The sequence below is a fragment of the Carassius carassius genome, chromosome 34, assembly GCF_963082965.1.
Source record: "Carassius carassius chromosome 34, fCarCar2.1, whole genome shotgun sequence".
NCBI lineage: Eukaryota > Metazoa > Chordata > Actinopteri > Cypriniformes > Cyprinidae > Carassius > Carassius carassius.
The window spans coordinates 11,827,249-11,971,427 of NC_081788.1; the positions used below are offsets into that span (position 1 = coordinate 11,827,249).

The 144,179-nt window shown below is 38.0% G+C and overlaps 1 protein-coding gene across 1 annotated transcript; it reads right to left on the reverse strand.

The window, feature by feature from the left end:
• Positions 1-9,913: 9,913 nt before the first annotated feature.
• On the reverse strand, positions 9,914-102,089 carry LOC132115507 (GDNF family receptor alpha-2-like). The gene is made up of 9 exons (XM_059524015.1): positions 101,545-102,089; positions 99,519-99,824; positions 68,726-68,812; positions 51,057-51,462; positions 22,700-22,809; positions 21,749-21,889; positions 19,857-20,017; positions 11,645-11,689; positions 9,914-10,255 (listed from the first exon to the last, which is right to left on the reverse strand). The coding sequence occupies exons 1-9, from the start codon at positions 101,636-101,638 to the stop codon at positions 10,133-10,135; spliced, it is 1,473 nt and encodes a 490-aa protein (XP_059379998.1). The 5' UTR covers positions 101,639-102,089; the 3' UTR covers positions 9,914-10,132.
• Between the last annotated feature and the right edge of the window lie 42,090 nt (positions 102,090-144,179).

Consider the following 144,179-nt stretch of genomic DNA (forward strand, 5'->3'; position numbering starts at 1 on the left):
GGCCTCGAGTGGTCTGCACCAGCGCCCCCTTCACGTTCCCGGCTGGATGGTAGCTATCTTCCGGATGAGCGCTCTTCCTCAAGCTCAAAACACGCCCCTTTTCTTCCTGAGCTTCACGAAGAAGTGGCGAAGGCTTGGGACGCTCCATTCTCGGCGAGAATCCGCTCATCGGTTTCGTCAGCATTCTCCACACTGGACGGTGCTAAGAACAGAGGCTACCTGTCACTTCCGCCGGTGGAACAGGTTATAGCAGCGCACCTTTGCCCGCCCTCTGCTGGACGGCGGACTAAGGCGGCGTTGCCATCCAAAGCCTGCCGCATGACGTCATCGCTGCTCGCACGGATATTCTCTGCTGCTGGGCAGGCTGAGTCTGCGTTACACACCATGGCGACGCTACAGATTTTCCAGGGCGATCTTCATCGCAAGCTGGATGAGATGGGACCTGAAGCGATCTGTCTTGCGGATCTGAGGAGTGCTTCGGATCTCTCCCTCCGCGCTACTAAGTCCGCTGCACAGGCCATGGGACGGGTTATGGCTTCCGCTACGGTGGCTGAGAGGTATTTGTGGCTGACGCTTTCTGACATCAAGGAGTCTGAGCGCGCTGCATTTCTTGACGCTCCGCTAACTCCTGCCGGCCTCTTTGGATCTTCCGTCATCTTCCGGGAGCCGCGGCAGAGGATTGCGGTGAAGCCAGAAGGCCCGAAAGCATCCTAGCACTGCTGGGAAAGCGCCGGTGTTCGAGTTCCGCTGCGGCCGAGCTCTCACCCAAGCGCGCCGCTGTTGCAGTTCCAAAAGTTGCGACTGCCTCAGTGTCTTCTGCAATGCGCAAGGCTGCAAGAGGGCCCGCTTGCCTGCACACAAAAGCCGTTATCACGGCTACCCAGATGTTTCACAAAAACAGTGTTTTTTCTGGTGTTCCGGCCACGGCCGATGGTGCTATAAATGTTGTGACGATGCCCACACCTCAGTGTCCATCTCCACATGTAAGCACAGCCCTACACACAGGGCCTGCGCTCATAATGTCGACTCAAGTCGGTCGCGCACACTACATAGTAAACGTGCCCACCACTCAGTGCCCACAATTACTATGTCACACGCGTCATGTGGTTTCTGTAAAAACGAAACCAGTGCACGCTCGTCCGGCCACGGCCGATGGTGCTTTAAATGCAGTGACGATGCCCGCTACCCAGTGCCCATCCCCGCATGTAAGCACAGCCCTGCACACAGGGCTGGCGCACATAAGATCGACACAGATCGGTCGAGCGCGCCGCATAGTAAACGTGCCCACTTCCCAGTGCCCACATACACTATGTCACTTACGGCTCGGGGCTTCTGTAAAAACGAGGCCCGTGCACGTACATTCTGCACAGGCAGACGGCGAGTTGGAAGTGGTAAAAGTGCACACATGCAGCCCACGGTTACTCGCAGATATATTGAGTCCCACGGGACCCGCTCAGCCTCCCTCCAGTCGGTTAAGCGCCGGAACGGGGTCGAGGATGAGCGATCTGCCCGCTGTGATCAGCGCGCTCCCCGTCTCAGATGCGCAGCACACTCGAGCGCCGCCGTTGCCCAGTCAACAGAGCGCGTGTCACATCCAGCCCTTAGCCATTCCTGCAGATGCATGGTCAGCGCTTCCAGGGGTTTCGGATTGGGTGCTAGGCATTATAAAGAGAGGCTACTCGCTACAGTTTTCTCGACGCCCACCGCGCTTCTCAGCGTGCGTCGAAACTACGGTCAAAACAGAAGTAGCACACATACTTCGGGCCGAAATATCAAAACTGTTGAGCAAAGGGGCTGTAGAGCCTGTGTCTCAAGCTCAAAGCGAGGGGGGGCTGTACAGCAGATACTTTCTGGTGCCCAAGAGAGTCGGGGGTCTCAGGCCCATACTGGATCTAAGACAGCTGAACAAGGCATTGATGAAACGCAGTTTCAAAATGCTCACGACCAGGAAGCTCCTCGCGCAGATTCGCGGAGGGGACTGGTTCATGTCAATAGATCTGAAGGATGCGTATTTTCAAATACAGATAGCGTCAAACCACAGGCGGTTTTTGAGATTCGCCTTCGAGGGCCAGGCATACCAGTTTGCAGTCCTACCATTCGGCTTGTCCGTAGCTCCTCGTACGTTTACGAGGTGCATGGATGCAGCGCTCGCTCCTCTCAGACTCAGAGGCATACGAGTGCTGAATTATTTGGACGACTGGCTGGTTCTGGCCCAATCACGAGCGGAGCTCGTGGACCACAGGGCCGTTTTACTCGATCACCTCGAGAAGCTCGGCCTCAGTGTCAATTGGGCGAAGAGTTCGCTGAACCCCAGTCAGACGATCCTGTTTCTAGGTATAGTTCTGAACTCGTGTTCCATGACGGCGTGACTGTCACCACAGCGCACGATGGGCATTCAGCGCGCAGCGAGTTCTTTCCGCTGCGGCGCGACTGTGTCGCTCAAACACTGTCAAAAGATGCTGGGTCTCATGGCCTCAGCATCTCCGGATCTGCGGCTGGGCCTGCTCCGCATGCGCCCCCTGCAGTTCTGGCTGAAGGCTCGGGTGCCGCGCAGAGCGTGGGCGTCTGGCCGGCTGCATTTCAAGGTCGATCAGAGCTGTGTTGCGGCTCTAGCACCTTGGACAGCGAACGGCTGGTACCGATCAGGTGTAAGCCTGGGGACTTCCCCGAGTGTGAAAATGGTGTCGACAGACGCCTCCACTTCGGGATGGGGAGCGCTGCTCGAAGGCAGACCGTCCTTTGGCCTATGGTCAGAACGGGAAAAGCTCCATCATATCAACTGCCTGGAAATGCTGGCAGTGGAGAACGCGCTGACTTTCTTTTGTCCCCATATCAAGGATCACCACGTCGTAGTCCGTTCGGACAACATGTCCGTGGTGTCCTACATAAATCGCCAGGGCAGTCTCGGGTCCCGAAACCTGTACAGGCTGACGGAACGCCTCCTGATTTGGGCTCAACGCAACGTGCGCTCTCTGAGAGCAGTGCATGTGCCTGGACTGCAGAATCTGGGTCCAGACAGGCTGTCCAGAGGCAATGTCCCTACGGGCGAATGGTCTCTACACCCGCAAACAGTTCGGCTGTTGTGGGAGAGATTTGGCATGGCGGAGGTGGACCTCTTTGCGTCCCACGAAAACGCTCACTGCCCCGCGTTCTTTTCCAAGAACGAAAGCGCGCTGTCACGGAAATGGCCGTGCTGCCCGCTTTATGCGTTCCCTCCCGTCTCCCTCCTTCCGCAGGTGATAGAACGGGTGAGAGAAACGAGATGTTCAATACTGCTTGTGGCACCTCTTTGGAAGAACCAACCATGGTTCCCAGATTTGATGCAATTAGCAGATGTCGCCCCATGGCCGGTACCGTTGAGGAGAGATCTCCTCTCGCAGACCAGGGGCTCGATTTGGCACCCTCAACCGGAGTTGTGGTCCCTCCATGTATGGGCACTCAACGGTTACCCGCTGATCTCGCAGTGGGAGTGCTAAATACCATCACTCAGGCTAGAGCTCCGTCGACACAACGTCTGTATGCCTCGAAGTGGTCGGTGTTCTCCAGCTGGTGCACAGCTCAAGGTTATTCACCCCTTAGTTGTGAGGTGACGGAGGTCCTCTCCTTCATACAGGAGCTGTTGGATAAGGGCAGAGCCCCATCCACGCTCAAAGTTTATGTGGCGGCCATCGCGGCGTTTTCTGAAACGGCGTCCGGTCAGTCAATAGGAAGGAACGATTTAGTCATCCGGTTCCTCAGAGGAGCTAGGAGGCTGAATCCTCCCAGACCTCCGTCAGTCCCTATGTGGGACCTCGCGGCGGTTTTGGAGGCCTTGAAGGGTCCCCCTTTTGAGCTTATCCAATCGGTTAGCCTTCAGCATCTGTCGTTCAAGACAGTATTCTTGTTGGCTCTCGCTTCTGTGAAGCGTGTGGGTGATTTGCGCGCGCTCTCGGTGAGCCAGTCGTGCTTGGAGTTTGGGCCCAATGACTCAAGGGTCATACTCAAACCTAGGCACGGTTATGTGCCGAAATCCCTCAACACACCGTTTCGGGCTCAGGTTATTGCCCTGTCTGCCCTGCCGGTGTCAGGGGAGGATGGAGACTCGAGTCTTCTTTGCCCTGTCAGGGTTTTAAGAGCTTATGTGTCTCGCTCTGCTGCCTTTCGGCAGACGGAGCAGCTATTTGTCTCGTTCGGTGGACGTTCCAAAGGAATGGCTGTTTCGAGACAGACTCTATCCAGATGGATAATTGACGCCATAGCGTTTGCTTACGCTTCCAGGGGCCTTCAGTGCCCGTTGGGCGTCAGAGCACACTCCACAAGAGGCGTCGCCTCGTCGTGGGCGTGGTCTACTGGGATCTCCTTGCAGGATATATGTATGGTGGTGGGTGGGGCCTCGCCGTCTACATTTATCAGGTTCTAAAACCTGGAGGTTCCCGCCTTGCAAGCAAGGCTGCTGTCGGTATAGAAGAATCAGGGCCCTGAGGGGAATTCTGAATTCATGAGCGCTATGCGCTGCCGACTGTTATATGGGCAGTATTGCGTAAGACCCGCATTGCCACATTGGTCAGGCCTTGCCTCGGCTGTGTGATGTCATATTGCCGCATCTACGGATGCTGCTAGATATGGGACGGAGGGCTTTCCCCCTTTTCTGTCCCGGACTCTCTGTGAGTCCCTCAGGTGACTGTGCACTGTAAATCCTGGGCGTTGCTTCAGGTTTATTGGTGTGTGATCCCTGCGCGCACGGCGTTTTACATCGGGTTCCCGTAGCGTCTTAGCTAAGACGCAGTACGAGAGGGCTCTCGTAAGAGAACGTACTCGGTTACTAAACGTAACCTCGGTTCTCTCTAGAAGAGCGAACGAGTACTGCGTTCTCTGCCGTGCGTACGATTCACTCTGGTTCGCTTCGGCGATGAAATAAATCAGGTGAGTCAGCCTTTTCGAGCTCCTTTTATAGGTTGGGCCACACCCGTTTCGGCGGGAAGTGGCAAGAAGGGCGCGAAGCGCCCTTATTGGTCTGATGTTGCATCAGCCTGCGCTCGATAGGCTGTGCAGTTGCCGCAGAACAAGCCAATGAGCGAGCGAGCCGTCTCGCCTATGGCTGTGTACTGCTGCAAATGCGCTTTACAAAAATACAAAATTAAGGATAATTTTTTGTTTCAGTATTTCGTGAAAAGAGACTTTTCCCGTAGCGTCTTAGCTAAGACGCAGTACTCGTTCGCTCTTCTAGAGAGAACCGAGGTTACGTTTAGTAACCGAGTACGTTTTCAGACTCTTGAAATGTCTCTAAACATATTCTCTGTGCTTTAAGATCAGACGTGGTGAATGCACAGACATGCTGGATAGAAATTGAGTTAAACTCAAAGTGAAAAATGCAGCTGTCACACGCTGAACCAAACACAGTCTGAACAGCAGGTGGTTCTGGATTGCTTTGTCTCTTGTTTTATCACTTTTGACAATGCCATTAAACTCAAGTACAGGCAAAATCTCAACTCATATTCAGATTGGAAGTTTTACATCACACGCCTCTCATCTCCACTCTCCAAGACAAATTTAGATTTGATTGATAAAATAAATAAAAGTCTAGATAAAAGAGGGTTATCACTTCCTCAGTATTGCTGTCTGGAGTATTAACAGGCTAATTTACAGGGGAATCACGTATAGTGAGCAAACAGAGTGTTTGAATACACTTTGTATGTTGTAGAAACTAATTAGCGTCTCATTTATGAAAATTCTGCTGGAAATTAAAAAGTGCTTTTTTGATATTCGAGAAGTGTATGAGCCTCAGTCTAGGTGTTTTTTTTGCTTGCAGATGTATTTCATTTTGGGGATAAAATAATGTATTTAACTGACAAAGGATATATGAACATAACCTACAGCACAAGCTATCCATTTTTAGACTTAATTATGGAAAGGCAGCTTCAGATATAGGCCCTTCTCGGACAGAGTTCTGCCAAATGAAGGTGGATCCCAAATGGATACTCAAAGCTATGTCAAATCTTTTTTTTTTAAATGTGTGTCAAAGATAAAAAAAAAAAATGGCCAGCGAAGAAATTTCTCACAAATGAAAATGTCTCTTGAGATAAAGTTTGGACAAAATAACATCTTAACATTGTGCAATAAAACTTATCGAGCTGGCAAATATAAAGGAAAGTGGGATGCAATCTGTTCTTTGTTTAACTGGATGGGACTGTCTCAAAGGCTTACATTACGCTATATCAGTACAATATAAAAAGCTGAGACCAGCAGTCATAAAACATTATTCAGAACTGGTGCCTGACGTTGAGAAAGCTAGAATCCATCACACGATTTTGCTGAAAACCGGAATATTTATGACAAAAATGTTTTCATAATGTTTAACTAATAGGGTTATTATTCTGTATTACAGGTGAACTCTGAAGCTAAGCTTAAAATACTTTCCCCCTATTCCAGCTTAATAGGCAGAAACACAAACTGTTTCTATATCGTGGTACTGTGGTTTGAGTATCCCAACCTGTCCGACAACAGCAACAGCTCAACCAATAGTGTGAGTTTGGGGCGGGGCTTTCTGTTTGACTGACCAATGGAATAGAGGGGAAATGTTTAGGAAGTCTGTTTGAAATAATAATAAACATCTGTATATTTTTTATTCTTTTTTGGTGACAACAATGTTGCAGAAATTATACATTTTGTACATGTCTGATTATAAATGTAAATTTGAAAGAAATATAGGATTATTAGAAAATGCATCACATAACCTAACCATCACATCAATGCATCACATAACCATGTATGGCTTTTCTGATATAGTAAACTTGCTCGGTAAAACACCCCGTACAGCATTGTGCTTGAGATGTGAAGCATTTGGTACAAGGCTTGATTAAATAGTTCAAAGACTTAAAGAAGTGAGCAAAAATGGCATGGTGCTTTAGCAAATGTGTTATTATCTCTTTTAGTTAACACTGTTGTTTAGAGTTTAGTGTATTTGTATGGTATTTTCAAACACAATAGAGCATTAACCTTTTAGTACCAGTAAGAACTTGGTCCTTTGTTCTCTTTATTTTACCACAAATTAATTTACAAACAAGGCACAGTTCCATGCAGGATTTTCAGAAAAAGTGAAACTAAATGACGATGATGTACCAACATATTGGATTCGACAGTAATGTCGCACTACATAAGTGTGAGTAACTGTTTTTATTAGGTGATCACTTTTCCTTTATTTGTAATTACAGACCTTTTGTATTTGTGTTTTTAACCTAAATCACAGCTGCGTCCATCTATGAAGGATGTAGGCTGTCAAACAAGGCTGTCTGCAATGTGTCATGCCTATTCGAACAGAGTGTTCCGATGATTCCAAAGTTATTTTTTGAACAATCATGATAACATTATAAATGGACATCAGAGAACAGTACAAAATAATAAAAAAGGGCAGATCATGAAAAGTTTAACTATCATCCGAAGGATCACATTCGCAACATGCCATTTTTTTTCAACATGCCATGTCCTCAACACAGTGATGTACTGTAACACAGTGATATAACGAATGTGGAAAGCAGTAAAAACTGAAGTGGCTTTATTGATCAGGAAACAAGCACAGCATTAGCATATCTGGACCTCACAGCAGTCTACAAAGGGAGGTGACCCTTACATCAAAGCAGTGATGAGATGATGCAGAGCTCTGCTAATTCCAGAGGTGATCAAATCACGATGGTTTATCAAAGTCATGTGAAACAGTAAAAGCATCAATGAATGTCTCTGTGAAGTACTGCTCTTCTTCATAGTTCATTTCTTTGCATCTGAAGCTTACATTTGTCATTCAAATGGTCTCTCCTTGATACCAAATCCCCTCCCAGCCCAACCATAGCTAAAAATCTCATACACAAATGTACCGTACATGTAAGCTACACACAAACTCAACAGTCGCACTTCTATCACAACATTATCCAAACCCCAGTGGGCATTTTTGATGTACACTTTCAGTGCAGTTTTTGGGGAGCATATGGCAGATGCTTTCAGCTCAGGTACATTGAGATTCAAATTCACTTTATCTTTTTGATAAAAGGTTGTAAGACTAAATATAAACTGACACCTTTCAGAGAATTCACACATTTTTTTTATTTATTTTTTACTACTACTTCTGTTCCCAATATTACAGTACTTTTTTGAAAATCACTTCAAAGCAAGAATCGCAATGCCAATGTCTGGCAACAGGATATTTTTTCTCACCAGTTTAATATGCACTTGTTCTTACTCAACAATGACAAACCTGTCTTTTGACATATGACATAATAGCCCCCTTAAAAAAAAAAAAAAATATATATATATATATATATATATATATATATATGGGGGCATACACACCCCCACATGTATATTCCTCAGAAAGGCATCTTCAGAAATACACCATTAATATATATATATTATATATAATATATATATTCCAGATGTTCCAGATGTTTCTACATATTTTAGGGACATTCACACCAAATGAGAATAAATTATTTTTTAAGCATCTGGTAAAATAGAGCTGATTATTACATAATTGGATCCTTTAAGAAACAATCTCAGAGTACTCATAAATCTTTTAGTACTTTAAAGAATTGAATAATCTTTTAATGAAAAAAAAATTGCCTGTTGATGTTTTGATGTTTTCACAGACAGATTCCCACTGATACAACATAACTTTAATGTGTTTCCATTTCCCATTAGTGCCATATTTACACAAAGAATGTTCCTATTTATCATCTGCTTTGCAATGGTACGTATGTAACAAGCCAAGGACACAATATATAAATCTTTATAGTTTTGAACTTTACATTGATATAGACATTGATAAATATAAATATATATATATATATATATATATATATATATATATATATATATATATATATATATATATATATATATATATATATATACCAATGTCTGTTTTATTCATAACTTTAGTATTTGGAATGTTTATGAGAGTCAAACATATCTAGTGCATTTACTGAACCTGTGAATCGGTGTGAGTCCATTTTTAGAAACATTGTGAACATCAAAACTCGACCTTCTCTGCACAGCAACTAAAAAAACAAAAACAAAGAGTAAGGCCACATCATAAATTGCACACAATGATTCACATGACAATGAATGTCCCAAAATGCTAGCCATCCTTGTTTTTCTTGTATAGAACTCCATTTCACCAGTGATCAATTATGGCATGACTAATAATGATTAGTGGAATGAGCACCGCCAGGTCTTCCTCAGTCATACATTTCTTGTCACTCCCACTGCTTTCTCTAGAGTCTCATCATCATTCAATTAAAGACAACACATAATAATCAACAGCTGTACTTTTAGAAAGAAAAACATTCATATTCACAGACAAAATTGTACATGTGTGGGCAGCCCAATGACATTGTAAACCCACACGAAAGCCGTTTGTAAAGATCTACTTCTGTTGATCCACTGGTACATTTTCATCAACTTCATCTCGACATTCTTTTCTTTTTCAAATATGTCAAACTAAGTATAGAACGAGAGCTGTCACCCTTGACATCCACCTCGCGCTGTGTCAACAGGGTACAGATTTAAACTTCAAACACTTCACGTTTAAAAGAACCACTGGAAAGTAATTACTCCTCTTCGACTGATGGACAAAAGAAGGAAAAAAGACAGAACCAAAGAGAATAATCGCAATGAGAAAGCTAAAGCAGCTGTCAAAGAAGAGGATAGCAAATCCAATAAATGGGCAGTGGGCCGGGATGGAGAATGCCTCTCAGAGATGGTGTAATCCAGTGCCAGACAACAGGTAATTCAGGCCTGATGGGTGCTGCGAGACGCCCTTTTTATTGGTGGTGTGGGCGGCAGGAAGTAGTACACTAGATCGGAAAGCTAAGTTGCATGTCCACCAATCAGGCACCAGACTTTGGACTCCAGCGGCTAAATACGCAATATCTGTTTCTTGGCCGTTTGCTCATTTGGTATGCAACGTTCTCTTTCGGCCATGGCAAGGATGCAGCAGTCTTTTCAATATGAGTCTCTGTGTTCTTTCTGTTTGGTGTTTATTTGAAAGAAAGAAAGAAAGCTGCAGTAGAGGAGAGAGGCATTAGTTTGGTCTGAAGATGATCATGAGGGGGTTTCCATCAGCCTTTTCCTCACTGCGCTGGCTTATGAAGCTCAGGTAGATCTATATAGCGAGGTTTCCAAGAGCAAACAGTAGACCGAGAATCAAAACATCAGTTAGAGCTTTTGTGCCTGGACTTGAATTTCTGGGGTACTCTACTCTTGTGTTAGGTGGACTGCCAGGAACCTGCCAGGAAAGAACAATATTAATAATATTAGTATTATTATTATATGAAACATCAGATACTATGCAAACCTCATGAAAATAAGTCCAGGTCATGCTGGTGACACACACACACACACACATATATATATAATTTATTTGATATATTTTTACTTTGTAACTGACATTATTTCTACATACAGTATATAGCCAGGGTTGCACATAATTTTTTCAGCCTGGGTCTCATAAGAGAACCTGGAGATTTGGTTTGGTCCTCACACTGCATATAGCGTGACCCATTAAATGCAACTATAAACAATGAATTAATAATAGTTATAATATTATTACACTTTATTTATTTAGTTTTTTAAAAACTAAATAGTAAATAAACTAAATAATAGTGTGTGATAATATTATTAAAAATAAAAAGCAGTCCTAGTATTAAATACAAATGCATTTATTTTATAGTAAATACACTTAAAAATAAAATGGTAATATTTACTACTACTTTGTTTGTTTGCCTCTTTAAGAAGAATCGCTTTATGTACTCCTCAATTTTAAGTCGCTTTGGAAAAAAGCGTCTAAAAATAAATAAACAAAAGCGTTTTCATCATATTCAAACTTAAAATCAGCAGGCTTTTATTTTGGCAGGTTGCCGGCAAGTAAGTATACGCGCTTCCTGATTTAGCGCTGCTGATTAAAGAGCGCCAGTGGATGAATGTCACAGTTTTGCATTGTTCTTTGAAACGGTAGGAATAGCCTAGATTTATGCTTTCAGGTTGAAAATAAAACTTATATAGTAGTTTGTGATCTAAAATGGTAATTGTGCATTAACAGCTGTCAACCATGTCGGTACGCAAATGCGCTGTCAGAACATATTTATATTACGCATTTTTTATTTTGGTCTCGCATGCGGACCACTTATGTGCATCCCTGTATTTAGCATATATCGACAAATACTACCATAATGTTTTTTTTTTTTTGTCTTTTGCATAACTTTCAATGGTTTCATTTAATTCTCATAACAATTCCATGAATAAAGCTTTTCATTTATTACAGTAAATCAAATTCATATTATAGTATTATTATTACTATTAATAAGCATCAAAAACAATCTCAGAATAAAAAATAAAAAAAAATCTAATGAAGATGAAAATCTAAATTATGCAAAATATAATTTCTTACATGTTTCTCAGTTTTCTGGACAGGTGTTGTAATACTGACCTAAAGCTTTTGCAGTACATGTTGAGCAAGTGACTGTACAAGGCATATGTGTGATTACAACACATTTACAATAAAGTCATGCAGTTGTGCTTTTCCTCTGGACGCAATAGTCATCAATCCTTTTTTTTCTCATGCACAAGCTTGAGATACTTATAGATAATGCTTGAACTCACTGGCTGTACATCTTACCTCACTTCCGCAGATGTAGTCTTTTGATGGATAGCAATCAAGTTCCTGCAAGGAAATAAGGTTATCCTTCAGATATGGAATTAAGTATAATACGATACTGTCTTGTTTGAGAGATCTACATTACCCCTCAGTAATGCATGTCTATCTTATCTATCATCTGACAATGAGTCTTATGTGAAGCGCTATCAGGCTCACTGATATGCCTCTTTTATTCTTTATAGATTTCTTGGGGTTAGAACCTCCAGAATATAGTGATCCAGTCCAATAATGTAACCTGTCTGACATAAAAGTTCCAAGTGTTTCTAGACAGAAAGTAAAAATCCAAAATATAATTCCAAAATGTGCATATTAATGCATGCAAATATGTAATCATTTAAAATGTGTGAGCGTGTTAGTTTCTGCTCTGATAGGGCTCTTCCACAGATCTGTGAAGTGTAATGAACGGACTGATGAGGCTCTTGATGCAGAATGATTTACCTGAACTACTGGAATATCAATCAAAATATGTCATTATTTCACTCAGTTCTTAAGCTTGTGCTCAAAGAGATGTGTTTTTTTGTGCAGAGCTGAAAAAGTCAGAGGGATCTTTGATACAGCTAGCTACAGCTATATATATATATATATATATATATATATATATATATATATATATATATATATATATATATATATATATATATATATATATATATATATATATATATATATATACATGTATGTATATACAACCCGAATTCCGGAAAAGTTGGGACGTTTTTTAAATTTTAATAAAATGAAAACTAAAAGACTTTCAAATCACATGAGCCAATATTTTATTCACAATAGAACATAGATAACATAGCAAATGTTTAAACTGAGAAAGTTTACAATTTTATGCACAAAATGAGCTCATTTCAATTTTGATTTCTGCTACAGGTCTCAAAATAGTTGGGACGGGGCATGTTTACCATGGTGTAGCATCTCCTTTTCTTTTCAAAACAGTTTGAAGACGTCTGGGCATTGAGGCTATGAGTTGCTGGAGTTTTGCTGTTGGAATTTGGTCCCATTCTTGCCTTATATAGATTTCCAGCTGCTGAAGAGTTCGTGGTCGTCTTTGACGTATTTTTCGTTTAATGATGCGCCAAATGTTCTCTATAGGTGAAAGATCTGGACTGCAGGCAGTCCAGGTTAGCACCCGGACTCTTCTACGACGAAGCCATGCTGTTGTTATAGCTGCAGTATGTGGTTTTGCATTGTCCTGCTGAAATAAACAAGGCCTTCCCTGAAATAGACGTTGTTTGGAGGGAAGCATATGTTGCTCTAAAACCTTTATATACCTTTCAGCATTCACAGAACCTTCCAAAACATATAAGCTGCCCATACCGTATGCACTTATGCACCCCCATACCATCAGAGATGCTGGCTTTTGAACTGAACGCTGATAACATGCTGGAAGGTCTCCCTCCTCTTTAGCGCGGAGGACACGGCGTCCGCGATTTCCAACAAGAATGTCAAATTTGGACTCGTCTGACCATAAAACACTATTCCACTTTGAAATAGTCCATTTTAAATGAGCCTTGGCCCACAGGACACGGCGGCGCTTCTGGACCATGTCGACATATGGCTTCCTTTTTGCATGATAGAGCTTTAGTTGGCATCTGCTGATGGCACGGCGGATTGTGTTTACCGACAGTGGTTTCTGAAAGTATTCCTGGGCCCATTTAGTAATGTCAATGACACAATCATGCCGATGAGTGATGCAGTGTCGTCTGAGAGCCCGAAGACCACGGGCATCCACGGGTGTCCCTTACGCACAGAGATTTCTCCAGTTTCTCTGAATCTTTTGATGATGTTATGCACTGTAGATGATGAGATTTGCAAAGCCTTTGCAATTTGACGTTGAGGAACATTGTTTTTAAAGTTTTCCACAATTTTTTTACGCAGTCTTTCACAGATTGGAGAGCCTCTGCCCATCTTTACTTCTGAGAGACTCTGATTCTCTAAGACACAGCTTTTATAGCTAATCATGTTACAGACCTGATATCAATTAACTTAATTAATCACTAGATGTTCTCCCAGCTGAATCTTTTCAAAACTGCTTGCTTATTTAGTCATTTGTTGCCCCCGTGCCAACTTTTTTGAGACCTGTAGCAGGCATTAAATTTTAAATGAGCTAATTAAGTGGATAAAAGTGTAAAATCTCTCAGTTTAAACATTTGCTACGTTATCTATGTTCTATTGTGAATAAAATATTGGCTCATGTGATTTGAAATTCCTTTAGTTTTCACTTTATTAAAATTTAAAAAACGTCCCAACTTTTCCGGAATTCGGGTTGTATATATATATATATATATATATATATATATATATATATATATATATATATATATATATATATATATATATATATATATATATATATATATATATATATATATATATATATATATATATATATATATTTAATGCTATGTATACATGAATAGAGCTTTAGGCTGTGATAAAAAAAAGAAAAGAAAAAGGGTTGTAATTGAGTTTGATCCATCCGTTTGTGACCAGGGATCCAATATTGCAGTTTGTACATTTCAGTGTTTTACTTTTGTGTATTAATGTGTATGTTTATTTTTTCATTTTTTCTTTCCTTTTTTTCATCTTTCCTTTGTTTTTGTTCTCACCCTGCATAAACAATTCTAAACGAAAACTGCAGAAGTGCAATATATACATTTCGCAAAAGCCCTGGAGCTGTCAAAAGATTTTAGTTCTGTTTTTTTTGATTACAAATAATGACAAAAGCTATAATGTATGATATATTTTTAAGATACAATGAGATAAAAAATGTAAAAAAAAAAAAAAAAAAAAAAAAAAAAAAAACTTCTTGCTGAAAAAAATAATGCAATATCTTGGTGCATGAAAAAGAGTTCACATTGTACAACCGACATAGTAACAATACAAAGTTGGTTCAAAATGTGTGAAATTATAAAAAAAAAAAAATTATTATTATTATTATTATTTATTTTTTAATGGTATCAGCTTTTCACTAAAGCCAAGAAATGTACCATTTACATTCCCTGCAATTGTGGTATATAAGCCGCCAATCGTATGATAGACTCCATACAGCTTGTCCGTACATATTGTCCCATTCTACATATTTTGTTTTATTTTAAGCCACCGCTTTTGGCAACAGGTTTTCTTTTAATTGGCTGAATTCTCATAAGGTCTCATAATCATACTCATACTTGAAGGTCTTTACAAGGAGGTACAAATCATACCATTCCTTTTGACTCATATAACTATACATTTATTCCTGCATCGCACACTGTAAAATTCTGCACTCCCAAACAAGGTCATCAAAGCTTGTTTGTCAAGACGTCACCGTGGTATTGTTTATGACAAAGAAGGGTGGGATTGAACTAGCGCACTCGCACAGATGCAGACTCGCCCTGATCCAATAAATCTGTTTTCAATTACGTTAGAATAAAGACTGAGACCTTTCAGCAAGGCCTGGAGTACATCTGTGCGGCCAGGTTGGCATTTGCAATAAGACCACTGAGGCTTAGAGGAGATGATATCATCTCCAGACACCTTCAAGATAGGACAGAAGTATAGCATGTGAACAATGCCGATGCCTGGTTTCGGTGCTGAATTGTTTCTAAACATATCAAGAACACCTCTCAGCGTTTTATAATTAAAATCGCATTCTTGCAGCAACACCCTGTTATTACCCTGTATCTGTTTGCCTCTCACAAAGCTGTTGGTTTAATCAGGTGCTGTAGTCCAGAAAACCCGAAGGCCACATGACACATACAATGTCCGGGAGGCAGAGACTGTATCCCTTTGGGATTTAGTGCCTCAATTTGTGTCCGCTGTGTGCCGCTCCCTTAGTCAGCCTTCTCTCCACACAAAACTGTTTACCCGAGACTGAATCGATCTTAATCTCTCCTCCCCTGATTAAAAGGAAAAGCATGAAGGACTATTATAATGAGTGATTTCAAGATGTTGTGAAAGTAAGTGCATTATATGAGCTGTTAAAGAGTGTGAGGGATTTCACCGTAAACCCCTATGTCTTATTCATGAACAACCCCCAAACTAGTTTGAGCAAGCACAAAATTATGCTTGATCTTTGTATTTAAGTCTTTTATAATAGTGATTTTCAATACAGGCATGGCTACTTCTATGTAAATTAGACAATTTGTTGTATATTCTTAAACAATTCTGTGCCATTTTATTAAGATTGGTCCATTTTTTTTGTTTTTTCATCAAATGATGATCACATGGAGTTATAACCACACATATGTGCAGACACTTGATATGACTGAGTGCACTTTTTCATTTTAAAGAGCTGATCTGAGTGTTATTTAAATGAATCATTCAAAATGCTGATTTCTTTGTGTCATCAATCAAAATGTTCACTGAAGTCATCTATTAAAATGTTGTAATAAAAATATATGTATATACAGTAAATATTACTATTGCTATATATTTTGATGTATTTAGTATGCATGGATTGTTTGATGGTAGCTTAATTGTGTTAACATTGTGGAAAATTATATATTTAAACTTATTTTATTCTATTTTTACATTTTTAATTTATTTATATTTTATTTAGGTGTTTGTATTTATTTTATTTTTATTTTATGTTATTTAAGTTTAGTTCATTTGTATTTATAGTGTGGGAAATTTTTTTATTTTATTTTATTTTATTTTATTTTATTTTACTCAGTACAGGCTTATCGTGCTAATTGTGTTCAGCCCAAATGTGTTTTTGCACCATTGCCTGATTCTTTAGCAAACCGGGTGCAAAAACCATCCATGCAAATAAACAACACTATCAATAGGTGCGATTCAATCTTAGTAAATTTACCCCATTATGTTTATATCTTCCTGTTCATGCCCATAACTACAAATGCACTATTCACGTAATACTATGTTTAAGTGAAATAAATACTACTGCAGTTACCAATAAAATTGTATTTATCAGTGTTTGTGTATGGTATTTCTCTTTATTTTGTTTTGTGTGCTATTTCACCTGATCTATGAATGTAGTGATTGTGTTGAATTAGCATTGGCTCATGCAGTGAACTTTCAGTATTTCCTGTGTAAACATGCATAATTAGATGCAGGCTTAGGCAAAAGCCATAACTGCCGTACTGCAGCTAGCAAGGAGAGAGAGTGTGAATGAGAGAGGCAGACAGACAGACAAAGCAAGATACAAAGGAAGGGACCAAAATTGTGTGTTGACAGGCGGGGATGTTGGTGGTGGTGGAGAAACAGAGGACAGTGACTAAAAGCCAATTAATTAGCGAGAGCGGTGATGTGTGTCAGCTGCCTGTTGACATCAGCCCAGATCTCTGTTCACAGCTCTGCTAATGCCCTCCTCTCTTACCCTTTGCTTCTCAACATATTCCTCCATTTCTCTTCCACTCATTCACATCTTAGCTCTTTGCTTAAGAACTCTTACACTTGTCCTGATTGTTTACACTGAAACGCACAGTAAGACACACATACAACTCTGCTCAAACAAACCAACACATGAATACTCACAAAATCAGTCATCTTGGTACACAGGGCTTTGTGAGAGCAAACCATTCTTCATATCAACCTTATTTTCAATGTAATACTGGTGAATGTGTGAATTATAATAAATGATTTTGCAAAAAAAGGTAGTAATTTTTTATATTCAGATATAGTTATTTAGATACATTGTTCACATGGTATATTTTTCTTTTTGTTTGCTTTGTTTAGGCTAAATCTCAATGATGGACATGTCATAGTAACGAATGCCCAATTCAAAGGAAAGAATTTCCCAGGTGCACTTGAAGGCAGCATCATTTTCTGATTCTTTGTTGTCAATTTGACAGCATTAAATCAAAATCAGCATCTCTGATTTAAATCAGAAATTCTCTTATTAAAGAAGAAAATGGCAATGTCCATGACTGTATCATTGGAGAAAGCAATAACTGCCATATTTGGTCACCTCGAAAAGACAGTCATAGTGGGCCCTGGGGTTGATTATTCCGTAAACTTCAGGGAAATTACCTTCTGTACATTGATAAAGCATGTATTCACGTTAATCGTTTCAAACTGTATGTTTTAAATTAATTCAAATTCGTACATTGTGTTGTTGGTGCATATGACATTTTTACAAGGTGTTTAGGCCAACAACAACGACAAAAAAGGTAAATATTGCCATTTATACCAACTGGCCGTTGAATGCTTGTTTAAACATAGATATGTATATGTAGATACCACATTCAACCACTCCAGGCTGTCCAAGTCAACGTGCCGTCATTTTAGAATGGTCAATCTGTCATCACTCTCAGTAAAAAATAAATGACTTTTCCAGATTCCAGACATTTGCGCAGCAAATTGGTGTACAGTATAACTACGGTTGCAGACGAACAGTCAACTTGCTTTTGAGTGTTCACGAACCGGCTTTGACAGTTCTAATATGGCTAACATATAGCAGCCTAATAATGAGGCATCTATGTATGTAAGTCTATGGCATAAGACATTCTAATAACCATAAGTAACTCTGAATCTACATGTCGACTAACTGTCATTAATTTACTCTACACTTCTCATTAGAATATTACTAGACTTTTAGGTTAGGGTTAGGGTTAGTAGAATAATTTGTTGAGTGCTTGTAAAGTTATAGCCATCAAAATAAAGTGTTAGCAAATATTAAGCTGACAGTCTGTTAATTCTCTCATGACTGCTAGTTGAAAAGTAGTTGCAAAGTTACTTAAAGTTTGTAGAATGTATACGGTGGACTATCGAAATAAAGTCGACAGCATTACAGTTCCATATCACTAAACCATAACCTAAAAAAGTAAATTTACAATTAAAAATTACAATATCTATGATTTATACAATATCTATGATAGGAATAACCAGATGAATTTCTGATCATTCATACCAATATAGCACTGGAGACGATTCATAGTGTTGGGCGAATAGACTTGTTGCCTCGGTTGTGCCCATGTGCAAGACATGCTACTTCTACATGTAGATTCTGTGAGGGAACATCCTTCCTGCCTCAGGCAAACTTTAAGTGCTATTGGACTTGCTAGACAGAGCAAAGCGCCCCTTCAAAAATCACTGTGATGTCGAACTCTGCCTGGAATTAAAACACAGTAAACAGAGCGAGACTTTGCCCATTTTTTTCTACCTGTCAGAATGAGAAAAATGGCCCATGGCAAACTATTCATCTTTCAGTTGAGTGGGACCAGAATAAAAATCTGAGTTTCAGCTATGGGGTTAATCTGTGATGTACATCTGACATGTTTCTGATTCTAGAGAATGGTAAAGTTTAACAATGTTTCCCCCTCAGGCAGTCTCTAATTATAAACTTCCTGCTTGGGAAATGCATGATTCACAAATGATATTTTTTTACAATAAATTAAGCATTGCTCTACTGGCTCAGCATGTATAGATACACACACATGTGTGCGAACAGATCATACAGTGTAAATAGTGATGTGCATTTTTGTGGCTCCTTGGGGAAATCGTGAGGACACATTATTCTGTCTGGTCTATTTGTGCTGTTTTCAGAGGCACATTCAATCATTTTACATTTTTAACTTTAATATGTTAATTATGAGCCCATCAACATCTCTGGAGAGTATTCTGCACTCAGGTGAAAAACTCTGCTCTGTGTGTGTGTGTGTGTGTGCAATTAACCAAACAAAGGTACAAATGTCAACTAATTTATTTCTTGTTGTTTGTTTATTCTACAGTTGTTCATAGCTTGACTATTGTCAACTAGTCCAATCAAATGCTAATTAAATGCAAAGTGACAGTTAGCATACAATATTCCTATATGTAAATATGTTGCTGTTTTTTCACTACAATATGTATGACTAAAATAAATGAGGAAAGTGTGTTGATTTTCTGTAAATGCAGCTTTGTACAGTACGTGGTGAGATATAAATATTTACTAACCTCAACATGTTCTAATTCAGTCACACAGCTGCTTCTTTTACTTTCTGCATCATTGACTACAACACCTCAGTTTCTAACTAAGCTTATCTTAGTGGGAAAAAAATGTACACTTTTTATATAGAACATTTAAAATAGACCCTCTATGTTCTTTGAAAGTACAAGTGTGGATTCATAACAATTAAGGGCACTTCTTTTGCACTGTGGTATTACTGAATCAAATCCACATTATCATTCAAATTCACGATGCAATATACAATGCTAAAACTACTCGACCGCATGAAATCTGACTTACATTTAAATTAGCACAGGATGATATGATGCAGGGCTCCTCCAGTTCCATAGTAGTTTTAGGGATGCTGGCAGTGAGCTCAAGATCAGGTTTCACTGAGCCTGTAGTAGGCTGAGGATCAGGCTTGGGTAACGACCCATAGCCAAAGGCCTGGATAGCATTTCCTGTGGGAAGAGAAAGGGGGAAAAAACCCATAGATTCAAAGCACATTTTCATAAGAGAATGTTTCCACAGAAAGTCAGAGAGACTTCAACTCTCCAGATCCCTTGAGCAGAAAAGTAATGTCGCCTTCTCCGAGTTTGTAAGGAGCAAGGAATAGTTATCTCTATCTGGGGGTCAGCAGTTCAGTTAAATGCTACTTCTGTAAAGCTTGCAGATTTGGAATCAGTTAATTGCTAGAAAAACAAAACAAGACACCCCCCCCCCCCACACACACACACACATACACAGGCAGTTTTACAATTATGTGAGCTGGCTTGCTATCTACTGCCTCCATGAGCTTGTGTCTACTATATAAAACACTCTTAATAGGCAACAAGTTCACTAACCACAGTTTACCAACAGCGTAAGAATAATGCTGCTAATATGAAGCAGACAGGAGATATGACTATTGAATTCAAAAGAGTTTCATATTGGCATGTTGCTAACATCAAACCTCAGGACACAAATGTGTTTATTGCTTTCTGCTATGCAATTACATACATTTATAACATTGCATGAATTTTCTCTGCCAATCTTCGATGTATATTGCAGTTTATTATGCGATCTTGTTTGCAAAAAGGATATACAGTATGTAATGGTACCTTGCAATTCACCCATATAACAAGGTATTGTTAACTTTTGGTTAACTGTCACCTGAAAGTTTGCCTACAATTCCTTAAAATGCAGTCACACTATGTTTGGTAACAGAGCCATGATTTACATGAAATCCATGCAAATGATACTGTATCCATGCTTATTTTGACTTGAGAAATCTTTCTCAGCCTATCTCTCAGTGGGATATCGGAAGAAATGTCTGCTGAGCTAATGCCTGAAGCTCTGTAGCTTATTATCTTATGTTTTCGTTTTCCGCTCTGTTGCATATTTCACTCTCTGGAAGATATTCCTGACAAGCAATCAAACATTTTGGGTGGAATTTCTCTGATTGTCTTTTATTTGCTTCCTAATAATTATAATTTTATTTGCTTATTTCTAATTATGCATTTTTTTATAACCATTGATACAGAAAGTCTGTAAACAAAGGTAAATTCTTAACACAGAGACTAAAAGCCGTAATAAACAGATTTAGTCTATGTAATGCTAGGAGTATTCAATGCTATGAAATGAACATGTTTAACTACATCTAAAATCTGTAAATCTAGATGTTAAATAAATGAAGTAATACATTTAATTAGATAATCTTTATAAAATAAGCCATAAAGCTCAGTTTAAATGACTGAACTGACACATTATCACTATGAAATACCAAAAAAGGAGTCCTGTAGTCGCATATGATAACAAGTCAGGCTGGAAGCCTTATTTAGCCTCAGCCTACATGTTTAATTTCTGCCAACAAGCATGACATTAGTTCCAAAACAATCAGACATTTATGATTCTGGAGGTGGGTAGAGCTTCCACACATGGAATGAATTTTCTAATGGAAAGTAAATAAAAGACATGGCAGGTTTCAAACATTGTCACCTTAGCTGCAGCATTCAGGATTAAAAAGTAGTAAAGAAACCTATTTCTAAACAGACACATGCTCATATAAGTACCACAGCCTCAATAGCTTATCAAAAAGCGGAGTATAAATTCTGAATTGAATGTAAATGCTGAAAGCTGAGTGACAAGTGGAGCTAGAAGGGACTGACTTTGCAGAAAAGAAAAGCTTTCATAACAAAGGAAGAAAGACTTACGGAGACAGTTGTTTTCTCTGAAGTCCTGTAGAAATTTCTCACACTCCTCCTCCTGATTCCCGCTGCCTCTGCAGGTACACCAGGGGGAGATGGAGAAGTTTGAGTGACCCGAGTCCATGTAGTTAGGAGTCATATCTGTACCTATTGGGAAAACAAACCAAATGAAATATTCGAGGTTACTGAATAATTTGTATCACAGTGAACTATTAAATTGACTCGAGCATGAGCATTACTTTTCATAGGTCAAATTTGTGTTTTATTATATTTATATTTAGTGTAAATATATTTTATATGCTTTTAATGTTTACTAAAGATGGTGCAATGAGGGTTCATTTAATATTAATAGTACTTTTCTCCTGATCTGTTTAGATTGATTTTTAAAATATTATTCTATACACTACCATTCAAAATTAAGATTTTTTTTTTTTTTTTTTTTTTTGCTTACCAAGGCTGCATTTGTTTGATCAAAAGTACTGTCATATTGTGAGGCATTTTTACAGTTTGAAATAACTGTTTTCAATTTTAACATATTTTAAAATGTAATTCATTCCTGTGATGGCAAAGCTAAATTTTCAGCATCATTACTCCAGTCTTCAATGTCACATGATCCTTCAGAAATCATTCTAATAGCCTAAGATGATTTGCTGCTGAAAAAACATTTCTTTAGCAATGAACTATTATAGATGTTAAATACAGTTGTGCTTCTTGATTTTTTTCTTTTTTTTTTCTTTAAAAGTTCTCTGATGAATAGAATGTTCAAAAGTACTGAATGTATTTACATGCAAAAAAAAAAAAAATAGCTCTTGATCAATTTAATGCATACTTGCTGAATAAAAGCATTCATTCCTTAAAAAAATAAATAAAATATTAATATTAATAGTAGTATAATATAGTAGTAAAATTATTTAAAACATTTATAATTTATAATCTATCTAGCTATATATGACTCACCAATGAGTCTGGTGTAAGATGTAAGGCAGGCCTGATAGTCATCGTTAAGGCAGCCGCTGATGGAGTGAGGGGTCATCTGACAGTTTGTGTGGAAATCAGCCAGTCGTGACCTTGGCACAAAAACACAACAGCAACATGCCAACATGAAGCTACTTTCCATAAAGAACAAAGTGCGGGCAGTCTATAGTTTTGCCTAGGGGTGAAACTTTGGGGAATGTCTGTGCGTATGTGTTTATGCCTGAAGAGACCAGCTGCAATACACAAAGGACAGAGTTTTGTGTCAGAGTCTGTGCATGTTCAGAGGCATCTTCAGCTTCACACATCACTGCTTTTTCTTCAAGATAAGGGGAAATCATGACCATTTCTCTCTCTTTTGCTGTCTTTCATTCTCTCTCTCTCTCTCTCTTTCTCTTTTTCCTCCATCCATTAGTTAATCATCGTTGCTGACCGTGACTGCAGCATGTCTGTGGTTCAGAGGCATCCTGAGGGTCAGACAGAAGACAGGAAGTCCTCTGTGAAGCATAAGAGAGAACAAGAACTTCCACAAATACTTGAACTGTCTTCTTATAGCTTGGCCTTCCAATCTCTGTCTGTATAAGGCAATAAATAAACCACTGGCAATTTGTTGTTGCAGAGATTTTTTAAACATTGTCAGGAAAGTTTACAGAGGCCATTGACTTGCAGTATTTCTGTCCTTCTCCTGCTGGAGATCTGGGAATACTGCTGGGTGGCCTAACAATTGAACAGACACAGCGGATGTTTCTCAGCACCCACATATATCACCAGTCCAACCACACACACACACAACACATAGTCATCAGTCCTTTAGGTAATATACATTTACATTTATGGTCATTTCTTTGCTGTTTGGTACCTTATCGGAATGGTTTAGAACAGAACTGTGCTTGATCTCATTAGTAGTCATACTTTAGGTATTGTTGGCTCCAGCACACATACATTTTCATATGTTGCAAAGATAGACAGCTTCTAAAACATTTAATGTATGGGTGACAAATGTTAATTCATAATTTTATGTTCATAGGATATTAAATTCATAGAATTAAGAGGTTGATTTTATAAATTAATTCATCAATATGATTAATGAGTTTAGAAATTATCTGTATAATAGTATATTGCATCCATATAACTTTTTCAAAATGTTGTGGTCTATAAGATTTATTTTAAAATGCATTTTATTTCTGTGATTTCAGAAATAAGCCAATACTCCAGTAACATGATCCTTTAGAAATCACTACCATATGCTTATTGGTGCTCAAGAAATATTTCTTCAGTGTCGAAAACAGTAGTGCTATTAAATTTTTAATTATTATTATTATTATTATTATTTTTTTTATCTGGAAACATAATATATTGTGAAAATTTAGCCATTGTGATTACTCACAAATTACTCACTTTCTTCAAACAAACAGAGCGTATATTCTTTATTTTTTTTTTATTAAGATGAAGGTTTTGAAAAGTTACTGGGGAAATAATTTCATCATCCCTGCTAAAATTAAAGTTTTCCTCAATGACAGATATCCAAAGAGGCCTTTTTACTGACACTGTATCAGTAGTATATTTTCCTGTAGTCAGGAACAACAAAATCATATCCAATCATGAAAAAAAATGAAGTTAAATATAGGCTACTGATATGTGTAGCATGATTAGGATTTACAGGAGACCAAACTAGTGAGTTATAAAATCACTTCATGCAGTGCTTCTTATAGTCTGACTAGCTGAAACTATATATATATATATATATATATATATATATATATATATATATATATATTTTTTTTTTTTTTTTTTAGAATGAACAAAAGTTTAAATCGACCGTTGCATCAATTAGTTATCAGCTTTGCAACTGCATCATGCATTTTATGGTAGCTCAGCAGAAGAATGGGTTCTGAAACAACCTTACTATTAAAATATGATTACAAAAGTTGGCTAGCATCACACTATCATTATTGTATTTTACAGACATTATATCCAGTCTTAGAAACCTCTCCTTCAGAAACCACTGGCAAACACTGTTGTTCCAGTGCCCTTGCACTCTAAAGTTTGAGTCAGACAGAAAGTACAGTTAGAAGCAGGTCTCTGTGGAATCTAGTACTACTAAACACAGATACGGTTTAACTCATACACCCTCCCTCCTATGTAAATACACCTTTTAATCAGCATACAGCTAAAGATCCCGCTGTGATTTACATGTCTAATTACATCTGTTCACACTGCTGGAATCAAATAGAGAAGTGCAAAAATATTGTTGTACCAGTATGGTTCCCAACATGATATAAATACTTGAAAGAATAGGGTCTAGAAGTCATAAAACTTCACAAAACTTTCCGACTTTAACTATTGCACAATATGAAAAATGGGCAAGATGTTTTATATCTTGTAATACATTTACAATGTTTTTGCTTTTCAAAGCAAAACCAACAATGTCCTATGAAATATATACTTGACAAATTTTTGGCAAAAGCAAAGTTTATTCCATTGCATTTACTAATAAATAATGCAAAAGCCCATATCCTACATAAATTATTGCAAGGCTTCCCATGAAAAATCAAGGCTTACTCTTTGCCTTGATAACATGCAAAACAAAAACAGTCTGTTGCGAATGAGCCTGTAAGTTAAAACACATTGCTCAGCAGTGGTGTGTGGTAAACCTATGATGAAGCAAAGTGAGAAATTAGTGGTTTATACATTATTTGATCTTTTATTTTGTAATATTTGTTTTATTTTTGTATTGTTGCTTATTTTCCCTCTATATCCCTCTAGGGAAAAGCATTCCTGTTCTTCGGCTACATCTTTCGAGATGCTCAGAGGCATAGTGACAAGTGATGGATGCTGTTTCCCCCCATGTGATCAGGAATTGAAATTGCTGCCTGTCTCAGACTCAGTCAATATGTATATATATTATTCCCTCACCTACAGCTGCGACATTATCATATGACGAAAGACTCTGAAACCGGATCTCCTTTAGTTTCTACCGCATTACTCAGCTAATGAAGCGTATAATGCTTGTCTTATTTGTTCTACGTCTTATTTGTTCTCTCTATCTAACGGTGTTAGTTGTAATCTCAGAGGACATTACACTTTTTTTTCTTTTTGTTTCAGTGTAATGAGAGTTTTGTTTTTTTTTGTGTTTTTTTCCCCCTTCATTTTAGACAGACTTTTCTCTATCTTGGTCAAATGAAGTACTCATCCTGCTTATGTGTTTAAGCCACAAGAGGAGTGTGTTTTATGTCATAGGGAAGCTATTATGGTAACTGAAAAGTATCTTATCAGCATAGAAGATGCAAGAACCTACCAAACCTACTTTTTCGTGGCAAAAGCAGATAGGATAGACCAAGATAGAAAAGTTGTAGCAGCAGGTTTTGCCTTTTAGGTGAGGACAATATAACTGCTATAATTTACTGTTCTTTTGAAGTTTAGAAAAGGCTGTCTAGGATTGTTTGGGCAGAAAGTGCTCTGGCATCAAGATAAAGCACATTTCAGTTCTCGCTAGGACTCCTCTATTATACGTGAGTGGACCACTCACTGCTCAAATTACAGCCTGTCTGCCTTCGAAGGGTTAGAAAAGTCCTTTTAGATTCTCTATTCTCTGAGAAAACCCAAAAATGAGCACCACAAACAGTTTTTTAATAATAATAATTTTTTTATGATGAATCTCGATTCAGTGCTCTTCAGGCAAATGAGTAATTAATATCCTTTAAACAGTGCTTCTCATTGCTATGGACTGCACTGAAACAGAGGCAGCATTAACATTTATCTTAGGATTCAAAGTGTACAGGAATTAAATGGAGCGGTAGTTTGTAATTAATCATTTCTAGTTTCCAGTATTTTTGAATCATCCAAATTAGTTGGATATTTAACGTGAATGAAGGACAGATGCTTGACAGAAATGTGCACAATGTCCAGCATGTTGGATCCCATTGATTTTGACTGTATACACTAAAACAGCTGAAACATACCTCAAAATATATTCCTTGTTTTTTTATTTTTTTTTAATGAATAAAGAAACAATCTACACTAAGGTATGCAGCAGTACAGCCTATTGAAAATACTGTACATACTGCATGTTTATCCCTTATAGGGTCAAATGGTACTTGTTTACGTGAAATTACGTAAACTGATGGCACAGAGGCCAGTTTCTTTTTTTTTTTTTTTACATTTTAAGGTTTTGTGAATAAAGATTCAAATCTGCTTTCATTGCACACAGAGCGCCTGAAGCTATGCCTCTCAATTGGCAAATGACGGAGTTACCCTGTACTTGAGAATGAAAGAGCTCTTCTAATGCTGGCTTGAAGGACAAAGAGCTCAGCCACTTTGAGACTAATGATTGACACAGACAAACAAAAGGGCCCTGCACCTTACGTCAAGAAAGCAATTGAAATGGTCCAATCTCTATTGAATTTCAGATTTATGTTTCAGATTCAGATTCAATGTTGAGGGCCATTACTGGTCCTTATTATGTTAGATTCATCTTCCAACAGCGGGGGGGCACATTCAGATGTATTGATTCACCCCAGAGAGAATCATTTCTCCTCATATTGTATATAGTAAATTTGAAATGTTTAACTTAAAAGGAGACAGTGCTGCTTTTTTAGATGATTGTGGGCTTAAGAAACTGTAGATCATAATTAAACACAAATTAAAACAAGGCCATGGAGGATAGAAGTACAATAGTGTTCATTGTTAGTTTCTCCTTCACCAAAGAAGTTATTTTGAAGGATGTTTCAACTGTTTCTGTCCATAGCATGATTACAAGTGAAATAGTTTGAAAAGAGTTCAACACGACAACAACATTAACTACTGCACGTCTCTGAGCAACACAAGAGTTTCTAAACGAATCAGTTGAGTGAATAATTCAGTGGCTCACTAATAAAATGGCTGCATCCAAAATAGCATACTCTCTGAGTAGGTACTTCTTTTGAATAGGTGATTACTTTGCTTCTGTTAAAAAAATAACTTACATTTCCAAATCCTCTCCATCGGATGCGCACTTCAGAATCTTGCTATATCACATCACATCACATCATATATTATATTCAAAAACCCTTTAAAATTCTGATTTTTGCTCTACCAAAGATACCCCTGCCACTAAAACATTGCTTCAATTAATCCTCTCTTTCCATATGAAGTCCTGATGCTTACAAATATCTTGTTCATCCTAGTTAGGGTTGTGATAGAGCAGAGAAGTGTGTCAAAGTACCTGTGTTAAAATCTATCTGTTCTTTGCTTTCTCCCTGTGAGAGCCTATCCAGAGCTCTGAGCGGAACAAGTCAAATGATTTGATGCCTCATGATGTGCCTCCTATATCTTTTGTGTCTTTTATGGGTCTTCTTACTCATCTGTTGTGATATTTTAACACAGCTGTAATGCCCAGACAGAGGTTTTAGTTAAATCAGGTATTCCCCTCTTAAGTAATGAAGAATGATTATTAAATGTCTGTTCTGGTCAATCATTGTTGATCTCTATGATGGCAAAGACATTTTTCATGGTTTGTCTGTTCTTACTGCATTATTCAATGTTTACACTAAATCACTTGCTTCTGTCATTACATGTGCTCTGTTCCAAAACCCAGTGAGCTGCCTAAAGAGGCATTTCATTATTGGAACGCTCCCAGCACAACGGCTGTTCTAGTCATCTAGCCTATGGTAGATCCCTAGTTTTGGAATTTTAGAATTTAGCATTTTAGGGAATCATCACAAACATCTTTTGTAGAAGAATGCATTGTGTTTACATGCCTGTATTCAGCCATAAGACCAACAACTACACAATAAATGTCTCTCCATCTTAGTTAAAGGTATGCAGTAGCAGCCTCCAGGTGTGTAAAATCCCTGCATTATCACAGGTGACCTGGTTTTGTGGAGCACATTATGAAAACAGCTGAATCATGTTGCTTACACAACAGAAGTACAACCAGGTCCTTCATTACACTATTTTAATTCAGCTCCTTGTCCAGGCTTTTATTAATATGTGTGTGGTCTAATGGAACTCACTTCTCACCATCAAAACAACATTTACTACACGATTCATCAAGTGCATCCTAAACCCTTGACTTTGTTTGACTTAATAACCTCCAGTTATTTTTCACATTACATCTTTACTCAAGTTTCTGCGCTGGCAGCTGCTGCCAGTATCATATTCAAGACACCGTTTTCAGCCAATGCAGTCACTGGCTTGGCGCCCTTCTACCTGTAATCCATTATTTAACTGTAAACTGCACTCAGACGGATGTGACTGGCTACATCCAATTTTATCATCTAGATTTCCTATCACTCCACATAAAAGCCATTTCACTTGGCCAAGTCAACTCTGTGAAGATTCCTGTAAACAGCACCTTACATAGACAAAAGGCAACATGTTACCTCTCTATGTTTTGGAGCACAGCTCATTTGTGCAGTTTCTTCAGTCAGAGTGTCAAACACAAAAAAGTGACTTTGAATATTTGTTGATACTTCTGTTATTCACTTACCTCTAGCTGCAACATGCATATTTAAGCCTTTCTCGCACATCTGGCATTGCTGTGCAAAGATAAATAAACTCAGCCGTGGGACAGACTGCTCATTTGGCATGTTACCCGTATTTGGAAAACACACCACATCCTGCTGTACAAAAGTCTGTCAGATCCATATACTTATCCAGCAGAACACTGACCCAGCTCCTGTTGTGGAGGCATCAGAAACTAACCCAATAAGTCTGTGCTTTATTTGCCTGTATGCTCCAAACAAGTCTTGACTGCTCCTACATTATATTTGGCCTCCCACCAGTTCCCATCAAAACAGATAAACAACATTTCTGTACTATTAATCAGAGCGAAAATTGTTTGCATGTATTGGGGGGGGGGGGGGGGGTATTTGCTCAAGCAAGAACTTCAGTGCAAATGGTGCTAGACAGATATCCTTAAACTACATTCTTCATTCTGAGAAAAAAAAAACTGATATGACTTGTCGTGACCGTCATCACTGTAGCATCACAATAGACAGAGATTCAAATGTTAAATGAATTTGGCCGGCTTGAAATGCTCCCAATCAAAGAACAGAAGCTACAACAACAATCATACTGAAAACAGACCTCTGAATAATCAAAACTGGAGACACTGAAACAACTGATCTGTCAGAAGGACTTAAGATTTGCTGGTCAGAGTGGTCTGGTTTGCAGGTTTTAGAGGGGTGTTAGGGTACAGACTGATCTGCTAACCCAGGTAACAAAAATCAAAGACTATAGAATACCCAAGACGTGTCGTTATAATTTAGAATGGGGAAAAATGCGATGCTCAATATGGTCACTCTATCAAAGGTCTCTTGGCCTTGTGAATAAAAGAGCCAATCGCTAATCGGTGAAGTCATCGCGTAACTGCAGATGCCATTAAAAGTCCCAGAAGAAGCAGTCGAGCAACTGAAGAGGACAGCAGCTTGTAAGTTTTTAATTTTTTGTGCGTATCCTGTGGCTTTTCGGTTTTGTTTGATAAGTAGTAAGGCATGTCCAAAGCCAGGTAAAGTACGTATTTACCGTCTTTGCAAGTGCTTATTAGAAGAAGCAGTGAAGCAACTGAAGAGAACATGAGCTTGTAAGTGTTTTGTTTATTTTTTTTTCTCATTCAATTTTAGCGGTTGTTGTTGCTAGGATAGATTGTTTTTCTTACTATGTTTACAGTGTTAAACATTTGCTGAAGTCACGTTTGTTCTTATGCATATCCTGTGACTTTTCAGTTTCGTTTTGCTAAGAGGTAAGGCATGGCCTGCTGAATTGAATAATGAGGTATAAGGCAAGTATATCATTGCTTAATACACCGCAGCAGCTGCGGCGGCCCTTATTTGAAGACCAACGATTGTAAAGACCAGTGACTCTACCTGCACGACTCCACCGAGTAAGGACACTGACAAGGCTCTTGAGTATTGCTTTTCTACCCTTTCTTTACTTTTTTTACAGCTTGTTCTCATCTACTTGTTTTAGTCAATTTTACTCACTATGTTCCTTTAAATCTCTACTATCACTACTAACATCTATCTCACTCTGTACGTTAGAGGCAGCACAATCCTAACTATATGAATTCTGTCCCTATGTCCACTATTACTTTACGCTCTATTCCAAATAGTATCTGAAACTGCCAGTCTGCTGTAAACAAAGCAGACTTTATTTCATCTATTGCTACTCATTCAAGTCTCAACCTCATGAGCCCTAACTAAGACTTGGATCAAACCTGAGGTCACTGCCACTCCTGCAGCCCTCTTCACTAATTTTACTTTTCCCACACCCCTCGCCCAATTGGGGGCGATGGAGGTACTGGTCTACTTCTCAAATGAATGGAACTTTGATCCTTTACCATCTCTTTCTGCCTGGCAACAGTTCATTTGAATCATATGCAATTACTATTTCCGCAGGTCAACTGGATAGCTTCTTGGATGAGTTGGATATGTTACTCTCAAACATCCCTGAGGACGGGACTCCTCTGGTACTACTTGGTGACTTCAACATCCACTTTGTTCTCCTTGTCCAAGCTGTTGTTCTTTTCAGACTGGACTATTGTCATGCTCTCTTCCAGCATGCACTTAAGCCTCTGCAACTGATTCAGAATGCAGCAGCTAGAGTGCTGTTCAGTAAGCAAAAGAAAGTCCACATCACACCTCTCTTTATCAGTTTGCACTGGCTGCCAATACCACTTGCATCAAATTCAAGGTACTGATGTTTGCCTACAAGACAACCATTGGATCTTTACCAACACACCTAAACTCACTAGTTCAGACTTTTGTGCCCTCCAGAAGCTTGCATTCTGCAAGTGAACGAAGCTTTGTGGTGCTATCCCAAAGAGGCACAAAGTCATTCTCACTGACATTTTTCTGGACTGTTCCAAGCTGGTGGAATGACTTGTCTATCTCAATTTGAGCAGCTGAGATTTTAGTCATTTTCGTCAGCAACTGACCAATTAATATTAGCACTTACCTATTCTATTCTATTCTATTCTATTCTATTCAGTTCTCTTACGAGAGCTCTCTCGTACTGCGTCTTAGCTAAGACGCTACGGGAAAAGTCTCTTTTCACGAAATACTGAAGCAAAAAATTATCCTTAATTAAAGTAGCGCATAAGTAAAGCGCATTTGCAGCAGTACACAGCCATAGGCGAGACGGCTCGTTCGCTCATTGGCTTGTTCTGCGGCAACTGCACAGCCTATCGAGCGCAGGCTGATGCAACATCAGACCAATAAGGGCGCTTTGCGCCCTTCTTGCCACTTCCCGCCGAAACGGGTGTGGCCCAACCTATAAAAGGTGCTCGAAAAGGCTGACTCACCTGATTTTTCATCTCTTCAGCGAAGCTCACGCATCGCTGGATCACGGAGGAAGCAAGCGCCGTCTGAGAAGCATATCAGCGGGACGAGCCATTCTGAAGCTGCTGGCCTCGCCGCCTTCCACTGCCGTTCCTGCTGCGCTGTCCGGCGCCTATATCCTTTGTATCCTTATATCATTATATCCTGTGTGTGTTCGCCCTGCGACGCACACTCACAAAAAGAGCTGCGTCTTTTTAAAGATGCCCTCGTGCGGCTCGTGCTGAGCCCCGCTCAGCGAAGGAAATCGTCACGTCATCTGCGTCTCCTGCCTGGGTGAGGACCATTGAGCGCTCGCTGACGACGGCTGCCCTCATTGCGAGCTAATGCCTATGGTGACTCTGAGGACTCGCCGGGCGTTCTTCTCGAAGCCTGCATCATCCGCTGCGCCGTAAGAAGCGCCACTCGCAGCGTCTACCGGAACCGCCTCCAGCTCTGCCGAGCTCGCCGGTTCCCTCCGCTTCACCGGCCTCCCCTGCATCGCTTCCCGATGGTCAGCGTCCGCTGTCTGCCGCCACGTCATCTGAGGAAGTGGATCTCAGGGCCGCGTCGGAGGAAGAGGACACGTGCTCTCTGCTTGCTTCGGGCAGTGAGGGTTGGGCGAGCTCCGTGGATCTCGCGCCCTCTGCTCAGAGGCCAGGGCTCACTCCTCTCAGACTCAGAGGCATGCGAGATCTGAATTATTTGGACGACTGGCTGGTTGCGGCTCGATCACGAGCGGAGCTCGTGGAGCACAGGGCCGTTTTACTCGATCACCTCGAGAAGCTCGGTCTTAGTGTCAATTGGGCGAAGAGTTCGCTGAACCCCAGTCAGACGATTCTGTTTTTGGGTATAGTTATGAACTCGTGTTCCATGACGGCGCGTTTCGGGACCCGAGACCGCCCTGGCGATTTATGTAGGACACCACAGACATGTTGTCCGAACGGACTAAGACTAGGTGGTCCTTGATTTGGGGACAAAAGCGCATCAGCGCGTTCTCCACTGCCAGCATTTCCAGACAGTTGATATGATGGAGCTTTTCCCATTCTGACCACAGGCCAAAGGACGGTCTGCCCTCGAGCAGCGCTCCCCATCCCGAAGTGGAGGCGTCCGTCGACACCATCTTCATATTCGGGGACGTCCCCAGGCTTACACCTGATCGGTACCAGCCGTTTGCTGTCCAGGGTGCCAGGGCTCACTGCCCCGCGTTCTTTTCCAAGAACAAAAGCGCGCTGTCACGGAAATGGCCATGCTGCCCGCTTTATCCTTTCCCTCCCGTCTCCCTCCTTCCGCAGGTGATAGAATGGGTGAGAGAAACGAGATGTTCAATACTGCTTGTAGCACCTCTTTGGAAGAACCAACCATGGTTCCCAGATTTGATGCAGTTAGCAGATGTCGCCCCGTGGCCAGTACCGTTGAGGAGGGACCTCCTCTCGCAGGCCAGGGGTTTGTTTTGGCACCCTCAACCGGAGTTGTGGTCCCTCCATGTGTGGGCGCTCAACGGTTATCCGCTGATCTCGCAGTGGGAGTGCTAAATACCATCACTCAGGCTAGAGCTCAGTCAACACGACGTCTGTATGCTTAGAAGTGGTCGGTGTTCTCCAGCTGGTGCACAGCTCGAGGATGTTCACCCCTTAGTTGTGAGGTGACGGAGGTTCTCTCCTTCCTACAGGAGCTGTTGGATAAGGGCAGAGCCCCATCCACGCTCAAAGTTTATGTGGCGGCGCTCAGTAAGTCAATAGGAAGGAATGATTTGGTCATCCGCTTCCTTAGAGGAGCTAGGAGGCTGAATCCTACCAGACCTCCGTCAGTCCCTATGTGGGACCTCGCGGCGGTTTTGGAGGCCATGAAGGGTCCCCCTTGTGAGCCTATCCAATCAGTTAGCCTTCAGCATCTGTCGTCCAAGACAGTATTCTTGTTGGCTCTCGCTTCAGTGAAGCGTGTGGGTGATCTGCACGCGCTCTCGGTGAGCCAGTCGTGCTTGGAGTTTGGGCCTAATGACTCAAAGGTCATACTCAAACCTAGGCACGGTTATGTGCCAAAATCCCTCAACACGCCGTTTCGGGCTCAGGTTATTGCCCTGTCTGCCCTGCCGGTGTCAGGAGAGGATAGAGACTCGAGTCTTCTTTGCCCTGTCAGGGTTTTAAGAGCTTATGTGTCTCGCTCTGCTGCCAGACGGAGCAGCTGTTTGTCTCGTTCGGTGGACGTTCCAAGGGAATGGCTGTTTCGAGACAGACTCTATCCAGATGGATAGTTGACGCCATAGCATTAGCTTACGCTTCCAGGGGCCTTCAGTGCCCGCTGGGCATCAGAGCACACTCCACAAGGGGCGTCGCCTCGTCATGGGCGTGGTCTACTGGGATCTCCTTGCAGGATATATGTATGGCGGCAGGTTGGGCCTCGCCTTCTACATTTATCAGGTTCTATAACCTGGAGGTTCCCGCCTTGCAAGCAAGGCTGCTGTCGGTATAGTCGAATCAGGGCCCTGAGGGGAACTCTGAGTTCGTGAGCGTTATGCGCTGCTGACTGTTATATGGGCAGTATTGCGTAAGACCCGCATTGCCACATTGGTCAGGCCTTGCCTCGGCTGTGTGATGTCATATTGCCGCATCTACGGATGTTGCTAGATATGGGACGGAGAGCTTCCCCCCTTCCCGTCCTGAACTCTCTGTGAGTCCCTCAGGTGACTGTGCACTGTAAATCCTGGGCGTTGCTTCAGGTTTATTGGTGTGTGATCCCTGCGCACACGGCGTTTTACATTGGGTTCCCGAAGCGTTTTAGCTAAGACGCAGTACGAGAGAGCTCTCGTAAGAGAACGTACTCGGTTACTAAACGTAACCTCGGTTCTCTCTAGAAGAGCGAACGAGTACTGCGTTCTCTGCCGTGCGTACGATTCACTCTGGTTCGCTTCGGCGATGAAATAAATCAGGTGAGTCAGCCTTTTCGAGCTCCTTTTATAGGTTGGGCCACACCCGTTTCGGCGGGAAGTGGCAAGAAGGGCACAAAGCGCCCTTATTGGTCTGATGTTGCATCAGCCTGCGCTCAATAGGCTGTACAGTTGCCGCAGAACAAGCCAATGAGCGAACGAGCCGTCTCGCCTATGGCTGTGTACTGCTGCAAATGTGCTTTACAAAAATACAAAATTAAGGTTAATTTTTTGCTTCAGTATTTCGTGAAAAGAGACTTTTCCCGTAGCGTCTTAGCTAAGACGCAGTACTCGTTCGCTCTTCTAGAGAGAACCGAGGTTACGTTTAGTAACCGAGTACGTTTTTTTCTTATTTGTAAGTCGTTTTAGATTAAAGCATCTGCTAAATTATTAAATATAAATGTAAGTCTTGGTTACTATAGAATCAGTCAGCGTTCTGAGATGCACACTTAGGACTGCGCATATGCACTGGCACTAGGCCACTAGGCCACGACTTCCCCAACACACTTCAGTGTGTTGCTTGGCAACCACTTTGTTCGAAACACAACTGTTTCTGAGGAACTACACGTGCCTAACAACGCCCCTTAATTGTTATAAATTCACTGTAACCCACGGCTTCTTGGGGCTTATTGCTTTATTTTAACGCAATTTGAGCAAAAGAAACAACATTAATGAGAAAGTTGTCTGATGTCATTTGTGGGTACAGATATGAAATTTAATCATAAGCTTGAACAGGCAAACAGTTTTGGACAATTTGATGTTTCCCCCTTCAAAGAAATAGCAGATGCACTATCAAAGATGGGCACCAAGTAAAATGACTTGCCTTAAAGGGACTTTGACCAAATATGTTCTCAGAACATTTTGTTAAAGTTCCCATTACATTATGAAAATATTATTTTCAAATGTTCTCTGAATGTTCAAACCATCTTTTAAATGTAAAATAAAATAAAAATTATTGGTTATTTGAATGCCAATGTTTTCTGGACATTCTGAAACAAGTAGTAGCATTTAAAAAATGTTAGTTGTACATAAAACTGGAATTTTTAGGGGGAAAACATGTTTAGGGGAAGGAATGTTCAAAACCTTGCCAGAATATTAGCCAAAGTTATGAGGATAATAGAGCAGTTCAAACCAGTTAAGACCAGCAGTAAAAGCTGTATTTGTTCTCTCTCTTTAGCAGGACTGTATGACCACTTTACAGATCATTTGGTCTAAAATGTAAAACCATTTTGCTACTTAAAAATCCATTAAAAAGCTATCATCTTTGAATTATACCTAATGATAATAACGGTAAAATTAATCACAAATATGACAGTATAAACAATAAGAAAAATATGATCTCAGTGAATCTAATATATGCAATTCCATTTGTACCTTCACAAATATAATTGAGGCCATATGGCCTCATAATAAAATCTAAAGGCCTGTTCAGACCAAGAACAATGTCTATATTAGTGTAAATTCTAAAGTTGTTGTGAACGTTAGAACTTAGTAAACATATCACATGATGTAGTCATGCTGCTTATTCAGTCTCTGGAAATAAAATATGCCCAAGAACTGCTCAGAATAAAACTCCAGATAAAGAACGAGATTTGCTAAAAACCTGTTATTCTCCAAAGGAGACTATTACATAAGGTAGTTAATACCAAGACTAGGAATTGGGCTAAAAAACAAATACATTAATTTGTTGTGTCACATTGACATAAATAGGGCATGGTTAGGGGCAGTCCACTCAAGCTCAATATGCCTTATGAAAGCAAGAGAATAGACTCTCAAAAAGAGAGGGAAGACATGTAATGCCATTTAACTGATTTGTTTGATTCTGATTCTTTAATTATATATATATATATACATGTTTTATTATTATTATTATTATTATAAAAAAAAAATTTAAGATCTGATCACTGAAAGGTTTTTTGGGGAACCAAAAATGGTTCTTCTATGGCATTGCTGTAAAAAAAAAAAAAAATTGGGGGGAGTATATATTGTAAGTTCTTGACAAAATGATATCATAGATACATAATTTTTAATTAAACATATGTTTTCATATTTTATTTATGTTTTTTTTTTTACAGAGGTATATGACAAGGGTAATAAACTAAAATCTAGATCTTTCTTGTTCCAACACAAATTAAGCCCTGAGAGAAGACAAAATGAGGGGAAGAGGAAAGAAGAATGAAACCAGAAACCAGATTCTAACTCATGTCATCCTAACACAATGCACATACATTTCTGATGCTCCATGCCAAGGCCCAAAGCTACTGACCTGCAGTGACATTTGAATGGGATGAGATACTGACAGTGAATGAGGCTATTGAGATTGACTCAAAGAGTGTTGAATCAGTGAGGTTGTGGGGCCTCCTGTGGCTTTAAATACTCATGCCCTATATGAGGCTACAGTGTTATTCATTATCCAGTTCATCGTGTATACCTCTGCTCAGACAATGCCATCCCTCACAGCTCCGACTGCAGCCGCGGCCAATGGGAGATGATGTGAGGCCAATTTCCACTGCAATGTATTGAAGCCATGAGGTGAGGATGTAATGGGGATTCTGGAGACGGTACCCAGTACAGTTAAAGCACTGGATTAAGCTGACAGTGACATTCATGTTTAATAATGCCAATCCAAATAGCAATCTTTCATTCAAGATGGGCAAATTGATAAAAATTTTAAAATTTTACATTTACTGTGAACATGAACACACATACTTAGCTACACTGTAAAATATTATTGTGGTTTTCTAGAATAGTCCTGGCTACTAGTTGCTGTATTTTTACAGTATATTTTTACAGACCAGGAAATGAGTGAGCGTTTCTGTCCAAAACAGTAACCTTTCCAAGGTATGCATGAACTTATAAAGCATATTATTTGAATGCAATAATTGACATATTAATATGGAATATTATTATTTTTAAAATAAATATTATCTATTTGAACATATTTCAAATGTAAAATGTATTCCTGTGATGGCAAAGCTAAATGTTCAGGGGCAATTATTCCAGTCTGCAGTGTCACATGATTTGCTGCTTAAGAAAAATTTATGTTGAAAGCTGTTTTTGCAAGGGAACACTTATCACCACAATGGTGACAACAAAAACATTTTCCAACAACATTTTACAGTCATTTATGATATATAAAATCCTGACCATTTTTTACACTATAATTAATATTTCACCACCTTGGAATTAAAAGGTTCTATCTGCAGTCTGAGTGGTTTTGAGATATTGAGCTTTTGCTTTCCATATAACAAAACTGATATGGGGAACAAGTCTCTTTCATATATAAAAATGACAGAGAACCTAAATATATTCCAAATATACAATATTAAGTGGGGATTTTGGGAACAGGTCAAATGCAGATAGCACCTTCTAATTCTAAAAACGTCAGTGCAGATGATAATTTTAGGTAGGATTATAGTGGGTAGTTAAGCACACTATTGCAGGAACAGTTAAGGCAGCTACTGTAATACATCTGACCAGGACTTTGTTCCACAAAAAGCAGGACAGGGAAAATGGCTTTCTCTTTAGATCAGTATGGCCGAGATAACAGGCTGAGGTTTATTGTTGTAATTAAGAACCCATCAGTTAAATTATTGACAATTTGATTTTTTAAGCTTAATTTTGTAAAATTTAAGACATTTTTAAACATTTAATTGCATCAGTGTTTCACCAAACATTACATATCCGGGTATTTAGTGACCTAGACTATTATATTAGGCTATATCTAACACAGATGGATCCGTAACTGCTGCAATAGTGTAAAACTCTCCTGATAGTTTAATTACAAAAGAATAAAATGAAGCATAACCTATACCATTACCTTTTTAGACTTGAAAGGGGTTAGATTGAAACAGATGATTTTACCGTCACTATCTTCTCTTAAGATCGCACTTCCCTAGTAGCCTACATTCAGCATCTAGCTCATATTTGCGATCTCAACCATATTCTCAAAACTATCTTTTCACCACATCCACTGTCTAATAACAGTGACACTGATATTTCATTACATACAGTAATTGCTCTGCAGTAAAGCCATTCAACCAATGTGCTGATTGGTTCACAGATAGAACCTTATAGAACAAAGTTAGTGCCCGACTTTTTAGATAGAACCTTTTTGTTTTCTAAATGAAAACTCCTAAAATGTACAAAAAAACAAAACAAATATTCACAATGTAAATACGTTGTCACAGAATAAGGATATGCGAATAACTAAATTTTGACAGAAATGTCAGACAGGACCTTATAATTCCAAGGCGACGATTTATACATATAGTTGGCAGCACTATTGGTTTGTGTCACAGTGTGAAACAGTAAATCCTCCAAATCACTGACCCTAAACACGAAGCAGTCATCAAAAGGAAGAGCCTTTTAACCTACATTATCTTTCTTTCTATTTCACATAAACACACACCCACGTAAACACCTCCACAGACTTGCCTCCACGCAGAGCAAAGAATAGATTTATGTCGATCCTTTGCAATCACACAAACAGTGATTGTATGACTGCTTGCATATATTGGATGCAGCAGTGCTTTATTACCAAAGAACCTAATGCTAAATATAGCACATTTATGCCACACAAGAACAAATCTGTCCTCTTAAAATAACTAATTAATTCTGCTTCAAATCTCCAGTTAACTTATATCTCTGATCTCTCCTTCAAAGTGCTTTCATACCACTTCAAAGTCAAAAATGAGCAGGGAAACATGCAGTATAGATGATTCCCAGATTGAGTACTTGAACAACACATCCACTTATTTAAAGAAACCACAGGAACAGTGTATTCTTTCCTATAAGTAATTTGTGCATGTGTGTCCTTGTATTATTATTTATTTTCAATCGTTCATGGGAGTATTCATATAATTGGCTTCCATTAATGCTCCAGTGATTATTTGGTTATGCACATGTGTTCAATGAACCTATCAGTCATTGCTAAATGCACATTACTACCAAAGGCCATGTTAACAAGACCAAACTGTCTTAGAATTTGAAAGACATTAATGTGTATCAAATCAAATTAATACTTTTCTTTGAAATGCACTATTCTAACATATCAACTGCTCACACTGTGTGGCTATTTCTGCTACATCACTGAGAATTGCAGATAACTGCTCATCTACCCACATCTTCCAGCACAGCCATGGATTAAGCGTTGGGATGATTCACGGTATCTGAAGACTAAAAGAAAATCCATATTCGATGCCACTTCTATAATTTGCATATAATATGCATGACTCTTTCAGGTTTGTGAATGATCAGGCTTCCGTTCCTTTGGTGTATCAGCACTAAATGCATTTAATATAAAAATAAATTTTTACGACTCTAAAACTAAATACAATTAATTAAAATGGTCATTAAAAATGACAAATTCTTATGTGTGTGTGTGTATATATATATATATATATATATATATATATATACTTGGTATATTAGAAACCTGCAGAAGCCTGTTTCTGACAAAGGATAAAAGAGTATCACAATTTGAACTTTTTTTCTTGCAATTTTTGTTTATATATTAGAATTTTCTTGCAATTATGAGATTTAAACTCTCAATATTTAGAAGAAAAAAAAAGTCAATACTGTGAGATATAAACTTTTTGTTAAAAGTCAGAACTGGGAAACATATACTCTGAATAGCGACGTGTAACACTGGAATCCTAAAATCAGAATAACATGAAAAAAGTAAAAAAAAAAAAAAAAAAAAAAAAAAAAAAAAAAAAAACAGAATTGTGAAAGCTTTACAATCAATGTAATGATTTTGAAACACTGGCAGCCCTAATGGGAAAATTCTGAACAATTTTTACTATGGGGCCATTGAATGCCTGAATCTGATTGACAAACGTTCTAAGGTGTGCAATTATTTTCAGGGAAATGCACGGCGAACATAGTTCCAGGCAGGTCTCGTCTGCAATAAATGTCCATATCACTTTATTATGCCAAATTATTATTTCATTAGTTATTTCAAAGGTCCTTACAGCCTACCGGGGCGTAGCCATCTTTTCAGAAGTGAGGGGGACAGAAATTACACACACACAGACATATTTATAACATTACGATATAACATTTCTGCAATCTATATAGCCTACCAGCTGTGGTGGGTAGTAACGAGTTACATTTACTTCGTTACACTTACTTGAGTAATTTTTTGGGGTAACTAATACTTTTCGGAGTATATTTAAAGATGGGTACTTTATACTCTTACTTGAGTAAATTTTTGGCTAAAAATCTGTACTTTTACTTCGTTACTGTGGGCGACGCTCCTCTCGTTACTTTAATCTTAATGCAATAAATGTTATAAATGCTTCAGTTTATTCCAAACGCGCCGTCTACTTTTCTCTGGGCAATGAGCGATGCCCATTCGCGAATGATTCATTCTTTTGAGTCAATTCTGTTCAAAGGCTCGATCAAACCAATTGGCAAACGAGTGAATTGGTTCATGAATCAGTTTGAATGAGTCGTTCAGTTTGCTGCCGCGCGCGCTGAGCGTCTGAAGTGGTTCACTCAGAGTTGTAACGTTTAACATAAGCAGCGTTGAAAACGTGGCTGGAACTGTATGAAGGTAAATCAGTAGCAAAACTCGAGAGGTTGAAGATCTGATTGTGAGAACTTGTCATATTAATATTTGTATTTGTAAGTTAAAATTTACACTCACAGCTCTGATGTGAAAAGCTGAATCTTTCAATTTGCACACACAGACAATGATCAAAACACACGTGTTTTGAATTGGAAGTTGTAGATTAATAGATACAAATGTGTAGAATGACATTCACACAAAGAAAATGACATACACACATGTTTACGACATATTTACTTTTGCACTTTACTTCAGTTTCGCTGCACAACGTCAAGTCGGCACTTACAACCTCTCAGATCTGGAAGTACAAGTTCAAATCCTAGCACTCTGACTTTTGCTACTCTTTTTGCGGTATTCTGTTGCAAAACTCACTTGTGCACTTGTATATGCAGATGTGAGAGAGCAGAGCTGGGGGCGGGGCTTTGGTGCGAATGAAGACATTTTATTGGTCGATGTCCGACCAATGAACAACGCCAACTGTTTTCACTGAATATCCTTAGCTTTGACAGGATTTTAAGACACTGCATTCATTTTGCCATTCAGGTATTATGTAGTAGACAAATAATGCAACATATTTTATATGTATATCCCACTGCATATTACAGAGTAAACTCGCTGTACCAGAACATGCTTTGATCTCACCGCCACGCGGTCACGTGGTTCATGGAGCTATCAATAGTACTAAACTAAACATTTTGTCAATATGCTTGAAATGTATTAATTGGGACAGACAGCAGTTTCATTATATTTGCAGCGATTTCTAGTCATTTGTAACACTTAAAGTGCATTGATTATGCATGGATAACTACGTTGACTAATGACTTGCGTTACAATAGCATTTTATACTGGAAAATGGAACAGCATTATGTTCTCATACTCCTCCTTGGCAGTTAAAATGTGAGTAAACAAGTAAGTGTAACTTTTAACCAATAAAATAAGTGTACTACATGTTAACTCAGTCCTGTTTAGTTAATTTGAAGAGATCATGGTACTAAATAATATGCGCAATAATTATGGTCCATGAATGACCATTTGAAATATAACATTTTCTAATATGGTTATTATTTATACTACAATAACTGTAGTATTTAGGTTTAAATTCCAGTGCAAAGAGGCACGCTTTAAATTAGAGGCATTTGGTGGCCAGAAAGATAATATTCATATGCAATTCCATTGCTTAAACACTAGATGGCCTTGTTGATGTTTAATAAATACATGTATTTAGCTCTACTAGTTGCTCAAAACAGTATTTCTGGTCATAAGTGCTTATTTTTAGGTTTTGCTGTTTAATGTACATTTAGACATTATTAAACACTCGATTTTTATAAAAAAAAATAATAATAATGTTGCATTTAAAAAGGTTCATTACTGACAAGCAAATTAGGAATTTAACCCAATGAAGAAGTTAAAATTATTTTTACAAAACATAAAAATAATAAAAACAGCATTATATTGCAACTCTGGTAGAGTGATATGCAGTGGGATATACATATAAAATATGTTGCATTATTTGTCTACCAGATAATACCTGAATGGCAAAATGAATGCAGTGTCTTAAAATCCTGTCAAAGCTAAGGATATTCAGTGAAAACAGTTGGCGTTGTTCATTGGTCGGGCATCGACCAATAAAATGTCTTCATTCGCACCAAAGCCCCGCCCCCAGCTCTGCTCTCTCACATCTGCATATACAAGTGCACAAGTGAGTTTTGCAACAGAATACCGCAAAAAGAGTAGCAAAAGTCAGAGCGCTAGGATTTGAACTTGTACTTCCAGATCTGAGAGGTTGTAAGTGCCGACTTGACGTTGTGCAGCGAAACTGAAGTAAAAAGTGCAAAAGTAAATATGTCGTAAACATGTGTGTATGTCATTTTCTTTGTGTGAATGTCATTCTACACATTTGTAACTATTAATCTACAACTTCCAATTCAAAACACGGGTGTTTTGATCATTGTCTGTGTGTGCAAATTGAAAGATTCAGCTTTTCACATCAGAGCTGTGAGTGTAAATTTTAACTTACAAATACAAATATTAATATGACAAGTTCTCACAATCAGATCTTCAACCTCTCGAGTTTTGCTACTGATTTACCTTCATAGAACTGCATTGAATTGAAAGCAAATCTGCAAAGGCTATTATTTGCTAGCGATGGAGATCCTTATTAGATGAACACCGCGTGTCTACTGTTCAACAGGTAATAACTTGGGCTACATTCGATTACAGTACACGATACCACTGTGACATTACTTTGTTGTACGTGTGTGGCTTTTAACAGAGGGGAGTCAAGTTGAATGCAGCTTCCAAAAGACAAAAAATAGCCGATTAAGATTTTATTAATTTTAATACAATCACACCGGTGCGAATACGTTCAGCAAGTCCAGCTGCTAAATTCAGATCTGTGATTGTTTGCTGGCGCTGAGCCAGAGACAGACGCGTTTTTACAGCACTGCGCATTATAACAAATCACACATGATTCTTTTGAGCTGATTAAAGCATTGGCCAATCAGAGGTGTTCAGATGAGTCATTGCTAAAATGCCGGTGCTTCCTTCACTCGCTCGCTGACTGAATACCTCTTTCTGGCGAATTCTCTCATCAGAAACAACAAAGTGCAGATGTGTGTACGAATCTTTAATTAAGATATTGATTTCACAGTGTTAACAGTTTCAGTGATTTTAATGGGAGTTTCTGAGAGTGTTTGAGATCTAGACTGTCAGTGAAAATGATCTTTAATAATGTAAATGTTATTTGCTCTCTTTCTGAACAATGAAAGATTAGTAGCAATATTTATATCACATTAACTTTCAATGTTAAATTCACATTTAATATAAAGTCAGTCGTATTAAAAATATGTTATGGCATGACACCTATATCTGTTACTTAAGTAAACAGACAAGCTTTTATAATAAATTACATAAATTGGAGTAAAGGCTGATGAAATATATACATTTATACACGCACACATACATTACGTACATTTTATCTATATATCTAAATAAAAATAGGCTCAGTATATATGACCCAAAGTAACTAGTAACTAACTACTTGAGTAGATTTTTTATCCGATACTCTTTTACTCTTACTCAAGTAACTATTCAAGACTAGTACGTTTACTTTTACTTGAGTAAATATTTCTAGAAGTACTTTTACTTTTACTTGAGTACAGTTTTTGGGTACTCTACCCACCTCTGCCTACCAGTCAACAGTTTTTTAACAGTAAGATTTTTATGTTTTTAAAGAAGTCTCTTCTACTCACCAAGCCTGCCTTTATTTGATTTAATACAGCAAAAGCAGTAATATTGTGAAATATTTTTACTATTTAAAATAACTGTATTTAAATAATTTAAATGTATTCCTGTGATCAAAGGTGAATTTTCAGCATCATTCCTAATAATAATCATTCTTAATATGCTGATTTGCTGATTATCAATATTTAAAACAGATGAGTAATTTTTTCAGCATTCTTTGATGAATAAAGGATCCACAGATCAGCATTTATGTGAAATACAAAGCCTTTGTAAGCTTTTGTAACACATTATACACTAAAGCTTAGTCAGTATATATATTTGTTAAATAAATTATAGAAATTAATACTTTTATTTAGCAAGGATTCATCAAATTGATCAAAAGTGATGATAAAGAAATCATGTTACAAGAGATTTCTATTTCAGATAAATGCTGCTCTTCTGAACTTTCTATTCATCAAAGAAACCTGAAAAACCTGCTGTTTTCAACATGATCATAACAAGAGTTTTTTTTTTTTTTGGCAGCAAATCAGTATATCAGAATTATTTCTGAAGGATAGTGTGACTGGATTAATGACGCAAAAAAAAATTAGCTTTGAAATCTCAATAAATTACATTTTGAAATATATTCAAATAGAAAACAGCTATTTTAAATAGGCTAGTAAATATATTTCAAAATTTCACTGATTTGCAGTACTTGGATCAAATAAATGCAGGCTTGGTGAACAGAAGAGACTTCTTTAAAACACATTAACAATCTTACTGTTCAAAAACATCTGACTGGTAGCGGATACTATAGGCAAATTTAATTTTTCTCTAATTTCTAGCTTTTAATTGGTTTAGAAATCTATAACTGCTGGACAATAACAAATAATAATGATTTGTTTATATATTACAGACATTTTTTATCACGTAATAAGGCAGAATAGTTTATATACTGTAATAAATGCTATGTCAATTAGCACTGCATTGCTCATATACTTTATTTATCAGCTGCTGGAGATTTTTTTGGACTTGAAAAAAACAAAACCGTAAATAACTGTTTCATACAGCGAAAGCTGGACACTGTTGTCCATATTAGGAGTTTCCTGGTATGACTTTCTGTGAGAGAGCGCCCTCCGGCTTCGAGTATGAAGAACATAGTTAGCGCTACTCTGATGATTTTATCAGTAAAATAGTTTAGCAACTTAAAAGCTACATGACATTTATCACAAGTTAGGTAACAGCAGAGCTGTTCTTATAGAAAATTAACTTCAAGTTTCACTATTTGTAGAGATGCTGTTTAATTAAAATGAAAATAATGGCCGCATCACCATCTTGGGTGTGCATTATTTTCCAACAATTCAATGGCACATTGTCAATTATTCTTTACTTATACAAAAGTTATTTCTGGTCCTCAAATCTGACTGGCTGATAAGAGTACAATCTTAGAGTGATAACGGAACTCCTGTAACCATTTCACCATTTGTATCACTCCGCTTTCTGTATTTATTACTTTTAATAACAGCTTACAAAATGCAGTTAACAACTAGCGCTATCATCTGAAATTAACAGACAAAAGGTAAGTATGACATCGATATCGCATTCAAACTAAGTTCATTGTGAAGATGAGATTGAGCTGAAGAATGAATGCTGTATCAGATGCAGGTAATCACACTCGCTCAGTCCATCTCTCTCATGATACTCACCTCCACATAGTACAGCGAGCTTTCAACTTTTTTGCCACCAGTTTTTTTTTTATTTTTTATTGCCAGCCACTGTTAAAATTATTTTTACAAAGGTTTAATAGTTTCTCCTACCATAGAAAGATATTTTAAAATACTGTAATTCTGTCTGTACTGTATGTGTATATGGGGGATCACATGAGTAAGATACGTTTTGTGACTTAACTCTTAACATCAATCTAGTCCCACACATTTTATCTATCTTCCACATTCCTTTCAAAACTGAAACGTCAGACAGAAGTGCTTTGCTTCCAATGGAAAAAAAAAACGCAACTTTTTAAAACAAAGAAGGTAGATTTCTGCAAAAATGTTCAAATAAAGATAATTTTAAATGTTAAATTACTTTGTGGAGCACTGGGATTGCTAGACAAGGGCTTAATTAACACATTTTTGTGAGAACAAAATTGACATTTTTCACTCATTTTGCCAGCACAAGGTGTAAGAAGTACCTGATACCATACTTGAGTAAAAGTACCTAAACCTTACAGTGAAAATTACTCCATTACACGTTGCTAGTCACCAGTTCCGAAACAACTTGAGTAAAAGTCTTATTTGTAAAATAAAGTATCTGATTTTAACAGTTCTTACGTATGTTATTTATACTAAATATAGGCTCAAAAAATGCACTAGTCAAAGAGACATGCAGGTGAAAAACAAGAAAAGGTTGATATATGAGGAGAGAAATCATGTACATTTTGACTAAAACCAAAATAAAACTGAACACCTCAAAAAAAAAAAAAAAAAAAAATATATATATACCCTTCAAAAAGGATAAATTTGCGGATAAATAAAATAATGTTAAGCAAAATTAAAAAGTCAAAGCCTTCTTGCCCTAGACGTGTTGGTTTAGGCCTCGCAGTCATGTCCTCATCTCATATATAAAGCACCTGCGATTCACTTGAACTACTTGCTAACAAACTCACATTCACGTAAAGTAGCCTTGTTGACATGTTCGGGCAAGGGTAAGGGCAAAACACATAAGATATAGTTCCTTTGATGCCCTGTAGTTGGTGATATCAATTCTTTTGTATCAGAAAACTGCTGCAGAAAAGATAGGTGTCATGCATAATGTAATGTGTAACTGCAACACTACAATTACAAATGTTGTGGAGTAAAGAGTACAGATACTTTGTAGAAAACATAGTGAAGTAGAGAGTAAAAGTTGCTAATAGCTTCGATACTCAGTAAAACTACAGATTATCCAAAAATATAGTCAAGCACAGTAATTATTTACATTTACTCAAATACTTTACACCTCTGCGGGTCACACACACACACACACACACACACACACACACACACACACACACACAGTTTATATATATATATATATATATATATATATATATATATATATATATATATATATATATAGTACAGACCAAAAGTTTGGACACACCTTCTCATTCAAAGAGTTTTCTTTATTTTAATGACTATGAAAATTGTAGATTTCACACTGAAGGCATCAAAACTATGAATTAACACATGTGGAATTATATATGGAATTATATACATAACAAAAAAGTGTGAAACAACTGAAAATATGTCATATTCTAGGTTCTTCAAAGTAGCCACCTTTTGCTTTAATTACTGCTTTGCACACTCTTGGCATTCTCTTGATGAGCTTCAAGAGTTAGTCACCTGAAATGGTCTTCCAACAGTCTTGAAGGAGTTCCCCGAGAGATGCTTAGCACTTGTTGGCCCTTTTGCCTTCTGTCTGCGGTCCAGCTCACCCCTAAATCTCGATTGGGTTCAGCTCCGGTGACTGTGGAGGCCAGGTCATCTGGCGCAGCACCCCATCACTCTCCTTCTTGGTCAAATAGCCCTTGATGCCTTCAGTTTGACTCTACAATTTTCATAGTCATGAAAATAAAGAAAACTCTTTGAATGAGAAGGTGTGTCCAAACTTTTGGTCTGTACTGTATATATATATATATATATATATATATATATATATATTAGGGGTGTAACGATACGCGTATTTGTATTGAACCGTTCGGTACGAGGCTTTCGGTTCGGTATGCGGTACGCATTATGGACCGAACGGTTCGTTGGACTAATTAATTATATTTGGAAAATAAAACAATTTTTGAAATATAATGATATGCGTTCAACAAGGTAGCCCAATAACCCAAACGGCGTAACAGGCAACGCCCCTGACACCCCCGAAGAAGAAAAAAAACACCAACTTATATGTTTATGTTAGGCTACTCAGTCAGGCGCTCGCTCACTCAGTAATACGCGCTGAAGGCTCGTTGCAAAATGGCCAATGCATTTAACAGACCAGAAATAGAAGATCCTCCAATAACCAATAGGTCTGGTGTTTGGGTGCACGTTGGATTCCCTGTAAGCTATAATGGTGATGGCAAGAGAGTGGTGGATAAAAAAACAACAACGATATGTCGCATCTAGGGTACAAAAAAAAAAAAAAACACCAGCGGGAATACTTGAAACATGTCAACTCATTTACGCCGACATCACCTTAGTGTGTCAGTATCTGGGAAAAGACGAAAAAAAGGAGAAACATACACGCAACAAACTATCCCCGCAGGATTTAGACAGACATTTCCAACGGATTCAAACAGGGCAAAAGACATCACCACGGCGATTGGTAGGCTACATTTACGTTATAGCCGCGGATATGAGACCTTACTATTTACCATTCATTCTATCATCACCATTATAGCTTACAGGGAATCCAAAGTGCACCCAAACACCAGACCTGTTGGTTATTGGAGGATCTTCTATTTCTGGTCTGTTAAACGCTTTAGCCATTTTGCAACGAGCCTTTAGCGCGTATATATGTATATATATATATATATATATATATATATATATATATATATATATGTATATATATATATATATATATATATATCGTTTATAACAAAAACTACAAAACTATAGTAATCTGTGTTTAATCCAAACCTTCTCATTCTACAGTGGAATGATTTCTTGACAGGCATTGACAGAGTAATCCAGCAATGGTCCACTGGTAAGTGGTCGTGGATAAGCTTGTGTGCATAAATCGGTTGGCTGTTAAATCACTGGGAAACAGTAAAAGTGATGTACTAATGTTCATTTCAGCCTAACTGAGCACTGTCTTGTCAATTAGCAGAAAGTCTCTTCTGTTTCTAATAGAAGGTTTTTAAAATGTCTGCAATTACTTTCCTGGCAAAGGCTCAGGGCAGTAATAGAATATGGTGGATAGAAAGAGCAGGCTTTAATTTCAAAGCAACATTAAATACATTGTGTATGACCTTAAAATTAAATGGAAAATGAGTGCAAGGTATGCTTTAGCAAACATCAAATATAAACTCTACATTCAATTTAACAAGTGCTTCAAATGTAGTGTGTGTTTTCTGGAGTGTTGTAGTGGTTAAGGTCCAGAGCAGTTAATTGGAAGGTTGCTGGTTCAGCAAAGAGTGAGCCATGAGCCAAGACCACTGAACCCATGAGAACAATGCACGTTACTACTAAAGCCCCTGAGCAAAGCACTTAAAGAAACAGTTCATCCAACAAGACCTTCCAAACCCATATGGCTTTCTTTCTTCCGTAAAACCTAAGAGTGCAGTTTTTTTATATATTGGACAATCTTTTTTAATAGCATTAAAAGTGAATGTCTCTGAAGTATATTTACTCCAAATCTTCTAAAGTCAATACAGCTGTTTTATGTGAAAAACAGGGGTTGATATTTTATAATACTTCTTTTGAGTCCATTTGAAGCTTGAAAGAATGTGAACTGGAGCTTTCAAGCTTCAAAAAGAAAACAAAAGCACCAAGTATTAAAAAAAGAGTACAAACTGTATAAGCCTTCTTATAAAGTCATACAATGAAATCATTTAATAAGATTTTCAGTGAATAATGACTTCATGGTAGCACTTATAAAATATACTTATAATATATAAGACTTATAATGAATAATATCAAATATGGCACATAAGTTGAATGTACTACACTGTAAAATTATTTTTCGGCATAAATAAAACAAAGATTATTTGATTATATTTTACAAGAAAAAAAATTCTCATTCAAAATTTCAAAATTTACTGAGAGATTACTAAAAGAAAATTGATCATTTGTAGTGTACTTTTATAATACATAAAAATTTTAATGTAAACTTGCATGATGTTTCTCTTAATGTTGTCTTTTTTTTAAGCTTAAAAGCATCTGTCCCCATTCATTATAATTGCATGTAAAAAAGCGACAAGCGCATTATTAAAATTTCTGTTTTTGTGTTCTACAGAAGAACAAAAGTCATTAAGATTTAGAATGACATTAAGAAAAGGAAATGATGACAGAAAATTCATTTTTGGATGAACTACCCTTATAATCCCAGATCCAAGGGAATTTTCACTGTATTACGTTTGTGGTTGCTGTTCCATGGAGACATTGTGGGAAAGCCATAGTTATAAATAAAGATCCAAAAGTTTTATGGAAACTGTACCTTATTATGTTACAGTCTTCTTAGGGAATCACTTGTTTTGTAGTTATGGTAAGTGGTTTTAGATAAAAAGCATCCGGTAAATGAATACATGTCACTTTAATTCAGGACTATCATGAAACGCACTGACTCGCTTACCTGCAGTGCACATCCAGACGGCAGGTGTTACGCAGCTGAAGACAGTTGGGTTTGGTCTTGTCCTGATAGGAGCAGGAGGGTACAATGGTCTGTCTCCTCCTCTCAGCGCAGGCCTGGTCCTTACAGGAGCAGAAGAGCAACCCGTAGCTGTATTGTGTGTCAACACGCTCAAAGAACAGACGCAAGGCCTTATGGCAGCGCTTTCTGTTGCAGCTGTCCTGCGACTGAGGTTGTGAGGGTTGCTGGCCCTGTGTCTGCGCACGAGTACAGGTGGAAATGTAGTTGGAGCGCTGACGCTTGCAGTTTTCATTCAGGTTGCAGGCTTTGGTGGCGTCCAGACAGGGGTTGCATGGGCGGCTGGGATCTGAGCAGTGTGGCTGGCCTTTACTTGTACCAGACTGTATGCCTATGAGAGGAGAGCAGAGCAGGAAAAGATAAGTGAAACTGAACACAAGGGTGTTTGTGAGAATATTATAAACAGAGCGAGAGGGGAATTGAGAGTGGGTGTGCATAAGAAAAAAAGAGACTACAAGTTGCACTGTCCCACATACACTCCTTGTTAGATGAATAGGACAACTCCAGCACAACAATGAACTCTTAGATCTGTTTCCAAGTCAGTGTCCTGGTTGGGACTCTTTCAGAATACACACACACACAGAAGTTGGTACACATATAATAATTCTGGGAACTTTCTATATGTGTACCTTTTTACTTTTTTTCTTTTTTTTTTTTTTATACTGAGCAAATTATATTTTCTATCCCCAAACCATAACCCAACCCTAAAAAAAAGTCTTCATTTTGCAATTTGAATTATGGGACAGCTGGACATCCTCATAATGTAGGCCAACTGGCCTGAAACCTCAGTAACATACACTGTATTCACTGCTCCAAATAATGTAGTTGATTTTAAAAAGAAGTCTCTTAGCCTGCATTTATTTGATCAAAATAATAAAATATATTTTGTGTATATATATAATAAAAATTCATTTTTTTATTTTTACAATTTAAATGAACTGTTTTCTATTTTAATATACTTGAAAATGCAATTTATTCCCATAATGCCAAAGCTGGATTTCCGGCAACCATTACTCTAGTAGTGTCACGTGATCCTTCAGAAATCATTCTATAATTATGATTTTGGCTTAGTTGTTATCAATTATTATTAGTGCTCAATTATTAATGGTTCCTATAATTATCAATGATGAAACCTATTTTTACTGTTAAAGTATTTATTTATTTATTTACTTCCCAAACTTTATATATGTATATCATGATTTCCAGAAAAAAATAAAATAGAAAATAAGCAGCAAATCTGTTTTCATCATTAAAATAAATAAAGCACTTACTTTTTAAAATATATAAAAATAGATATAGCTATTTTAAACCAAAATACTATTTCACAATATTACCGTTTTTTACTGTGTTCCCTTGAAATAAATTCAGAAGTCAAGTATTGATTTTTCAACCCCAAATTTTTTTGTATAAAAAAATAATATTGCACTCAAAATGTGCAAATTCACTCTGAGTTTGAATGGGCACAGCAATTTTTGCTGTGGATAATCCCATGTAATCCCGACCTTTTGCTGAATGAGGTCCTGACAAAATAATGGCAATGAATTATTAGCTGTACCCTTGCTAAAACTGAAGATGTTTCAATATATTATCTAAAACCCAACTGAAACCTAACTGATCCCTCAAGTGGTGTGAATTTATACTGTAATAGTGTATAGTGCAAATGACTGATAAGTACATTCAAGATAAAGAAAAAGTGGGAAAAGTAATACAAGGGCATGTATCCAGCTGTGCGACGTCTTTAAGTGTTGTGTTGAAGGAAGCTGAATGAAGCGTTCAGGGGATTGGGGAACTATCAGCTGGGGACTGTGGGGAAGTTCTGGAAGTGTATGAAGGTCAGCACTGATATGTTGCCCTAATGGCATCTCCAGCCTTGACTGTAGCTTTGGTGATTGAGAGAGAGAGAGAGAGGGAGCGAGAGAAACTAATAAAACCCAGTGGGTGTTGGTATAACTTTGAGAACAGATGGTTTATCAAACCCCTTGTGGAGAGTAAAAGATGTATTTCATTCCGAACGGGTTTGTGTTACTTATGAATAAAGTGCTAATGATCTAAATGTCAAAACTGTTTTCTCTAAATGAGGGGAAATATAATATTTATGTAAATAAAATGCAGTAGGCATATAAATTACCTTGTGTTATGGCAGCAAAGGACTCCGAGAAACAGGGATTTTCATGAAGCCCTTTGAAGATATTTTGAGACTGATTGATATTATTAACTATTTTGATGTGTGTAGGGAGATATTTTGGTTTCAGAGAAGACATCATTGCTCATACGCATGTTCAGACTCATTAATAAGACATGGAAATGTTTACATCAAACACATCCTTCCTCATTAAAGACAGACCACGACTGTCACGGCAGGGATCCAATGAGGCACGGAGATAGAACCAATTGCAGGTAAGTCATTTATTAAAGGGTAATCCAAAGGGGTAAACAGTCCAGGCAGGGTCAAAACCAGAATATCAAACATAAACAAGACACGAAGACAAGGCAAAGCAAGGCAAGGCAAGAAGCGACGGACATGAATAACTATAGGACATTAAACAAGGACTCCGTAACACAGACTCAGACAGACCGGGTATAAATACACAGAAGGATAATGAGGGAACAGGAGACAGGTGGGGAACAATCAATACTAACAAGGAGGAAGGTGACCAAATAAGGGAACAGGAAGTGATAAGGTGACAGACACTGTGAGAAAGGGGGACATCTAGTGGAAACCCAGGGACACAACCCAGACACTGTGACAGTACCCCCCCTCTACGGAGCGGCTCCCAGACGCTCCACGACAGACACAAAACAGAGACCAGGAGGGAGGCGGACAGGTGGAGGCTCAGGGGGAGGGACGGAGGGCCAGACTAACAGAAAGGAACAGGGACAGACGTTAACACAAAAACCAAAGGAAAAAAACAACATGAAGCCCCCCAGGGCGGAGCAGAAGACCACCACACCCTTGTGGTCAAGGCCAGAGCCCTCCAGGGCGGAGCGGAAGACCACCACAACCGTGTAGTCAGGGCAAGCGCCCCCCAGGGCGGAGCAGAAGACCACCATGTCCGTGTGGTCAGAGCAGAAGCCCCCCAGGGCGGAGCAGAGGACCACCACGTCCTCGTGGTCGACGCCAGAGTCCCCCAGGGCGGAGCGGAAGTCACCACAACCGTGTAGTCAGGGCAAGCGCCCCCCAGGGCGGAGCAGAAGACCACCACAGCCATGTGGTCAGGACCAGAGCCCCCCAAGGCGGAGCAGACCTCCGTGCGGCTGGATCAATGGGACAACAAAACTCTGGTAATCCCCTGGTGTCCTTACTGGACTCCAGAAGATTGGTGCTGGCCTGACACTGCTCATGAAGATCATTGGTGACTTGCATTTGCTCATGAAGATCAATGGTGACTTGCCTTTGTTCATGAAGATCAGAGGTGACTTGACTCAGTCCTTGAAGACCACCGGTGACTTGACTCAGTCCTTGAAGACCACCGGTGACTTGACTCAGTCCTTGAAGACCACCGGTGACTTGACTTGACTCTGGAGGATCAGCGGTGACTAGCCCTGACTCTGGAGGATCAGCGGTGACTAGCCCTGACTCTGGAGGATCAGCGGTGACTAGCCCTGACTCTGGAGGATCAGCGGTGACTAGCCCTGACTCTGGAGGATCAGCGGTGACTAGCCCTGACTCTGGAGGATCAGCGGTGACTAGCCCTGACTCTGGAGGATCAGCGGTGACTAGCCCTGACTCTGGAGGATCAGCGGTGACTAGCCCTGACTCTGGAGGATCAGCGGTGACTAGCCCTGACTCTGGAGGATCAGCGGTGACTAGCCCTGACTCTGGAGGATCAGCGGTGACTAGCCCTGACTCTGGAGGATCAGCGGTGACTAGCCCTGACTCTGGAGGATCAGCGGTGACTAGCCTAGTCTCTGGAGGATCAGCGGTGACTAGCCTAGTCTCTGGAGGATCAGCGGTGACTAGCCCTGACTCTGGAGGATCAGCGGTGACTAGCCCTGACTCTGGAGGATCAGCGGTGACTAGCCCTGACTCTGGAGGATCAGCGGTGACTAGCCCTGACTCTGGAGAGTTCACTGGCACCTGACTCGACTCTGGAGAGTTCACTGGCACCTGACTCGACTCTGGAGAGTTCACTGGCACCTGACTCGATTCCGGAGGGTTCACTGGCACCTGACTCGATTCCGGAGGGTCAATTGGCACCTGACTCGTCTCCGGAGGGTCAATTGGCACCTGACTCGTCTCCGGAGGGTCAACTGGCACCTGACTCGACTCCGGAGGGTCAACTGGCACCTGACTTGACTCCGGAGGGTCAACTGGCACCTGACTCGACTCCGGAGGGTCAACTGGAACCTGACTCGACTCCGGAGGGTCAACTGGAACCTGACTAGACTCCGGAGGGTCAACTGAGACTCTCATCCTGTGCAACGGCGCTGGGCAAGCAGCCATCTTGGGCCATGACTCTGGACAGGCGGCCCTCTTGTACTGTGGTGCTGGGCTGGCGGCCATCTTGTACTGTGGCGCTGAACCGGTGGCCAATTTGGGCATTGGCGCTGGGCTGGCGGCCATCCTGTACTGTGGCGCTGGACCGGTGGCCAATCTGGGCATTGGCGCTGGGTTAGCGGCCATCTTGTGCTGTGGCGCTTGGCTGACGGCCATCTTGTGCTGTGGCGCTAGGCTGACGGCCATCTGGTGCTGTGGCGCTAGGCTGATGGCCATCTTGGGTTGTGGAGCTGAACCGGTGGCCAATTTGGGCATTGGCGCTGGGCTGGCGGCCATCTTGGGCTGTGGTGCTGGAACGGTGGCCAATTTGGGCATTGGCGCTGGGTTAGCGGCCACCTTGTGCTGTGGTGCTGGACCGGTGGCCAATTAGGGCACCCACTTCATTGCCCTCTTGGCGGAGGGCGATCAACCGAAGGTACTTGGTTCGCCGCTCCGCCATCTTGGCTGGGGAACGGAAAAATGACATACCGCTGGTTCCTAGTGTGACGGAGTCCTTCTGTCACGGCAGGGATCCAATGAGGCACGGAGATAGAACCAATTGCAGATAAGTCATTTATTAAAGGGTAATCCAAAGGGGTAAACAGTCCAGGCAGGGTCAAAACCAGAATATCAAACATAAACAAGACACGAAGACAAGGCAAAGCAAGGCAAGAAGCGACGGACATGAATAACTATAGGACATTAAACAAGGACTCCGTAACACAGACTCAGACAGACCGGGTATAAATACACAGAAGGATAATGAGGGAACAGGAGACAGGTGGGGAACAATCAATACTAACAAGGAGGAAGGTGACCAAATAAGGGAACAGGAAGTGATAAGGTGACAGACACTGTGAGAAAGGGGGACATCTAGTGGAAACCCAGGGACACAACCCAGACACTGTTACAACGACTGTTTTACAGATTTATATACTTTATGGAGATCTGCACTTGTGACTTCACCCTCAGTATGGCTGCTCAGTGCAAATAAAAGGATCTGTCAGATATTTGATCATGAAACAACACAGATTGCCTCCGAGCTCAAGTATCACTACAGTTAAATACAGGAGGGACTCCTGCATGCTATCAATACAATTCAGAGCAATTGAAATCAATGCATGAAACCTCCCTTCCTGTTAACCTCACTCCCTCTGATTTTTTTAAACTTAAAAAGATTCACTCCCCAAGGATCAAAAATCATAGAGGTACATCTATTGATTCTCTCTGAATTTGAATTTCTGATTCTCTCTTTTAAAAATACAGCTAAACCAAATCTTTCATATTCAATAAATAAATATATCACATTTATTTAATTATCTAATATAAAAGTATATATATATATATATATATATATATATATATATATATACTGCATATTGTGTATGTGTGTGTGTGTGTGTGAGAGAGAGATTTATGAATAATTCTTAATATATTGCTATAATTATTTTATGTGTGTGCATACTGTACAGTAGTTAATAATTAATAATGCATATATTAATAATAATGCAATTAATAATGCATATTAATATTTTGGTAGATGTAGTTTCCCCCCAGAAGAAAAGATAATAAAAATATGAATTAGGAACATTATTTTACAGAGCAATCTATGGCTATTTAGACTGAGAGGACATTACGTCATGGACGTATCTTGTAATTGGTGCAATCTTGTGTTTCCATAATAATAATAATAACAGCCTAAATGTTATTTATCTAAGTCGACAAAAGCCATTTGCAACGATCTGAATGCATGGCAAGCAAAGGTTACCCGGATCTAAAAATACTGTGTGGTTTGTCTGAGTGTTTCTAAATTTGATTCAGTAGCTCTCAAGCTTTCTTGTTGTGTGTGTGTGTGTGTGTTTGCTAGAGAGCAATTTTAGTTGTGTCTCACGGTGGAGGAAGAAGCCGTCAATGAGGTATGAAATTGGTTGGTGAGAATGTACATAAAATACGTCCAGCGTCTGGAGGTCAGAGGAAGCTGCAGCACAGACTGCGCTCTGCATGCACAAGGATTTGCTTGGTTAAAGAAGGGATGGGAACCAAACAGAAGCAAACAGGACAAAACATTGGGAGATGTTCAGATATCATGCAGTATTTTATAGACAGAGGTTGCAGCTGTCCAAATTCAAATAAAAAGTTTCTTATATTCAAATCAAGGCGACAGACTGAATTTTATTTGAAAGAAATAGAGAGCCATAAACCTGTTCTGGACATCTGCAGAAGACCATTTGGGCCACAAAAATAAAGGAAATATGAATTGAGCCCAGCCTGTAGAACAAATTGTGACCACAACTACCCTGGTGGTAGCTCACAGTTCACAATTTATGTATGATAACCAATATAATTTGATGAACCAATTTGAGTTTGTAAGGCATGCGGGTTTAATGTGCAAATACTCTTAAGCATACAGTACCTACTAAACTGGTGTAGGATTTACTTTTACACAATTGTCACTCAAAAATGGCTAGTAAATTGCACAAATAACTATAAAGAAATGACAAGTGACATATCAAATGTGCATTTTGAAGTAGAAAGCCTGAAATAGTATTTTATTGGATCAGTATTCTAAAAATCTTGGTTTTATTTACAACTTAACTCTAAAAATCTTTGTTTTACAACTTTGAAAAAACATTTTTTTACAGTGTACGTATACTAATCACTCACAGGCATATAATGTGAATAATATGCCCATTTGTGTAACGTATGGCAGAAGGGACAGCAGGTTCAGTTAGGGTTATACACAGCTCTTGGCACTGCCTGTGTTGATTGCAATTAGGAGAAGTGCCACAGTTTAGATGTAATCTCCTCTGAGGTGCGTGAGCTCGTTAGAAAGTCTTTAGCTTCTGCTGTTGCTGCGAGGAGAATGGGAAGCCTCTCTTTACTTCTCATTACTCATTATTCAATTCAATTCAATTTCAATTCAAGTTTATTTGTATAGCGCTTTTTACAATACAAATCGTTACAAAGCAACTTTACAGAAAATTATGTTTCTACAATATTTAGTAGTAGCTAGTAGTTTGTGCACGTTTGACAGGATTTTAGAAAAATAAAAATAATAATAATAATAATACAAGACGTAGTCAGCTAGAAGATGAACTATCAATATTATTAATTAATAGTAATTTATAGGATGCAGTCACACATGTAGCAATATTTGTTAGTTCTGTTTGTTGATTCAAGGTTAGCGTCATCTGGGGTCCTCTGAGGGTCAGCATCATCTCTTAGGTGTTCTGGATCCAGACTGGAGCTTGTGTAAATCCTAGTTACCACGGGATGTAAATCCCGTGGCAAAACATAGAAACAAAATAGAGACATCATTAGCATAGCTGCTGATCCAACAAAGTAAAATTAGTTTAACCCAAGCTAAAGAATAAAAATGCAGATGCAACTACACTCACAATTTAAGAGATACATTATTCGAATGCTTGGCGAAAGAGATGCGTTTTTAATCTAGATTTAAACAGAGAGAGTGTGTCTGAACCCCGAACATTATCAGGAAGGCTATTCCAGAGTTTGGGAGCCAAATGTGAAAAAGCTCTACCTCCTTTAGTGGACTTTGCTATCCTAGGAACTACCAAAAGTCCAGCGTTTTGTGACCTTAGGGTGCGTGATGGGTTGTAGCGTGGTAGAAGGCTAGTTAGGTACGCAGGAGCTAAACCATTTAGGGCCTTATAGGTAAGTAATGATAATTTGTAACTGATACGGAACTTAATAGGTAGCCAGTGCAGAGACTGTAAAATAGGGGTAATATGATCATATTTTCTTGACCTGGTAAGGACTCTAGCTGCTGCATTTTGGACGACCTGTAGCTTGTTTATTGACGAAGCAGGACAACCACCTAGAAGTCCATTACAATAGTCCAGTCTAGAGGTCATGAAAGCATGAACTAGCTTTTCTGCATCAGAAACAGATAACATGTTTCGTAGCTTGGCAATGTTTCTAAGATGGAAGAATGCGGTTTTTGTAACATTGGAAATATGATTTTCAAAAGACAAATTGCTGTCCAATATAACACCCAGATTTCTGACTGTAGAGGAAGTAACAGTACATCTGTCTAGTTGCAGATTGTAATCTACAAGATTCTGTGTGGTGTTTTTTGGTCCAATAATTAATATCTCTGTCTTATCCGAATTTAATTGGAGAAAATTATTTGTCATCCAATCTTTTACATTTTTAACACACTCTGTTAGCTTAGATAATTGGGAAGTTTCATCTGGTCTCGTTGAAATATATAGCTGAGTATCATCAGCATAACAGTGGAAGCTAATTCCGTATTTTCTAATAATATTACCAAGGGGCAACATGTATATTGAAAATAGAAGGGGACCTAGGACGGATCCTTGTGGCACTCCATATTTTACTGATGATAAATGAGATGACACCCCATTTAAGTAAACAAAATGGTAGCGATCGGACAGGTAGGATCTAAACCATCTTAGAGCCTGCCCTTGAATACCTGTATAGTTTTGTAATCGATCTATGAGTATGTCATGATCTATGGTGTCGAACGCAGCACTAAGATCAAGTAAGACTAGAAATGAGATGCAGCCTTGATCTGACGCAAGAAGCAGGTCATTTGTAATTTTAACAAGTGCAGTTTCTGTGCTATGGTGGGGCCTAAAACCTGACTGAAATTCTTCATACAGATCATTTTTATGCAGGAAGGTGCTCAATTGAGCAGACACAACTTTTTCTAAAATTTTAGACATAAATGGAAGATTTGAAATAGGCCTATAATTTGCCAGTACACTAGGATCTAGTTTTGGTTTCTTAATAAGAGGCTTGATAACCGCCAGCTTGAATGGTTTTGGGACGTGACCTAAAGATAACGACGAGTTAATGATATTGAGAAGCGGTTCTTCGGCTACAGGTAACAGCTCTTTTAGTAATTTAGTGGGTACAGGATCTAATAAACATGTTGTTGGTTTAGATACAGTGATAAGTTTATTTAGCTCTTCCTGTCCTATATTTGTAAAGCACTGCAGTTTATCTTTGGGTGCGATGGATGAAACTGAAGTGTTAGACGCTGTAGAATCTACATTTGCTATTGTATTTCTAATGTTATCTATTTTATCAGTGAAGAAATTCATAAAGTCATTACTATTTAACGTTGGTGGAATATTTGAATCAGGTGGCGTCTGGTAATTTGTTAATTTAGCCACTGTGCTAAATAAAAACCTTGGATTGTTTTGGTTATTTTCAATGAGTTTGTGGATATGCTCTGCCCTAGCAGTTTTTAGAGCCTGTCTATACCTGGACATACTGTTTTTCCATGCAGTTTTAAAAACTTCCAAGTTAGTTTTTCTCCATTTGCGTTCAAGACTACGAGTTACTTTCTTGAGAGAGTGAGTATCACTGTTATACCATGGCACAGTACGTTTTTCTCTAACCTTTTTCAATTTGATGGGGGCAACAGCTTCTAATGTATTAGAGAAAATAGTGCCCATGTTGTCAGTAATTTCGTCTAATTCATGTGTATTTTTGGGTACAAATAGCAGTTGAGATAGATCAGGCAGGTTATTTGCGAATCTGTCTTTGGTGGCTGGAACAATAGTTCTGCCCAGACGGTAACGCTGAGACATATAGTTAATATCAGTTATACGCAGCATGCACGATACAAGGAAATGGTCTGTAATATCATCACATTGGGGTACAATATCTATAGCAGTAAGATCGATTCCATGCGATATAATTAGATCTAGTGTATGATTAAAACGATGAGTGGGCCCGGTGACATTTTGCTTGACTCCAAAGGAGTTTATTAGGTCAGTAAACGCAAGTCCTAATGTATCATTTGCATTATCAACGTGAATATTAAAATCTCCCATGATTAGCGCCTTATCAACTGTAACTAGAAGGTCTGAGAGGAAATCTGCAAATTCTTTTAGGAATTCTGTATACGGCCCTGGTGGTCTATACACAGTAGCCAGAGCAAGAGATACATTAGACTTCTTTTGCATGTCTGACAGTGTAACATTTAGCAGAAGTATTTCAAAAGAGTTAAACCTGTATCCTGTTTTCTGGGTAACATTGAGAATATCACTATATATTGTTGCAACACCTCCTCCACGACCAGTCTGACGGGGCTCATGCTTATAACAGTAGTTTGGTGGAGTAGACTCATTTAGACCAAAATAATCATTTGGTTTTAGCCAGGTTTCAGTCAAGCAGAGTACATCAAAACTATTTTCTGTGATCATTTCATTTACAATAACTGCTTTGGGTGTGAGTGATCTAATATTTATGAGCCCAAACTTTAAAAATTGTTTTTGTTCATTTACTTTACATTTTTCTGGTTTAATTACGATGAGATTTTTTCTAGATCCTACATTATATTTTGACCTCACTATTCGGGGAACAGACACAGTCTTAATAGTTTTTACAGCACAAGTACTTTTATCATTTAAGCGGGTGGAACAAAACTCATCATAATAGTTATTAGAGAATTGTCTTACTAGTCACATGGAGCGAAGTGTCCTGGAGATGTTGTCAGAGAGCAGCTCTGCTCCGATTCTGCTGGGGTGTAATCCATCAGCGCGAAACAGCCTATCTGTTTCCAAACAGCCTATCAAACAGCCTATCTGTTTCTATCAGCCTATCAGCCTATCATTATCTCCTTCTATTACAATACTTATTGGGAGAGAGAGGAAGGGAGAGAAGCAGCAATAGAAAGATAGGTCCAAACTTTTTCAGTCTGATATACAGTATGAAAACTCATAATATGCTTTTTATGACCATTTTCTACCCACTTTTTGACCTGAGGAATCAAAAAGCTTATATATATATATATATATATAACATCACAATAATCCACAGGCAATTTAAATAATCCAATATATAATTAAGGTGTTTTTAACTTTTTAACCATTTCTTCAGGCTAAATATGAGTTCACTGCAAAGGATCCGTTGATGAGCAAGCACGGCTAAATTTCTCCAAATCTGTTCAGATCAAGAAACTCCTTTACGTCTTGGATGGCCTGAGAGAGAGAAAACATTCAGCAAATTTTCATTTTAGGGCAAACTATTCCTTTAACTAATGTTAACTAGATAGACGCAATTCATTTTTTACAGCATTTATTAATCTTTGTTATAGCTAATAAAACTATAACTCTTCATCATGTTAGGTTGTTAGGTCGTTAATATGAAAGTTGTTAATATGTTAGGTTGTTAATATGAAATAATATTATAAACAACTTTTTATTAATGTATTATTAGTGTAACTATTGTAACTACGATTAATAAATGCTTTAAAAATTTTTAGTCCCCTTTAACCAATGACAGAACCTTATTGAAATCTATTACCAATATATTTAAAAAAGAAAAACGGCACTAAAATGTTTATGTTTATTCATTGTATTGCTGCCATGCTGTAAGACAACTGTGTAAAGGTTCTCTCTTTATATGAAATTACTCTTATTTGCAAGCTCTGGGTCCCTCAGTAACATTCTCTGTGCTAGGTCTCAAACTCAAACACTCAGACGTAGGGCACCAAATTGGACAGAAAGGATCAGGGAGCTTGTTAAAAATAAATTTCAGCCACTCATACTTGGTAAAATGATACTGGGATCCTTCCGCAGAGCTGCAGGTGCTACACAGAGTTAAGAACAATAATAACATCTATCCTCCATATTACCTCACACTGACGGGACAGGCATATGTAGGCGGCTGTGCCTTCAAATGGACTCATGTGTTGCAGGAATACAGAACAACTTTTTTTTGTGGTGAATTTCAGTAAACTTCCCTGATCTTTTTTTTTTTAAACTGGGGAGGAGGTTTTGACTGCTGAAAGCTACAGTAATGATCTCTTTCATCCCAAAACATCTAGAAAAATATAATTCCTCATTATGTGACAAAAAAAATTCTGTGTGGTTCCTGGTTACTTTCAAACTTTAGCCATCAGCATGGACCACAAAGCCACCGTCTTGTTGTTGGTTTAATAAACAGTGGCTATGACCCAGGCTTGTTTGTATAACGCCGACCATATCTCATTCCCTTTTGACAGCGATGCCACATGATAAACAAAGTCTCATTACATTCCTCCCTTGAAGGGGCACAAAAGGCAAAAGTGAAGTATGAATTTCAAATGTGCTTTTATAGTTAATATTGCCAGCAGTAAAGGGGAAAAAATATGCGTAAGGTAATAAGAAGAAGAGAGAAGATAACAATGTCTTGAACTAAGGTTGTGCTGGGTGTTTTTAACAATGTTTTTCCTTTGAAAGGAATGGGGGGGGGGGGGGGGGGTGAGAAAGAGAGAATTGGTCTCAGTGGCTGAAGGTTGTGTTTTACACACAGTTTTAAAAATGTTTACAGTTTTGCCCAAGTTTGTCAGAAGTCTTGTGCTCTCATAAAACTTAATGTTCTGTAGCAATATATGCATGCTGCAAGATTGAAAATTAGAAGTGCAATTCATATTTCTTCGGGGGTGGGGGGTTATGTATAAAAAATATTTATCAAAATAGTGTTAAATGTGATTTTTCAGTCATGAAAAAAATAATACTATAATATTATAATATATTTTGACAGAAGTCTCTTATGCTCATCAAGTCTATATTTGTTAAGTGTGTATATATATATATATATATATATATATATATATATATATATATATATATATATATATATATATATATATAATTACAATTAAAAATCAATTTTCAATATTTGTGTTGAATATTTTTAAAGCAACGTTTTTTAATGTTATAATTTTATTATAATATGATTAGATGTGTGTATTTTGAGGTAATTTTGAAACTTTGAATTTTTACAAAAAATTTGTCACTGGTGATATTAAATCAATAAATAAAAGTTGTCCCACCACTAGTAATATGAAACGGAATTCAAAAGTTCTAAAGGAACCGAACATATAGACTTCGCTGTCATCTTTACTAATTTCAGCCAGAAATCAGAAAGTTTTCATTGCCAGGTGTGCTATCATTGGATCTGCATGCTGTCTCAGAGTATCGCTACATGTAGCTATCGCTTCATCTCCCCTAAAGACTTAGCCTGGCAAATACACCCAATCATTTCCAATGTTGATTTCTGAATAGAAAAATGCTTGAGGCAATACGGACAAAAGTGAATCCTGAATATCATGAGGTGTAATTTAACGTGACATTATAAGACAATTTAACATTTAAAATGCAAGTGAAGTGTGGCCAAGTATGGTGACCCATACTCGGAATTTGTGCTCTGCATTTAACCAATCCAAGTGCACACACACAATAGTGAACACACCATGAACACACACCTGGAGAAGTGGGCAGCCATACTGCTCTGGGGGTCGGGGGTTCTGTGCCTTGCTCAAGGGTATCACCTTACAAGTACGACTCTCTAACCGTTAGGCCAAGACTTCCCCAAATTATCTATTCCATATCTTTATAGATATCTATAAATTATCTAATCTATATGTTATCTAATATAGTTATATATAAATTATCTAATCTCAACACAACTTTAATAACAAATAGCAATATTTACATTTCTTGTTTACATTTTCCATTATGCATAAAGTATGTGGATTATCACACAATCATCAATCTCACTCATGTATTTTGCTCCAGTTCCCTTTACACACACATATGGGTGTGTATTTGTGGGCATGTGTGCACTTAGGCACGGCATGTTCTGAATATGAGCAGAAAGCTCATTAAGTCTTGCTTTTAATACTCGCAATATTATTACCTTCTTCTTTGGCCTGTTGTGACAGTAATGGTTGGCAGTGACTATAAGAGTGGACCTCCATTATAGCACAGAGCAGCAAATAAACACAGCATGGAGATACTAAACACAAAGAATGGTTATGAAAGAGACTGCCATCACTCAACCTGTCAGTCCGAATGATGTTTTATTGGCACAGAAGATTTGATCAGGAGCTAGTGTAAATCTAAAAGCCACTATCAGTATAATAAAACTGCATGACTATGTTATTCTGAACCTGCAGAGATTATGCTCTCATGCCACAATAATCTCCTTTCTGCTATTTTGCAACTACCCTTTCAGACACAGTCACTGAATTTCTTTCAAACATTCAATTTTAGGTGATTGAATGGGTGGCAAATGGTCAACCTAACATCCATGTTGTTGAATTTGATTATGCAGGCACTTTTTTGAGGTGGTTTTAAGGAGGTAGTCTAAAGCACTACATTTGCTGTATTTTTGTGCACTTTCAGACGTGTTTGGTTTGGTTTGACTATGTAAAATGACAATTTTGATCAAACACAGAAATCTTATCAACATTTTGTCATATGATTTGATATTTCCTGTAAATCCACAGTGGCTGTTATGCAAAACCACCTTATTTCTTTATTAAAAATTGCAATATTTTATCATTGTCCTCATTAATTCTGACCATGCAGCCTGTTTACATCAATAACAATTACAGAAATGGCTTTAAATAGTGTAGCTCTGCTTTTCTTCAGAAGCTCCAAGAGACTGGGTGCACCCAACTTTGTAGAGAAACACAATTTCACAAAATGTAAAGATTCCTACTTTAAACTCTAAAGCAAATTGAAAGGTGAAAAAATAATGGGTGATTTCTCACAGACCACTGTGTCTGAAAGGGTTCATCTAATTTACATTCTACTTTTTCTAGACTTCTATTTATCTGCTTTTCTTTTTCTACTGGCTTAATCAGTTGGAAAGTGTTTTCAGTTCGCTAGGCTTGAGGGATTTGTCAAAAGAAATAAAAAAAAAGGGAACAAGCTTAAAAAAAGATTTTCCTGTTAATAGAGTCTTCGTCGCCACCTGAAATGACCCATGAATAGAGTCTTAAGTCGTGTCATAAAAGGCTGTGTCGTATTTCAGGATGACAGATATTTGTCACCCTGGCCAGATATTTATCAAATTGAACAGAATGTGAACCACAACATGAAAAGGCACTCTGAGATCCTGAACTCTTGACCCTTGTGAGGGGAATGTTTACAGGGGTGTTCAAAACAAAAACCATGTTTAATGCAAAGCATTATGGGACATACAGTTGAAAATGAGTCCTTTGATCTGAAACTTTTAGTAGCAATTAATTATGAGCCTGTCCTCCAACCAAAAAAACCACCATATAGGTCGTTTGTGCAAGCATTTATTACGACCTATATTTACGTTTTAAAGTTAAGCGCCCTCTAGCGGGCGTAAAAATAATGACAGTATCGCGTTGCGTCTGTCGTCATGAAATGACGTATAACGTCATTACCATTAAAAATGCACGTTTATTTAAATGCAACGTGTGGGCTTTTTACACCGATCTCACAGTATTTCCTACATATTTTACTAGGTGGCTTATTCGTTCGAATGATCACACCTATCCCCACCCCTAAACCTAACCCTCACAGAAATCATGCTAAATTATGATTTATTGAGCACATACATTTTCGTGCACGTCCGTTCCCTGGGATCAAACCCATGATAGCATGATTACATATCAAGGTATAACACAATAATCTATCAACTGAGCTACACGAAACGCAAACCAGAGTGCAAATAAAAGAGTACAAAACATTAATATGAAAACGACCTTTTGCCGATAGGGGCGCAATTGTAGTATATGCACTGATGGGTCGTATTTTAGGGATTTGGACAAACGACCTATACAAGCGTATTGGTTGGAGGACAGGTTGTTAATTATGCGAGTATTTATAGAAGCCTGATTGTGCCTAATAAATAAATAGCCTAAATGATGACTATTTCAGTTCTACCAATTGAGACTTCATACCTTAATGTGACTTTATATTTCACAATTGACACACTTTTACTTCATGTCTCTGAATTCGAACGTTAACAAAATAATAGACAATTAATTCCTAGTGAATTTCCCCATGTGTATGTAAGGTTTTTTTTTTTTTTTGCTAATACTATCCACTTACTAACTGTAGAGAAATATCAGTAACACTATGGCACTTCCAGTATTATATGAATCCAAGGCTGTGTATCACAGCAGACGGACCACAAATGGATCACAATTAATGTTGCCTGATCTTAAATATGGCACACAGGGCTGTTCCATTTCCAGATTGTGAGAGATTCCCGTCAGGGAATGGATACGGGCTCAGCGTGTCTGCTAGCTTTACCCTCAATATGTCAGTGTTAGTACTGCGGTTAGTGCTCACCCTCTGTCGTAAAAGAACAGAGACAGCCGGTCTGGAATAATGACTTGGGCTGTCACATCAAATCAAAAGGTGCCATCTCAATCAGTGAGGGCTAAGAGTGAAACGCAATGAGACGTATCTCAGGGCTTCTTCTTTAGAAAGGATTTTAAAGGTTTCATTATGCTAAAGCCTTTGGATCACTGTCTTTATTTGATTTGAAGAAATAGTTAATCCAAAAAAGGTTTGAAAAAGCATGACGTTGAGTAAATGTTAACAGAATTTTCACTTTTGGGTGAACTATCACTTTAAATCAGTCTCCAATTTATTCAAAACTCATTTTCCCCTTTCATGCTGTCATATTTAATCAACTGAAGATGAGATGACCATAACAATATATACAATCATGCAACAGAAACATTAAATGCTACTTAACCCACTTCTTAGTGGAATTACACAATCACCTAATATTTACACCATCAACTAATGGAGGCTGTTTGTGTGTCCACATTTCCCAGCTGTGATGTTTTTATTTTGTATAGAGGAAGAAGAAAAATATGCAAAGAACCCCACCCCCAAATGTGAATAAAACTGAGTTATTCTGGTTGTTCCAGGCTCTGTGAGGCTCTGATAATGGATTGGAGGCAATATTTCTGTCCTCTACTGTCTGTAATGACTGAATTAAACATTAAACTTAACTCATGCCAAGGTGAAAAATGCCTAGAGTGGTTTTTATTTCACTGGAATAATCACTTGCTCCTATTTCTTTATCCTAGAAAGAAGAAAAAGGAAAAAAAACTAATTTATCTTCATTTCTCTTTGTAAATTGTTTGGAATGTGCTAAAAGCAAAAGTTAGGGAAAATAAGCTTCTTTTACCGGTCTGCACTGGAACATTATAATAATTCACTTAGTGATGGATTTTCGTAGTATCACAAGAGATTGCAATGAAAAAGAAGCCAATATCAACAATAAACAGAGCATTGCATTGCAAGAATGTATATATAACACAAAAATTAATTGTAATGAAAATATTGATGTTTACCTGAGATGATTGATGCCAGGCGAAATGCATCTGAATGTCGGTGAGGCATCATGGGTTCGTAAGGAGATGGCTCATAGAAGTCCTCACCTAAAACAAACATACAAACAAACAACAAGATAAGGCTATTAAAATCATGTTGAGCATAGTACATACTTAAAAAAAAACTGAGTGTAAAACGGTACACATTAGGCAATAATAAACATTTAAAATGCTACGTGGCATTTGAATGTATCATTTACATACGTCGTATTTGTATGTTACATTGTTGTCACATGATCTCATTATGTTGTATGTTTAGTGCAGTGATTGATATCTTAGTATCATCTGGGAGAATTTTGCATTTGAATCCAGTTGTGTTCTAAAAATGCCATCCGACAAAAGGATGAGCCAAAAACAAAGTAAAATTCTCAGTTAGTTTTGCTTTCATTCATCATATTGGAAATGGAAGGCCAAGTAGAGTGTGTTGTATTGTGGTTTACATGCACACTATGTACTTAAAGTTTATTTATTTTAGAGGTTAGTGTCATACCAAATGGAGAACTTAAGGTTTTATTACACAAAGCATATGCCCTTTTTCATCGGAAGGAAAAGATGTGTCAAATGCACCTCGTGATTTGCTGTTACCTTAGCTACACTACTTAACAATGTCTCAAAAACGGTGTAAACTGTATATTAAAATGAACCGAGTGCAGTTGAACTTTTCTGTTTTACTCTACATTCTGTGTATACTAGTTGTCAAATGAAGCTTTGTGTCTCTTGAGCTGAGTTGGGAAGATAGGGAAAACCCTCAGCATTGAGTGTGTGAAGCTTGTGCTTGTCAAAATAAAATCAAAAAATTTCCAGCCTCTGCCTGTCTCTCTCGGCAGTTTGAATCCAGAGTTGAAAATTCACAATAATTCCATGTGATTCACACACCTGCAAAGTGGTGGGGGGCACTCGGTCCTCTTTTCTGTTGAGGAATACGGATCATTGGAGTATTTAAGATGTGTCATTCTCATTTTATCATACTGTGAGCTCCACTGTCACACAGCGATTTCTAAAGCGGATGGCCAATGTGTGGACGTGTGCACATGTAGAGATGTGATGGCAGATGACATATGTCTTCAGACAGTCCCTAACTCACATTAGATCACTAATATGGAACAGTGCATATTAAACATCACTCCACCTGCTGACTGAGTGTCAAATACTCACTCTGCAGTTACACAGACAGACAGCATGGCATGAATTACCCTAACTGAAATGAACAGACCACAGTATAAAATGTCTGGTACAGTCAAAGTCAAAAAGCAAAGCAGTTAGTTATACATTTAATAAAAGGATTGGAAACCTAGGCTATAAAAATTTTGTCATTCCAGTTATTAATTATAAAGACACATGAAAGATACTGCAGATGAACTGAAAATGTGAAATATTGAAGGGTCAACGACGGATAAAACACATCAAGATCATTTTCAATTTAATGACTTTTATTTTGAGTACACATTTGGATAATTTCAATAAAATATTACAAAATGAATTTTAATTCCGAAATTAAAAGACTAGAATTTCTGAAGAAGACTTCAAGTCTTTAACCAAAAGTCAGACTTAACATGAATGGGAACATTTCTAATAAAAAATAAAGTATCGGAGATGCATTCCAGTGGGGACTTCCTTCCTGTGGGGAAGTCATGGCCTGGTGGTTAGAGAATCGGACTCCCAATCGAAGGGTTGTAGGTTCGAGTCCCGGGCCGGCAGGAATTGTGGGTGGGGGGAGTGCATGTACAGTTCTCTCACCACCCTCAATACCCTCAATACCACGACTGAGGTGCCCTTGAGCAAGGCACCGAACCCCCAACTGCTCCCCGGGCGCCGCAGCATAAATGGCTGCCCACTGCTCCGGGTGTGTGTTCACAGTGTGTGTGTGTGTTCACTGCTCTGTGTGTGTGCACTTCGGATGGGTTAAATGCAGAGCACAAATTCTGAGTATGGGTCACCATACTTGGCCGAATGTCACTTCACTTCACTCACTTCACTTCACTTCCACATTCATTTTATATCCCATTACTCTTTCAGCGTGTTAGCAATGGTCTCATTTGTGTCTATTTCTATTTTCCCCAAGTAATTTTACAAGAAGCATCAGAGAAGTTGATACTCCAGTGTTATACGAGAACTCCTTTATATATCATGTGACAGAGTCTCTGGGACTCTTATTTTTTCCTCTTTGTTGTGACTGAATAGTTGTGTTTGACATTGACAACACAATGCACAGTGTGAAGCTGTTTTAAATAGCACTTACTAAATGCTCAGAACATATAAATTAGCATATGTCCTTTCCAGAGTGGCATTTCAATCTGAATAAGAGCTCCATCTTTCACTCGCTCTCCCTTTGCCAATCCTTCACCTGCAATCATCGCAATGTGAAGTGAACTCTGGTGGTCATTTGGAGAGACAGCCTATAACCTGAGACCACAGGGAGTCTGTCTCTGTTTTTCCCCTCATGTCTTTCTCTGTTTCACTCTTTATTGTGTTCTGTATCTTTGTCTCTGTTATGTGTCTGTCTCTTTTTGTCAGTAAGCCCAGCTCAGGAGTGCCAAGGTGACAGCTGAACAGGCAAACGTTGTCTGAAGGTTTCTAAAAGAGAACACTCTGCATCTCACTGTAGCGTCAGGTGAGAGATGCCGAACTGCTTTCGGCTTCCACAGCTGCACGCGGGCAATCTTGACAGGAGTCTTAACATGAATATCACCACAGATCTGGATTTCTTCTTCAAAACTGCGAGTTTTACAATGAGTGGACATAAAAGAGCGAATGGGGCAAATATAGCTGAGGTTTTCTCTGAATATCACGCCACTATTTGGATAAAAAGTGTCTCTTGTGCAGGTTCATTTTTTTTTTCTATTGAGGATGTGTAATATTCAACATATTGAACAGCTGTTTTCTGTGCTTACAGTAAGTTTAAAGACACGGATGATCAGACAAGTACAGCACACAACAAACATATGGTCTGCTTGTCTATTTCTTTACAACATCAAGCATTGTAAACATGCAGAATAATTCAATGATGTTAGACATTAGTTATGCCAATATGTCATTAACTACTTGAATATGTTGTATTTAAAATAACACAATTTTTCAAGATCACATGATCCTTTAGAAATCGTTCTACATTGCTGTCTGTAAAAGTCGTAACTGTCACTTTTGTTCAGTTCGGTTGGTCCTTGCAATTGTTTTCTGGTCAAAAATCTGTATTTAATGGAGCGAGAGCGATTTAGTACACAATAAACTGCATCTAAATATGGATTTAACATGATACAGGTGCGGCTCATCCTAGGCTTTTGTTTCCCTGTGCTGTTTGTCATCCTTTGCTTCAAGATATGTAAACCATTAAAAAAGAATTCAAGTCCTGAGGTGATGAAGATGAATATATAAAATCTCTCCTGTGCAGGGAGCAAACACTTTGATGGATGTTTTTTGAAGACCGTAACAGTAAAGAATCATTTCTCCACAGTCTGCTTTTTACCCTAGTCTGTTCGCTGTGAAAAATAAACACATAATCAATGAGCACAGTATAATGGAGGAAGTATGCTTAAGAATCAGCTGCTTTGTTGAAAGAAAAAGGAATATTTGAAGTCAGGCTTCAAATGCGGGGTTATTCGCCTGTGTAGTTAGTCGTAAAAATACAAAGTGACATTTTTAGCACAGAACAAAATGATGATAGCAGCAGAGCTCCCAATCTGCAGCTAAATCACAATGTGGTATGCTTCACTGATGCATGCTGGATAATTGCTTTTGTATAATTGTTTGTGAAGGACCAGATAATGAGGAGCCGCACCATTATCCTTAGACATTCAAAACATGTGTGACCTCTACGACATCTCCTGACAACATTTTCAAATAATGTCATGCCATTAGACCCTGCAAACCCTTTTCATACAAATACAGTAATGAGTTGATACTAAAACAACAGATTTTCTTGGTACAAACTTTACCTTTTTTTCAACTTCATTGGCATAAGAATGTAGTTAACACTCCAATAGCCTTCCTTAAGTGACATATTTCTCTTCAGTGCTGTCACCACCTCCTTTGTTCACCACATTGATGTTTGGAACAAAAACTGTGTCTAATAGGCCCCGGCTATCCTGTTAATACTCCATTAGGTCAGCAGGAAACAAGTAATTCAAGCAAAGAAAGCACTAATGTCTAAAAAAACATCAGCCAAGACATTCAATATCAGCTTGACTGAACAAGGTCTTTGATCCAGTTCCAAAACAGACACAGGATACAGAAACAGACTGAGATTCAATCCTCAATATCCAATAGTTTATTTTAGAGACATCCTGTTGGGATACTTACAAGGTTCCTGAATTTACATAACCTTCTTGTGTGTGTGTGTTTGTGTGTGTGTGTGTGTGTGTCTGTGTGTGTGTTTGTGTGTTTGTTTCTATCCCGGTTCTATCTGGGGATCTCATTCTGAATGCACACTGACTCGTGTCACTGTGAGGACCTAAATGAGGTTCCCATGGGAAAACAAGCTTATAAATCATACAGAATGATTTTATTTTTTTGAAAATGTAAAATTGCATAAGGTTTTTGGTGAGGATTAGGTTCAGGTGTAGGGTTTGTGTATGAGGTGATACAATATATATGGTTCCTCTTCAGGAACTCGAGCTGCGTCGGGAACGTTTGGGGAACGCGTCCAGCGTGACGTCTCTGAATAATGTGTATAATCAGTCCAAAGGAAGGGCGAGACGTCATAGGCGGGTGACGTCAGAGACCAGGAAGCATAAAGCATGAGCGGCAAAGCCGGAAGTCAGCCTTGTGTCTTCAGCAAGCGCTCTGTGTGTGTGTGTCAGTCACTATCTGTTTGTGAGTCTTATTTAGTGTCATTTGTCCACTGATAAACTCCATTGTCAAAGCTTCAATCAGAGAAGTTTTGGGCGAGGGCAGGCAGCGTTCAGGCTGTGTGTTTTCCCTGCCAAAAAAAAAAAAAAGGTAGGGACACACGCAGCTCGTGTGTTGTCTGCTTGAGAGTGAAGCGCGCAGTGTCAGCTCTCGAGGGAGTTGACGGCTCCGATGCGAGCCTTTGCTTCACTCTCAGAAGGCTCTCTTTGAGGGGAGAGCTTTCACTGGCATTTCTCGCGGTGCCAGCCCCACTTTTGTCGAGGAAAAAACGGAGCGGTGGTTGTGCTCGCGGGATTCGCTTTCGGATCTGCCGGAAGAAATGTAAGACGGGTCTTTTCAAGTCCCTATCTTCTTTCTTAGCCACCAGATCCGGCGCCCGCTCTCGGGGGTTTGGAAGCCCGCGTTTGCGGTACTTTCTCCCCGATGAGAGGGCGCGACGCACTGCCTGTCTTTCTCAGAGGAGATTGATATGGAAAGGGGTCAATGAGCTCGCCAGTTGTTCAAGCACCAGTCACACAAGCACCAGTTACAAACGCATATTATGCCTAATATTATAATAAGCAGCATTAATGAGGAGTGGAGCTCGCGCAGTCGGCTCTCGGGGGGCTGATTGTGCTTTTCTCGCTGTTAAGCGCTCCGCTCTCGCCGGGCATGCTCCGAGGAGTGTGTCCGTGCATGCGATCTTGCAGTTGCGGTTCGCTGGGGCTGATGCATGGCGGCGACCGCGATGGCGGGAATCGCACATGATCTGGTGAACGGGTTGGAGATGGCTCGTCCTATCTCCACCCGTGTTTACTAGATCTAGAGCTCGTTCTCGAGGCTTGGAAAACCAGCGAGGCTTGGAAACCAGCGCTGTGGTTTTTCGCCCTCTGAGACAGCTCGCTGCTGCTGTTGCATGCTCTCTCGTCGGGCAAGCTATGAGGAGTGTATCCGTGCATGCGATCCTGCGGTTGTGGTCGCGCTGGGGCTGATGCACGGCGGCGACCGCAATAGCGGGAATCGCACATGATCTGGCGAACGGGTTGGAGACGGCTCGTCCTATCTCCACCCGTGTTCACTAGATCTAGAGCTCGGTCTCGAGGCTTGAAAACCCGTGCTGTGGTTTCTTCGTCCTCGGAGGCAGAGCTCGCTGCAGCATTCATCTTTCTCTGAGGAGATTGATGCTGTCTGTGTGACTGAGTAGCATATATATATATATAAAAAAAATAGAACATGCACGCTGCCAAGGCAACGCGTGTATTACCAGACAGTGTTGACTCGTCTGGTTGTTGACTACTATATATTAATATTTATCTGACTATATGAAGTTAGATGAGCAGGGGCTCTAGGGATGTAATTTCTTATGTGAGAACACATGTGTACCGCTCTTCCTCTGAGGAGGTTGAGGCGGTCAGGGGCTGCTGGGCGGAGCAGTCCCAACCATGTTCCAGCCCCTCGTGCTGGGGGTGTCACTTTTGTACTCCGCAGACGCTAGAGTCAGAGTGGCGCTCCCAGGCCGAAGGCTTCTAGTGGAAAGCAGTTCTACGGAACGTTGTTTTCGCTGGATAGCCTTCATCATAACGTCCTGACGCGTAAGGCCTAGGACGTTTTGAGGGCCAGCTTCCTCTGGGGAAGAGTGGTGTACACCGCATTACACGGTGCCCGTCTCTCCTCAGTGCCCTCAGGAGATCGATCTGCCAACCCTGCCGGTGTTCCAGGGCGCAGCGGTCTCCAGCGAGCACTTCTCTCTGTTACCGCCCGGAAACGTAGCGGTGCTGAGAGGCTCGCTACCTCTACGGAGGTATCTAGAGCAGCTAGTATGGTCGTCCCCTGCTGATCCGCCGCTTCAGGACACCGAGCTAGTGACTCTAGGCACACCAGAGGCCAGTCTCGCGAGACTGGTTCCCTTAGGAGGTCACATGGCAGTGTGGGAGCCCCTGCCAAGTGTACTTCACGGGGTCCTGCCCCGAGCAGGCTCTGGTCTAGTCTTCCTAGCAGACGACGTGGGTCTGAGGCACGTCGTTTTTAGGAGACTTCAGCTACGAGAGTCCTGAGGCTGCGGCTCAGGACCTCGGAGGGCAGGCCCCTCTGGGGAAGAGCGGTATACACCGCATTACACGGTGCCCGTCTCTCCTCAGTGCCCTCAGGAGATCGATCTGCCCACCCTGCCGGTGTTCCAGGGCGCAGCGGTCTCCAGCGAGCGCTTCTCTCAGTTACTGCCCGGAAACGTAGCAGTGCTAAGAGGCTCGTGACCTCCTGGGAGGTTTCCAGAGCAGCTAGCTTGGCTGTCTCAGTAGGTCCTGCACACTGTAGTGAGAGGCCACAGAATCCAGTTCTGGTGGGCCCCAAGCAGGCTCTGGTAATGGAACAGAAGTAGACTCTCTCTGAGGACGGAGACCATCGATGTGGTCCCTCCTTGGGTTGCAGAGTCCGGTCCTACAGCCGGTACTTCACTGTTCCAAGGAAGGATGAGGTGTTGTGTCCTTTTCTAGATCTGTGCTTTTTGAACCTCTCAGTCAGGGGACTGAAGTTTAGCACGCCTGCACAGGCCAAGTCCAAGGACTGGTGTGTCACGATCTATCAAAAGATGCACTTATCTCCATCCTTCTTCATCGGAAGTTCCTGAGGTTTGCTTTTGGGGGCAAAAGCCTACCAATACGGATCTTCCTCTGGCCTTGCACTCTCACCCCACACTTTCACGACTCAACCACATTGACGATTGGTTGATATCAGCTCAATCTGAGCAGATGACGGTTCTGCACCGAGATGTCGTTCTCGCTCACATGAAAGAGCTGGGGTTAAGACTTAACGCCAAGAAAAGTGTGCTTTCTCCAGTTCAGAGAACCACTTATATGGGCATGGTGTGGGATTCGACCACGATGCAGGCACGTATGTCACCTGCTCGTATCGAGTCGATCCTCACTGCAGTCGCGAGAGTTAGAGAAGGCCGGTCACTCACTGTCAAGCAGTCATGGAGATTGCTGGGTCTGATGGCAGCTGCGTCCAACGTGAATACTATTGGCCTGCTGTACATGAGACCCCTACAGTGGTGGCTCGAGACCAAGGGGTTCTCCCTGAAGGGAAACCCACTTCGCATGCTAAAGGTCACGTGGCGCTGCCTACGTGCCTTGAAAATGTGGAGGAAGACTTGGTTCTTGTCTCAGGGCCCGGTGCTGGGAGCTCCTTGTCGCCGCGGGATGCTAGCAACAGACGCGTCCCTCACCGGCTGGGGTGCGGTCATGAGTGGCCACCCTGCCCGCGGTCTGTGGAGTGGTCGCCATCTGACATGGCACATCAACTGCCTGGAGATGCTGGCCGTGCTTCGTGCACTTCGTTATTTTCTCCCAGACCTAAGAGGTCACTATGTGTTGGTGCACACAGACAACACAGCGGTGGTCTCTTACATCAACCACTAAGGAGGTCTGCACTCACGTCATTTATACAAATAGCGTACCAGATCCTTGTGTGGGCCCAGGACGAATTCCTCTCGCTCAGAGCAGTTCACATTCCTGGGCATCTTAATATGGGAGCAGACATCCTGTTGAAGCAGGGGCCAAGGCCCGTGGAATGGCGGCTTCACACCAAGATGATGAAGCAGAGTTGGAGAGTTGGGCCAGACTCGGGTGGATCTGTTTGCGACTCGAGACACATCGCACTGTCCCCTCTGGCTTCCTCTGACTCATCCAGCTCCACTGGGGCTGGACGCCATGGTACAGACATGGCCGAGGTTTCATCTGTACATTTTTCCCCCGATTGCTCTGCTCTCTGGAGTTCTGGAGAGAGTGCGCCGGGACGGAGTCCGGCTGCTGTTAGTAGCCCCGTTCTGGACAGGCCGGGTATGGTTCCTGGGCCTGATTTCTCTTTTTGACGGCACTCCATGGGAGGTTCCCGTCAGGAGAGATCTCCTCTCGCAGGCGGAGGGTGCGCCCCCGCATGAAGCTTAGAGGCTGTAGGTGCTGTCTCTGAGGAGGCACAACTCTTAGCTTCCGGTCTCTCAACCAAGGTTGTAAGACCGTTCTCCAATCCAGAGCTCCCTCAATGAGGAAACTGTATGCCTTGAAGTGGTAGCCTTTCACTTCTTGCTGCGGAGACCGCCAGCTCGACCCAGTTAACTGCCCGTATGGTACAGTGCTGGAGTTCCTGCAGGCTCTCCGCAGGGTTGACCCACTCCACCATGAAGGTCCATGTGGCGGCCATGGTGGCCTACCGCGCCCCTCTCGGTGGCCAGTCAGTGGGCAGAAACCCTCTGGTTACATGTTTCCTCAATGGTGCGCTGAGGCTGAGGTCTCCGGCCAGAAGAAGCTTATGCTAAGCGGTGATCAGGATGTTATCCTAAGCCTCGAGTCCTCTGATCTCCTCTCTCCTGGGGGTCAAGACTCACTCCTTCTGAAGTTTGGCCATTGGACGGGTTGTCCCCGAATTCTGTCAGGCTCCTTCTCTTGTTTTAGCTGTGCTCTTCCACACTAGGCAGAGATTTGAAAGTCTGGCGGCGTGGGCATTCTCGTTCCCCAAACGTTCTCGACACAGCTCGAGTTCCTGAAGAGGAACGTCTAAGGTTACGTATGTAACCCTGGTTCCTTGAAGGAACGAGACGCTGCGTCGCAGTGCCACACTTCCGGCATCTCTGGCTGGCGCTTGCTTCATCCTTTGAGGCTGACTTCCGGCTTTGCCGCTCATGCTTTATGCTTCCTGGTCTCTGACGTCACCCGCCTATGACGTCTCGCCCTTCCTTTGGACTGATTATACACATTATTCAGAGACGTCACGCTGGACGCGTTCCCCAAACGTTCTCCATGCAGCGTCTCGTTCCTTCGAGGAACCAGGGTTACATACGTAACCTTAGACGTTTTTACTGTATAAAAAACATTTATGGAGAGCAAAAAACTAAAAACAATTTCAAAGATATACTTTATGGTGCAAATTCATCTAAATTCATAGAATTTACCCAAATTCCAAGATGTACAGATTGCATTAGATCCTATCATTCTTTAAAACCATGAACAAAATTCTAAAAAAAAAAAAAAAAATTATATATATATATATATAATTTTATTTTTCCCCAGGTAGGTAAAAATTATAGGTAAAGTCTGAAGCAAAAACCATCAAGAACCACTGAGCTGAGGACTAAGCATATGAGACAAGCAAGAATGTTCTCTAAATTGAACTTGTAAGGAACTTGTAAGCTTATATTAATACAAATGTCAGAAAAGTCCTTTGAGATGACCAAAATAACCACTATCATGCTGCATTAATGCCTATTGTGTGTCGCATAAAATCTGTACATTAATTACAGAAGCAAACGTCTGTTTATCAAGAGCATTTAGGCACTTCAGCCAAGACACCTCTAGGGAAATCAAGATGGTAATTAGGAGGTAAAGATCAGAGAGTTCTTGAGGAATAGTGGAGCCGCAACATTTCCACTGCAACACAGTGCAGGGTGACATTAAAGAACTGCATCAATAAACACAGCTGAAATACTTTTAAACTATATCTTTGTGATTGATTCATACTCAGTAGTTCAAAACCATGTCGTCTTCTGCCTCATGAGACATGTAGTCATGAATCAGACTTATATTTCAATATGAGTAAGGTATTGCGGTATCTTTTCAAAGGATTGCATAGTGTTTCTCAATCTTTTTAGCTTCCTAACCCAAATGTCTTTACAAAGCGGTAAAGCCAGTGTTCCAAAATCAAATCAGAAATGTGTTCATTTAAACCCTTAATATTCTATTAAAGTGACCAAACAAGATTAGATTTATAAACAAAAAACAATTAACAGTAGGTATTGTCTCGTAAAATAAGTGTGTTTTTAATATTTTGAGTAATATCTGTATACATTTTACATATTAAAATGTACACACACTAATTATTATATAATTAATTATTGTGTACAAGTACAGTACAGACCAAAAGTTTGGAAACATTACTATTTTTAATGTTTTTGAATGAAGTTTTTCTGCTCATCAAGCCTGCATTTATTTGATCAAATATACAGAAAAAAATGTAATATTGTGATATATTATTACAATTTAAAATAATTGTTTTTAAATTTATTATACTTTAAATTATCATTTATTTCTGTGATGCAAAGCTGAATTTGTAGGATCATTATCACATGATCCTTTAGAAATTATTCTAATATGATGATTCATTATCAAAGTTGGAAACAGTTCTGCTGCTTAATATTTTTTCAGAACATGTGATACTTTTTTAGGATACTTTGATGAATAAAAAGTAAATAAAAAAAAGAAGCTATGTTTTTAAAATATAAATATTTTGTAATAACAATATACACTACTGGTCAGTAATTTGGGGTCAGTATTTTTTTTCTTTCTTTTTTTTAAATAAAATCAATACTTTTATTCAGCAAGGATGTGTTAAATTGATAAAAAGTGATAGTAAAGAAAATATATTATTAGAATATATATTATTTTTTTTTTAATAAATGCAGTTCTTTTTAACCTTTTATTCATCAAATATATTAGACAGCAGAACTGTTTCCAACACTCATAATAAATCAGGCTTGATGAGCAGAAGAAACTTCTTTCAAAAACATTAAAAATAGTAATGTTTTCAAACTTTTGGTCTGTACTGTACTTCAAAAGTGTATTCATCAAACGCATTTCAAAATTATACCACTTTTTCCATTTGTATTGTACGGAGACCCTAAAGGTCATTCTGGTGGAAAAAAATCAGAGTGAGTGAAAAAATTTCGGGTTGGAGGAAAAAAAATATTTTTTTGATTTTTTGCATTCTCTCGCAAAACTTTTGCGTTCCCTCGAGAAACTTTTGCGTTTTCTCGCAACAATTTTGCGTTCTCTCGCAAAGATATTTGCGTTCTCTCGCAAAACCAGCTGAGTTCAGACCAATACTTCCTGTTTACTTTACAGCTTGCAGTGGTTCATACAGCTCCATAAGTCCACAATGGAGCGGTTCATAGAGTTTTGTTTTGAACTCGGAGAAATAGTCAGTGCATGCTTATTAAGGCACGGTTTTGGGACATAGTAAAACGCTTAATGTAAAACACTGTGTGACGAGAGCCGAGGGAACTGAGCGAGGCCGGTGGAGCACCTGCACCATTCACCGGTATCGAGTCCCGCAGGAGCTTCAGAGGAGGGACTGATGACAGTGTTGGACGAGAGAGGATCAGGCTCGGACTTTATTTTGGGTTTTGGTTCTGTTTGTGTGCGACAGTCGTCCATGAGAAAGGGCTGTCACGCTCTTTTATTTAGGTATATTGTATTATTAAAGTTTTGTTTGAATGTTCGTCGGTTCCTGCCTCCTTCTTGCCGTGACTACGAATGTTTGTTACACACTGGATGACTAAATTCAGTACACACCGTAGGCTATCCCTAGAAAGAAAACGCTTTTATTAAAGGGTCATGAAACCCCCCATTTCTGCACTGTTTAGTTCTCACCACAGTTTTAAAAAATGCTAAAAAAGTGGGCGTGGTGTGCAGCGGACCGGGGGAGGGGGAAGAGGGAAGACAGACAGCACACACAGCTTTGCGTTCAGACAGTTTCATTTCGCTACCATCGAGTTAGAAACACAAATAAATGCACAGCCATTTGCACCCTGCATCGAAAACATATTACATTTACATTCAGTCATTTAGCAGATGCTTTTATTCAAAGCGACTCACAAATGAGACATATATATTATTCTGTGGCGTTTATATAAGCCTTTTGACAGGTTGTGTCACAGAGCTATAAAAACGGTTACACTCACCAAGTGAATGAATCGCGTTTGTGCCGAACTCTTATTACAAAGAAAAAACACTCTTCTGCGATCCATGAATGTTTCTCTGTTAATGTGTGCGATGTCATTTCACAGTCTGATGCGTCTTTCATAGCAAATCAACACATGTTGTTGTGAATAATTAAGCGAAGCATCTTCTCATAGGATAAGAACATGCAATCTCATGAATAATTGAATAGACACCGACGCTCATCAATGTACTATAGTCCATTGCCACGTCACATATCGTGACGTCAACACAATGTAGATTTTAAATTCGGAAGATGAAAATAGAGCAAAAAAGCTTAAAATTAACCAATTTTCTCCAACAGTTAAAATAAGCGGATGCTAACATTGTCTTCTATGATGTACAACACAAACACCTCTGCTATAATCTTAGAATAAGTAGTCTGGGGTTTCATGACCCTTTAATTGACTAATTAGTCTATTCTAATACAGTAGTATAAAACGGCAGAATTTGGTATACACTTTATTAATAAATTATAGGCTACATGAAAGCAGATATGCCAAGAACAGTTTTATTTTAAACATTTGAGTTCAAATAGGCTACAGTCAGCTTTTAAGACATGGTTTTGGGACATTCTAAAACGCTTAATGTGGATAGCTAACAGTGACATTGGAGGCCCAATTCGGTAAGGCCTAATAAATACTTTTAAATCTAATAACAATTGTTATATTAATAACCTTATTAACAGCTATCAGTAAAGCAAATAGCAATAATGCAACGTTTCTCCTCCATTTAAAAACGTCAGGCTATAGAAAGGTTATGCTTAAGGGAGGTTAATGGACAAATACAGTATTGGCTAAAACCAAAATATGGTAAACAGTAATAAAATATAGCCTATTATGCACAGGAAAGCAGACAAGCCCAGAACAGCTAGAAACGAGCCAAAACCTAATGTAAAGAGAAACTGAAAGTATGGTCTCACGTACAGCTCTCATTCATCACAAATCCAAATGTTTCCATATTCGTAATGTATTTTAAGTTAAACCATTGATTAAAATAACTGGGCTCTGTATGTTCCAATATCGATGGGAAAAAGAAAATCATAATGAACAAAAATGTGTAGCACTGGAGTGGGCCGGGGCTCACGCTATACGGTACAGACATAATACAGATTAATTAAATTTACTGTGTAACGTTATATATGTATTGGTGATTCTTTATTTTAATAGCGAAAAGACCACACTTGCAATGAATATGTGCGCATGAGGCGCTAACACGATCAAATAGGCTACAGTTAAAAATAATTGGATTTTTAATTCAGTTTGAAGATTCAATAATATAAAAGATTATAATTGAAATGTTAAAAATTGAACACTGTTACGTTCTCATTTCGCTCTGGAACCTATACAAGAATGCAATTTTCCCTGAATATCCAAAATATTGCATAGCCTATGTGACATTGATTTTATAGGCCTAACAGTTCAACAAAAAAAGGCAATATTAAGTGTACATTTAAAAATTTAAAAGAAGCCTACATTTAAACACAATATTGTCCATATTGTAGTTTACAACGAAATAATAGTTCCAACGAAATCCGCAACAGAATGTTGTACAAGTAACTTAAACAATACAGCCAGGCAGAGTGGTGGGTGAGACAAGAATATATACTCGAAAAAATGGGGGACAGCTGTGTGTGTGTAAGTGAGTGAGTGGATGCAACAGGTGTGCAGAGTAAACCAGGTGTGTAGTGTTACGTTGAATGAGTCCGGAAGATAGGGAAGTGGCGCCCTTTGGTGGTGAGAGGGAGAAACACCGGGTCCGGGCTCATGACAGTGCGTCTCAAAGCAAAAGCCGTGTTTCGTCATACAACATAACATATACAATTAATGAGGCTAGAAAAAACTGTGCCTCTATAACAGTAAAAATTCATCTATAAATCAATTTAAGGGGGCAAATATTGTCCCTTAATGGAAAAGGTGTGACTGCGATCTAAGTGGGGGCTAATAATGTTAGGCTAAATGCCCAAGGGGGTACACCATTGTAAAAGGTTTAAAAAAAACCACTGGCTTAATTGATTACAGTGTTAATTGCCTGTAGCCTATATTTATACAATATATATTTTTTCTTATATTATGCCTCGTTAAGCACGTTTTCTAGGGAAGAAAATGCTTATCATGCAATTCTGCTTGCACACAGAATACTTTTTAAATAAATTCTATAGCATATTTTGACTTAAATCACCGTCTTCATTAAGCGGCGTTTTCTTTATGGGAGGAAAACACTGCTGTTCTTCTGGGCTTATCTGCTTTCATGTAGCCTATAATTTATTAATAAAATGTATACCAAATTCTGCCTTTTTATACCACTGTCTACCATTAATGGACTAATTAGTCCATTAATAAAGTGTTTTCTGTCTAGGGATAGCCTACGCTTAAAGTGCAGTTTACCGGGTTACGTTCATATTATTGGCTATTTGTCTGTATGCTTTATTAATAAGGTGTTAATAAGGTGTGTAACAAACGTTCGTAGTCACGGGAAGAAGGAGGCAGGAACCGGCGAACATCCAAACAAAACTTCAATACAATATATCTAAATAAATGAGCGCGACAGCCCTTTCTCGTGGACTACTGTCGCACACAAACAGAACCAAAACCCAAAATAAAGTCAGAGCCTGATCCTCTCTCGTCCAACACTGTCATCAGTCCCTCCTCTGAAGCTCCTGCGGGACTCGATACCAGTGAATGGCGCAGGTGCTCCACCGGCCTCGCTCAGTTCCCTCGGCTCTCGTCACACAGTGTTTTACATTAAGTGTTTTACTATGTCCCAAAACCGTGCCTTAATAAGCATGCACTGACTATTTCTCCGAGTTCAAAACAAAACTCTATGAAGTGCTCCCTTGTGGACTTATGGAGCTGTATGAACCACTACAAGCTTTAAAGTAAATAGGAAGTGTTTGTCTGAACTCAGCTGGTTTTGCGAGAGAACGCAAATATCTTTGTGAGAGAGCGCAAAAGTTTTGCGAAAAAATACAAAAGTTTTGCGAGAGAACCCAAAAAAACAAAAAAATATTTTTTCCTGTATGAACCACTACAAGCTGTAAAGTAAACAGGAAGTGTTTGTCTGAACTCAGCTGGTTTTGCGAGAGAACGCAAAAGTTTTGCGAGAGAACGCAAATATCTTTGCGAGAGAACGCAACAGTTTTGCGAGAGAACGCAAAAAATCTAAAAAATATTTTTTCCTCCCACCCCAATTTTTTTCACTCACTCTGATTTTTTTCCCACCACAATGACACTTTAGGGGCTCCGTAGTATTGAGAATTAATATGCATTACCTCTGATTAGCTAAACCTCATTATGGATGTAAAGTGCATCATATTCATTAATAAATTATAGCTTTATGAATTACCTTAACAATATAAGGGCCTTAACATTCTTCAAGAGAGATGAGGATTAAATTGGAATCCCACCACATTGTCCCCTTTTCTACAGCAAACAGAGGCAAATGAGAGATTTGTGAGAGGGGTGAGGACAATGATCAGTCTCTGTGTGGCTGACATGATTGAGTTAATTTAATTTCACCGGGCCTCTCCTCCTGTTCGACCCTGTGATCATTTTTTACTCCAGCCCGATTCATTCACAGCTGGGGTATTAATCAGACTCAAGTCTGAATTTACCTGAGATATGTCTTAGCTCACAGAAAAAGAAGCCATTTGATCATGAGAACAAGACAAAAAAAAAAAAAAATCCCAAAAGTCTAATTGAGATGCTCATTGCTTTTGTGCCTTTCTCTTCGGCCCTTATCCGAACGCAATCCAAGGACAGGGACGCACATTTTGAAGGACAATAGCAATGCATTTTGAATGTCTGGCAGTCAAATAACGTTATAGTCTAGTCTCGTCTAGTTAACGAAGACGTGGCATGAATTTCGTCATAATTTCGGCATCAGATATTATTTTTCGCTCGTCAACATAACAAATATTTTTCGTCGTTGTCTTTGTTAACTAAATTAACACTGGTTTACTGTGAAAAAAAAACAAAAAACCTTACCATATTATAAGCGGAATAATTAACAATTAACAATGAATTATTTCAAAATAATGCACACCTGAGGTGTAACGGCCACATCACCACCTCGGATTTGCATAATATAACAATATATATATACACTGTTTATATCACTCCGCTTTCAGTATTTATATACTATATAAATAATACCAGTTTTTGAGGGTCAGTATAAAGCAGTTTTTGCACAAAAGTTTCTCCTAAAGGATGGAGTAGTGCCAACTGTTCATGATCCAACTAACGTTACACCTCCAGAAGAAGTATGTATAACGGGTTAGTTTTCCAAATTGCCTTTCTGAAAGACCTTATTGACACTCTGTAAGGCTAATGTTGTCTGTCTGTTTTAACTGAAGCTGCCTTCACGTGCTACCAGAATGATTGTGAATAGGAAAGTGGGAGTTTAAATTGCATAGGAAAGCAATGTGAAGCCAACTGCTAGAATTAGTCGAGCTCAGAATCACAAATGGGGCTTCTAAAGTTTGTAATAGCATTCGATGGCACCATGAGTTATTTTTTAAAGCGCTGTGCTCCCGTCTGTGTAATTCATAAAGTGCATTTTTTATGCACAGTACAATCAGATGACTGACTTTAAACCAAGTGCATTTTCTATAAAGAGAACAGGCTAGCAGCGGGTTTGCGGAGCTTGAGCTCTTTAAACCTCTTGAAGCTCATTTGCATTTAAAGGGGAAGACACAAAAATTATGCATTTTGGCTCATACCTTAAAAGTGGCAATTTTAACAAGCTATAAAAAAGATCTGTAAAGTATTTTGAGTTAAAACTTCACATAAACACTCTGGGGATGTCAGAGACTTATTTTTACATCTTGTGAAAAGGGGCATAATAGGCCCTCTTTAAATTTGCTTGATATTTCATTTAGTTTCAGTTAACTTTTAAATTTTCAAGTAAATTTGATTTGTTTGTTTATTGGTTTTAGTTAACCACAATTATATACATTGAGGGTGGGGAAAATCGAGACCATCTTGATTAACATGCTTTACTTATTCATGGTATTTTCATTTCATTATAGTATTCCCCCTCTGGGGCATATTTAAAAAAAAAAAAAGTAATCATGCTCTATATGCAATGGCATACTAAAAAGGAATAAAATTGTGAAGCACTCAATCAGTTATTAGTGGGGAAAAACCTAGGCCTTTTAATAAATAATGTTTTACTTCAACAGTGTGGTAAATATTTAACACAAGTACCATTTTGCACGGTTCTTTTGGAAAGAGAAAATAATGGATATGGCTGCATTTGCTGTTGTTTTTAAAAACTCAAAACAGTTGTTGCATCATGAGACCAAGTACTTTTAGACCTTTGATATGATTGACAGCTAGTGTTTAACATTATGTTACCTGCCACAATACAAACACCACAACAGCGTTTCCTCATGATTGAGACTTTTGCAATGGGGCCATATAAATAAAAAAGAGAAAACCAACCAATTCAGCTATCCAAAACCATAATTAGGCCACCTACTAACATCTACATTTGGCAAGCAGGTATAATTCGGTTGGGTTTCAATGCCTCTTTCAGAACAGCATGTTAATATGCTGATTTCTCGTTTGTTTTCTAAACATTTTCTTTTTTTTTTACCCACATTCTTTTTTGGGGAAAAAAAAGGAAACATGCTTGCTCAAATGGGAGTTGCATAGTGAGGTGAAGAATAACCCTCAGCATATTGCAGAATAATTGCCTTTTTCTTTCATTACATTTTCTAAGAGCACATCCATTTCCAGTTTAATGGAGCTAAAACAATCCTCTACCTGTGAGCCTATATTCTGCCCAGCACGACTGCTTGTCCTTTTTGCCTGGCAACCATGTTCACTCGTGTTGTGGTGGCATTAATTCCTCAAACTACATCATTCCAGATGAGTGGCAGTATTGAACAGCAGGAGGGAGACTCTCTGAAATGGAAAGTGCCAAAAGGCATAACTGAAATAGGAAATCTTAAGTGGCAAACAAGAAGCATTCCCATATCATCTTTATGTTGAGGGCATGGGTGAATATATATATCAGTGTTGTTGTAGTTTTATTAATTCAATCATGTCCGACTATTGGTGATTCGACAGATAAAGTTCTTCCAATTGTCTCAGTCATTAAATACACCTCTAGTGTACATTACCAATCATTTGTTTTGCAGCTGCCGTTAAGGTAATTCCTTAAAACTGCTTTACTCTAAATGTTCATGAATGGTGTGTGAGATTTGTCTCTGTCAAGCCTGCTGAAAAGACCAGGGGTCTGTTCTTTGTATGCTGCTTTTTTATGTAACACATCAAGGATAATATGACATACTGCAAATCATATAATTGTGCTTATTCTTCTCTGGATAATTAGGTTTTGATTATATTATCTGTAATAAGTAACACATGTCTGAGATAATGACACGTTCCTGTGCTTCTTGAAACAACTATTGATACTCAAAACCATGATCACAAATGCAGCAATTGGTCGACCAATATAATGACGTCATATAACCTAATGAAATATGTAGGCCTATATATATATATATATATATATATATATATATATATATATATATATATATATATATATATATATATATATATATATATATATATATATATATATATAATTATATACAAACTGTAGATCGATATATTGACCCGATTTAATTACCTGTTTTAATAATGAACAACAAATGGACCAGCATTTAACAAGCGTAAACCAGCATAAGCTAGTCTGGATAATAATGCTGGTCTAAACTGGCCTTTTCAGCAGGGAATATAATGTGTTGTCCTGTCTTTGACTGTAGTTTTGCAGTGGCTGCTGGTTTTGGAAGCGCAGTCCTGTACAGTCATAAGGTATTTCCCCAGTCTAAGCTCTGGCATTTTCACTCTGGCTTCTCAGAGTACCAGCACAGCACTCAGACTGTTTTAACATTACACCTAGAGCCTCATCAATCTTACAGTACTGTCTCGCTGCATCTCCACTTACAGTAATGGAAATCATTAAAAAGAGATTCACAAGAAGATACAAGTGCTGTGCCTGTCATCGTATTTCTTCTCTGTTGTACACACACAAACATATGCACTAAAATGTTTCTAGGGAAAATGCGGTGTGTGTGTGTGTGTGTGTGTGTGTGTGTGTGGGTCCACCCGGCTGGTTGGCAGTTTTAGAAACCGTCTATGATCCAGTGTAGAGCTATTGAGCTGCCCTAGGGCCAGTGCTGATGATTTAGTGGCTGTGGTCGAGGGGGCTGGGGGCAGAGGACAAATAGAGCAGGTGGGGGTGAGGCATTCTATCGCCTCCCTGTGGCCAGCCTGTCCTTATGAAAGTGGATGACTGAGGTAATAGACTTTGACTGTTCCTATCGGTCATAGAGTTAATAGCTAGATTCTGGGGAAAGATACTTTGTGCTTGGCATTGGTATCATAGCTCCAGAGAGCCAGCGTACAGAGAGAGGGAAAAAAATGACGGAAAGCAATACTCTTATGTTTTCTTTTTTCCCACTTTTGCTGGCTATGGTTCCATTGGGAAAACCACAGACCCTCTAGGGTCTGAAATCGTAAGTCTCCAGCTGTCAGTGTTCCCATACATTTTAATCAATGAATTTCCACAATTTTTTCAGTGGTTTGTGATAAGGATTTTTTTTTTAAATCATTTTATAGAGACTGCACTAACAAAGCAATTTCTAGGCTATTAAATACTTTAGAGCTCAGCATAACTAGAAAAATGTATGTTTGTTATAGAGATTTCCATAACCTTCACTTGAATTAAGATTTTATTAATTTTCAGGCCCAGAAATAAAAAAATATATATAATTCTTTGATATGTAATATGCACCAGTATTTGGTCCCACTTTATATTAAGCCTTAACCATATGTGCCTACATCTAAAAAATAAATACAATGTACTCATTGTGTTCATACTGTATAGCACTTTTGCTGCTATTGAGGTGGGATATGGGTAAGGTTAGGAACAGGTTTGGTGGTATGGGTAGGGATAGGTCAACAATGTAATTATAAATGTAATTACAGAAATTAATTACAGATGTAATTAGATGCAGGTATATTTTTAAAATATAAGTACAATGTAAAAACATTTATGTACACTAAGTGCATTGTGCCAAATTATTAATTTAAATGTAAGAACATAGTAGTTAAAAATTACTTTAAATAAAGTGGCACCCAGTATTTTTCTAAGTGCCCTTAATATAAAAGCTATTTATTTAAGGAGCAAAATTGTGCAAGATGAGACTTGTCTTCAATTTAAAAAAAACTTACAAAAAAAAAGAAAATTCTTATTCCACCCTACTTTATTGTTGGTTTTGTTTTAAACATAATCCTCTTTAGTTTTTGTTTTTACTGTACAGACTGTATTTTCACTCCCCTTAATTTTCTATAAGCGGATCTTAATATCTTTTAAAAAAATGGTTTTGCTTCAATGATGTTTAAATATTTTTACTTACATAATTTTATAATGTTGATTAAAAAATAAAACAATAGTAATAATAATAATAATAAAATAATATTGCATGTGACTATGGGAGCCCTATGCCATTACATTTCCATTGCTATCTGGTAACCTTGAGATGCTTGTTGCTGGACCTTGCTGCTAATCTCACACAGTTTATTCACCTGCTCAGGTACCTGTCAACCACACAATACAGTGACCTTGAAGCAAAAGTCATCCATCTTTCACTTTCAAATGAAATACAAAAATGAATTAGAGCATAAGTCTCATAAACAATATTTAAGAAGACATGAGATGTCATTCCATCTAGTCTTGGACATCCCCTGTGGTGATAAATCTGTTACTATAGAACAGTGGGTTATAGGAAATTAAAGACATTTCATTTACAAGATGTGAAGCACATGTAGTATCCATGGGAACCAGGAAAAATGAAGTCTAAGGCTGACAAAACTGTATACAGCATTCAAATTAAGCATATATATATATATATATATATATATATATATATATATATATATATATATATATATATATATATATATATATATATATATATATATATATATATATATATATATATATATATATATATATATATATATATATATATATATATATATATATATATATATATATATATTAGAGCTCGACCGATATGGATTTTTGGGGGCCGATGCCGATATTAACTCGAAAAGAGCCGATTTATAAGCCGATATTTTGATTTTAAAAAATAATCTGGATATTAGACCCATTTCCTATAAACTGCATTTACACAACATTCAATAGCAAAATATCTGCCTGTTCTATGTATGTGGGCTGTATAAACCATTTTCCAGAATGGACTATGTTAAAAAAAAGCCTTAGATTACAGTCTCAATGACTAAACAATTGCACATCAAAAGTATATTTTTTAATGATCAAAAAACAGTCTGGTTTTAAACATTTAACACTTTTACTTTCTTCCAGTTGAAGTTGGTTTTAACAGTCTGTGTGTTTACTGTAAATAAATTAATACTAAAGTTAAAGTATTTGCAGAAGTAGTCCCACACTTTGCTGCTACAGCATTCACCTTTTTCAGCCATCTGTAGGCAGAAAGAGAGACGGAGAAAGAATAAGCATGTGTATTAATAATATCACCATGTATCATTACTCATGTCATCATTAGAATTATAATAATAATAAACTGGGATCTCCTACATAGGCAAAAATGAGAAATATATATATTTTTTTAAATTTGTCAAGCAATAGGTATTACCTACTTATATTTAACAATATTATTTCAACATTTTCCTGTTATGTCTGTAAAGCTGCTTTGAAACAATATGTAAAAAAAAAAAAAGCGCTTGTTCAGCTCACATTTATTTACATGTCCCCTCTGGTTTAATCATTTCTGACGCACCTACTGTAGTTACTGTAACTACACTATATTTGCTCTCACAGACACATTCACAACAGACCCGTATATCTTCTCCTCTTCTCTTTGTGCAGTCTGAATCAAAACATCGTCTTGCCTACTATTACCGGAAGATTACGGAATCAATTCGAAGTTGAATGGTTAACGTTAGTGTCATGAACACACCGCTGTCAATTTTGAGAAGAACCACCTTCAAACAAGTTAATAGCAAGCATTTAAGGGGCCTGCTAAAAAGGAAGCTATTAGCGTTAGAGTAACGTAACCAGCCTGAATTCACCAAATTGTTCTCTGGACCTGAGGGTAGCCTCTTCTTCCTTGCTTCTCTCTTAATTCTCATCAGCAGGACTAGCGCTATCGCTCGCTTCTTACAACGGGACAGATACATGTTTGCTGCTGACCGAAAGGAGGAGGAACAGACTATGAAAGAGCTCCCGCTAAACGTTTTTAAAACCCCGCCTATGCCATAGCGCAGCGCAAATCGCTTTGTTTCTGAAGGGCAACGCTGAACCCAGCGGCAAGCGCCGTGCATACCGCGTCCTGTGTGAAAGGCCCAATTACGCGGTCATTATGTGGGAAACACACCGCAATAGAATAAGAATAAGTTAAACGTTAACGTTATAGTTTGACCTCCTATTAACGTTCGCGCTCTTCCACTGATAAACATGGTATTAGCTTTGTGGCTAATCTAATATAGCAATGCATTAGCGGCTGTAAGTGATGTTACAGAATATTTAGAAGTGATAATGATAGGACCGTTAGCTAGAACTACCACACAGTTTTTATATACAGGGTATGAACTAAATCTACAATCATTTCACATGACGAACGACAGACTCACCGTCAAAACAGTTGATCGCTTTCTTCTGTAGTGGACTTCTGGCGCTGTTGTTAACTCTGGAGCTGCAGAGCTCCCTCTGGTGGGCACACTATGCAACACTCATAACATGAGTGAAGCATGAGACTCTGTTTCTCATGTTTCATCGGCCGTTATAAATGCCGATGCCGATTTAAATGCAATTAGCTTATATCGGCCGATAATATCGGCCGGCCGATATATCGGTCGGGCTCTAATATATAAAAATTTCAGTTTTAAGGGACTGGTGGATGAAGAAAAAAAAGAAAAGAAAATATATATATATATATATATATATATATATATATATATATATATATATATAGTATATATATATATATATATATATATATATATATATATATATATATTCTATTTTCTAGATTCTATTTACCCCCAAATGACACTGTCAAGATTGTAAAATATTATATTGTAATCATTATGAGCACAAGCACATTGTACTAACCAGATAACATGCATTTCTTTCTTTAATTCTCTATAGGTTTCTGCCATCTGTAAGTTTGTCATGTTTAGCAGCACTTACATAATATTTTAATGTACCATTTAACAGAGTCTCTCTTAAATCCTCAACTTTGAATAACAGTACTATGATCTTAGTAACTCCCCTAACCCTATTTGTCTGTATCTTAAGACAGAATCTCCTTCAGGTATAAACTCAGATCACAAGCCCTTTCCTACCGCTCAGTGTCTTAGATTTCCCTATGGTAAAATTATTTACAAAGTGTTTGTCTATGGCAAGACAACCGAGGGAGCTTGTGTCAAAATCAATTAGCCTTCTGTTAAGTTAAACCTGGAACACTGCACAATGGTTCAAAATTAATTATGGCTTACTCTGTGCCATACTGACAGTGTCCACAAGTGCACAGCTCAAGCAATTGCAGGTGATAAAGCTTCACTAATGCAGCCCTAGTAAAGTACTACAGTTCAGGGAGTACTCAATCAACATTCAGTCTTAATTTAAACACCACATAATGCATGCTATGTTGATCACAATAGTCTACTACTTTATTCTCTTTTCTCCACGCATTTTTGTCTTTCACAGTACCGGCAGTACCAATAGGTAGAGCAGGCAATTGCCCAGGGCCTCGGGCTTTGAGGTGGGGCCTTCATAACCATAACTTCCCTTATACACTAGCTACTTCACCTGTCAATATAGGCAGCAAAATACTAGCCGAATTGTCACTCACCTGCAATTAAACCAGTTATTGTTGCGGTTTTAAAGCGGAATGAATGTTTGCTGTAGCAAAAGATAAATAGATATGGAAAGAAGTACAGCTCCTGATGCAGGTGAGTTGTCATCATATATTTTGGAGTGATTGCAATGTATTCTAACTTGTTCTGTCAATCAGCATCATTTCTGGACAGATTGTTCACCGGTTTATTGTGAGTTTAAAAGAGCGTCAGCGCCGTTTGACCCGCCCAGACACAATGCTTTGAATTTGCATGTACAATGAATGACTAGCAAAATAGCTACAAAAGTAAAAGCAAAGAAGTTTGCATTCAAAGTCAAAAAGCAAACAAACTAGAACATTGTTTAATGTTTTTAAAAAAAGGACCTCAGATTGTTTGTATACTATAAATTCTCTGGATGATAATTTTATAGTTTGCTGAAGTGGTATTCAGGAACTGTGAATAAATTACTGAACAAATAACTGCATAATAATAAGAAGAAGAAAAAAAAAAGAAGAAGAAGAAGAAGAAGAAGAAGAATATCATGGCTATAATAACCTTTAATATTCAGCAATGATGTGTTAAATTAATACAATTCATAGTAAAGACTTATATTGTTGTAAAAGATTCTTTTTTTTATATACAACTTTTTAATCATCAAAGAAATCCTGAAAAAAGTAACACGGGCTATAACATAAATATTAAGCAGCACAACTGTTTATAGCATTGATAATAAAGAAGGACCAGGATCATGTGACACTGAGGACTGGAGTAATGACTGATGAATATTCAGCTTTGCATCACATAAATAGATTATATTTTAATGTATAGTTAAATAGAAAACCATTATTTTAAATTGTAATAATATTTCACAATAATACTGATTATTGTCTGTATTTTTGATCAAATAAATGCAGGTTTGATGAGCATAAGATACTTCTTTCAAAAACATTAAAAATAGTATGTTGAAATGTTGTATAAATAAAAAAAAGGGAGGAATCATTTATTTCAAGTGCTTTTTGTTGGGGGTGGGGGGCCATTGATGAACATTAATATCGATAGGATATAAATTGCTCATTGTGGCTGTTAAATCTTTGGTTATTCCTTATCCATCACAAATCACTTAAAAGTCATTGGAAAATCATAGAAATTCATAATGGCTGGTTAGCATGGGTGAGACACATTCTGGGGGCCATAAAAAAAAACGTCTTCAATGATTGCAAAAGCATTCATGATAAAAGAAAAATATTTGCAAGAAAAAATATTTGATATATGTTAACTGTGGAGGCATTAATTAATCAGTATTATCATTATGCCATTTTCCTGCTTCAGAGTGATTACACATGGCATTTATGCCTTATGTGATTGGCATGTACACTACAGCTTCATGCCTATGAGCAAACATTTCTAATTCAAGTTTACTTCCATCAAGAGATAAAGGGAAATGCTAATGCATAGCTTTCACTCGACTGAGTAGGTATGTGAGGTCATTTGGAGATAGTTAGACCAGCCTTCTCTGTATGCAAACATCACTCTCCCTTGTGTATTCACACAAGAAAGGTATTCGCGATAAACCACAGAGGCAAAGAACAGAGCTAGTATATCCTTACATAGCAACAGGGAGCTTTTCACCGGTACCGCTGAACTGCTCACACATATATATTCATCCTACAGAGTATACGCAGCCTTGAAACACTGGAGCCTTTAAATGAAATCTAATACTATTCCCATATCAGGTCATGCCTCTGTACTGCTTTCCCACCTCTCCGTTGCACACACATCGCAGAAAGCAATTATTCTTTGTCAACTATCTAATCTATTGTTATGATGTTTGTTGAGAATCGGATGAATTCGCCTCTCAGGACCCAAAGGTAAACAGCACTCTTCCCTTTTGCACCGGCATGGAGTGTTGTCATGCCTATTTAGGCTTAGCTGATACACTGATGGATGAATGGCTATAGAGATGACAAGATGGAGAGTCAGAAAAACAAATAATGAGTGAAATTTTATATATGTGCACATATTCTTTTCAACACTATGCTCAAATAAAGACATTTATGGTAAAGCAAAACCTCTGGGCAGCTATTATGCAGGTAATATTTTTGAATTCAGCAATCAAATCTGATAACAATGGTATCATAAATTAATTCATGAAATCAGTACTCCCATTATTTTTTCTATAAGTGGTCCATCTCCACCCTTTTATAAAGTCTCTGATTTAGACTACATTTATCTACCCCTGTGCATAATGCTGCATCTGACTGCAATTTCAGCATGTTTCGCATGCTTTGCTCTGCTGGGAAATGTGCCTGTAAAGTCATTAAAAAAAAAAAAAAAAAAAAAGGTTTTATAAAATACATTCATTATACATTCATAATGATAACACTCAGCTACAAAGTTCTTAAGTGGGACAACACGACTGTTTATCTAAATAATTCCAAACTGACATGGGAAATCTGCAGATAAACACAACAAAACTATAAGATTGTATTTATGTAAACTACTATGATATATGCAGTTGTTGTACCTTAAAATGACCCTTCAGTGGTGTTACATAATGTAGTCTCCTCAAATTAAACAATGTTTTACTTTTCAAAAGCTTGGGGTCAATAATTATTTAAAGAAATCATTACTTTTATTCAGCAATGGTGCATTCAATTGCATTCAATGTCACAAAAAAAAAATCACAACAAAAACATTATAGCTCAAATTAATGTTGTTCTTTAGATCTTGCTTTTCATAAAACTATCTGTGACGAATGGGGTGGGGCCTTAGAGCCGTGGGAATGGAGCGAGGCCTGTGGAGTGATTGGAAATGAGCGACACTCTCCGGTCTCGCATCCCACGGAGGAGATCAGAAGGATACAAAAGACGACAGTGAAGGACGAGAGAGGACCAGGCCTGGGTTTTATTTTGTGTTTTGCTTTTGTTTGTGCACGACAGTTGTCCGTGAGGGGCTGTCACACTTTTTTGTGATTATTTTGTAATTAAAGTTCATCTGATTGTCCGCCAGTTCCTGCCTCCTTCCCGATGATTGTGAAGTTTATAAAGTATTACACTGGTGCCAAAACCCGGGAGGAAGGAGGGACGTGCTGCTGAAGATCCCTCGCAGCTGAGGTGAACCCGTGGTGCCATCGAGCAGGGCGAGGGAGTGTGCCGCCATGGACGCTCGAGGCGGTGGGCTGGAGTGAGTTGCCGGGGACGGACAAGCTCAATGCCGGCCATCCGCAATGTGGAGGGGCGGCTGCCATCCGTGAGGGAGCGGAGGAGTTGGCGTCGCTCGCCAGGGGGCCTGAGCCTGCTGCCATCCGCCGGAATGTGGAGGAGCAGGGAACGGGGGACTCGCCGTTCACCGGGTGGCGGAGGAGTGTAGAGCGCTGTCTCGGGAGTACACCCCGGCCTGCGAGGGGCGATGGCGGTATGTGACGAGTGGGGTGGTGCCGAGAGCCATGGGAATGGAGCGAGGCCAGTGGAATGATTGGAAATGAGCGACACCTGTGACACTCACTGGTCTCGAGACCCACGGAGGAGATCGGAAGGATACAAAAGAGGAGCGACGACAGTGAACGACGAGAGAGGACCAGGCCTAGTTCTCTCTCGTCCTTCACTGTCGTCTCTCCTCTTTTGTCCTTTACAAACTTTTTTTTTCCATTGTAATTATGTAATATTGTCATACTATAAACAATTCCCATCATTAAATTTTAGCTTAGATTTGTATTGTAAGCTTGCATTGGGATGCAATGTCTGATATATGGAATAAGACAAGAACAGTGCACAACAAGGCAATAAGGGATGCATCTTCATCTCATAAACAATCTATAACAACATCTTGTTAACAGTATTGAGGGAGTAGAGCCAATAAGCTCTGAATGTTCTGCTCATATAGGGGTTGGTACTGTATGCAGGACTGCTCAAAAGGAGGTCAATCAATCGGTTTGACTTTAAACAGTTCACTTTGCATTTGCTTGATCAGTGCAGACATAAATAATTTTCCATAGCCACAGGGCACATGAGCCATACTACCAAAACAGAATGACTCTTTATCTGTAAAAGCACTGTATAACTACACAGAGTGGCTGCAAGGGACAGCAACGTTTCTTGCAATGCAACTTTAGATCAGATGCAATAGATCAATTGGTGACATTACATTTCACATAACCAGAGGGAATGACACATTGTGTGTTCAACACAGTGAATGTGTGCTCAGCTAACTGTGAGTTGAGTCAGACTGCTACATCATGGTATTGAATGAATCTTCTGTTCAGGCCCAAGATGATTTCCAGCCAGACTTACTGCAGTGCTTTCAAATGTAAGGATAGTTTGACGGTGAGAAAAAAAAAGTAATATATGAAATCATAATGTATTAATGAAAAAAATGCATCAGTGAGAATATTGGAAACCCTCTCAAGCATCAAAATCTAGCTTGACTACAAATCAGAAATTACATTCCAGCCGAAAAGTAATGTTTAGTGAATATCACAACTAAAAAAATAAAAATAAAAAAGGTTGCAATCTGGATTGTGTTTGCTTTAGAGCAGAAAGACAAGCTGCATCACATTGAGGTGTTTATCCAAAGCTGATCAAGTCATATATATTCAGCTCATGCCAACATGACACCACAATGCTCCATCCTCACCCTCCTCCCGTGTGTGCACGTGCTGCATTACTTCTGGCTGTTTCCCCAGTGAGGAGTAATGTAGGTACACAAGGACAGTTTTCTCTCATTCATGGGCCGGACAGCACTGCCAGCTAATGCACATTCAATCCACTGCTACTGGACTCTACTTTTTCCCAAATTGCACTGTATATATGAATAGCGATGCACTTTGCACTCTCTGTGACAGAGGAAAGACTGGGGCTAGTTGTCATGTGGGGATTTTATGGTAACTTAGTTACTCCACAAATGTGTTTTCTCTAGCAGTTGATGTTAAAACCTTCTTACATTAGAATAATTGTACAATCACAATAGCATCATATTTGTATGTTTTCAAATAGTTTCTAAATAGTATATAGCTATATTGGTAACACTTTACAAGAAGGTTCCGTTAGTTAATGTATTAACTATCATGAACAAACAATGAACAATACATTTATTACAGCATTTATTAATCTTTGTTAATGTTAATTAATCAAAATACAGTCATTCACTGTTAGTTCATGTTAATTCAGAATGCATTAACTAATATTAACAAGCACAACTTTTGATTTTAATAATGCATAAGTAAATGTTGAAATTAACATTAACTATTTATCTTCTCTTAACTCGGATAGGTCCTTCAAGGTATCTTGGAGAAGTGAGGTGTCCAGCATCTAGCTACTGAGGTGCCTCAGGGCTTAGTTCTTGGACCACTTCTATTCTCTGTCTACATGGCATCATTAGGTTCTGACATTCAGAAACATGGCTTTTCATATCACTGCTATGCTGATAACACTCAACTCTGCCTGTCATTCCATCCTGATGATCCGATGATAGCTGCTCGCATCTCAGCATGTCTAACAGACATTTCTTGTTGGATGACGGACCATCACCTTCAATTCAACCTGGCTAAGACAGAACTGCTTGTGGTTTCAACAAACCCTTCACTTTATTAAAATTTCACCATCCAGTTAGGCTCATCAATGATAACTCCTTCAAAAACAGCTAGAAACCTTGGAGTTGTGATTGATAAGCTGAATTTCTCAGACCACATTGTTAAAACTGCCCGGTCCTTCAGATTTGCTTTACACAACCTTAGGAAGATTAGGCCCTTTCTTTCAGAACATGCAACACAACTCCTTGTTCAAGCTCTTGTTCTATCAAGGCTGGACTATTGCAATGCTCTCTTGGCAGGTCTCTTCCAGGCACGTCTATCAAACCTCTACAATTGATCTAAAATTCTGCTGCAAGATTATTCTTTAATGAGCCGAAAAGAACGCATATCACACCTCTGTTCATCAATTTGCACTGGCTACAAGTAGCTGCTCGCATAAACTTCAAGGCATTAATGTTTGCCTACAAAACCACCGCTAGCTCTGCACCCCTTTACCTAAATTCATTCCTTCAGAGTTATGTGCCCTCTAGAATCCTCCCTGGATAAAAGTGTCTGCTAAATGACTAAATATAAATTTAATGTAAATGTAACTAAGATTAATAAATGCTGTAGAAGTATGTTGAAGTATATTAAATGTATGACTACTATCCTCAACCTCACCCAATGCCTTCCTGGGATCAATCATGTGTATCTACCTGACTATTTATCCATGGATCCGTAATCCCACAGAGCCTTACCTTCAGTCTGGCCTTTGTTGATGCTCCAGTAACTCTGCAGACACTGCATTTCTTTCTTCATTCCCCTCTTACAGCGGCAGTCGAACAGAGCCATCTCCTTCAACACTTCCTGGGCTACATGGCAATCCTTATTGGTCAACATGGTGTTCCTGTCCTTGCCTGCCAGACACTGCCTCATGATCCTGAAGCGATGGCTGCACTTTTGGTCCTGGTTACAATTCTCGGTGGCTCTTAAACAGTCCATTGAGTCTTGGTGCCCAGACTCAGAGAGAGAGGAAGTGCCCGACATGGACAACACAAGCTCATCTATGAAGGAGGGTGAAGAGAAATGGATGTTCAGGTTATTCATTCATTCATTCAATCATACATTCACATACATACACATACATATGGGCTGAGAAATGCCCTGGTAAAACTGCTCTCTTATAGAATAACAGGATAAAAGTTTAACAAGTCTTTATCTATGACAAATGTATCTATAAAGACATCAATGACTGCATCCGCTCATTTTGTCATTATAAAATATTATTTTAGTCAATGACTAATCCAGCCAAAGAGTGCAATTTAAAGTCCATCAAGCCAGTGGCAGTGACCAGATGGTTGTTGAACCATTTGAATGACTAACAAGGATCACTTGACAGCTCAGAATGGTGTCAAAGTATGAAAAACATGCCTCGAAGAGTAAATTATATACAACGCACAAAAGACTTCTAATTAGCATGACATTAGTCACTATTAAATAACAGTCTTATTTTATTTTATTTTTTTGTATTTGTTCAAATGGATTTAATGCTGCTGGCAAATGTTCTGTACACTGTCCTCATATTAATGCGTCAATATTTCTTGTTCACAATTATTAGCCTTTTCACTTCTATCTGTGTCTACCTGTGTGTTTTTTTTTTTGGTCATAGGTTCATTATAACGGAGGTGCAACCCACCAGTGACACCTACAGGTGTAAACACATCAGCATACTTATTTATTTATTTACTTACTTACTTATTTATTTATTTATTATTCCTGTTCAGGAATAAAACTGTTCAGAACACATCAGTGAGAAGAACCAGAATGAAAGATGCAGACACACCCTTGGACAATCACAGATGAATGCTTTCCGGGTTGTTTTTTTTTTTTTTTTGAAGAAAAAAAAACAGAAATGCTGCAAGATGCTCTACGAATACAAATGTGTGAAAAAAAGAAGAAAATCTGTTAAGTAGTTGGGTAACACTTTACAGTTTATAATAGATATTAATATTACTTACTGTATAAGGCAGTTCCACATCAGTACCTATATAATAACACTCAAACATTAATTTAAAGCGTAACTGGCTGTTGAATGTCTATATCAAAATGTTTGAATGGTTAATATGTTCTTCAGACTGTTTAAATATTCAGCTTAAGTTTCATCATATGGTACGCATTAAGGATCAAGTCTTGTCAGTGTGCAATGGATAGTGATAAATCTACAATGTGACCTTGATGAATATCACCTTTATTGCAACATTTTTTTATATACTGTAATTCATTTTCTATAGGCTACACTGACTCTTAATGAGTGGGATTTGAACTGTAGGGTACTAATTAATTAGTTAACCATTAGACGTCAAATAAAACTGTAAGATAACGTGATCAGTTACATTCCTTCAGAAGGAATAAAACGCAGCTCATGTAACTTTACATACATAATTACCACATATTTAAATATGCGAGTACTATGAAGTGACAAATTCATGTCTTTAAATCCCACAGACATGTGATGAATGAATATCGCATTTTTTTCCTGCTCCTTATCGAAATGACCTCACCTTAATTTCACATAACTTCATAAACTATCATGGTATCAAAATATAATATAATTCTCTCATTTCAGTATCCTACTCGGTAGAGGAAAGTAATTTAAATAAAATTAACCTAAAGATTAAAATGAAATTAAATAGCATGAGAAGATTTTGCTGTCACTTCGACTAGATAAAAAAGGCTAAATCTTGAGAAAAAAAGATGAAGCTGTAAATCTAAACCCAAACTTACCTAAAAAGAGCAGAAAGCCGTAGATATAGATATACATGTTTCTGTTTCTGTTAGAGAGTCCGCGTGCGTTAAAGGGTGCCGTTCGTGCTGTCATATGTTCCCTCCAAATGACTGTGTTCTGCTTAGTCCTCCTAAAATACCGATGCTGCTCTAAACGTTCTGTGACCTTAAAAATCCCAAATTGTATCCAGCGTTTGTCGGACCATGATCCTTTTTTCCGTCTAAATAATCCAAAGCCTCATATAAAGAGGTAAAAGTTTTCTATTCCTCTCAGCAGGCTAACCTAACCCCAGGTTTCCGTCCGAACCGTTTACTTGTGGAGGTTTCGTGTGGACAGGCGCATTTCCCAATGCTGATGTTCTACTACTGCAAAAAGGACGCACAATTGAAACGTCTGGCTTACTAAAGCAACGCTCCTTTATACGATATTCCCACTCCTGTTTATCTCCGAGATAAAATTCCCAAGCAAAGGCAGTGAGAAACTTCGGATGGCGGAGCTCTGCGGATAGACTTCTGGCTCTGACGGAGGCAGTGCGCTCCTGAGAAGCGAGGCATAAGCGAGAGCACGTGCCCCGGTTACGCGCTCCAGTCCACATGTTAAATGATCCGGCGACGGGTGAGTAAATCATACCACGAACAAACAGGGGATCAAGCTGACTCAACACACTATGGATAATTAATAAGTTTTAGGGCAAAGGATACATGCAACTTTTGACAAGAGGTCAGGTATTGCTCTTGCAACTGTGTAACTACTATACAATTGGAAGAACAGTTGCCTGTGAGCATTCAAGAAGGACTTATGGTCTCTCTGCCTGGCTAGGCTGGCTGGTTTTAAATGGGGTTTGGGGCATTTTTCAACTCCTCAAGCTGGATTTAGATGTACCATTAAGATAAATTATTTAGGAATAGATACTTATGTCATGGGTTTGAAGACTCATATATCTTCAGAGATGCCGTATCATCATCATCATCATCATCATCACCCAAGTTAAGCTGTGTAGCTAATTATATCGGAAGATTACATGAATTATGAAAAAACCTTAATATAATTATGCTATTCACAAGTCTGATGTAAATATTGCTGGGAAACATAAAACTGATGTCATGTAAAATGGCTCTGCATTTCTAGACAGGTGGCTGAAATAATGGTGTTTATCAGATCTGGTAATTTGCTGGAGGAATGCTTATATGGATTTCACAAGACAATGAACCCAGGCCAAAGACAATAGTATAGTTTGTTGTTTCTTTGGATGACTCTGCAGTGTTTGGTTGTACTAAGGAGTCTTGCTGGTCAACATGACCCTGTTAGGCCCTGTTGGTAGATGCTCTACTACTGCATACACTCTTCATAAATTAACGTTCTTTATTGAAATCTGTGGTTCCATGTAGAACTTTTAACATCCATTTCAAATTTGTCATACTGGCACTATTCTGTATCTCTAGATGAATTTGTCAATCATGACTTAAGGTTCAGGTGAGTGCCAGATTAGATGGTTTCCATGTTATGTTAAATTGGCAGGTACACGTTAAAACACATGTATACACTTTTTTTCATCGTCTTGTATTAAATATTTTAATGTTACTCGCTCACTTTCCCAGTAAAGCTGTGCTAACTAGTATTTTCCTCCTGCAGCACACTGGCAGACTTGCGAGGGGACTTGTGTAAATGAGAAGAGAGTGTTAAATTGTCAGGTCAACTTTAAAACACATGTAATCGCACACATGTAAAACGTTTGAGTTAATAAATATCTCAGAACACTGGGTTGGACTATATTTTTGGACTATTTTTTGTCACAATGTTAATGCCTTAGTTACAATAATGACTATAAATGTTATATTATAATACATTTTATGTATGTTTAGATATAACAAATACAGGCTTCTAAGTATTTTAAGTGAAGATCCCATTTTCTGTCTCTCAGATCAGGGCATTCTCCTAAGGCAAGTGTCACTGGCAGCTTTTATCCTGTGCTTCCAAAATGTCGATATTGTGACATTTTCCCCTTCAGAGGTTTCCTCTTAAACTCTCACAAATCTTCAGATACTATTACAAGCTTGTATGAGATGAAACACTGAAGTGTGTTTAGCTTCAACATATTTTATAATGTACTAATACAAATACATTTAAAGGATTTTTGTTTTCTTTTTTTGTTACTTAAAATGTTTGTACTTAAAATGTTACTTAAAATCACTAGTGTGCTGTTTCTTTATGAAAGTGTGTCATTCAGATTAACCTCTTATGCAATGTACTGTTAAAGTTATCTCTCGTTGCCTGTTCAGTTGCACCAATCACAGAAGAGAAAAGTTTACAAGAACAAACGTTGGCTGGATTATTAGATAAAATGCCCTCCTAATGTACTAAAATTTCATAAAATGGGATTTCCCAGTGTTGTGGCAGGAAGGGCTACTCATCAAAGGCTGTATAGATCACTTACCATAATAGTCTTGCTGTATGTCACTGCCTGAACACATTCCAGACCTCTCATAAATCACAGAGCAGCTCTATTGAAAGACAAGACAACGGACTGGAGAAAAATGACCCGACTATAAGTTGATGATGAAGACATGTACATGTTGCTGTCAAGCCCCTTTTTCTAATGCTCGAGTTGTCTTCCGAAATCAGTCGCCAAAGTGCAATCGGTTCAGTCTGACTGATGGGCTGGCTGTCACTCAGGGATTTTGTTCTTTTCACAGATTCTAGCAATGAAGCATTCTAGCAATGCATAGCCGGTTCTAGGTTTGAATCTGCTGCATTGTCATTGAACCATTGTTGGTTTCTTATGTTAATTAATGTCTCTTTTTAATCCGTCTGCTGTCTAATCTGTCAGGTTAGCAGTGTCCTTGGTTAGGCCAGTGTCCTTCATTTCAGCATGGTAAGAATCCCACCGATTTGGTGCCATTAAGCCTCTGTTGAGTCACCGAGCCAAATTTAGACCACACCAGCAGACTCACAAGGGGATTACACACCGCCAAGAGGGAAAGTAGATGTTCTTTGATGTTGTAGAAAACACCTTCTGGCTGTATTGCAGTATTTGTGGGGAATCAGTTTTATTATATATCAATGGTGTGTTTTTGTGTGCGAATGGACTTTCAGCTTAATGGCAAAGCTTGTTTACAGGGAGGCACGCTCAGTGAGAATTTCCCAAAATGTAGTCGGTGCACTGGGAATAATCTGTTGTATATTAATGTTGGAACAGCTGCTAGTGGGCCAGAAACATAGTGGCATCGCAGTTGGTGGGTTAGTTTAATCTGCATATAAGTAGGAATGTTTTCAAAATGCCTTTGGTTTGGATATCAAACCTGTGAGTTAGACAAGCTTTTGAAAGCAGACAAAAATAGGGAGTGTGTAAACAGACACCCGTATTCCTATGTGTATTATATTTCTTAGAAATATAATCATGTCTAAGCTGTAGGCTTGCCATCATCCCAAAGTCATTTATATAATTTTAAACATAATTTGCATAAGTTTTCAGACTCCAAAATGAAGCCCTCTTGATCAGTCCTGCACCAGAACAATATAATCATTTTGTAATTTCATAAAGGCAAAATGCAATCAGGTTCTCTTAAATAAGAGGAATTCGATTTGGCAGAAGAACATGATGGTGGTTTAAACCAGGTTCTGCTACTGTAAATGAGCTAACGTGAACATCAGGCAGCATTGTAACTATAGAAGAGAGAGCATATGTCCTCAAGCTGTGCTTAGGTTGTGCAGAGAAAGATCTGAGTTTAAATCTCATGGCTGTACTGGAGCAAAGGATAGAATTAGTCAATATCAAAATAAGAAACTGAGAAAACCCTCCTTTTACAACTCTTTCTGAACTCTAATAACCTTGCCCTATTCTTCCTAATTTAGAAGAGCTGCTCTCACTTTTTGATTTTCCAGAGGTTTAAACCTTAACACTCCTTGTTAGAGTTATATTCTTGTAACCTACTGTAAAACCCACCCTCTCTCCCCAACAGATAAAGAACTGTAATCCTCTCTTGAACTGTCCTCCTCTGCAGGACTGCACATGGCCAGAGCCGATACAGACAAGGTCATGTCAGGTACACAGTTGCTGCTGCTTGTGCTCCTACATGGAGGACCTCTGTGATCCTGCTCTCTCTGTGTGTATGTGAAAGGATCTGATGAATTCCAGTCTCTGACCTTCCTGTTATCTCTGGGAGGAAAATTAATGCACAGTTCATCTGACAGCCATAGGGAAAATGGAGAGCCAAAAACATGGATGTTTGATCTTAGATTTTCTCGAGCCAAATAGTTTCTGTTGTTGATAAAAAGCACACTGTGAAAAAGGCTATGCAGATCAGTGGGTAGTAACTGACTATGTATAAACTGAATTGCAACACTTTTCACTTATTAATGCTTATTTCACAAAGAAATGGCAAGCAACACATTGAATTTAAAATAACTAAAGTTATTAAGTCCAAACTAAACTAAAGTTTGAAGTCCAAAATTTGAAAACAAAGTATTTTCTTTAGTTATTGATTGATTGATTGCCCTCTATGCATTGGAAACAACTGTAATTTAATTAATTGAAGCCTTTACTATTTTAATGTTAAAGGCACAATATGTAAGATTTTCATAATAAAATATCCACAAACCACGTGCACATTTGTAAATCTAGAGAAATAAAAAAATTAAATAATGGCTCGTCCCTGTTCATTGTAATCAATTACGAAATATCTGCACTATCGGTTTCCGCTTGTAGAAACTATGGCAACACACATGGACAAAAATGCTGCTGCAGTTAAACTAAATCCATTATGGCAATCGCAAATAAAATGAAAATGAAATAAAAAGTGTTTACCGCAACATTAAATTTAGATCTGCTAAATGTTGTACCACACATTATTTTTCCCACGTTTTTACAGTGGTGGGCATTATAACTAATCAAACATGAGTCTGTTGAGTTTATGAACGCAGCAGCCAATCAGAGGCGTTTAGTGGAGTCATCGCTGAAACACCAGAGTGTATTCTCTCATCATAAATAACAAAGTGCAGATGTACATACGATGCAAGTAAGAGATAGACAGCTTTACTGATTATAAGGTTGTTGTTCAGGCATATCAGGCATAATGTTCTTTGACAATGTAACTTTAAATGTTCTTTGCTCGCTTTTTCTATACAATTGATTTGCTATTTGAATAATTTGGTACATGTTATAAAAGATTTATTAAAGAATTATTCATTACATCGGTGAACATGATTCGGACATCTCTGGATGGTGAAAACAACATCTCCCATCTGCAAAAACTTAAATAAACTGGTACTTGGCATCAGTTAAAGTTAGAAATGAAAATGTCTACATATTAATTAATTAATTAATTAATTTATATATATATATATATATATATATATATATATATATATATATATATATATATATATATACATATATACTAATTTCCTTATATCAATATCAGTTACTAATTTCCTTATATCAATAAACATTTTTTAATTATTATAAATTAAGTGAAATGTTATATAATATTAAATAAAGCAATAAAAGTTTTTTGGCTGCGTAACATTTTCGTTCAGTACCTGTGACGACATTTCCGTGATATTTCTTTGCTTCTTGCATGTTTCTCAACACTTTCAAAGTGAAATGTCCAATGAGTGGTGTTAAAAGCACATTCTGTTTTATCTGAAACAGATGAATGTGAATCTGATGTTTATGACTGTTGTATATCATGGTAGATCAGATATAAAATGTCCGGCAAGTGTAACTAAAATATTAATGCTCCATCATATTTGAAAATAACGCATCAACTACACTTAACTCTAAACATTAAACACTAAAATAATAAAATGCATTGCTATTATTTGAGTTAAACACACATATCACAGAGATGCAAATACATTTGGTAAATAGGACAGATTTCAATCACAAATTCAAATAATAAATAAATAAAAGTTGCATATTTGGATCTAAAATCTGAGCAGACACCCACCCTCTTGGTTTAAATAGTCATGGTGTGTTCTCTAATAATGTGTTAAATAGGTCAAAACATAAATAAATGCTATACAGTGAGGAAATACAGTGTCACAAGGAAAACCACACAATTCCCTTGCATGTATGATGGATGCTTAAGCTCACGGTCTTTGTTCTCTGTCCAGCTGCGCCAATGCCCCCGAATCTAAGTTAAAAAGCAGCCAGGGTCTAATTCTGTCAACTACCCCAGGTTACAACACACACACACACACACACACACACACACACACAATAACTATCCACAGTAAGGTGAGTAAGAGCTCCAATTTACAAATAAAATAACTGCAATTGTTCTACCATGTACAGGAAGAATGATGACAATGATATTGCTTTAACCAGGGTCATAGCAGATTTCAACAATACACTTGGAAGATAGGGTAGTGAATGTATATGAATTTACAACCAATAGCAAATACAGCCTTTTGCGCTGCAGAAAGCAGACACGTTCTATACACATCTTTGATCTTTAGGGCCAAGTCTAAGTCAAGTCTTTTGTCAAGAGTCTCGAATCCTTTTAGTAATAGTTTTGAGTGTCAGGGTTGTGCAATTCAGAAGTGAATTGAAAATGCCTTTGATGGAAACAGAAGTAAATTTCAAAGAAAGTCACATAAATTGATGTTTTAACTAAATGCAATGTATAGATTTTCAAGGCAAATTTGTTTGAAACCTTGTTATAAAAACCCTGAAGACAAGTTTTACGGACGGAAGGAAACTTTACAAGTACATGTCAACTTATTCTACTAACCCTTACCCTAGCCTAGCAGTCTACTAATATTGTAACGAGATGCAATTGCAAAATTAGTTATAGTCAACAGACTGTCTAATAGGGATCATAAAAATAAAAAGTGTAACCTTTTACTTTTTTCAAAATATATCAAACTACTGCTCCAGAGGAGTCTCCTCTAGGATTGTCCAGAACATATCCAACCACAGAAAACCAAGGTCAGTTACATTTGACCTTACTGTAGAAGAGTATTCCTGTAATGGCTACTACAGATACTATATTAAATGTTTGTCACCAAATAAATATAATTGTAAATAAGTCCTTACCGCAAACACTACTTTATTCATTCAAAAAAACAAAAAGGTTTTGGTGATGTAGGCATTCCTAGTTTTATCTGGATGAAACCAGTTATAAAAATGTATGCATGGCTTATGTTGACTCCATTTGCAACGTCTCAGACAGCTGCATTAATGTTCTCTTTAGATTTATGTGTTTGTTCAGATGAACCTCAAATGACCCACTGTGTTATTGCTCATTCAGAGTGGTGACTGTTTTTAAATGTTTCAGCATGTTTGTGCTAAAAGCAGCCTACCTTTTCATGCCTGTTGATTATTTGCCTTTGTTAGAAAGCCAGGTATGACTGTTATAAAGAAAGAGCATCACAATGATTCACATAATGCTAAAGTGTGAGGACATGAAATGCAGTGCTCAGTTCAAGCTGGAAATGTGCCTTTCATGTTCTCCATTGCAGTACATTGATCACTTTCTAACTGTATAAGAGAGTGTTAAAAGGGGTTAAGTTTGCTATCACATTACCCACATTATCTATGACCAAAAAATGCACTGCAGCAAACTCAGCTCTGCAGGCATGAGGACTTTCACCTGAAAAGTCTCAACAGTAAACAAAAGTCATCTATCTTCCCAAATGAGCCAGAGAGTGCATCTCCACAGCAGTGATGTCCCTCATGTGGGAGAGAACACTTTCATTTTTTCCAAGGCATCCTTGCTCTGAATTACATGTCACTTTAAATAGGTTGTTTGGCTGAGATGATGAGATGTTGGCTCAGGTGAAAGAGAGAAAGAGAAAGTTTAGGGGGAAATAGGCAGAGCCAGCAGATGGTTGGGACTGTGTATAATGTCATATATTACTGGCACAAGCAGAAGGTCTGAGCTGATGCTATACTCCCAGATAAACTGACATTTGCTGTGTGGGTATGTGTGTTTGCATGTGCGCAATGGGAGTAGAGTATTATTATAGATCATGAGATGAATGAACAATGCAATGGGTATCCTTCTTCCCTCTGTGCAAGACCGTCAAACACGTTTGTGGTCATTTATTCATGTTTTATCAATTTTGTCCATAAAAATGGGATTTTACTTCATTTGTTGGTCTGGAGGGCTAATATCATATAATATTTTTTATCTACATGTATATTAAATGTATTAATTTACTTGTTAGTGTAGATCAGTGTTGGCCAAGTTACTCTTAATTTGTAGTAATTTGATTACATTTTCAAAGTATGAAACCCCAGAATACACGCTCCCAATAAATATTTATTATTAAACCATCAACATTCACAGAATACTGTTTTTTTTAAACTAAAGCAAGCAGCTGCTGCTTGCATGGTTTGGGATGGCAGAATGCCAGCAAATAGCGCTGCATTTATAATCTCTAAAAGACATCTCACTTCATCGCAATCTCACAAATCTACGTTGTAACACAATAAATATAAGCATTATGAATCTTTCATAATGTCTACAATTCGTGTGTTATAATGTTGGGTTTTCGCGGGAGCAGGTCTCTAATCCACTGAATGCTCTTGACTTGACAAGTGCGTGTGCTACATCTTTTTTACAATCTCTAGATTATAAAACACTGCATTCTGTCAGCAATGTAACGCGGCAGTAACGTATAGAGACCTCGGCTTGTGACTATACTCTAATTACTATTTTGAAAATTATAACGCGTTAAATTACTCTGTTACTAAAAAAATAATCAAATTACAGTAACGCGTTACCCAACACTAGTGTAGATATTCTATTTTCTATTTTCAGACCCTCAGAAGTTCATCTTTTAATGTTTATCATTAAGTAGTCACTTAGAGTAATATGAAAACTTCAGCCGTTTCTAGTTAAATGGTCAATATCACATTAGAACTTCTTTTAAAAATGACCTGTTCAATTTACAGTGTAAATAAAATAAAATAAATAAAAAACAGCAGCTGATATAGAAATTTAGTTATAAATGTATAAAAATGTATAAAAATAAAGAAATAAATTAAAAAATTGGTGACAATGTTTTAGGTATTACGGGATGGTATTTTGTCAAGCAGCATCTACTGTACTTGAACTACCAAAATCTGCTTTTAAAATGTAAGTACAACCACCATAATGACACAGATGGCACAACAGAAAGCCATGTGATAATTCAGGTTAATCACAAGTGGCCTGTCCATATATCCTTTCCCATGGCTGCATGGGAATCGTATGTGCACTTCAGAATCTCTGTGGAAGTAGAAGGTCATCCAAGAACTTTTCACTTACTTTTTTTACCTGAATATAATGAATTTAGAAATACTACACTTTTTACATAATACTTTTAGTCTACTACATAGACTGGAACACCATTAGGGAAACACACAACACTGAAATAATGCAAAAAATAATTACTAAACTTACGTTTTTGCCACATATTATTTTTTTGTTTTCTAGCCCAAGATAAATTGGTAAGATATTGTACAGCAAGATATCATATTGAAAGGATGTGTTGAGTGGGCATTTTGCAAAGGTTGTTTGAAAATATGCTTTATTTTTGTAATTCTGCTAAGTGACACTAATAGAGGAGAAACAGCATACTTCACCTTTAACCTAATAACAGGTGTAACAGACATTTTACAGTCCTATTCTGTAAAAATATATGTTTTTACAGTGTATGAGTTAAAAAAAGTCAAATAACAGATGTCAACTACTTGGACCATTATAAATGTAGTGCTGTAATGAACTATGGCATTTCATACTGTGTCATACTACTGTAATTTACAGTCATTAGAAGAAGATCTCTAAAGACTGTCTGTACAATCTATGAGCACTTACAGTTGAAATGCAACTAATAGACCTTATAAATAAAAATTTAACACTATTAGCAAGTATATGCCCTACTGGCCCAGTTTTCAGTAGTGAGCAACCACCACCACTGTTCATCAAATCAAACTGCTGTTCACCCTTTGTCACAGATATTATTTCATTTTGCAGGTTGTTGTGAATTTAAAGTGAAAAACAGGATCATTTTCAAGTACACCTCTAACCAGGCACAGGAATACATAACAACTGGAAGGGGAAATCTACTTATCTGAAATCACCCTTTTTCTAACATTGAACAAAGACATTTTTATCAGAATGTGTAGGAATTTTTTTTCCTTATTAGATGTTGACCAAGAACAAAAAAGCAATACATGGTACATGAAATCTCCAGCAAGTGTAACCCAACATTTCAGTATCATCTCAAATCCATAATTCAGCAACAAATGCATTTTAACACTCTTTTCCCATTGGGCAGTCAGGGTGTTTCATTGCATGTCAACGCAATAATGATATCTTTAATATAACTGGTGTTGTACAGATTCAGTGTGATGGTGAGGTCAGCAGCAGGTGGTCTCTCTCTCTCTCCACCGTGCTTGTCATGCCACACAATGACCCCGTCCCAGGTTGCATTTGAGTTGCCTTGTATCAGGCAGCTGATCAAAGCACCTCTCACAGCAGAAGCAACCAGCACCCCATCCACCTTGCATGGATCTATATTACTCAGATAAGCCATTAATAAAACACTATCAGAATCAACAGCCCTTTGATTAATGATCTAAAGGTTGGTGCAGCATGATTTGATAGTGAATGTTCAATCCAAACTCTTCCCACCTGCGGTGCAAGGCAGCTGTTTGACCTCCATGACATACAGTAGACAGAACAGTTTTTTAAATTCAATCACTTATATTTAATTTCTTTTCTAATTTTGTGTTCCTCAAAAAAAAAAAAAAGTAATAGCACATGAGTTTGGAACAATGTGAGGGCGAGTAAATATGACACTATGAATATACTGTTCCTTTAAGGCCAAAGAATGTAGACTCTGCAATCTCTTTGAGTTAAACAAATTTTAGATCACAGGAGAGGGCTTTTCATCTCATAAAGATTCATTATGTACACATCAAGCATACGTTGAAGATGATAAAGAAAAGCACATGTCAAATTCTTTATGGTTTAGGGCAAATGTGTGCAAAGCATAGCATATCATTTTGCTCACAGTGTGAATGAGATTCACTCAACACTTTTCAAGCTCAAACACATACAGCCTTTAAATAGCCTTTTTTTAACATAGCATTATTCAGGGTAAAAACATAAAAATCATAAAATATAAAAAAAGTGTGATAAAGTGTAAAATAAGAAAGCCACATTAAAGTAGCAATTGTATGATATAAAGTAAAAATAATTATGATTAATGGTAAATATGATATAAAATACAAATTTTAAATAAAAGTTGCGAGAAACAAAATAAGTTGCAAGATTTTTTCTTTTACATTTTTTTCTTTTAATTCAACAAAAACATGTTTATAGTACTGTTAAAAAGTTTGGGGTCAATAATAATTTTGTTATAATTTAATTAACACGTATTCAGCAGTTATACATTCATTTGATCAATTGTCGGTGAAAGTAGAGATGTTTATAATCCTACAAAAGATTTATATTTCATAACTCTAAATGCTTTTATTTTTAAGGGGTCATATGATGTTGTTAAAAAGAACATTATTTTGTGTATTTGGTGTAATGCAATGTGTTTATGCGGTTTAAGGTAAAAAAAAAAAAACATATTTTCCACATACTGTACATTATTGTTTCTCCTCTATGCCCCGCCTTTCTGAAACATGTCATTTTTTTTACAAAGCTTATGGGTCTGAAATGTGATGTGTGCTGTGTGTTGGCCAGCTATCCATTGCTTTGTGATTGGCTGAATATCTCAAGCATGTGACGGAAATGTTACATCCCTTAACATGTGATGCTGTGCCCCGGCACAACGAAACAAAAACAATAAAACCCATTACAAACGAGGCACTTTTTTGCATCCAGTGTGGACATAATTACTGATTATAATTACTTATTCTGTCTTTTTACGCGTTGCATTGTGCTGTGTAAACATAAAACCATGTCTGCATTTGTGATTGGAGAGATGACCAACAACAAGCGCTACTCTACACTGCTCAAAACTTGCGTTGGAATCATCAGTGGCAAAATCAGTACATATGTAAACGTACTTACAGACTTTGCGACAGAATGGCCGGCATTGTAGTTTTCTCTCCCAGGATCAGGAAACAGTCCTCCATAAAATATGCTGCATACATCTGAATATTTGAGTTGAACTGTTCTGAAACAGTGTTGTAAATACAACTTAACCACTGATATCTAGTTGTGTCCTCTTTTGGAAGGCCAAACGAAATTATGAAATTATTTTCACTTTCACAAAGAAACAACAACCCCACAACATGGCAGCAGCAACAGCGAGAATCAAAGTCACACCTTCTTTCTTTGGGTGAACATTTGGGTGGCGTTATGCAAATCTTCCCACATTGTGATGTATACCTTTAGACAGAGGATGTGGACAAGTCTTAACTTTTATAAAGAATATCTCTTTGGTTTTGAGACTTTAGTGTTTGTAACTTTACAGATCTTTTTCATGACAAAAAGTCATGTCTTTGTCTTCATGACAAAGTGTAGGATAAGTGTATGATAAATTATGTCACACCATGAGATATACATGATCACATTGTCAGATATAAAGTCGTAATTACTAGTAAAAAGTAGAAAATACAAGATTTAAAGTCACATTGCAAGATATAAAATCACATTGTCAGATGTGTCAAAGTCTCAGGTACTAAACATTTTTGATTGAATTTAACAAAGGTAAATGTTCTGTCTACTGTATGTCATGGAGGTCAATCAGCTGCCTTGCACCGCAGGTGGGAAGAGTTTGGATTGAACATTCAATATCAAATCACACAGCACCAATCTTTAGATCATTAAACAAAGGGCTGTTAATTCTGATTCTCAAAACTGAAAAGAGACCCTGTGAAATATCACAATTACCTTTTTATTTTTTACTCTGAGACAGAATCAAATACAATCTTGCCTTACGATCATTGTGGATTGTGGAATTATACTGTACGCAATTTTCATTGTACTCTGGAGTCACACAAGACAAATAGTTGCTACTAAATAGCCTATAACTCATATTGACAGGCAGTAGTAACCTCATACAAACCCAAACACAATTTACTTTCCTCATTCACACCCACATATTTCTTAGGAGATAATCAATACTCATGCCAATTACTTTTAGATAAAAAATACTTTCAACTCGTTCCCACATCTCTGATCTCAGACAAATCTGAGAAGCAAGACTCATCATGTCAGGACGTGAAGACATGATCAGTTAACAGAACATCAACAAAAGGACTGTGTTTACAGTAGGTATAAAGAGCGGAGAGTGACACACCGCACAACTGCACACATATGCAACTTACACAAACATGACAGTATGATGGCAGCTGAGGGGGAACGTTTGCCTCCAGGGTCCTATTGACTTTCAGTTCACCGTACGTCACATGGAGAGAAGTGTGAGTGATAATTTATCACAACAAAAGACAAATCAATGGACTTTGCAGGGCTCTGGCTAATTATGTGCTCTACTGAATTTTTTCCAACCAATGATGGAATGTTTGTGTGTGTGTGCTCTTGTTTTTGTGACATCAGGACTCAACTCTGTATAATGACATGGGTATGACACAGGTATTACAAGGAGAGGGTGACTTATGAGGACATAACCCATGTCCCCATTTTTCAAAATGCTTATAAATCATACAGAATTAGTTTTTTTTTTGAGTAAAAAGGCACAAAGTCTCCTGTGAGGGTTAGGGTTAGGTGTAGGGTTGGTGTATGGCCATAGAATATACAGTTTGTACAGCATAAAAAATATTACGCCTATGGGATGACCCCACTTTTCACAAAAACAAACGTGTGTGTGTGTGTGTGTGTCGTGATTTGTCTACATTGTGTGGACCAAATGTCCCCACAAGCATAATCTGAAATCAACCAATAGTACCCAACCAGGAAAAATACAGATTGTTATAGTTAAAGTGATAAATAAATAAATAAACCACATCTACCTGAATTACTTTATTTGTTCTGTGGAAGATATCTATTTAATTGAAATTCAGTTTTAACAAAAATATGAAACAGCACAACAATATTTAACAAATCTAATAATAAGAAAATTTTCTTGAGGAACAAATCAGCAGCATTTTAGAATGATTTCTGAAGGATCGTGTGACACTGAAGCCTTGATTGATGATGCTGAAAATTCAGCTTTCCATAACAGGAATAAATTACATTTTAATATCAGTATAGAAAACAGCTATTTTAAATTGTAATAATTCTGCATTTTTACTGTTTTACTGTATTTTGATCAAATAAATGCAGCGCAGGAGATTTCAGAAACATCAAAAAAATCTTACAGATGCCAATTTTTTGAACGGTATATAGACAAAAAGTTCTTCAATAAATGTTCTTTTTGTGAACGCTATTTATGATAAAACACACTCATAGTTTTATTGTGAATGATAAATCAATTATGCTGTGATAACATTCATTTCAGGGTAGTTACGAACATCATAATTGCTAATTTTATTCATTATATTCTCATAAAGAATTAATAAATACCTTACGATAAAAGCTTTAAAAATCCAAGCAGTTATTGTTACACTACTACCCTTGTAATTTTTCACATTTAGCTGTGCCATTAGTGTCAGCAGTTCAACAAAGCAGATCCTTGTTACTTCAATTTAACTATGAATTCCACATAAATCCATTAATGTCAAAATGAACACATTAATTGATGGCTCTTGTAAGTATCTCTTCTCTTTCGTCACAACTAAAAAAAAACAAAAAAAAAACATTTTAACCATATGAAACTCCCTTTACTCCTCTCTGTCTGTGAAGATGATAAATTCTGACCATTATTTTCTATAATGGAGCCTGTAATTGCTTGCAATTAGGCCCCATTATGTGAGAGGCATATGACCTGGCTATGGATAGACTATACAGCCTGACAAATTCAGGAAAAGCTGTGCTATCAGGAGAATTTTTGCAGCTCTTGGTGAATGATCATAATTTTGACATTGTATTGTTGTGCACTAGAGCACCAGTCATCATTCTGGTGTGTTTAGATGAAGGATCTTTAGATAAGCACATAAAGGAATAGATCTCGGTCACTGTATGTTCACTTATATTCTGCCTTTTAAAAAGACAGTCTTGCATCTGCTAAAATGATTATTGGGTTTATTTTTTAATTAGACTGATGATCAAGTCAACAGAGAACCTTTCTTAAAACCTCTCCTAAAGCATGGGGAAGAAGTGTAATCAATAGATATCTTTCTTTAATCACATCCATTGCACAACATTCATGGGTTCAGTTTATCTTTAAGTGCTCTTAACACAGAAATACACAAGAAAAATAAAATAAAATAAAAGAACCTTACACACACTGTGAAAGAGCATTATGAATCCAAAAACCTCAGGTGAAATATTCCTAAAAGAAAATGAGCTGAATCCAAGATGATGGGATATGAAAGCTAATGGTTTCTTTTTTCATTGTGTCTGTTTTTCATTGAGCACATTTAGAGTGACAGTAAATGTTGTCCTTCATCTCTTCAAAGGTTTTTTTTTTTCTTTGTAGATATGCTTTTTATATGCGTTAGACTGTCAATATGGGAATATATTATTTTAAATTGATTTCAGCTTGCTGCAACGTCTTCAGGCTATTTTTTTTAATCCTTCATTATATTATTGTTATTATTTTATTTTATTTTTCAATGCAGTGTATTCTGTTCTATTGAAGAAACACATATTAGCCACAGGGCAAGTAATTCACATTTTAAAAGCAATATAGAGAAAGCTTTTGAGCTTTACACACACACATATTCCTCTTTATTTTTCATTAATATATGCTTGTTCTGGTTTAATGTTTCACAATGATTTACATCAGCATAGGGCTGCGTTATTTGAACAAAATAATAATAATAATACAGTACAATGATTATTAAAAATATCTAAATTTGGATGCACACAATGCATGCAGACAATATATGAATTTAATCCATGTTTCTCTTAAGAGTCTTTTAGCTCGTTTACAAAACAGTGAAAGAAGTAAAAAATTGCTCCAAGGACCTCTCACACAAGCTAAATGTAAGCTTACGTTCTTCTGAATCTTTGATGGCTGTCTTCTACAGTCATCTTGCTTTTCCCCCCAAATAGCCAATAACAGAGGAGTATTGATTTTAACTATTGAAATATCAAAAGCTTCATGATTACACATCATTGCATTTGTTCTGCTCAAAAGAGACCTCTCATCGACCCAGTGATTGATCTGAATGTTCACAGTACAAGCTAAGCTCAATAGAATAAAAGCTTCATTATTTCTTGGCCACAACTGACAGCTGAACAGATTCTGAGACTATCATCTAATGTTTATATAATGAGAATCTCATCAGTAAGAACAAACTGGCATTTGTTTTTAATTTGGAACCTTCTTACCTTTACTTTAAAGAATTTGTAAAACATGTTACACAAAAGGCAGCTGATTTACATTTATAATATGCAGAGGACACCGGGGCTAGTTGTCACAAGCATTATACAGTATTTTTTTTTAGAGGTTTTGAGACAAAACTCAATTACTTATCTTTTTTTTGACAGTGGTTTAGTTTATATCTTGCAATTCTGAACACCGAATTGTGATGATATATAAACTCACATATAAAGCATATAAAAGGATCTTTAATCCCCTGAAATACAATCTAAAAAATATTAACTAGCACAAAGTATGACAACTAGTCCCCGTCTCAACTGACAGATTAAGCACCATAGACATTTCTCTCCAGATACCTTCCTCATGATCCTATCCATTACAAAATATTTCCCAATCCAACCAGGCCACAAGCCAAAAGGCTGCAGGTGTCTTCAGGCATCAGAAAGTGTGAAACACCACATACTCCTCATGCATGACTACAGGTCCAGGCAATGAATCACTGTGACATAGTAACACCAACATCACATTACTTATATTTCTTTTCCGCCAGACATTTTCTGCAGCTAATTTGCTCAACTGATTGGCAGTTTTTCTCTTCTCTTTTTCTTTATCTGCCCTTGTGGAAAAAGTATCTGTTTCTTCCCATATAGTTAGAGAGTCTCCATTCCCTAGTGAGCCCGGTGATAAATGACATGTCTGCTGCCATTTATCAGCCAGATCTTGTGATCTAAAGTATGAATTCTCATCTCACACCTTTTCTCTCTTCCGCTTTCATCCCCCCGGCCTCCAAACAGAGGGGGCAGAGGAACGTAAAGTATCTGTGAGTTAATTTTCCACTCATCAGAGAAGTAAAAAAAGAGAGATGCACAAAAGCAGAGCGAGTAGGAAAGAGAATAAGGACGACTGAAAGAGTAAAAAATAACATGGTTTCTCCAATAGGTTTGTTTCAGGACACAGATTTTAGACTGGGCATCAAAACATTAAAAACTTTTTTATTTTATTTTAATTTTTGAAAGGGTTAGATGTGTTAACAGCTACATTTTGCACTGTTGGCTGAATAGGAAAAATTTACTAGGCCTATTTGGTTTGTAAATGTCTCTTGAATTTCTTTCACTTTTTATTTTCATTGTTTCATGCTCTAGGTAGCCAATAATTCATGATACAAACTAAACATTGTATGCTTGTTTCAGGTAAACCTGTATTTACTAAAATTATGTTATGTGTGGCCAGTCACAAAATTAGAGCAATATTCAGTTAAGGTCCATATACGTGTATGTTCTACTCCCACCCTCAACCGCACCCGCAAACATGCTAATATTGTTTGTAATTTTTGCTCATCGGGGATCCGCTATCAATATGCTTGGCACTGAAAACATTTTGAATGAGTGTTGGCACTGCTCACTTTTGATTTTGTTATCATGCATACTCTGCATAAAGGGAGCACATTTTACAGATTTGTCAATGAGCTCAGGATCTGTTGAGCAGCAAATCCTCCTGCATAGATTGTCAGTCATCTCTTCATACTCTCTCCCAGTGATCAGTCAAATCTGACTCTTTCAGCTCGTGTTGAATGCGCTAGTGTCAAGTCTGCACCCCCAAAGTAAATCTAGTGTTAATGTAACTCCATAGTTATTTGCCAAATCGCGGTTATGTGCACCATGCCATATTTTTGACCACCCACTACCGCCTGCAGCAAAGGTAAAACTGCTTATTCCTGCGATATTTGTGTTGGGTCTGGCGGGATCCCAATCCTAACGCAGCCCTCTAGTGACGAGCGTAGCTTGACAATTGAGTGCAATGTGTGCTTTTGTTTTCTGTGTTGAGTGTTCGATGTTGCTTTCTCAGAAAATGACACTTTCATATGACAGGTTTTAGCATTAGAATGTGACCGTGGTCTTTCAAAAACATTAGTGTAGCCAGACTCATTTATAAGTTTTATATATAGACCCAGATAGCACACGTACGTCTGCAAGATATCTGTTAAAGATCTGTTTTAGTTTTATTTAGTTTTATCTGTTTTAATTATAGGGGAAGTCATGGCCTAATGGTTAGAGAGTCGGACTCGCAATCAAAGGGTTGTGAGTTCGAGTCTCGGGCCGGCAGGAATTGTGGGTGGGGGGAGGGCATGTACAGTGCTCTCTCCACCCTCAATACCACGACTTAGGTGCCCTTGAGCAAGGCACTGAACCCCCAACTGCTCCCCGGGCGCCACAGCATAAATGGCTGCCCACTGCTCCGGGTGTGTGTTCACAGTGTGTGTGTGTGTGTGTGTTCACTGCTCTGTGTGTGTGTGCACTTCGGATGGGTTAAATGCAGAGCACGAATTCTGAGTATTGGTCACCATACTTGGCTGAATGTCATGTCACTTTCACTTTACATTCATTCTAAATCAAAAACATCTGATAGGAAATGTTATACAGACGTATTGCAGATGAGCAAACACTCTAAAAAATGTTTTGCAGATGTCAAATAGACGTCTCCATGATGTACGTGTGTGATCATGAGACAATATTATATTTTGCAACTATTTAGTAACTTCATAAAATAGTTGCAAAATATAACAGAAAGAGAATAGAAAATTCAAAGAATTTTCAAAATTCAACAACAACAACTAATGTATGTATACACACACACATTCACACACACATACAGCGTATAACTATGTACTGTACATGTTATTCCATAAGTAAGTTCATGTGTGAAGGTTGTTAGTGTTTACTATAAATTTAAACATTAAAAGCAGTCTTATGTGTGTGTATGTGACCTTATCTGTGTCACATTTCTGAGTAGCGACCCACACGTTGTGAACCGCTAATCTACATGGAAAGAACAGAGGGGAATGAAAACACAGTAAATGTGCCACAACAAACTCCATACTCATCCACCCACCACTTACTGCTGGCCTTGGAAAGGCAGAAAAATGGAAAAGTTTGCCATGTTATTGCTTGTTTTTGTTTGAAGGAAGGCTAATGGGTTTTGGATGTCAACAAAACAACTCGTTTTGTTCAAATGGATAAATCAAATTTAAAACATTTTAGCCAACCTAAAGTCTGGTTTCAATATTGTGGTAATTGATACTTTAGGCGAACAACAAGAGACATTTCAACAATAACCAATATTATTATTCTTTTGTTGAATTTGCAATCTCCAGCAAGAGTCATGTAATGTTTCCAGTTGTTCACATGTTTATTTTGAGGCTGACAAATGATTAACTCGTTTGATTAAATGACATGCCAATTAATTTATGGAATTAATTGTGTTTCTTTAACTTTAGGCCCTTTCATGTTTCTGGGGTTTATTTAAATCTGAATGTTTCATCTTATTCTTTAGATTTACTATCATTATTGTTTTTCCTCTATGAAGGTCACTTAAAACAACATTTTACAATGATTTTATATTATTTAGTTTGGCGTCTTTAGATGGATCTTTTATATATTGATTTCATCGTTCTTTGACTTTCGATCTTAAACTACTGTATGAAAATCTAGCATAAAAAACCTATGACAATTTTGAAATAAACATTGTGTAAAATTATATCAATTTGTACTGTACTTAAGTAGCAGTAACAGCTGTAGCATCAAGTGCTCCACAACAAACAATTCTGCCCTTATTTATTTATTTTCTAGTAAAAGTTAATGTGCTTGTTAACAAAGTAGAGAACCATGAAGAGCTTGAGATGTGAAATATCTGATGTGTGGAAAAAGAATATTTTTTTTTACAATATGTAATTTCTAATCAAATTAATTATCAAACTATGCAAAAAAGTGTGGAAATATTATTCATTAGGTTTACATAAAGGAATACATATATGGTTAGCTATTGAATTAGCATTAGCAAGATACAGGAGTTAGACATTTTAGTCCAGAAATGTTACAAATGTAATCTCCAGCACAGAAAGAAAACCATCAAACACAATAAATCATTTATACACCTTTCTAGGGCACAAATTAAATAAGCCATTGAGACTTTGAAAAATGTGTTTTAAGAGAGCTTAATTTCTGAAAGTTCACAGCACCCTGCATCATTATTTACTCAGATGAAAGCATGTGAAGCTTAAACTGAATTTTTCAGCAGGGATACACCTGAAAAATTAACTGCAGGTCTTTTTTACGGTACTAATTTTCTTTTTGGGTGGTGAAACAAAGCATCTCAGCATGCTATTTATATTCTGCCAGCTTTCTGAGTGATTCTATCATAAGTCATCTCTGGTTTTGATTCCGTTGTGAAAAACATGAGATCTTTCTAGGCACAGAAATAAATCTGAGAAATAGAAACAGAGCCATGGGGCATAGTATCCCCCAAGCACAGTGTGTGTATCACAGTCTGGTTTTCTTCCCCCTCTCAGAGTAAGTTAGTTAGAGTATAGTTTGCTATGCAGCTGAATTATTCTTACAGGCGTTTGCTTTCATTTTTGATATTGAGATTCTGTTTACCTTACATGCACTTCGAATGGCTTTCATATGTAAGCTTTCAGTTAAAACCAAGGGTTTTATGTGAAATAAATGTGGTTTTTCCTCATCCACCAGAACAGATTTGTAGAAATTTAGCATTACATGATATGATCATCAAATGATCCTCTGCAATGAATGGGTGCCGTCAGAATGCTGCTGGTGAACAAGTGATGTAATGCTAAATTTCTCTGAATCTCTTCTGATGAAGAAAAACATCTACTTCAGCAAATTTTAATTTTTGGGGGAACTATTGCTTCACCACCATTCCTACATCCCTACCTTCCGACTTTCATGAAGCATGATGATTTGCATTGTCATTACAGATTGATTCCTGCTTCTGAATTACTCACATTAGTGAACAAAGTGTACTGCATTTCCCACAAATCATTCCCTGCTCCATTAAAATGACTTGTATCCAACAGCGTGCAACAACATGACCACTGTGGCATCTGCTGGTCTTCTAAAAAAAAAAGCTCTACACTAATGGATGGTGAAAGGATGAGCAGCTTGTGAACAGCACTTATGAGAAGGTGAGGGCATTAATGCGCACACTTGTGGTCAGCATAATCAAATCTTATTCTGAAACACTAGAACACCATTGAGACTACACATGCTAGAGGGCCATTAAACTGTCAGCAAGGCATCGATTTGAAGGACAGTGCTGGGCAACAGAAAGACAATGTGTGAACATCTGACACTATGAATCCAGGCCATGAATGATTGCTTGGATGGAGACAAGGACAAGCTGTTTGAAGAGTTTTTACAAGGGCTGCATTTTTAGCTTATAAATTATATATGATATTTTGAAGCTCGTTCAAAACTGGACTCATAACTTGATAATATGTGTTTTATGCTTTTCTAAGTAGGATAAAAGCATCATAAATGACAAAGATAAGTCATCAAAACAAAAAAGCACTGCTTTGCACTTCTGTCAAACTTAATACAGTAGCTTGCTAAGCATTTTATGTTTATCTGAAAGTCACCTTCACACTAAACCATTTGGAGTTTTGGGAAAGAAACTCTCAGACAGGGTGGTATGAGGTACATTTTACATCTGTCACTTCAGAAAGAGTATTTCATCATGTAATGCTCCAGATACTGTACCTCTAATCTGATTGTCTGATGTCACAAATCAGCACCCATTTGACTGGATGACTGGCAGGTATCAACTGCATTGTGAGGAGCAGGAATATCAGTGGAGCATCAGAGGACAGGTATCGAATAGCTCTATGACACGACCCTCTACAAAGGGTATATTGAACAGTTTCTGTTGAATATGTGCTTTCTGTTCAATGATAAGATCACGTATAAATTCATTGTAATGGAATTCAAGTGAGGCCAGGCCCTTCTTGTAATTCATCCACAATGTATTTATTCAGCAGCCATTTGTGTTTTTTTTTATATTTCCATTACCCCCCCCCCCCCCCCCCAAAAAAAAAAGATTATTAGCATTCCAAAGATAATGAAAGATTGTATATTTGTCCATCTGCTACTGTTTTTTTTTTTTCTTTAAACATAATGTCCTCGAGACAGTGAAACCCTAAAGGATACAATTGCATAACTTTTCAACATGAAGTGCATGCACAGATGGGAAAATAAATCCCCAAACTCTGGGTAATTTTCTGCTTTCTTTTTCAGATTCTGGAAAAGAAGAGATTCACTGCTTTCTTTGGCTGTGTCCAAATTCAGGGTCTGCATACTTCGGAGTACTCATTTGAAGGATGTTACGTCACAGCGCCGCGACGAAGGCTGTCCAAATTCGTAGGATCCTTCAAATGCGACCCACAAATACGTCCTCCTTTTCCCCGAATTGGAAGGATGGATGTGGTGGATCCTTTCCCGTCCTACCTATCCCATAATTCTTTTCGGCAGAGCGTAATGGCGGACGAAGCGAGCGGTAGCGGAGTGGGAGAAGAGTAAGTTTTTTAAAAACTGGCTTTTCAAAAAAATATTTTTTTTCAGTGGTTGTCTAGTTAGGCATTTTGTTTTAAAACATAAATGAAAATAGGCTATAATGGCTTACCTGGATATGACTGTCTTGTAGTCTGATATAAAAAAAACTCTCCGACAACGAGCAAAGAAAGTATTTGATTTATTTAATTGCTTTATTCCTTCAAAAAGATTTAAAATAAGGAGAATAACTTTGTTTGTCCATTTTCCCGCTTCTTGCTTAGCGCTGTCACGGTTGCTAGGCGACAGGATATGAGCAACGGGTAAGGGAGGGAACTGAAAGAAGGGTAGGCTGTCCAAATTCACAAACACCGACTTCCAGGTTTCGCGGTCGTCGGAGGACCCCTCCTCCTTCAACCGGGTAGGAAGGATCCTAAGGAGGATGCAGACCCTGAATTTGGACACAGCCATTAAGTCAGGACGCCTCTGTGCATGAGTTTAAATGACTAACGATGGGCCGAGCAGGGATGAATAATGAGATAAAGGTAATGACTGTTTCATTGGATTTCTTTTTATCCTCTTGTGACGAGTGGGGCGGGGCCGAGGGACATGGGAGCGAGGCCGGTGGAGTGATTTGAGAGAGGACCAGGCCTGGGATTTTAGTTGTGTTTTGGGTTTTATTTGCGCGCACCAGTCGTCCGTGAGGGGCTGGTGCGCTGTTTTTGTGTTTATTTTGTTATTAAAATGTTTTTGATTGTCCGCCGGTTCCCGCCTCCTTCTTCCGGATGAATATGAAGGTTTATATCATTACAGTGGTGCCGAAGCCCGGGAGAAGGAGGGACGTGCTGCTGAAGATCCCTCGCCGCTGTGGTGAATCCGCGGTGCCATCGAGCAGGCGAGGAGTGTGCCGCCATTGACGCTCGAGGCGGTGGGCTGGAGCGAGTTGCCGGGGACGGGGGAGCTCGCTACCGGCCGCCCACGATGTGGAGAGACGGCTGCCGTCCGTGAGGGAGCGGAGGAGTCGGCGCCGTTCGCCAGGTGGCCGGACCCTGCTGCCATCCGCCGGAACGGGGAGGAGCAGGGAACAGGGGACTCCAGCCGGCTGCCCAAAACCGGAGGAGCCGTCGCCGTCCACCGGGCGGCGGAGGAATGTCGTGCCGTCCGCCGAGGGCCGTCCAGTGCCACCGCCAGGCACCGCGGAGGAGATCACCCAGCTGGTGGAGGGCCGAGCAGCAGTGCGTCTGGGAACCGGAATTTTTTATTTTTTTTTTCTCCTCTCTCCCCTCTCTCGTCTCTGTCGCTCCTCCTTCCATCTCCTTTTCTCTCGCCTCGCCTGTCCTACCCCCAGGTTCCCGCAGGTCCCCGTGGGGGGGGGGGGGGGGGTAGAGCGCAGTCTCGGGAGTACCCCCCGGCCTGCGAGGGGCGATGGGGGTATGTGACGAGTGGGGCGGGGCCGAGGGACATGGGAGCGAGGCCGGTGGAGTGATTGGAGAGAGGACCAGGCCTGGGCTTTTAGTTGTGTTTTGGGTTTTATTTGCGCGCACCAGTCGTCCGTGAGGGGCTGGTGCGCTGTTTTTGTGTTTATTTTGTTATTAAAATGTTTTTGATTGTCCGCCGGTTCCCGCCTCCTTCTTCCGGATGAATATGAAGGTTTATATCATTACACCTCTTTGACGTTATTGATCATATTAAATCACCAAGAGAATCTCAAGAGCTCACGCTTCTCAATGCTGGCAATTAAACATATGAGCGCAGAGAAAAGATACACGCTGACCAAGATAAAGGGACATTTCACAGCGATCATTTCATTGCACTGACACCAAACAAGGTAAAAGTCACTGATGAAAATGTTTAGAAAAGACGCAGCACCCATCAAGCATTAAACCTTTTAAAGTGGAAGATTCACTAAACGATTGATAGGAGCATTCAAGCAGAAAGACTATTGAGAATAGTGGTAAATACAACGGGAACTTTTTTGTGAACCTTTAGCAGTGAAAAAGGACAGATGGATGGATTAATGGACGAAAAGAGTATTAGGAATATGGATGCAGGGACGGACTGGGAGTAAGAAAGGGCCCTGGAATTTCTCCCAAATAGGTCCACCACAACTACAAACAGTCGCTACTATCTCACAATATTACAGCAATCCTATCACACTGATGGCAAATAACATCAAAAAACCCATTGTGACCCCGCTGACAAAAACAATAGAAATGAGAATGATTTCCACTACAAATACCATTATAAACCATCAACTTTTAATCAATAAAACCATTAAATAATGGTTCCCTTTCAGTCGGTCACTCTCGACGCCACGTCGGTGACCGACGAATATGGGATATCGCTTTGATAGACCAATCTACTTTGAGTGTAAACTAAACGAGCCAATGCACATTGGCATGCAATTATTGCATCCAGCTGCCGCTGATCACTGCGTGAGTATAAGAGAGCAGCAGGTGCAATGCATACCAGCTTTTCGCCTCGAAGCCGAGCGACAGTATCGTTCTGCTTACCTTGAACTGTGTCTACGGTGAACTGCGAGTTCAGCACACTCTGGGAAGCTTCCTGTGTTGGCGGGACGGCGCTACGTCCCGTCACCATGGTTGCTGTACCGCCGCTGAGCTGCCGGGTCCCCGGCTCGGCTCCTCAGCGAAAAACTGGTATGCATTGCACCTGCTGCTCTCTTATACTCATGCAGTGATCAGCGGCAGCTGGATGCAATAATTGCATGCCAATGTGCATTGGCTCGTTTAGTTTACACTCAAAGTAGATTGGTCTATCGAAGCGATATCCCATATTCGTCGGTCACCAACGTGGCGTCTCCGTTCCCTCCTTCAGGGAAAGAGGGTTACCATACGTAACCGAGACGTTTCATGTAGTGTGTTTTGGGACATATTACATTAGGATTTAGTGGTTTTAACAAAAGCAACCAATTACCTGTAGAGACCAAGAGGCACCATTACAGATTCCATTAAAACCAATACAATTTTCATTGTAACCAGTAAAACCAATACAAATTATGTGCTGTTTCAAAAAAAAGGAAAAAAAAGAAAAAATCACCAGATGACTGAAATAAATGTATTATTGTATGAGCTAAAATACTTGAAATTTACATAAAAAGAGCAGAATGCAAACTGTATAGCTACTGTATAACTTCAATTTGAGTATTTATATGTCTCTATGTCTCTCTCTCTCTCTCTCTCTCTCTCTCTCTCTCTCTCTCTCTCTGTGTGTGTGTGTGTGTGTGTGTGTGTCTGTGTGTGTCATGTTAATCAGACTAATCACCTTCTAGGCTACTTCTTTTACTCCATTTTCTACTCTACACTAACTCAACATCTCTCAAATGTAACCTGTTTAATAATCTTTGCTGTCCCGTTATGAATGAATGGAATACTAGTGCCAGACACTGCGGAATGATAAATAGCAGTGGACTTGGCTTGTCCTGGGATTTTACTATAGTGCAATAGGCTACATGCTGTGTATAGTGAGAGCGGCGGTCAAAGATAACCTGATGATAACCTGATTAACCTCGTTTTTTTTTTTTCTATTAGCTTCTCCCAACCCCTTTATCTTCACTTCTTTTACTTGTCATCAAGAGCCCACTCTCTTTCATGTCAGTTTCAGTTACTTATAAGCAAAAACAGCGCCCCGGTTTGTCGGCTGTCAGCGCCACTTAATATGACACTGTTTCTTTGATGATGAACCAGCAGGCCCGACAGCCATTCTGGACTTCCCCAGAATGTCCAGATGAACAGTCCACCCCTGATAGGATGTTATGACTAATGATAACAAGAAAGAATAGAATAGAATAGAATAGAATAGAATAGAATAGAATAGAATAGAATAGAATAGAGAATCAATGAAAATGTAGCATATTTAATATTAATATAAAATGTGTCACCCTAGGCATTGTGTCTCTTCTAATAAATAATGCTTGCAACTTTTTATGGAACACTAAATTTCAAATAGAGTTTGTTAAAAAAAAAAAAGAGTCCCAAATTGATAAGTATATATATATATATATATATATATATATATATATATATATATATATATATATATATATAATATTTATTTGCATAGTTCAGGTGTGCCAAAAACTCCTGGAGGGCCGGTGTCCTGCGGAGTTCAGCTCCAACTTTCTTCAACACACCTGCCTCTAGGTTTCTAGTGAGCCTAGCTTGATTAGCTGTTTATATATATAACAAGTTTAAAATAGGCAGGCAAGTGAGGATATGATGAAATGAGACTGCTGATCTGACAGTTGTCCAGAAGACAATCATGGACACCCTTCGCAAGGAGGGTAAGCCACAAACATTCATTGCAAAAGAAGCTGGCTGTTCACAGAGTGCTTTTTCCAAGCACGTTAACAGGAAGTTGAGCGGAAAGAAAAAGTGTGGAAGAAAAAGATGCAAAACCAACCGAGAGAACCGCAGCCTTATGAGGATTGTCAAGCAAATTCAGTTCAAGAATTTCAGTGAACTTCACAAGGAATGGACTGAGGCTGGGGTCAAGGCATCAAGAATCACCACACACAGACGTGTCAAGGAATTTGCTGAACCACAGACAACGTCAGAAGCGTCTTACCTCGGCTAAGGAGAAGAAGAACTGGACTGTAGCCCAGTGGTCCAAAGTCCTCTTTTCAGATGAGAGCAAGTTTTGTATTTCATTTGGAAACCAAGGTCATAGAGTCTGGAGGAAGGGTGGAGAAGCTCATAGCCCAAGTTGCTCTAAGTCCAGTTTTAAGTTTCCAGAGTCTGTGATGATTTGGGGTGCAATGTCCTCTGCTGGCGTTGGTCCGTTGTGTTTTTTGAAAACCAAAGTCACTGCAACTGTTTACCAAGAAAAAAAATATAAAAATATTGGTCTTATGAAGTATTCTAATTTGTTGAGGGTGAATTGGTGGGTTTTTGTTAAATGTGAGCCAAAATCATCACATTTAAAAGAACCAAAGACTTAAATGACTTCAGTCTGTGTGCATTTAATTTTTTAAAACACAAGTTTCACAATTTGAGTTAAATTACTAAAATAAATTAACCTTTCAAGGACATTCTAATTTATTGAGATGCACCTACACATTTATGCCACTGATCAGACTTTTATATGTAGTTTGGGATAACAAAGGGTTTTATAGATTTGACTGAAATAATAATGCAATAAATTACACTTTAAATCAATGGTTCAAGAAACACCAACAAAACAACTGAACAAAAAACAGATAAAGACAAAAACGTAGGCACTGATAATATCTAAACATGTATCAAAATCCAAATTTAATAAAATACATTTATGTATGATTTTTGTGTAAATTAAGTGCAATATCTTGGCTACTAGGGATTGTTACAAAAGGCTGTAGATGCAATCTAGTGGAAACACAATGATATTACAGATAATAAATTATGCAAAATGTTTATATTAACAGTCAGTTTACAAATAATGCATTCAGATTTGTGGAACTCACAACTCTGAAAAGAATATATATATATATATATATATATATATATATATACATGAAGAGTTTAGTGGCAAAAGCCTCTAAGTGCCATCTGAAATTTTCATCTAAAATTAGGATTTTTATCAGGCTCCTATATTTATGTTCAGTTATTTCACTTGAATAGCCTGGAAAATGACCTGCACATTGCCATTAAAGTAAAATGACTCAACCTAAGCATAGGAGCTTGATAAAAATCCTAATTTTAGATGAACATTTCAGATGGCACTTAGAGGCTTTTGCATCTGAACTCTTCATATATAAATTATTTTCAGACAGCAGTTTCTTGTCACATTCTAATTGGTTGACATAGTAATGACACTGATTTGTGGAGATTCAGCCAATTGTGAGTAATTGGAGGGGGGCGGGGGCGGTATTTCACCTAGGGCGTCAAATTGGCTAGAAACAGCCCTGAGCACACAGATACATACCAGCTCACACACACCTTTAACAATGAAGTCTCCTCGGATCTTCCTGTTTATCAAATTAAATATGAATTTCCGACGGCACTTCCATACCCAAATTCATTAAAACATCAAAAGTCTCTAAGAAATTTAATTACTATTACTATTCAATCATATTTACATTGCCAGTGCCATTGACAGACGTTTCCATCAGTCCCGCTTTAATGTTTGAACATCAGGCTGAGTAAGTTCACACCATTATTTTTTCTGAATGTTTTTAATTGGAGACAGAAAATCCTGAAGCTGTCTGGGGGAAACATGAAAGTGAGAAAAAAGATGGTTACTCTGAGCCCCAAGAAGGACAATAAGAAACAAGCCTATTTATGTTCAATGCCCCTAAACTCTCCTTTTCTGATGATTTTCTCATTTCTCTTTTAATGTGAGAATACTGTCCCAGTTAGGTAATGCTTTAAAGGAATTTTCTTTTTTGTCTCTAAGCAACACAAACAGCAATATAAAGCAAACTGAAATAAAGTACACAATGTGTGTATTTGTGCATGGATCTCATCTTTATTTTCTCATGCATAAAATAATGCATCTAAAGGAATAGTTCACCAAAAATACAAATAGTCTCATGCCATTTACAAAGTAGATTTTGTTTGCTCATCAGAACAGATTTGGAGAAACTTAGCATTACCTGACTTGCTCATCAATGGATACTCTGCAGTGAATGGGTGCTGTCAGAATGGGAATACAAACAGCTGATAAAAACATAGCAAATAATTAACACAACTACAGTTGTCACTGTACCAAAATGTTAGTCGCTATCAATTCATTTCATATTCAATATTCATATTCAATTCCATGGTTCTTGGTCCAATTTCAGTACCATTATAAAACTATAAGTGGTAGAGCATTGCATTAGCAAGCGCAAAGTTGGGGGTTCGAATCCCAGGGAGCACATGTTAGGAAAAATTGTTAGCCTGAATGCAATGTAAGTCGCTTTGGATAAAAGCGTCTGCTAAATGCAAGAATTAAATACAATTAGTTAATTATTAATGCCATTATTAATAATACAATTGTTATAAATAATATGTTATAACGTTATGTCACGAATTGCAAAACATGAAAAATAAAATTTTTATTCAAATTAAGAATGGGTTACACAGTAAGAGCTCTCTATATAATCAGTGAAGCTGATATTTAGTTAATCTTCAATTCACCTGCAGCACAAGCTCACTGGCTGTGTGAAAGCTCCCTTTATAGTAATGATAAATAAAAAAAAAGTGTATAGTGCACAATGAATTTCGGTTTTTTTATTGTGTTTATACTATGTTGGTTATAACAAAATGAATCACGAGAGCACTAAGCTGAACAAACTCTGGCTTAATGAGTGGATTCTGACTTAAAAGCCTTTGATTGGCCATTGCGTTTGTGTGCTAAATAAACATGTCTGTTAGTTATGTTTTAGGACTAGGTGAAACAATCCCCTGATTAACAAACTGAGGTATGAGTGATGCTGTAATGGCTACCGATCTGGTTGAGTTCTGTGATTGGCTACAGTGAAAGCAGTCCCCTATCAGTGACTACTAGATTGACCTGCTCAGTACTGCGAAAAGGCTGGTACTGTAAGTTTGACTTGGCACCGAAATATGGGTACTTTTGACAACACGAAAAGCTTCATCATTAAGACATTTTTAACTTCAAACTGCAAAGTTCTTTATAATATTGCTTTTGTGAAAAAGTCAGTTGTTTGAATCAGGAGAGAAATATTCATAGATCAGTTCAAAACAGTTCAAAACTACACAAATATGTCAGTGGATTTTGATGTGTAAGGACAACAGAGGATGGCCGTTTTCACCGGAGGATGCGTTACTATGGATTATTGACGGGCATTTTGGCTGGTAGGAACAATGATCTGAGGATGACATGAGAGTGAGATTTATCAGCAATTTTCAGCAAATTGTATTTATTTATTTATGGTAAACTATTCATTTAATAGTTTAAGTATTTTGATGGATAAAGATATTATGATTCTTTTTAGAATTTAGAATTTTCATTTAGAATTATATAGAATAAATGTTTATTAGCCAGCAACATGGATTCATTACATGTTTTGATTACTCATAATGTTCTTCAGTGTTTTGAGTGATTGTGTTTTTGAAAGATACACTTATAATTCAGCTTCAGCTTTCTGACTGCTATCTTCACATTCTCCTCAAGTGGTATGATGTGAAATTCATGATTACCTCCATGATGGCAGACCAGACCCTGAGGCACTTGCACCACCATATCTGAAGGAGGGTACATAAATTCTTGCATTGCAGCACGTATCTAGATACAAAATATCAACAACAGCCCTGATCTTAAATATTAAATGTTGTCTGGCAAAATTATTTCATGCATCTGGACTGTAAAACATGTTTGTTATTTTTTTACAACCTTAAATATGTTTTGTTGGTGTAAGCTAATCTATTAAGATTTATCCAGTGATGTTAATTAATATGTGCATCTAGACTGTAAAAAAGTTATAGTTATATATATATATATATATATATATATATATATATAGTTATATATATATATATATATATATATATATATATATATATATATATATATATGTGCTTAATATGGTAACATTTATGTATTTTTTATTTTGTAAGATTTTTTGGCAACATAAAATTTCCATATCATCTAACAAAATCGACCTGACAAATTAAAGTTACATTACAATTTATTTGTTTATGTATTTATTTGGTGTATATAGAGTAGAAATAAATTTTGGGGGTGACAATTTCAGATTATATATCTATTCGAGAACAGATATTTCATCTGTCTGTATTGCAAAGTTATGCTGTTACTTTCCCACTGTTAACTGACACTGAGGCAATGGCTGCACATCATTCCTTTGATGTTATGATGTTATCCTGGGGAGACGTCCTGCAGCGCTTTTCGGATACAGTTGCTGAGATGACCTGATCTGAACAGACTGAGTGCAGTTTCACCTCTATTTCTAAGATCAGACCAGACCAGACCACTGGTTTTTGATGTCTGGATGGAGCAATATCTCACAAGTTACTCTTTAATGATGTTCAAAGAGTTTACATACAAATTATTGAGCATTTGAATCAGTGATAATGATAACAGAATGGAGGTTATGCATTGGAAGACAAATGGTAGCCTGAGCTATGACTGGGTGTCCAAACCTGTTCCTGAATGGCCACTGTCCTGCAGAGTTTAGCTCTAACCCTAATTACACAAATCTGGACCATCTAATCAAAATCTTCAGACTCAGTAACTTCCAGGTGAGTGTGTTGGAGTTGGTTCGAGCTCTGATCTAAACCCCTGATCCATGAAACCATGTCATTATGCTCTCTGAAAAATTTTAATTTTTTTTATGTATATTACACTGTAACATCTGTAACCTTTCCACCCTTAATTTTTTATTTTTTATTTTATTGTATTTTATTTTATTTTTATTTTTATTATTTTGGTGCATTTAGGTTTATTCAGTGATGTTAAATAATATTTTTGACTTAATATAACAACTTTGACTGAATAAAATAATTTGAGTTCCATGTAACCACATTTTAGCTATAATATCAGCTGATACCAATAATATATGAATAATATACATAATAATTATATATGAATAATATACATGCTGATATACACCCATAACACACTGCTACTCATGTGCTATAGCATTTGCACAACAGTTTGACAGCACAAGTGTGTAAATAAAAAAAGTATCAACATCGGAGGTCTTTGAAAACCATCTTTTGTGCGAAACTACTTCCTTCCATCACGGATTCAAATCTCAGTTTGACAGTTTAAGAAGACTTCATTGTTTCCTACCCTGTTTCAGTCTCTTTTAATATAAAAGTCTTTACTGCTGTCACATAAAGACAGTCCCTTTTCGCAATCTAATGACCATCACGAACACACACCGTTTCTCGATACTAAATAATATTATTAATTAAAGTTATTTAAAATATAACGTTATGAGCCTACGTTCTCAGCCAAAACTATTTACTTTGAAACAAAATAATAGATTTATGAGACTAAAAACTGGCAGTTAGAATTACCCAAAACAAATTATATCTCAGGTTTAACCTCTAAAGAGACTTAAGAGCCAACAGCAAATCCACCCCCCCCCCACCCCCAAAAAAAGAAGGCTGCTCTCGGAGGGTTCATGGGCGCTGAAAGGCAGATGACACCGTGGAGCTCAAATCTCAGAAAAACTTTGAAGCAAATGTTCAAATAGACATTATCTTCATTAACAAACCACATATTTGAAGTCTAAACAACTACATTCTTGCCTAAAAACTCTTAAAACTACATTCTGACACACAAAAACTGTATTATTTACAAAATTATAGTGAATTGGTCATCCGCCATGACACTTAATGTGATAAACACTGCAAACAGAGTGATAGAAATAGTGAAGTTGGAGTTCTGTTATCAATATCCACTGGAAAAGGCTCTAAGCAGTCAGATTCGAGAACCAGAAAGAACTGTTGTATACGCACACACACACACACACACACACACACACACACACATATATATATATATATATATATATATATATATATATATATATATTCACACACACACTTTTTAGTTTTATACAACTTGAATAATGTAACTCTTTATGGTTTTTCAAAAGTGAAATATAAATGTAATAGGTGGAGTTTCATGCATTTTAAAACTTCTAAATACAGCGTTTTGCCTTTCCTCTTTTAATTTAATGCTGCCAAAGGGGAAGATTTTAACATGATTATAAAATGAGGCACTAATGGGGACTTCAATTATTCAACAGCCAAAAGTAACAACGATGGAGCCTAATTAAATTTTGTTTTAGGCGAGCCAATGTCTATGAGCAAAGACTGCACATATTTTTTAAGTATATATTGACATATTTTAATTATATTTTATATAAAAAAAAAAGATGCCCAAAGTTACATGGCACTAAATATCACTCAGAGGCTACATAATCACTGCATTTAATCTGCTAAACTGTCGATAATGTAGCACTAAAATAGTGTGTTTGCAAAGCTATATGCAATAGCATTTCTTTAAAATGACAGTGTTGTAAATATTTAAGATGGTTGTGATTAATATCTTGTCTTTCCTGTGACAAAGACATCCTGCTCCATTCAGTTTGGTCCATACTTTCTTTATGGTTTTGTATTCCCTCCATCAATGGCATCGATGAAATAGTCAATTGGTTCCTTGGCAAGTGACGTAAAATAAACTGAATGAATGGAAGGAATGAAAAGAAAAAGCCAAGAATCTGAGAAAACATTAATCCTGTTAACTTCTCCTCATCATAATATATATTGTTTATTATATGAGCCTCTTTTATACTGTGCATTACACAACTCTTCACACACATACACTATGTGAATACTTGGCTCACACTGACATAAACACACATACTGACCGTGTTTTCTTCTAAATGGAAATCAGTTTGTAAGCAGAAATGGAGGGAACGGGTGTAGAGTGAGTTCTAGCCATGGGAAATGCCACTCTAATCTATTGCCAGGGATACTGTTTATCCCGTCCAAACACATTTTCTGTAAACATTGCCTTGAATGTGTTTTCTTTCCATTTTACCCTTATACTCCCATGTTTGTAGGGGTTCGTTGTTGTGTCCTCACAAGGTACATGAACCCCATTTGGTGTGGTAATATATAGCCTGGAGATTAATTGTATATTTAACTATGCTGGTGATGTAATCACACTGTATTGTCATTGGCTGAACAAACATGTTATTGCTTCATGACCCAAATTATCTTTGAACAAACTACTGCTTTTACAAAAACATGCTTCGGCTTGTTTATCATGTTCAGTTTACAGGTAACAACAACGAGACCAGATAATAGTGAAGTGAGGTGAGCAGTTTATATAGCCTGTGCTGATTGGATGAGACAGGTGCAGCTGATCAGAACTCTGGTGACTGTGAACGAATGGGTGGTGTTTAGTGGTCTGGTGACTGTGAATGAATGGGTGGTGTGTAGGGGTCTGGTGACTGTGAACGAATGGGTGGTGTGTAGGGGTCTGGTGACTGTGAACGAATGGGTGTTGTTTAGTGGTCTGGTGACTGTGAATGAATGGGTGGTGTGTAGGGGTCTGGTGACTGTGAACGAATGGGTGGTGTGTAGGGGTCTGGTGACTGTGAACGAATGGGTGGTGTTTAGTGGTCTGGTGACTGTGAATGAATGGGTGGTGTGTAGGGGTCTGGTGACTGTGAACGAATGGGTGATGTGTAGGGGTCTGGTGACTGTGAACGAATGGGTGGTGTGTAGGGGTCTGGTGACTGTGAATGAATGGGTGGTGTGTAGGGGTCTGGTGACTGTGAACGAATGGGTGGTGTGTAGGGGTCTGGTGACTGTGAACGAATGGGTGTTGTTTAGTGGTCTGGTGACTGTGAATGAATGGGTGGTGTGTAGGGGTCTGGTGACTGTGAACGAATGGGTGGTGTGTAGGGGTCTGGTGACTGTGAACGAATGGGTGGTGTTTAGTGGTCTGGTGACTGTGAATGAATGGGTGGTGTGTAGGGGTCTGGTGACTGTGAACGAATGGGTGATGTGTAGGGGTCTGGTGACTGTGAACAAAAGGGTGATGTGTAGGGGTCTGGTGACTGTGAACGAATGGGTGGTGTTTAGTGGTCTGGTGACTGTGAATGAATGGGTGGTGTGTAGGGGTCTGGTGACTGTGAACGAATGGGTGATGTGTAGGGGTCTGGTGACTGTGAACGAAAGGGTGATGTGTAGGGGTCTGGTGCTGTGGATGTTGTTGACTCTGTGACAATTCTAAGTACAGTTTTTGTAATAATTAAAACCTTTACTTTGAAGTACTTTTTAAATAAATGTTTTAGTAATCTTTTAGTTGGGTTACACTTTAGTTCGATAGTCCACTTTAGACATTCTACTGACTATAAGTAACTTTGTAACTACATGTCAACTACATATCAACTAAATCTCAGAAATTTGCAACTACATTTCTACTATCTCTCAGAGTAGACTGTTAGGGTAGGTTTAGGCTTAGTATAAGTTGACAAGAAGTTAACAAAGAAAGTCTTAGAAGATATTAAGCAGACAGTCTACTAATACTCTTATAACTGCTAGTTGACATGTAGTTGCAAAGTTACTTACTGCTAGTAGAATGTCTAAAGTGGACTATCAAAATAAAGTGTTACCTTTAGTTGTACTTTAAAGTAAATTTTATGTACACATACATGTGTTGACTAACATAATACAACACATATAACGTACCTGATTATGCATTTAACTGTAGTATGTCGTCTATGACAGTTAAAAATAATGTATTTTAAATGTACTAAACTGATACTTTACTATTGCAAATTTATTTAAAATATATTACATGCAATGAATTTAAATATTTTATTTTACTATAAGAGCTTGTAATACACTATATTTCAAAGACAATATGAAATTGCATAAAGAGATACAGTATGTTACTTCCTACTTAAGTGGTTTTTGAGAAAGTGATACTTTTATTCTGCAATGTTGCTTTAAATGTATCAAAATGACAGTAAAGACATTTATAAAGCAACAAAAATGTATGCTTCACATGAATGCTGCTCTTTAAACTTTCTGTTTATCAAAGAACCTGACAAAATCTTTCCACACTTTTTGTTTAAGCAACTGTTTTCTGCCATATTAAAAAATATTTCAAAATATTGCTGTTTTTATGGTATTTTTGATTGAACAAAAGAGTCTTCGTTTACAAACATCTGAGCCCCAAAAGTCTTACCCCAAACATGGCAATGTAGTGTATATTTATATTATAAATATACTATTTAAGTAAAGTATGTATTATGTATTATATATGTGAGAGTAATTTAAGATAAAACATTCTCCTCCACAGTGGTTCTCAAATTGCATTCAAAAATTACCTTCAAACTTAACTGTGAACATTCAAAAACATTCAAACATAATCATATTTTTTGGCAATGCATGTTGAGATGGATGATTTTGGAGGTTTGAGTGCACAATGAATAGTGCACAAGTAAAATTAACTGTTTTTAGTGCACTTTAAATTATTTGGTCAGTAATGGTCTTTCACAGTAAAAATCAGTGTTTAAGGTGGAAAAAGTAGCTTAGACATTCTGTAAAAATAAAAACAATAGAGCAAGACAGAGAAGCATAAGGTTTAGAATGATATAAGGTAGAGTAAATGTATCACCAATATAATATTAAATGTTTGGAATTTAAGGAAAGAAATAGGAAAGAAAACACCAGAGCGACATATTGGCAAAAGAGAAGATCTGAAGTGAAGCTCAGCCAGTATTCGGCCTAGGATAAATAATGGACAAGGAAAACATTCCAAAAGTGTACTAAGTTGTAGGCAGCATAGCGGGAGGAGGAGGAGCAGAAACAGGGCTTCTATTATCAGATAGCAGCAGGCAGAAAAAAATAAAATAAAATCCCTGGCGGCACTTCTTTGGGTTTTCAAAAGTCAGATGCGGCTGGGCAGATGGTGATGTGCAGTTGATACTTCATCTGTTTCCACAGCATGACCACTCCACTAACCCCTCTTCAACACCTCCACTTACTCATGTGCCCTATTGATTCTCTTCAGCCGCCTTGTCAAAACTATCACACAAAAGGCAAAGCAAAGATCAAGACTCACTCAACATCAAGGAAGTGATATCAGGCCTTGATTACTAATATACTGAAGATTCATAAACTGACCTTTTATGTGTGATGTTCTGGGAAAAAATTGTAAAAAAAAATTAAAAAATAAATAAAATAAAATCATATACCAAGCTGAAAATTATAATCTCTGCAAACTTTGTTGCAAATGGGCATAGACAGCTTTGATTATTATAATGGTGTTAACGTGTTACAACATTCCCAACATTCCCAGTCCACAAGTTTAAACAATTTGTAATTTTTTTTTTATATTTATGTTTGCCATAGAAATTGTGTAATTGAAATTGTATAAACAGTATAAATAAATAAAAAATACTGTATTGTTATGAAATATTTAAATAATTAAAGCTAGAGATGTAGAGTATATGTACCATATTGGTTATTGGTTGTTACATTTTCTACCATTGGTTTATATTAGAAATTTACTTGTGAATGCTAAAGTGCAACTTACATGATCTCTGCCTCAATATAGCGCTAAGCATACATTAAATAACAACAGTAATTTTAATTATTTAATAAATAAGCATATTTCAATAACCATCATGGTTATGCAGTTCCATAATATTTGCTAAAAACAAAGGCTTTGTTCTTCTTATTATTAAGGATATACCAAAAGAATAGATTAGCCATAAATAATTATCAGCCTCATGAACGAGTCAGTCTTTTGTTCATTATCTGGCTCGGCTCTGTGTTCATCTTCAGTTCTCTCTTCACAGCAGTTCAGTCAGTGTACTGTTTTAGTAAATGAATTACTATTGGATATTGGATTATTTTAACTCAGAGGGAGTGTCAGGCATATTAAAAAAGTTAACATCTTAAGTCATTTGTGGATTAATGCATATTGGAGACGCGAACCGTTTAAAACGATTCAGTTCGATTTGGTGAACTGGTTCAAAAAGATCCAGTTACATCGAATGATTCGTTCGCGAACCGGATATGACAAACTGCTTTGTTTTGAACTCTCTCACAACAGACACGGAAGAGAAGACAATGCTAAATAAAGTCGTAGTTTTTGCTATTTTTGGACCAAAATGTATTTTCTTATTTAATTAAATATTTTACAGATGTTTTTCTTACCTTTCTGGACATGGACAGTAGACCGTACACACAGTTTCAATGGAGGGACAGAAAGCTCTCTGACTAAATCTAAAATATCTTAAACTGTGTTCCAAAGATAAACGGAGGTCTTACGGGTTTGGAACAACATGAGGGTGAGTTATTAATTACATAATTTTGATTATTGGATGAACTAACCCTTTAATATGTGTGCATCCCTTATGTTAAAGTGACCCCTAAGCTATCCAAAGTTAATTGCCAAGATCTAGAGTTTCTAGTTGTACACCTCCAATCAGTGAAAAGAATTTCGTCAACAACATTATTTTCACCAACGAAAACGAGACGATGACAAACTAAAACTCATTTTGAATGACAGAAACTATGGCAAAAATCTATTGATGTTTTGGGCAATGAATAATAATGAGACAAAATGTTAGGTGAAAAGATTAGTTCAGAACAAATCTGCTGCATTGTTACGAGGTTAGATGTGTTTCTAAGAACAGGCAAAAATGTAAAAGAACAATGTTTATTCTTTCTCTGAGATACCAAGTTCATTTCAAACACAGCATTTTTAATTTTTATGCTGCAAAAAGTTTCTTTTTTTGATTTTGTCAATCATCATTTCATTTTGCATCATCCGGCAGACTGTTGCTTAATAGAAGGGGACATATACAGTACACAGGTACACATAACTCTTATGTGTAACTATTGTTCATTTACATATATTAGAGATGTTGCAATAATACAAAGTGGGTTGAAAATCATCAGACCTACCCCTTTAGGCAATATATGGATAATATTTGTCAGTTTTATATGGTTTTTTAACAGTTGCCGTCATCTGAAGTCTTTGTGAGCTTTGGCATCATCTGAAGTCTTCACAAGTAAGGCTGGATCCATATGGAATTACATTTGTTTCAATAATAATGAACGAAACTTTATAAAACTGAACGTAACTTTTTCAGAAACTATAAAAAATATGCCATTACAAAAGAAGAAAAAAAACAATGAAAATGAAAAAAATTAACTCAGTTGCACAAATTTAACAGGCTCTTCAAATATGCTTCATTCTTTGTTAATGTTTTTCAAAGATTCGTTTTCGCTAATCGTGGATTCTGAATTAATTGCCACAGATTTCGCTTACGTTTCGCAGTTTTTCGTTTGGTGTTTTACCACAAACCTCTCGTGGGGGCGGGGTTAACAGTGATCTACTCTGATTGGATAGTGAGCTTTTGATGGACAGGTGCTCTCTGACCGGGAAGTACAGACGCCACTCAGTGGCGCACATATTGGAAAACTCTCGTGATTGTGATTTGATATGTAAATATGTAAATAATATTTGACCTTCGATCGTCTCAGTCTGTAAAGATGAGCTCGATCTTGTCCTTCAAGGCAGCCTGAAGTAAGCTTGTGTTACAGAATGACAATAATCACCCAGGGTTGCCAACTCTCACGCATCTGGCGTGACACTCACGCTTGGACTTCAGCGTGAGATTGATGCTGAAAGCGTGAGTATCACGCCAGATTCGTGAGAGTTGGCAACCCTGAATAACCCGCAAAAAACTGTAGCACACTCTAACATGAAAAACTTGTATCGATGTTATTGGTTACTTCAGTAACACAAGCTTACTTCAAGCTGCCTTGAAGGACAAGCGGAGGAGGAAGATGATGCCGCTCCATGTCTCCTGAGAGCTCATCTTTACTGGGACGATCAAAGGTCAAATATTATTTATATATTTAGTAACACAAGGCACGACGTATTGCATACAAATCACCGCGAGAACTTTTTTTTTCCTTTTTCTATTTTTATTAGTGCAGAGAACAAAAACATACAAAGGTATAAAGATACATCAAATAATATCCACCACAAAAACAAAAAACATTAAGAATAAAAAGATGGCCAAAATCTAAACAAAATTAAACAAGGAGATCAAAGGCAGAGCAAATCTAACAGTCCTTATAGCTTTCTTATTAGACACTGAGATTACATTCAAATCATTTTCCATTTCTTTTAGGAAAACAGAGAAGACAGGTTTACAGTTGGAGAATTTGCATTTGTGAATGTGAAATTTGTTTAAGAAAATTTTTTAATTAATAACAAAACTGTTATTTTCGTTTGTGGGGTCAGAGTCATAATACCCAAATATAATGTTTTTCATATGTACTGAGAAGCCTGGCAAAATCTTACACACCAATATCATCCCAAAGTTTCTGAGTGTAGTGGCATGACCGAAATAAGTGTACAGTTTCTTCAGAACTCGAACAAAAAGAGCATGTAAGATCAATGTCAGATTTAAATCTTTGTATAAACTCCTTTACAGGGTAGAACCTGTGTATGAGCTTAAAATAAATGTCTTTCACTTTGTCTGTGAAAAAGAATTTGTTTGCGGTAGAGATCAGATTTAATCTCCACGAGAGCTTTCCAATGTGCGCGCCACTGGGTGGCGTCTGTACTTCCCGGTCAGAGAGCACCTGTCCATCAAAAGCTCACTATCCAATCAGAGTAGATCACTTTTAAGCCCGCCCCCACGAGAGGTTTGTGTCAAAACACCAAATGAAAAACTGCGAAACGTAAGCGAAATCTGTGGCAATGATTTTAAAATCCACGATTAGCGAAAACGAATCTTTGAAAAACATTAACAAAGAATGAAGCATATTTGAAGAGCCTGTTAAATTTGTGCGACTTTTTCATTTTTTTCATTTTCATTGTTTTTCTTCTTTTGTAATGGCATATTTTTGATAGTTTCTGAAAAAGTTACGTCCAGTTTTATAAAGTTTCATTCATTATTATTGAAACAAATGTAATTCCATAGATCCAAACTGGAGCTGGCATAATAACGTTGGGATAGACATACTGAGATAGAAACAAGAAATCCAAAGGAGAAAGTTTAGTATAGCTGCTGTTCATATTATTTCAGACAAAATACTATTTATTTCATCACATATAACTGGTAAGTTAAGTGTAAGGTTATCAGATGTATTGTGTGAATACTTGGCTAAAAATATGTCTTTTAATTTAATTTAAAACTAAAAGATTGTGTTTGAGCCCCAAACATTATCAGGAAGGCCATTTCAAAGTAAAATAGCTCTACTTCCTTTAGCTGACTTTGATAAATCCTTGGTATTATCAATAGTCCAGAATTTTGTGACCATCATTACAGGCCAAGCACCACAGCTGCTGCTGCTCCCGTTTGTGCAAAAATCGGCACACTGCCACTAATGCGCTCAAAAATCTATGTTTTGATTAAGTGTTACATGTTATCCCTTAAATGTATTATTTATTATTTGTAAATGCTTTTTTTCCTCATTATTTAGAATGGACTACACCTGCCAAAGTATCATTTAAGAGGGTTGAACATCATAACTGTAATTTACACTACAGATTGAAAGTTTGGGGTCAGTAAGAATTTTTACATCTTTGAAAAAAGTATCTTCTGCTCACCAAGGCTGCATTTGTTTGATCAAAATGAAGTAAAAACAGTAATATTGTGAAATAGTATTACAATTTAACAGAAGTTTTTTTAAGTGAATATATTGTAAAATGTAATTTTACATTTTACATGTGCTTTTTGTAATAATATGCAAATATTTATCGGCTAATGTGGACGTCTTTTACAACTTCTCTCACACGCACACTCTAACAGTGAACTCTGAAAGTGAAAGACGTGTAACGTAACTTCATGAGGGAAAATTGCAAATATAACAATATATAATAAAAAAATTATGAACAACTTAACCTTCTTGAAGTTAAACAGAAATAATTCATCTGAGAAAAAAAAAAAATCCTGCTTAAAATTACTGTACTATGATTCACAGGAAAAGATTCATCTAAATTTATTTATAGAAATAAACATGTCTGCTTGAAAGAATAAAGAATGTGGTAAACAATTTGTTATAAAGAAAGCATAATTAGCCTATATAACCATTGGTATTTCATTAAAAAGAAGACATGTCCTTGTTCTTAATTTGAAGTGGTTTTATTTAATTAATTTTAACATAAAGGCATGTCGTTTGTCACTGTAAAATCTGTCTATCATAATAAAACCTAAATATGAAAACCAAGTAACTTTTGGAAACCCATTATATTTAAGCTGACTAAATCTACTTTAGATTTAGTTGACCAAAATCTTATGATATTTAGTTGACTAAAACGTTTTTTACAAATTAACACTGCAGCAATGCATATGAAAGAAAGATGTCTGAGCTTACCCTCAGAGTGAGGATAAGATTCACTTTTCTCGCTTCATACCCAGTTCGCCCTCGCAGTCAGGGTGGCAGCACAGTGCAGAAATGTTACCTTGCCATTAAGAGCACAGC

Bases quoted from the DNA above. Each gene is read 5' to 3' on its own strand.
- LOC132115507 (XM_059524015.1), bottom strand. From the start codon at position 101,638: ATGACAGCACGAACGGCACCCTTTAACGCACGCGGACTCTCTAACAGA. The intron at 51,463-68,725 runs GTAAACATCAAT...CTCCTCTCATAG, and splicing joins CCTGGCATCAATCATCTCAG to GCATACAGTCTGGTACAAGT. The intron at 22,810-51,056 runs GTAAGCGAGTCA...TTTTGTGCCAAG, and splicing joins CGTCTGGATGTGCACTGCAG to GTCACGACTGGCTGATTTCC.